Raw genomic sequence first — 121896 nt, 5'->3', positions numbered from 1 at the left:
TTGTGTATCTTCTCGAGAAATGCCAATTCAAATCCTTTGTCCGGTTTTAGATTTTTTTTTTTTTAATTGTTGAGTTGTTAGAGTTCTTTATGTATTCTGGATACTAGTCCCTTATACACACAGATTATTTTGTATATTATGTTATTCAGTGGCTGTGAGAATGGCTTTATAGACTGTAAGAGGTGACGCAAAATGAACGAAGGCGACGACAGACAGTGAGCAAGGACAGAGGCGCCAGCTTCCACGGCTGGAGACGAGCCGTCCCTAAGTCGGGGGGAAAGCCGGTGCAGCATCCCGGTACCCAGACTTTCCCCACCCCGCCGAACCGCCCTCCGCCCTTTGACCCGCGCCGTTTCCGGTTGGAGACGTGGCTCGGGGCCGCCATCTTGGTAAGAGGCAAAGCGGCAGCTGCTCCTGTCAGGGGGGCAGCAGGTCCAGAGCGGCCGGTGCTCCCCTTGCCCGGACCCGACCCTATCCTATCCTCAGTGGAGCCAGAGCGCGGGTACGCGCCACCACCGTCCTCACCATGGTAAGACGCGAGCCAGGCCCGAACTCCGGGGGGCCGGGACTCTCTCGACCCCTCGCCCTGCCGGCGGGCCTGGTGCTGGGGCCGGAGGGGCCCCGCCCCGAGGGTCTGGAGCCCGCTGCTTCTCCTGGGACTGCAGTGTGGCCGCCCGCGCCCCACGCCCAGCCTCCCTGGAGCTCCGAGAGAGCCGACTCCAGTCCCTCTCGCCGTGGCCGCCGCACCCCACCCCCAGCCAGCTGGCCCGCCGCCTCTGCCGGGACCGGCCCCTGAGAACGACTGCGGGGACCTGGCGGTGGTAGTCGCGTGGGCCCTGGGCGCTGATGTCCACCCGGTTCTCTGAGCGTTCAGATGGCTGGGCCTCTCTCGGGAGGTTCCCGTCATTCTGTTATCAGCTGCCTTTTGTTTGTTGGAAAGGGGGAAATGGAAGCCCAGAGCGGGGAGTAACTTGTAACACTCATTCTTAGGACGCAAGTGTCGCAGAAACCTTCCACTTAGGTACAGCTTTTTAGTGTGACTGTGTATAGAACACTGGGAAAACATGAGTTATGAGGACACAAGGTTTCTGTCTGCAAGGAACACATTGTTCAGGTGAAGTAAAATGTGTATGTGGCATATAGTAATCAGATACCTCAGAGGAGGAGGAGTAAGGGGTGGGTCGTACTCTGGGACCTGTTACTTGCCTTCGGATGCATTATCTTTGTAGAGATAGGAAAAATTAATGTGGGTGAGGATGGGGGAAAACACACAACTGCTGACTCCACTAGCTTGCTTTAGCTCTGTGATTTGTGGCTATTCATGAAGTAGAAGAAATTCCTTGGTTCAGACGAGCTAGTAATTTATTTTAGTACACCTTATGCCCTTCAGTCCTTTGAAGAAGTCCTTTTGTTGTTGTTTTGACAGTAGATACTTTGATTTAAATATCTTCCTGTATATCTAAGAGGTGACAATATAATTTGGTGCCAGTCTTTATCTCTCTCTCTCTCTCTATATATATATATATATATATATATATATTATATTTACTTATTTATTAGTTGTAGTTGAACACAAAACCTTTATTTTATTTATTTATTTATTTTTGTGGTGCAGAGGCTCAAACTCAGGGACTTTCACGTGCTAGGCCAGCACTCTACCACTGAGCCACAACCCCAGCCCTGGTGCCAGTCTTACTAAGTTCTACTGTCAGTCTTTAAATGTGAACATGGATAGAGGGAAGATTTGTGTTTGGACTTGAAACCATTGAAAAAAGATTTTTTTCTTCCTCAGGTATATAAATTACATGAAGCAGGTTTGCCTCCTACAACTTTTGTATTACATGTAAAATTGTCAAAACTTTTTTTTTTTTTCCAATTCCACTATGAGGCTCAATATTTGGACAGTAATTGTTTTTAAAACTCCATTTTCTTTTACATTTGGGACATATTAATAGTTTATTTTAGACTGTATTGTAATTTTAATAGCAAAGTTAAAGTCTTGTATTATGTAAATGAAATACAGATCTTTACAAAAATCTTGTTTTTAAAAAATGTTCTTGAAACTTAGTTTTTTAAAAATTCATTGATAATTCAGGGATGGTAAATTTCTGAGTAATATGAATATAATATATATGAATAAATGTGTATATTTATACGTGTATATGTAAATTTTACATATTATTTTGACATGTGCACATATGCATACAATTGTGTCAGGTGTTTCTGAATTATTAGGGACTTGGCATGACCCAGATATCCATTTTATGTGCTCAGAAGAGCAATTTGTATCAGTACATTCTGCTGTCTTAAGTTTTTGGGGGGCGGGGGGGATACCAGGGATTGAACCCAGGAGCACTTCACCACTGAGACACATACCCAGCCTTTTTTACATTTTATTTAGAGACAGGGTCTCACTGAGATACTTAGGCCCTCAATAAATCACTGAGGCTGACTTTGAACTCATGATTCTCCTGCCTCAGCCTCCCAAGCCACTGGGACTATAGGTGTGCGCCACCAAACCCAACTTCTGTTGTCTTAATACATGGCATTGTTTCTGTGTAATGTTCTTGGATCCTACTGTATTACAAAGAGATCTCTGTATGTTAGACATGTCCAAATAGGTTGAAATTTTTGATCTACAAGTTGTATTGAAACTTCTAAAAGTTGATTTTCCTTGATATAGAATTTTCAAACATCTGGAAAAGTTGAAGAGCTTTACAGTGAACAATTTTATAACTACCAGCTAGAATCTGTAATTAACATTTCACTATACATCCTTTGTCATACATCTACTCATCCATTCATCCATCCATTCCTCTCCATCTTTATAAAAATACACTTCAAAGTAAATTATAGATACATAAAGATTATTTTTTTGGGAAATAAGTTCCCTTTGGCTTAAGTTATGGAAGTTAGTGTAAAATATCCTCCACTTTTTTTTTTTTTTTTTAAAGAGAGAGAGAGAGAGAGAGAGAGAGAGAGAGAATTTTAATATTTATTTTTTAGTTTTCGGCGAACACAACATCTTTGTTTGTATGTGGTGCTGAGGATCGAACCTGGGTCGCACGTGTGGCAGGTGAGCACACTACCACTTGAGCCACATCCCCAGCCCCGACTGTGAAGTCTTAATAAATACATAAATGAACAAATGGAAAAAACAAATGGTTTATGGGCTGGGGATGTAGCTCAGTGGTAGAGTACTTGCCTAGCATGCGCAAGCCCTGGTTCAATCCCCAGTACTGCAAAAAAAGAAAAAAAGGTGGGGGTGGGGGGTTATGATGATTTCATATAACATGAAAGAACTGTTTTGTTTTTGTTTTGGATTGAACCCAGGGCACTCAATCACCAAGACTTCCCCAGCCCTTTTTTATATTTTATTTAAAGTCAGGGTCTCCCTAAGTTACTTAGGACCTCACTAAATTGCTAAGGCTGGCTTTGAACTCTGGATCCTCCCTCCTTAGCCTTCCAAGCCACTGGGATTATAGGCAGGTGGGCACCTGGCAAGCAAGTTATCTCTTAATTTGATCCTTCTAGTTTTCTGCAAAGTAATGAGAGTATGTTCTTATTTTCTTAACATTTGTCAAAATATCATTTTACTCAGTTCCTTTTCTCACTAAACTTATATTTGAATAAACTTGATGTTAAGTCTCACAGTAGCCCCCGTCTTTAAAATTTTTACTTATCTAAAGAATGCTATTCTTTACTAAGTACAGACAGCAAACCTATTGTGGTGACATTAATATAAATGATCACAGTAAGTACAGTTCCCCAAAATTATTCATTATTAGAAAACTAGAGTTGGAATTTATGTGACTAAATCTACATATAATGAAGGAGAAACTGAAATCCTATCTATTAATAACAGGTCCTAATTAAGGAATTAGTATTGCTTTTCTTTTTTCCTTTTTCATGTACGGTAATGTAGCTGCACAACTATTGTATTCTTTATATATCTTTTTTGATTATTGTTTGAGGGTACTGCAGAGAATGAAAAGGATTTTTCATTGATTTATCGTCTACTGTGTCTTCATATAGGAAATTCACTACAATAATAACCAGTAACATCATTTAAAAAAAAAAATTCTCAGGGCTGGAGCTGTGGCTTAGTGATAGAGTGCTTGCCTGGCATTCGTAAGGCACTGGCTTCAATCCTCAGCACCACATTAAAAAATTAAAGGTATTGTGTCCACCTACAACTAAATATATGTGTATACACACACACACACACACACACACACACACGCAAGTGATAGACTTAAAATCCTGAGTAAATTACTTTTCAAATTTAAGGTTTTATTTGTGGTCTAGATTTTATTGTAATCTTCACTGTGGTTTTATTTATAATTAACTTCATATAGATAGGAAAGATAAAATAGTCCTCTATGACAGTTGTAGAAAGTAGCCTTACTATAACCATGAATTATATATGTGTATTTAATTCTGGAATCCTGAAACATTTAGAGGTTCAAGAAAGACCTTAGCTCCATGTGGTAGCACACACTTGTAATCCCAGCAACGCTGGAAGCTAAAGCAAGAGGATTGCAAGTTTGAGACCAACCTCAGCAACTTTACAAGATCTATCTCAAAATAAAAAGGACTGGGGAGCTACAGTTGTGGCTCAATACTAGAGCACTTGACTAGCATGCATGAGTTACTGGGTTTGATCTCAGCACCGCATAAAAATAAATAAATAAAATAAAGTCATTATGTCCATCTATAACTAAAAACGATAAAATAAAATTTAAAGAAAAAAAGGACCGGGCATGTGGCTCAGTGGTAAAATGCCCCTGGGTTCAATCTGCAGTACCAAAAGAAAAAACCCTTTTTTTAGAGAACTGTGTCTATTTATGCTGAACTGCCACCTGTTATTCGTCTGTCTCTTATCACACACACAATTTATTTGGATTAGGCCATTTGCCTTCTAGCAGTATAGGGTTCCCAAGTAGTTGTTATTGGAGCAGTGGGTATGAAATAGAAGTATTGTGCATTTTCTTAGACTTAGGGGTGGTAGTGGGGATTGAACCCAGGGCCTTACACATTGAATTACATCCTTAACCCTTTTTAATTTATTTTGAAATAGGATTTCATTAAGTTAATCAGGCAGGCCTGGAACTTTCAGTCATCCTACCTGAGCCTCCCCAATTGTAGACTTATAAATCTTATTGTTGTTATTGTTATTGTTGTTACTGGGGAATGAATCCAGAGGCACTTTATCAATGAGCTTATATCTCCAGTTCTTTTTTATCTTTTATTTTTTATTTTGAGACAGAATCTTGGGGCTAGAAAGTAGCTCAGTGTTAGAGCACTTGCCTAGCATGGCACACTGGGTTCAATCAAAATAAAAATAAAAAGGGTATTGCTAAATTAATGAGGTTGGCTTCAAACTTGTGATCCTCCTGCCTCAGGCTCCCAACTTGCTGGAATTATAGATGTGTCCTATCCTGCTCAACAACTTATAGAATATTATAGATTAAAAGGCATTTTGGAGCTGGGCATGGTGATGCACTCCTGTAATCCCAGCAGCTCAGGAGGCTGAGGCAGGAGGATCACAAGTTCAGAGCCAGCCTCAGCAACTCAGTGAGACCCTGTCTCTAAATAAAATATAAAAAGGGGATGCATCTCAGCGGTTAAGCACCCCTGTGTTCAATGCTGGTACCAAAAAAAAAAAAAAGGCACTTTGGATTTCATATAAACTTACTATTTAATTTCATATAAAATTAAATAGTAAGTTTATATGAATATATATAGGGATATATCAGTAAGCAATTAACTTACTCCCCAAGATTACATAATTAGGTGGCATAGTCAGGACAGAAACCTTATTCTCCCTGTTTCTTTACTCAAGGCCTTTCTGATCCAAATGCTAAATTTGCACAAATGATAGTGTACTCAAACCATGTAAATATGAAGAGAAATGTGTTTGGCTACGACTATCAAGTGTTGTTTGTTTGTTTTTTGAAAGGAGTAGGATTTATTCAAGCGAGAAGAAAAGAGAGAGAATTCCCACAAGGTGAGAAGGGACCTGATAGGGGTTGCTCCTATCAAGGGTTCTGACAGTTTCTTTTTAAAAAGCCTAAAAAGTTCTTTTCTAAAAATTAAAAAATAAATAAATAAATTTTATAAAAAATAAAATTCATCAAAGAAAATTGCAGAAGGAAAAATTAATTTATCTTTTAGTACATGCCATATTTAATAATTGATAGGCATTGGTAAACATTGATACAAAGAGAAGCTTTTATTTTGTCAAAGCATTTAAGAAGACACATGTTGTTGGGTACAGTGGCATACACCTGTATTCCCAGTGGCTCAAGACACTGAGGCAGGAGGATTGCAAGTTCAAAGCCAGGCTTCAGCAATTTAGCAAGATCCTGTCTCAAAAAATAAAAGGGCTGAGGATGTGGCTCAGGTTCAGTGCCCTTGGGTTCAATCCCCAGGACTGCTACCTCGTCCCCCCCCCAAAAAAAAAAAAAAATTGGACATATGTTAACTCACTGTAGAATAGATACCTTGTTTTAAGGTGACCATGCTATTTAGCCATTTTAGTAACTGAAACATAGTGAATACAGACTTGTGTCAACTTTGGTGGGCCCTGTAATTGCAGTGTCCTGGATGTTTGAGGTTTATGCCACACTTGGTATGGGGAATTTTGATTCTACTTTGGGAGCCTTGTTTTGCTATGTGTAGTTGATGGAACAACTCAAAAAAGAATCTCAGAGTTTTCCTGCTTGCGACCTATTTTACCATACTGTTTATCTTTTTTTTTTTTTTTAAGGAATTCGGGATTGAACCCAGGGGTACTAAACCACTGAGCCATATCCCCAGCTCTTTTTGGTTTTTATTTTATTTTGAGACAAGGTATTGCTAAGTTTCTGAGACTGGCTTTAAACTTATGATGCTTCTGCCTCAGCCTCTGAAGATGCTGGGATTAAAGCATGTACTACCATGCCCAGCCCTACTGTTTATCTTTACATGCTCAAATCCCTGAATTCATGGAAGTATGATTCAGATGCTGTTTCTTCCATCAGGTTGATCTTACTAGCTAGAGATAATTTCCTTCTCTAAATTCTCATAGCACTTTATCAGCAATTCTCAGGTTATTTACCATAGTCTGCCTCCTATTACAGTTTTGGTTTTTTTCCTCTATTTTTTGTTTTTAAATGTTTTATGTTCTCTACTGAACTTCTTGTCATTAGAATGCCAATTTGTTTTCTTCTTCATTCTTAGAGAGCATCTAGTAAGTAGAGAAGATATTCAATAAATAATTATTCAGTTGTTTTTTTTTTCCTCCAGTACTGGGGATTGAACCCAGGAGTGCTCTGTTACTGAGCTACATCCCAGCCCTTTTTATTTTGAGGCAGGGTCTCACTAAGTTGTCTAAGCTGGCCTTGAACTTGCCATCCTCCTGCCTCAGCCGACCAAGTAGCTGGAATTACATGTATACACCACCATACCCAATTAATTCAGTTATTCTTATAATAACATGGCTAAAATAAAGATTATCAATACCTTTAATTAGCCTTTGAACATGCCCAGTCGATAAAGTAAAGTGGATGGGTTGTTTCCTCCATAGCATGCATCTTTTTGTTCCTTTTTCTCTCTTATGTTGCCCTTGATTTAATTTTTAGCTAAATTCTCTCTGCATGTATGGTGGCGTTTTTAACGAGAGCTTGAACCCTGAGAACTACCCATGAATTTTAAGCATTGTTTATCTTTCTTAATATTACATATGTTAGATATGGGCTTTGAGGTCTGAAGTTTTGATCATGTTCTAGATAAACATTTGATATATCTTTACTCATAAGCCTTAAGACATAAAATTCTAATGTAGTAGAGTATAACTTCATAGGGCTGTTATCTCAACCTTTCCTTAAAAAAATTTATTTATTTTATGCATTTTAGTTGTTGATGGACCTTTATTTTTTAATTATATGTGGTGCTGAGAATCAAACCCAGTGCCTCACTCATTCAAGGCAAGCACTCTATCACAACCCCAGCCCCTAGTCTCAACTTTTTGGAGTGAGAATGAAGGCTGTACAGGAATTGTATTTACAATATGCTCCCCTTTCTTAATATTTCTCACTGCTATGAGCTGATTTTCTATGGATCATAAGAGAATTATTATTCTAGAAGATCAATACATTTCTAAAATAATATGTAAATTTTTTCCTAAACTTTTTTATGGAAAAAATTTTCTATTATTTGAATATCAAAATATGGACAGGCCCATAAATGTACGAATCCACTGCCTTGAAATGGTATAAATCATTTAATGGGATATATGCTTATTATTAGTAATGGTACTGTTTTACAATGTGAACATGTGTAATCTAAGTCTATAGTACTTTGGCTTATAATTTGTAAGCTTAGAATCTTTGCATCACTCAAAAAGAAACTCTATACCTATTAGTAATCACTCCCTATTTCCCTTATCTAATCCCCTGGCAATCACTAGTTTATCTCTTTATGACTTTGTTCTGAATATTTCATATACATGGAATCATGTAACATATAACCTATTTGGAGGTGGGGAGCACTGTGGTTGCTGGGTATCAAGCTTGCAACACTCTGCCATTGAGTACATCACCTAGTCCAAGAGGTGGCCTTTTGCATCTGATTTCTTTTCCTTAGCATAATATTTTCAAGGTTCATTTTTGTTAGCATGTATTAATACTTCATTCCTTTTATGACTAAATAACTTTTCCATTGTATGGATATTCTTTATTTTATTTATCAATTCATCAGCTGATAGACATTGATTTTTGCTTTTTGGGGGAGGATAGTGGGGATTGAACTCAGGTGCACTCAACCATTCAGCCCCTTATTTTGTATTTTATTTAGAGACAGGGTCTCCCTGAGTTGATTAGCACCTCATTTTTGCTGAGGCTGGCTTTGAACTCACAATCCTCCTGCCTTAGCCTCCTAAGCTGTGGTATTACAGGCATGCACTACTGCACCTGGCGATTTTCACTTTTTAGGTATTATGAATTATGTTAAGTATGAACATTCATGTACAAGTTTTTGTGTGGTCCAACTCTTTTCTGGGGGAATTTTGGGATAAATCTACCTTACATTTGGAAATATATGGCATTTAAACCCTTAGTGAACCAGCACAGAAGTTTACTTGCTTGTCATTGGTAAGGTGAAACAACAATCACATTTTAATTTTGTTCTTTTTATTTTTGCTAGACATATGTGTATGGTTGAAACATGAACCTCCTATGATAAAAATTAATGTGAAAACAAATTTCTTGAGTATGTTTAGTCTTTGACATATAAACAAAACCTGTAGGTGGTGATACTTTTAGATTAATTTCTGGTAAGGTACTAGGGTATTATCATTATTTGTGTGTCAAAATTATAAGAAACTTCTTTTTTTTTTTTTGGTACTGGAGAGTGAATCCAGGGGTGCTTAACCACTGACACATCCTCAGCCATTTTTTGTATTTATTTATAGAGACAGGGTCTCACTGAGTTACTTAGGGCCTTGCTAAATTGTTGAGGCAGGCTTTGAATTCTCAATCCTCCTGCCTTAGCCTCCCAAGCCATTGGGATTACAGATGTATGCCACCACATCCAGCTCAGAAACCTTATTCTTTTTTAAAATATTTTTTTAGTTGTAGTCGGACACAATAACTTAATTTTATTTGTTTATTTTTATGTGGTGATGAGGATTGAACCCATACCTAGCATGTGCTAGGCAAGTGCTCTACCGCTGAGCCACAACCCCATCCCAGTGTAAGTTGTTTAGAGCCTTGCTAGATTGCTGAGACTGGCTTTGAATTTGGATTCAAAGCCAGTCTCAGCAATCAGTTGCATCAGCCTCTCAAGTCATTGGGATTATAGGCATGTGTCACCATGTCCAGCTGATTTTTGTTTGTTTGTTTTGGTACTGGGAATTGAACTCAGGGGCACTTGACCACTAAGACACATTCCCAGCCCAGCTGTCTGTTTTTGAGAGGAGGTCTCACAGTGTTGCTTAGGACGGCCTTGAACTCTGGGCTCAAATAATTCTACCTCAGCTTTTCATGTTCCACTGTACCCAGGGACTTTTTTAAGTACTGAGGAATATCTACATCCCCATTCCTTTTTACTTTTTTTTTTTTAAGTTGTCAGTAGACCTTTATTTTATTTATATGCAATGCTGAGAATCAAACCCAGTGCCTCACATGTGATAGGCAAGTGCTCTACCACTGAGTTACAACCCCAGCCCTTTTCTTTTTACTTTTTTATTTTGAGATAGGGTGTTGCTAAATTGCTTAGGGTCTCACTAAGTTACTGAGGCCAGCTTCATATTTGCAATTCTGCCTAAACCTCAGGAATTGCTGGGATTACAGGTGTGCACCACTGTGGCCAGCTTTTAAACTGCTTAGTGATTTATGACTTAAAAAAACTAACTTTAGTTGGGATAACAGGTAAATTTCATAAACATAAACAGAACTGTATAACTCCTAACACCACTTCTTTCTAAACTTGGGTTATTATTTGTGAAATGGAACAGTTGATAATATTATTTTTTGAGATTTCACACAAGAAAACCTGGACCCATTTGAAGTAAATCAATCTGTAAAAACAAAAATCTGTTCAATAGAGGGAAATTACTTGTGCAAGGTATCAATCAAACATTTTCTAGAATGAATTGTTTTTTATCTTACTGCTTAGAAATAAGCATGCTGTTCAATGTCTCCCAAATATCCTAATTCTTCTTTTTCTTCTTCCTTTTTTAAACTGTACATGGATAGAATGTAGTCCTTGCACATGCTAGGCAAGCATTCTACCACTGAGCTATACCCCAACCCTTTTTATTTTTTATTTTGAGCCAGCGTCTTGCTAAATTGTCAAGGCTGGTCTTGAACTTGTCATCCTCCTGCCTTAACCCCCCCCCCCCAGTACCTGGGGTTACCAATGTAAGCCACCACACCTAGTTTCTAATTATTTATCCTTGAAAGACGAGGATGGGTTCTCCTATAATTATTCTAAAAGCATTAATATATTAAAACTATAAGAATATTCAAACTGACTTTTCCCATCAAACTGCTCATCTGTAGGGGACAGATTTCTATAAAATTGAAAATAAAAAGTCTCATCAATAGGATTTTGATATTTCAGAGGTCATATCTTAGCATTTAGGCTTCCCAAATGTGTAAAAATCTTTTTTTGTTATTTGTGCTTAGGAACTCTTGTATTCTAACACTCAAGAGACTGTTGACTCTGTACTTAATTTTCTTACTCCTCTGTATTGGCATTGAAGGTCTCCCTTCTTCCTTTGGTGCTTTGTTTTATCTAATGAAATGCTGGAAGAAGGCTGCTGGGTCTTGTTCATTGCCTAGTATTTAGGTTTTTATTATACAGATTGTTTGACTATCTGGGAATAGCATAGTGGGGGATGGGAATGCAAATGATAAATTTAGACTGGCTAGATTGGTTTCATATTCTAGGTAAAAAGTAAAGGTCAGGGGCTTCTTAAAAGGCTGCTTAAATACCTTTAATCTGCTTTTAGTTTTAGGTGCACACAGTATCTTTATTTTATTTCAATGTGGTGCTGAGGATTGAACCCAATACCCCACGCATACTAGGTGAGCACTCTTATCACTGAGCTACAACCCCAGCCCTAATTTTACTTTTTTTAATTAAAAAAATTTTTTTGGTACTGGAGACTAGACTTCTGTTTTGACTGGAAATTTTCTGTGTTTTTTTTTTTTTTAGAAAAAAAACAAAGTTACCAGGGCTAGAGTTGTGGCTTAGTGGTGGAGCGCTCGCATAGCATGTATGAAGCCCTGGGTTTGATCCTCAGCATCACATAAAAGTAAATAAATAAAATAGAGGTATTGTGTCCAACTACAACTAAAAAATAAATATTTTTTAAAAAGTTATTCTTTATGGGTGTGCCAAATCGGAGAATAACCCAATTCTGGGACACAACCAACCCATTACAAATATATATGTAGAATTAGAAAAGGTTATTTATTTAATTAATACATAATAATTTTAAAATAGTTAAAATAAATATTATTTAAAATAATAATTTTCTTTATGTATATTATTGAGAAATGGAATAATAGTTTCATTTTCCTCTACTTTACATTAATCTTAAAAATTACACACTACAATTAAAGAAGCAGTAGAATGTGAAAACATTGTAATAGTAATCATGTTACTAAATAACCTGAATGTATCAAATCTGTATAATATCCCCTGAGACATTGAGAAAACAGAGATGATGAAATATTAATTAGTACTTATAATGTGTGTTCCTGGCAGGTGCTGTTGGCAGCAGCAGTCTGCACGAAAGCAGGAAAGGCTATTGTTTCTCGACAGTTTGTGGAAATGACCCGAACTCGGATTGAAGGCTTATTAGCAGCTTTCCCAAAGCTCATGAACACTGGAAAACAGCATACATTCGTTGAAACGGAGAGTGTAAGATATGTCTACCAGCCTATGGAGAAACTGTACATGGTACTAATCACTACCAAAAACAGCAACATTTTAGAAGATTTGGAGACCCTAAGGCTCTTCTCAAGAGTGGTAAGAGTCTTTCTGTAATAATTCTGGGTTCCACTTTTTTTTTTTTTTTTTTTTGATATGGGAGATTTAACCCAGAGGCACTTTACTATTGAGCTTCTTATTTTTAATTTTGAGACAGGATCTCACTAAGTTGCTTAGGACCTTGCTAAATTGCTGAGACTTGCCTTGAACTTGCGATCCTGCCTCAGCCTCCGAAGTTGCTGGGATTACAGGCATGACCTGACACCTGGCTTGGTTCCACATTTTTGTGTGAAGTTAGTTTTTCCTCCAAGACAGCTTATGCTTATCAGTTTGTAGGCTCTGCTTCTCCCATTTCAGCAGTTTATTGCTACAACTCCTTATTCATTCAGCAGACATTGGGTCCTCTCCTGAACTCTAAGTATCCCAGAAGAGAATACAGAAATTCATTCCTTCCTTCTTTATTTTATTTATTTATTTTTATGTGGTGCTGAGGATTGAACCCAGCCCTTGCATGTGCTAGGCGAGTGCTCTGCCACTGAGCCACAACCCCAGGCTGTAACAGTCTCACTAAATTATCAAGCAGCTGATAACAAACTTTTTCCCTGCTTCAGTCTTCCATGTACCTGGGATTACAGGTATGTGTCATCATGCATGGCTAGTGCCTTTATATTTAGGAAATTTATTTGGCCATGTATTTTAGATAAGGCTAAATGATGCAGACACAGAAACAAAGACTTTATGCCAAAGTCTTGCTTAAAATAAAGACTGGAAGGAGCTAAGAAAGGTATTCAGGTTTAATGAAATTTCTGTATTTGAAAGAATAAGACCTAGCCAGGCTTGGTGGCACATGCCTGTAGTCCCAGCTGCTTGCCTCCCAAGTTCAAAACGAACCTTAGCAAAAAAGCAAGGCATTGAGCAACTCAGTGAGACCCTGTCTCTAAATAAAATAGAAAATTGGGCTGGGGATATGGCTCAGTGGTCAAGTGCCCCTGAGTCTAATCCATGCTCCCACCCCACCCCACCCCCCACACAAAACAAAGAATAAGACTTAGGTTGGGGTTGTGGATTAGTGGTATCGCGCTTGTTTAGCATGTGTGATGCACTAGGTTCGATTCTCAGCACCTCATACAAATAAATAAAGGTCCATCAACAACTCAAATATTTAAAAAAAAAAAAAAAAAAAAGAATTAAGACTTGGAAAAAACTACTAGTAAATGCAAAATCTTTCTTTTCCATTGCTGTCCATGATTAGATTCCTGAGTATTGCCGAGCCTTAGAGGAGAATGAAATATCTGAGCACTGTTTTGATTTGATTTTTGCTTTTGATGAGATTGTTGCCCTGGGATATCGGGAGAATGTTAACCTGGCACAGATCAGAACCTTCACAGAAATGGATTCTCATGAGGAGAAAGTGTTCAGAGCAGTCAGAGAGGTGAGTGGGGTCCTCTTTGGGACTACTGGTTTTAATGTCTTTTAGCTTTCACTAATCTGATTTTCCTGTTTTTACTTGATAATGTAGATTGTACACAAAGTTATATCCACATGTCTCTTTTTGTAGACTCAAGAACGTGAAGCTAAGGCTGAGATGCGGCGTAAAGCAAAAGAATTACAACAGGCACGGAGAGATGCGGAGAGACAAGGGAAAAAAGCACCAGGATTTGGGGGATTTGGTAGCTCTGCAGTATCTGGAGGCAGCACAGCAGCCATGATCACAGAAACCATCATTGAAACTGATAAACCAAAAGTGGCACCTGCACCAGCCAGGTATAATCCAGTGTATTACCAGCCAGAGGAAGGCTGTATTTGTATACTTGGGAGTGATTAGTGAATGTGGTATTACTACTTTTACGTAAAAGAGAGTTCTTTTACAGATCATGCTATGACCTCAGTTTCCTACTAGAATTGCCTTATGTAGGGAAGGGAGGGGGTGTTTAACTGTTTATGGAACATGGATATTTAATCTTAATGTTTAAGGGGAATCTCTGAACTATGAAGTTATATGCAGAATTTTGTTTGTGTAGTTATTTTATCTGAATGGAAGCTACAGAGTTTTCATCTGATCATTATGTGATTAAAAAAATGCATATTTGGGCCAGGTGCCTTGGTGCATACCTATAATCCCAGCAGCTTGGGAGGCTGAGACAAGAGGATCTTGAGTTCAAAACCAGGTTCAGCAACTAACAAGGCTTGATCAACTTAGTGAGATCCTGACTCTAAATAAAATATAAAAAAGGACTGAGGATGTGGTTTAGTGGCGAAGCATCTCTGGGTTTAATCCTTGGTACCAAAAAAAACCCCCAAAACCCACATTTGGTCTGGGTACTGTAAGCTTACATATTAATAATGACTATCAAGTTTTGGCAGGTTCGTATTAGACTATCATAGTCTACTTGTCCACCAACAGTAGGAAGTTTGGATTTTCCATTTGAGGTCTTTACATTCCTCCTAAGAATAGCTCAGGGGCTGAGGTTATAGCTCAGTGGTAGAGTGCTTGCCTCACATGTGTGAGGCACTGCGTTCAAACTTCAGCACCATATTAAAAAAAAATAATAATAAAGATATCGTGTTCATCTACAATTAAAAAAAAAAAGAAAGAATAGCTTCTGGGGGGGCTGGAGCTGGAGCTCAGTGGTAGAGTGTTTGCCTCATACATGTGAGGCAGTGGGTTTGATCCTCAGCATCACATAAAAATAAATAAAGAATAGCTTCAGGGAAAGCTTCTTTGATGTGGGGTCATTAATGTTTTGGGCTTCTGCGTATATGTATGTGTGTTCTTATTTTGTATTCTTCAACCTAGGCCTTCAGGCCCCAGCAAGGCTTTGAAACTTGGAGCCAAAGGAAAGGAAGTAGATAACTTTGTGGACAAATTGAAATCTGAAGGTGAAACTATCATGTCCTCTAATATGGGCAAACGTACCTCTGAAGCAACCAAAGTGCATGCTCCACCTATTAATATGGAAAGGTAAGAATTAATTCTTTCAGTAAGTAGAGTATTACATTTTTTAAAAAATCCTCTTTTGATGTGCTATAAGTTCTTTTTTTGGGGGGGTGGTATACTGGGGATTGAACCCGAGGACCTCACACATGCTAAGCAAGTACTCTACCACTGAGCTATACCCTCAGTCCCATTTTTTGTACTTTTTAATATTTCCTGATTATTATTATTATTGTGGTTTTTTTTTTTTGTGTGTGTGTGTGTGCTGGGGATTGAACTTAGGGCCTTATGCATATGAGGCAAGGACTCTACCAACTGATCCCAGCCCCTAATTTTTCCTGATTTGAAAGATATATACAGAACATATTCTAGATATTAACTTAAGGTATTTTTAAAATTTTTTTTCAGCCACCCGTTTTTGCCTTTTATTGGGTAAGTTAAGCAAAAGTGATTTGTCTAGCGTGGAGCAAGTCTCTTAAAATAAAGTTTGAATTAGCTGGGCCTGGTGGCGTACTCCAGTAATCCCAGAGACTCAGGAGGCTAAGACAGGAGGATTCCAAGTTTGAGGCCAACCTCAGCAAATTTTCAGACCCTGTCTCAAAATAGAAAATTAAAAAGAATCAGGGCAGACTGGGGTTGTTGCTCAGTGGTAGAGCCCTTGCCTAGCATATGTGAGGCACTGGGTTTGATTCTCAGCACTACAATAAATAAATGTATAAAATAATGATCCATTGACAACTAAAAAAAAAAAAAAAAGGATACAGCTTAGTGGCTGAGTTCAATCCTTAGTACCAAAAAAGTTTTAAAAATGGATTTGAATGAGAGGTCTGATGACTCTGCACTATATTTTGGCATATTTTTCTAATTAAATTGTAAAGAAAAACCATTCTTTAATCCAAAATTTTTAAGTAACTTTAACAGCAGGTTAACATATTTTGCCTTTTAAGTATTTGAACCTGGTGTAGAATATTTTGGTTTGTCTTTTATTTCAGGATTGAGACAGTGGTTTATAACATTTTTAAGTGGTGGTTGATCAAGTTCACATTTTCATGACTCAGAATTCTTCTCTTGAGTCCAGACCTTCTACTGTTGCTAATGGTATTTAGGTCAAATGAAAGATGAGTCTGGGAGGATATCTCAATTAGGTCTATATAAAAGTAGAGTATTTACTCTTTAAGTGTTCTATTCTGTGTGAAAATGAATAGAGTTTCATCCAGATAATTCTCTTGACTCACTGAAGTGCCTGTCCTATTCCTGTTGGCTGTTTTAAGTGAGACAAAGGCATCACACTTTTAAACACAGGTTGGAGACCATCACATTAGAGATTAAGGTTCTTTTTAATCATGAAGAACCTCTTGAGTGCAGAAAAACTCTTGTGAAGGTAAAATGGGACCCTGCATTATCTTAAGATATATAGTCCTTTGTGATCTTGAGTCTGAAAACGTTTGTTTTGAGGAAAATAAGAGTTGAAATAGAGAATGAACTGAAGTTCACCCAACTAAAATAGTTTTATTATAGAATTTTGATAGATTGTATTTAATAATCACCCATAGTAGCAGCACTTTTTAATTTTACTTATTTTGTTATTAAGTTATATATTCCTATAGCACAAAATTCAAAAGGTTTCAAAAGACATTAATATAAAAAGTATTCCTCCCACCTAGACATGCAAGTTTTTCATTGTGGAAGCAACTGACATCAACTAGCTTTTTGTATATCCTTCTGAAGAGATAGTCTATGATGTATAGAAGAATAAAAATGTATCTTTTTTTATTCCTTTATTTTTATGGTATTGGGGATTGAAACCAAGGACATTCAACCATTGAGCCACATCCCCAGCCTTTTTAATTTTTAGTTTGAGACAGTATTGCTAATTTGCTCAAGCAGGCTTTAAATTTAAGATCCTTCTACCTGAGCCTCCTGAGTAGCTAGGATTACAGGCTATGCCTGACTTCTTTTTCATTTTTATACAAAGCAGCAGCATTCTAGCCAGGTGCCATGGTGCAAAGATATAATCCTAGCATCTGGGGAGGTTGAGGCAGAGGATCAGGAGTTCAAAACCAGTCTCAGCAATTTAGCAAAGAACGCCCTAGGTAATTTATTGATGCCCTTTCTCAAAAATTAAAGGTAAAAAAGGGCTGGGGATGTGGCTCAGTGGTTGAGCACCCCTGGGTTCAATCCCAGTACCAAACAAAGCAAAGCATTGTCTAATTGCTTTTTTGCATTTAATTATTTATAGATAAGAATTTCCTCATTTGAGGGATTTATTATTATTATTATCATTATTGGAATTGGGGCACCCATGGGTGCTCTAGCACTGTTTTACATCCTCAGGCCTTTTCAGTGTTTGTTTCGAGATAGGGTCTCCCTAAATTAAAAAACAGGCTTGCCTGGAACTTGCTATCTTCCTGCCTCAGCCTCCCACGTAACTGGGATTACAGGAGTGTACCACCATGTCCTGCAGTATTATTATTATTATTATTATTATTATTTACCAGGGATTCAAACCAGGAGGCTCAACCATTGAGTCACAGGGTGTTGCTAAGTTGGTCAAGGCCTCGCCAAGTTGCTGAGGCTGGGTTTGAACCTGCGATCCTCCTGTCCCAGGACACTTGGCTTATAGGCATGCACCTATAATTTCTTAAAGTTTAAAATTGTTTTTTTTTTTTTTTTTTTTAAAGAGAGAGAGAGATTTTCTCAACACTTATTTTTTAGTTTGTCAGCGGACACAACATCCCTGCCTGCATGTGGTGCTGAGGACCGAACCCGGACCACAAACATGCCAGGCGCAAGCACGCTACTGCTTGAGCCACATCCCCAGCCCCTTAAAATTGTTTTTAAATAAAAAGATTTTTCAGTTTTTTCTCCTCATCCCCCCACAGCTGCCTTGTACTCATTCATATTGATATACCTTTATGTATTTTTTTTAATGTTTATTTAGTTGTAGATGAACACACAGTATCTATATTTGTTTTTATGTGGTTTGAACCCAGTGCCTCACACATATGAGGCAAGCACTTTACCACTGAGCTACAACCTCAGCCCCTACCTTTATGTATGTATTTGTGTATCTGTGTATGTATGCATGTATTTATTTATTTTGTGGTGAATACATACATACATACATACATACAGGTAGGGGCTGGGGTTGTGTTGCTAGGGATTGAACCCAGGGCCTTGTGCATGTGAGACAGGCACTCTACCAACTGAGCTATATCCCCAGCCTCCTTTATATATTTAAGCAGTTCCCCACAGATGGACATTGAAACTTTTTTTTACTACAAATAATTCTTTTTTAAAAAAATTTTATTAAAAAATTAAATACATTGATTTTAATTACGTATGTAATACATTAATTGTTTAAAAAGTAAAACATTAAATTTTTATTATTTAAAAAATTTTTTATTTATATATGTGGTATGTATTTCAATTCTTATTACACATATAGAGCACAATTTTTCATATCTCTGGTTGTATATAAAGTGTATTCACACCAATGTGTGTCTTCATATATGCACTCTGTATAATAATGATCATCACATTCCACCATCATTTCTAACCCCATGCCTCTTCCCCTCCCCTCCAACCCCTGCCCTATCTAGAGTTTATCTATTCCTCCCATGCTCCCTCTCTCTGTCCCACTATGAATCAGCCTCCTTGTGACAGGGAAAACATTTGGCATTTGGTTTTTTGGAATTGGCTAACTTCACTTAACATTGTCTTCTCTAACTCCATCCATTTACCTGCAAATGCCATGATTTTATTCTCTTTTATTGCTGAGTAATATTCCATTGTGTATATATACCACATTTTCTTTATCCATTCATCTACTGAAGGGCATCTAGGTTGGTTCCACAGTTTAGCTGTTGTGAATTGTGCTGTAATTTTAATTATATAGATCTTTCACCTCTTTTGTTGATTCCTAAGTTTTGTTGTTGTTGTTGTTTTATTTATTTATTTATTTTAGGCTATTGTAAATGGGTGGTTTTCCTCGTTTCCCTTTCTGAGGATTTGTCACTGATATACAGAAATGCCTTTGATTTATGGGTGTTGATTTTATGTCGTGCTACTTTGCTGAATTTATTTACTAGTTCTAGAAGTTTTCTGGTGGAACTTTTTTGGGATCTTCTAGGTATAGAATCATATCATCAGCAAATAGTGCCAGTTTGAGTTCTTCTTTTCCTATGTGTTTCCCTTTAATTTCTTTCATGTAATTGCTCTGGCCAGTGTTTCAAGAATTATGTTTAAATAGAAGTGGTGAAAGATGGCATCCCTGTTTTGTTCCAGTTTTTAGAGGGAATGCCTTCAATTTTTCTCCACAAATGATTCTTTTTGTTATTAATAATATTTTTGGTTGGTTGTTTTGTGGTACTAGATACTCTATCATTGAACCACATCTCCAACCCTTTTTATTTTTACTTTTATTTTGAGACAAGGTTTCACTAAGTTGCCCAGGCTGGCCTCACACTTGCAGTTCTCCTGTCTCTGTTTCCAGAGTTGCTGGGGTTATAAGTATATAGTGCCATACCCAGTCTACAAGCAATTTTTTGTGAATAATAATACATTGTTTTGCACAGGTGACAATTTAGTTATAGAACAAATTCTAGAGAGTTGCTGAATCAAAGAGAATAATGCTTTAGATTTTGATAAAGCAGCAGCATCTTAAATATTTTTTGATGGCTAATCACCCGGAGAAAGAGAGTTTTGGTTTCTACCTTTCTCAACAAATTAACTACTTTTTCTTTGTAGTGTGCATATGAAGATTGAAGAAAAGATTACGCTAACCTGTGGACGGGATGGAGGATTACAGAATATGGAATTGCATGGCATGATCATGCTTAGGATCTCAGATGACAAATTTGGCCGAATTCGTCTTCATGTGGAAAATGAAGATAAGAAAGGGGTACAGCTACAGGTACGTATTTAGACTTTGGTCTACCCAGCACAGTTGTCATCTTCTTACTCTTTTTTTAAAAAAATTTTTTATAATGCTAGAGATTGAGCCATGGGCTTATACATAGTAGACAAGTGCCCCATCACCAAGCTACATTCCTAACCCAAAGCACAGTGTTTCTCAACTAAAAGTCCTCATGAACCACAGAATACAGAAAATTATTTAAGTAATAGAGCTAGTGCCATTGTAGATGCATAGGAAAGAAGTTAATATATTACATACAGTGGTTCCTGAGTGATAGATTGTAGCAGTATTAGAATGACTTTCAAATATTGGGGTTGAATGAAAGATCCTTTTGAAATTTAGTAGGTGATTTCTTCATATCACTAACAATAGCGGCAAAGAGATGTTTAACTATTATGAAAAAAGTAAAATAATTTAGTTTCTTACTTGAAATATGGTTTTCTTACCAGGCATAGTGGCACATGCCTGTAATCCCAGTGACTCCGATGGCTAAAACAGGAGGATCATAAGCAACTTAGCAAAAAACTTTATTAGGAGATATTTTATTAAAACAGATATGACAATCAGTTTAGTCATTCTGTCCTTTATAAACTGCCAGAGTTTGTTTTATTAGATGAATGGCAGTATCTAGTAATGGTATATTTGAAAAGTGCAGGGCTGGGGCTGTGGCTCAGCAGTAGTTCTCTTGCCTGCCATGTGTGAGGCACTGGGTTTGATTCTCAGCACCACATATAAATAAAATAAAGATCTATCAACAACTAAATAAATAATTAAATAAATAAACAGTGCATAAAATACTTACCAGAATAAATATGTGTGGACAAATATTAAATGTATTTGAACCCTTGTATCTTCTTATTATGGTGGTTCTTTTCACATTTTATTTAGGTGGTTGATTTTACATCTTGTTCAACAACAAAGCCTTTTCAGGGAAAAGTGTATTTTTGTCTATTTTCCCCATAATCAGCAGAATTCTCTTTTGGAAGTAGTGCTTTTATAATTTGACAACATCGTTGCTGGCTATTAAAGTATATGTAGACTGCTACCCAGAAGTGACTTATTTTTTCTTTCTTCTAATACAATTTATTTTAAAAAGATGAGACTTTTTCCCCAAAACCAGGGATTGAACCCAGGTGCATTTAACCACTGAGCCACATCCCCAGCTCTTTTTATTTTGAAATAGGGTCTCACTAAGTTGCTTACGTTCTCTAAGGCAAAATTACAGCTAGTCTCTACAGATAGCTTTTTCCTTTCTTTTTTTAAAGAGAGAGGGAGAGAGAATTTTAATATTTATTTTTTAGTTATCAGTAGACACAACATCTTTGTTTTGTATGTGGTGCTGAGGATTGAACCCGGGTCGCATGCATGCCAGGCGAGCACGCTACCGCTTGAGCCACATCCCCAGCCCCAGCTTTTTCCTTTCTTATCTGTTTTTCTATAAGGCCAAGACTGCTATCTGACCCTGGCAGCTGATGATCATCTGACTCCAGTCATCGTGTGCGTGCGTGCGCACTTGTTTTGTGTTACACTCTACCACTGAACCTCACTCCTTATTCCCTGATTTAGTCTTCTGCAAGAAATAGCTCCCTGTTGAAGTATTTTTGGAAAGGACCTGGTTATTATTCTTTGACTTTTTCAATTATAAGTTGTTTCTTTGTTTTGGTACTGGAGATTGAACCCAAGGACACTTAACACCTGATCCACATCTCCAGTCCTTTTAAATATTCTATTTAGAGACAAGGTCTTGTTAAGTTGCTTAGGGCCTTGCTAAGTTTCTTAGGCTGGCATCAAACTTGGAATTCTCCTGCCTCAGCTTCCTGAGCTACAGGGATTATAGGTATGCACCAGTGTACTCAGCTTTGACACTTTATCTTAGATGTTTAGATTATGGGCCATGTAAGCCCAGAGGGAGTTTATTTCTTGTCTTATCCTTTTTGAACCTAAGTTTTCCTTCCTGACTCATTCCAGACCCATCCAAATGTGGATAAAAAACTTTTCACCTCAGAGTCTCTAATTGGCTTAAAGAATCCAGAGAAGTCGTTTCCAGTCAATAGTGATGTAGGAGTGCTAAAGTGGAGACTACAGACCACAGAGGAATCTTTTATTCCACTGACAAGTAAGTGCCTCTAACCATTTCCACTGAACTAGTCTACATTGAAAACTTGAAATAATCCTAGCTTGTACACTTTCATTTTCTTTGCCATAGAAAAGTTATTTTTGACAAAATGGTCTTTCAAAATTGCTTTTAATCATTTGCTTTACTTTTTTTTTTTGTTTTGTTTTGTTTTTGTTTTTTGAGGTAGTGGATATTGAAACCAGAGGCACTGAGCTTATATTCCCAGCCCTTACTCCCCACCCCACCCTTTTTCCCCTCCGTTTTCGATAGGGTCTCCCTAAGTTTTCCAGGCTGGCCTTGAAATTTTGATCCTCTTTCCTTCTGGGTAGCTGGGATTACAGGTGTGCACAACAGTGTCTGACTTCACTTAAATTTTTCATATATATAGTTTATATTAGAATGTTTTAAGCCTGCAGATGTTAATTAGCTTGGATTTGCAATCTTACCTTTTTTTTTAATATTTATTTTTTAGTTTTAGGTGGACACAGTATCTTTATTTTATATTTATATAGTGCTGAGGATTGAACCCAGTGCCTCATGCATGCTAGGTGAGCACTCTACCACTGAGCCACAATCTCAGCCCCATTTTTTTAATATTTTATTTTTTAGTTATAGTTGGACACAACACCCCCATTTTATTTATTTATTTTTATGTGGTATTGAGGACCAAACCCAGGGCCTCACATGTCCCAGGTGAGCGCTCTACTGCTCAGCCCCAGCCCCAGCCCCTGTCATCTTAACTTTTATCTACTCTTTTTCCATACTTGATTTTAGTCAAAGTGTTGAGGCAATTTTACTTTTTTTCTGATGTTCTAGTATGACTGCTTTGCTTTACTCCTCAGTTAATTGCTGGCCCTCGGAGAGTGGAAATGGCTGTGATGTCAACATAGAATACGAGCTACAAGAAGATAACTTAGAACTGAATGATGTAGTTATCACCATCCCACTTCCGTAAGTGGTGTCCCCCACATAATCATGTTCCCTATGTTAGCTTATAGAACTGGTCTTTTTGGAGGAAGCACCTTGTTGCAGTGCATTCTAAGGTATTTGCTTTTTAAAAAGACCAATTGTAAAAGAAGCAAGACACTAAAGGCTACTTACTATATGATTCTACTTCCAAGACTTTCTGGAAAAGGTAATATACTTAGAACAACATCAGGAAGTAGAGGGAAAAGTATTTGGCTACGAAAGGACAGAAGGAACTTCAGGGGATGATGGAAATGTTCTATGATGTGATTTTGATGGTGCTTACAAGACTGCATACATTTGTTAAAATACATTGAGTGTATAAGCTTTGGCTTTCGGTTCAAACCAGTCAAACAAAAAAGCCAGTTGTAGTTTTGGGGCCAGGTATTAGTTCTTAGCGTCTTCATGTAATAATGAAGATTTCCAAAAGGAGGAGCCACTTTTCAGTCACATTTTCTTTGTTTTGTTTCACAAAGAAATTGAGTCTGTCAGACTGAATTTTTATTTTTCACTGACTGTCTTAACTATCACTAAAGATGAGAATATATTCAGTGGAACTATTGATTCTTGCTGAAACAAGATATCTACATCAGTTTCAGTAAATTTTCTCATAGTTTTATTAAGTATAATTAACATAAACTACACATATTTAAGTTGTGCAAAGTGGTTAAGTTTTGACATGTGTACCTATGCAACTGTCAATACAATCAAGAAAATGAAAATGCCCATTACCCCGTTACCCCTTCAAAATTAGTTCTAGTAATTCCCCCCCACCGCCCCCCCACCCCCTGTGGATACAACATCTTTATTTTTATGTGGTGCTGAGGATCAAACCCAGCGCCCTGCACATGCCAGGCGAGCACATTACCACTTGAGCCACATCTCCAGCCCCTCTAGTGCCATGCACTTAAATGATCTACTCTCCAGGATCATCTGAAAATATTCTCCACCTTAAATTTATTTCCTCATTTACATTTTCAGTGACTTGTACATTTGTACTTCCTTAGTGAATCTCAGCTGCACTCCTTTAATCCTGAATAAGTACCAGGTTTAATTATGAAAAATAGTATATTTTTAGAGGATCTTTACTATTGTTGTGGAGAAAATGGTACTAACTTATATTTTTGTTCCCTTTTGATTAACTCAGTCCTTTACATTGTCAAGTCTGGTTTGTCATTTGTCATTCTTAGTTCTTTTTTTTTTTTTTTTTTTTTTGTGCTGGGGATTGAACCCAGGGGCTTAACACTGAGCCACATCCCCAGCCATTTTTTTAAAAAATATTTATTATTTAGTTGTAGTTGGACACAATACCATCATTGTATTTATTTATTTTTATGTGGTACTGAGGATGGAACCCAGGGCCGCACACGTGTGGGTGTGAGGCAAGCGCTCTACTGCTGAGCCACAACCCCAGCCCCCAACCCCAGCCAGTTTTTATATTTATTTAGACTTTATTTAGAGATAGGGTCTCACTAAGTTGCTGAGGTTGGCTTTGAACTCTAGATCCTCCTGTTTCAGCTTTCTGAGATGCCAAAAGATTTATCTGATTTATAATCAAGTGGATTCTCATTTGATAAATGCGCCTGGCTCTTATTTCCATTTTTAAAGATATACTTTATAACCAATATCATATATATATATATATTAAATAGACATATATACAGATATAAGTATTGACATATATATCACACACGAATATATAAATCCTGTTATTCACAATTTGGTTATTCTTGTGGAACAATAGATGGCTGCCTTGAAACGTTGTAGGATTTGGGCATTGGTAATAGGTGGGGTTTTGTTTGTCAAGATTTATTTTACTAGACTATTTTTAGGATGCCACAATTTTTAGGCCCTTCTTCCACCCTATAATTGTGGTTTCAGTGGTTTCCTGTGTCTTAGTTCAGTAGTCTCTAGAAGAGACCCTTAAGACAGCACTTTGCTCCATTATCTATAACTGATCAAATTAGAAGAGATCAGATTGGAATAAGGGGCACAGAGAAGGAATATAAAAGAACTAGGACCATAAAATTGATAGAGAAGAGTTAATAAATGTCTTATGCCACCCTTAAAGTTTTCTCTGTCTCCCATATTTACCTTGCCCCTGATACAAGCATTGAATGTCACTAGTGAATTAAAAGATGGTAAATTTAGAATGTGTAGGAGTTGGTGACACTGCCTGTCAGCCATGTGTGAGGGTATACAGTACATTCAAACTAGCCCTGATTCTTCTGTAGAATAAAGACAACCATATATCTCCTTCTCCCGTCATGTTTCCACTTTGCCCAGGGATAATTGTGCTTCAATTTATCAAATGAGAGTCCACTTGATTATAAGTCAGATAAATCTTTTGGCATCAGCGTCAGGCAGTTTTGAATCTTTCTTAGTTTTCTGAAAACAAATTCTCTCACAGGACAAATTCATCTCCATTACATGTTTAAAGTACTGCCTCTCCCCAATACTGTTATTAACCTGCTTTCTTCTCCATTGTTACCTATAAAGAGAGTTGAATTGTATTAAAATTATAACAGATCATTAGTGTAGAATTTTTGGAAACATGTCCTGCTTCACTCATTTGCAGTATTAGTCCCCTATTAGCTCCCAGGTCTATCTGCCAAGTATCTATCATTGTAAATACCCATATCTACAGAGAATTGAGTAAGATCCTTAGCCAGGGTGCTGGGACTTTGACCATTGAAGGTATTATTAGGGAGTCTAATTTTTCCAGGACTACATAAATATTGCAGTTCTAGAAAACTTGAAGCTGAATTTGAGAAGCGTAATCAAATTTGGGGTTGGTTTTCCTTGCAGTTCTTCAATCTCTGGACACCTAACTTGACCAGATATTTCTCATGACAGATCCGGTGTTGGTGCACCAGTTATTGGTGAGATCGATGGGGAATATCGACATGACAGTCGCCGAAATACCTTGGAGTGGTGCCTGCCAGTGATTGATGCCAAAAATAAGAGTGGCAGCCTGGAGTTTAGCATTGCTGGGCAGCCCAATGACTTCTTCCCGGTTCAAGTTTCTTTCATCTCCAAAAAAAATTACTGTAATATACAGGTACTCCATTTTAATAGAGTGCATGTATGAGAAGAAAAGTGGGATAGATGGCTTTTGGGCAGCATGGTTTCATGTTAGAGCAAAAATCATAAAAGCTAATGTCCCCCGCAGATTCCATTTCTGACCAATTGATTATGGTCAAATTTCTCACCTGTGTCACCTAAGATTTTCTATGTAGGTCAGACAAAAAAAAAATTGAACATGGAATGTGCATAAAAGTACTTGTAGATTATACACTTAGTTGTGTCCGTTTTAAAATCCATTTGTCCAAATACTCAGTGCATGATTTTATAATGTCTTGTTCTCAGTTCTACCCAAGAAATGAAAGAAAGGGCTGGGATTTTAGCTCAGTGATAGAGCACTTGTCTCGCATGCATGAGGCACTGGGTTCAATCCTCAGCACCACATAGACATAGAAATAAGAATATTGTGTCAATCTAAAAAACAAGAAGAAAGTTTTTTTTTTTTTAAGTATTTCTTTTATATATTTATTTATTTGGTTTTATGTGGTGCTGAGGATCAAACCTAGTGCCTCACATGTTCAAGCGCTCTACCACTGAGCCATAACCCCAGTCCATAGAAAAAGAAAATTTTAAGAGTGGGGCTATGGCTTCCTGGTGGAGCATTTGCCTAATATGCCGGAAGCCCTGTCATTAGCACCACCACCATCACCAAAGGAAAAAAAAGTGGTTCTAACAAATGGAAATGATTTGGGGATTTTTTTTTCCCCCAGTGTTAGGGATTGAATCCAGGACTTCACATATGCTAGGCAAGTCTTCCACCACTGAGCCACATCCAAAGCTCTGGATTTTTGTTAGTGTATATTATATAGAACAGTGAGCATTATGTCATATTTATACATGCCAATTTTCAGATTATTTATGGCATGGCTCCCTAAATTACTGCAAACAATCATGAATCATTTCTGTTGCAAACTTTGTCTTTTAGGTAGACCAAACAATGGAAATGTGTAAACTGTTCCCTTAGCATTTTAAATTCACCTCTAGTGTTTCAATTTGCATTAATAGGACCCAGTTTATAGAGTCTTCTTGTCTGTTTGACTTCTTTGTTATTCTGCAACTACCTTATTTTCCCACATGGCTTCTGTTTATCTGGGAAGTTCTTGGGAAGTTACAGCTTCCTCTGTAGATTCTGAAGAGCAGTACTCACTCTCAGTTAGTGGCATAACCCCATCAGTATTGGGTTAAAACCCAAAATGGGTTTTCCTATTTGATCCTTTTATTAGAAAAAGAATCTCATTGAAAGAAACCAGCCATGCCTTAGAAAATCAGTATTGTGGAATACCTTAATAGAACATTGAACACAAGAGATTTTTTTGAACAGATGAAATGAATAATATTAAAGAGTTAAAATGTTGCATTTTGGGTTAACATGTTAATTGATCATTTTGATAGAATATTGATGAGTTGCATAGGTTCTGTAGGGTAGAGCTGGGCTGTGGTCGCTCATTCTGGAGCTTTTACTTAATATTATTAATTCTGCTGTACATCTCATGACGAATTACCCTTTCTCTTTCTCTGGAGAGCAGATGAGTCATGGGTATGTTGATGGGTAAGCATTAGGCAGTGAACTGAGTTATGATTTGAAGAGTTTTTAGTATCTCTAAGCTACTTTTAATACTAAGTTTAGGGTACTTGATCTGTTCTGTAATGAGGATTTAGTTAGCATCTTGGAGACTAGAATCATCCTCCTTTTGCTTTACAATATTCTTTGTTTATTTTCCTAGGTTACCAAAGTGACCCAGGTAGATGGAAACAGCCCTGTCAGGTTTTCCACAGAGACCACTTTCCTAGTGGATAAGTATGAAATCCTGTAATACCAAGAAGAAAGAACAAGAAAGGAAAATTTTCAAATTTATAAAGAAGAAGCCAAAAGTGGCTGAAGAATTTTTCCAAATTTACAAGCCATTGGAGACCCTTTTTTCTGATACAGTGCACGTTCTCTGCGCTCAAGGACCCTCAACTCACCCCCAGTGTTTCAGTGTCATGGAGACATTCTTTGACGAAGACATGACACAGACATAAAGGGAAAGGCTGCTGATTTCTTTGGCAGATTTTACTGGCCAGCAGGAAAACAAGCTCTCCAGAGAATGCCCCCTGTAAACACCTACTCTGCCTTCACCTAAGTTGCTCCTTTCTTTTAATCCCTAAATATAGTTATATTTCATATTTCATTTGTTTTTAGAAAGTTTTCTCTGTAGAAGATTTTAATCTTTCATACTCCTTTCCTTTACCATTAGTTTTTCTTTCTGTACAGCCAATCAAGCACGGGGATCATCTGTACATAGGCATTATATATGGCACTCCTGGAACAAAGGTTATCTAACCCACTGATTTTGGGACAATACAGGTGAACTAATTAAGGGATATGGAGTCTAGAAGTTAAAGGAAAAGGTTGTTTTCTGTCTATCTATCCCTCTACCATTTGCCAAGTTGTTTTCCTTTTAAGGCCTGTCTTTCCTACTTGTGTCAATATTAAATATAGCTGAGAAGTAGCTTTCAGATGGTGCAGTCCCCTCTCCAGGATGACTAGGAGAAGAATAGTTGTGTTCAGTAAGGAATTTCACATCTACATGTAATCATGTCTGCTGCTAATGCAACCCAAGCTTCCATTTCTCTACATTTTGGGTACTTGAGCCAAAACAGTCTTTGGTCCATTCACATTCCTCAACTTCACCACCTCCCTCTTCCTGATCACTCTTTCATCAGTCCTCTCCTTTCTAGCAGAAAAGAGGTTATGATTTTGGAGGCTGTGGGTTCAGTGAGTCTTTGCCAGTCTGTTTAGCCCTGAACTATCAGAGAAATTCCATCTCTAACACTGAAGTTGTAGTGTTTCAAGAGGCAGTTGATTATATTGGTTGTGGAGGGATTATTCTTGTGTATTTCCTTGCAGCCGACCCACCATTTTCCACCAGCCTGTCTCTTGAAATCTTTTTCCTCCCCCTAAATATTTTGAGTGTCATCATGTAATGATTGTTTCTCAGCTCCATTTCATCCATTATTTTTTCAATGGAGAACAACATCAGCCAGCCTAGCTTTGGTCTTTAACCTAGTATTGCACTTGGTGGGGTGAGGGTTGAGTAGCTGCAGGCCCATAGATGACCTCCTGCTCTTTGAGCTGTTTGGAGACCACTGCTCCCTCTGAACATCCGGCCGTCCCTGCAAAGAGTGTACTGTACTTGAAGCAAAACAATCACAAATGGCCATGGCTGGAATTGCTTGCCAAAGAAATTCTGGCCTTTCCCTTTCCCCTAACTGCATCAGGGAAGAATCCTTATCTCTAGCTTGGTTTCCACATGAGGTTTTTCTGAGGAAAGGGACTGGGACAAGAAGTCTGTCATGTAGTTAAGTAGGCAAGAAATCTTATTAATCCATTTTTTTGTTTGAGAGTTGCTTGTCTATATGATTTTTAAAAAGTCAAGTTTAATTTCACAAATTTTTTTTCTGAAATTACTTTTGGGGTAATATTTAAAATGAAAGACATTTTGTAACCCTGTAAAATACATAGGGAATATAACATTCCAGTGTACACAAAGAAAGTAAATTCTTTAATCAAATAAAGAGTATTATAAAATGAGATGTTTAGTAGGCTCTTGACTTACACTTAGGTGTCTGCTTGCTGACTCAGGATGCTGTAATAGGATCTAAGATTAAAGATTGATGATACATTTTTTTTTAAGAGAAAATAATCTCTAAGCAAGAGTATTCATTGCCTTTTCCTCCATTTTACAGGTATTGTGCCTCATGTATTTTCTACATTTGAGCATGTACATGCACACATATGTTCCTAACAACATAGTTTTTGAATTTGTTACTATTTATGGCTTTGGGGAGGAGGCTGTGGGTTCAGCGAGTCTTAATTTGAAGTCTTAATTGTATTAGGGGCAATTGTACAATCAGAAAAATGAAGTATCATCTTCAAAGAATAATGTTATGCAGCATATTATTCTCCCTGTTAGGCAGCGGTAAGATGTGAATCAGGAGCTGGCCATAGTGGGACACCCCTATAATCCTAACTACTTGAGGCTAAGGAAGGAGGATCACAAGTTCTAGGTCAACCTGGGAAACTTAGCAAGACTGTGTCTCAAAATAGAAAAAGGCTGGGAATGTAGCTCAATGGTAGAGTACTTGGCTAGCATGCATGATGTCCTGGGCGGATTCCTATATTACTAGTTATTAATTTTTTTTTTTTTTTTTTTTTTGGTGAACCAAGAAGAGGCAATGAATGCCTTGGGAATTGTTAATTCCCTCAGAGAAGGTGTCTTACTTTTTTATTCCTCTTTTATTCAACTTGGGAAAAATATTGAATGTAAACAAATTGTTAGGAAAGCAGATAGAGAACTCTGAATAATGTCTAAAATGAAAGCATTGTAATGGTAAAGGCCAAGATTATGAATTTTTTTCTTAATGAAATAGTATCTGATTTAATGATGCTAAAATATGGCTTGCCTTGCTGCGATTGTAACCTTAATCTAGTGAAGAATACCAAAATAATGCCACAAGTGTCATAATTAGGGTTGCCAATTCCTCTATGATATCACATGGATTTTTTTGTTGGCCTCTTGTGAGGGAGTCTAGCAAAATAGAGCTAGTCAAGCATTCTGTTTAATGTAGGAGGCTTGTGGTTCATGCTCTGAATTGATTAATCCCATGTAGAGAAGATTGGGAACATACCTCTCTGGACAGGAGTTCCATGTTTAAAAAAATCACTCTTGGTAGCAACAAATCTCAAAACTCAATCTGTGCCATCTCTGATGATTGAAATTTTTGCCTTTAAATTGATTTTAAAATTGTTCATACTTGGTAGGATCCGAGAGATTTCCAGGGTGGATGTAGAATAGCCTTTTGTTAAGTTCAACTCTGGCAGGGTTTATTTTAAGGAGATAGGAGAGAAACAGTCCTCATCTTCAAAAAAAAAAAATCCAACTGGAAGCAGTGATTACCTGGTTATGAAATCTTTTTCTAAGCTAGACCAATGTTAACTACAACTAGTGATAACATGGGTCTAAATGAGAGTATGTTTTTGTTAATTTTTTTTTTTTTTTTTTGTAGTAGTAGATGGACAGAATCCCTTTATTTGCTTTTTTTTTTTTTTTTAATGTGGGTTGAGGATAGAACCCAGTGCCTCACGCATGCTAGGCAAGTGCTCAGCTACTAAGCTACAGTCCCAGCCCGAGAGTATGGCTTCTTGTCAGGTAGGCTTCAGGGGAAATCAAATGAAACTGAAGGCTAGGGATGTAGCTCAGTGGTAGAACACTTGCCTAGCATGTGTGAAGCCCTGGGTTCAATCCCTAGTACTGGGGGCAGGGAGGCAAAAACTCAATGACTCCTCTATCCTATGCACATTTATAGAAACACAACATACACATACATGTCCATTCCCTCTTCTTACCTTTTGGCAAGTATATTTACAACTCTAGAGCTTTGAAATTCCTATTATACCTACAAGTAGGTTGGTTGCTGTGCATTCCCGTTACCCAAGGGCAGACCCCATCTCTATAAATGTCTTCTGTCTTACCCTGGGGAGTTAGTGATAAATACAAGGCAGGCCTTTAGGGAAATTAGACTAACTTTCCCATTCCAAGCTGTTTTCCCTCTCACAAACAAAAGAAGCCAAACTACCAGGCACTTTCTCCCATTTTTCATCAAAAAAGAAGGTTTTTGCCCTGCTAACAACCCCTAAGTGGTTTAATCCAATTCTGGAAACATAGGTTGGTTACCAAACCAGGACAGGAGTTATTTGAAAGAAAGGCATTACAAATCCAAGGCAAAGAGAAATGGAAACAGGTCTTGTTTCCCATTCTTTTGTCCAAATGAGTGTGATGATGGAAATTGAAGGCAGGCTCTAGAGCTAATGCAACAGGCTTTCTACCACTATGTGTACCCCAAGCCTTCAATGCTTGTTCTTTACAGCCCGCAGGAAGATCCTAAGCCCCAGACACAGAACCAGTCATCTGTCCTGCCCAAATTTCCCACTCAGTTTGGATCTATTAGGTTTGTGTAATTTTTCTAGGACAAACTGAGAAAAGAGCTTCTGCTGCTTTGCAGCCACTGAAACAAAGTTTGAACATTTTCCCAAGTTGAATGCAGCGAGGAGTTGTTTGGCATCTTTGCTGTTACCACACCTAACACTAATGATGCCTGAGTACAGAATCCAAAGAAGTCAGAAAGGGATAGCTTTCTGGGAGAGGGTGTGTATCTACAGGGATTGCTGGTTGTGTGAGCAACAATCACCTCTTTTGGGAGTAGAGGGAGTGCAGTTTGAGAAGAGGGACAAGTGAGAAATATGCCAAAGCAAAGGCAGGAGGAGTGTGGAATCCACTCCTGACATTCATAGCCAAGTGCAGAGGCCTTGAAAAAAATCACTCTTCCTTCCACACCCAGTCTTTGCCCTCTCCCCCTGCTTCCATTTCGGAAAGTCTGAAGCATGCCTGGAAAGCTGTTTTCTGCTTTCTTCTCCTCTCTTCCTCCCCCTTTCCTGAGCTCCCAGCTGCTCGACCTCTTGCGTAACTGTGAGAGAGCACTGAGTTATTTGATGGGCTCCAGATGTGGAGTGGGAAGAGGGTGGAGGGATGGGGGCGGTAGGTCTTCAGTCCCCTGAGTGCTCTTACTGTGGGAACATAGAGACCCAATACAGCAGGAGAGGGGGGAAACATTGCACAGAGCCTTCATCAAGGGGTCAGCTGGTCCCTGGATTGGGAGGACAGTGAAGACAGTTAGGTGCTGTTTCAACCCCCTGCCTCAGCAGCAGCTGCCTCTATGATCAGCTCAATTATTCCTTGAAATTCTTCTTTACTGAGACAGTAAAGAGGAGCTAGGGTTGGAAATAAATTCTGAGATACCCCAATCTGAGCCCCTCCACAAATGCTGGGTGTTGGTATATGGGATACAACAATTTTGTTTCTTTTTCTTTTTTAAACACACCAGAATAGCTTGAAAATTACTGTTGTGATCTGCTTCATGAAGGCTGGCCAGAGTTAAAGTCCTTTCATGAACCTCAAACTTATGAACAGAGGAAGAACGAGGCTTGCCTCCCAATTCCTGAGGTTTCCTGGTACCCACAGTGTGTGCTGGAAACTGATTGTCCCATCTCCACTGCTTAGAACAGGTAGCAAGAAAAAGCACCCTCCCCCTCCCCCGTCTTGTCCACTGCTTGGCTGGAGTCAGTCTCTGGTGATGAAGGGTCCCCTGCTAATGCTAGCCCTGTCAATGAGTGACCAGGGATTCCTGCTGTTCAGACTCCTGCTGTTTCTGGGTTAGAGAGAGAGGGCAGAAACTAAAACCACCAGATCAGAACAAGGCTTTTCCATCTCAAAGACAATTTTTTTTAATCCACTCAGCTGGAATTTAGGCCAGACTTGGGGTTTCCTGCTCCTTCCTTCAGCCAGGAAGAGTCTCTGGGGTCCCTCTATAGCATTCAGGTTAAAGAGATCCACTCTAGCTAAGTTCAGCTCCCTAGGGCCTCCCAGCCAGTCTCCTGAGGCAAGAGTTGGCTTTGCAAGTTAAGGATCCACTGTCAGTGTTCAATTTCTAGGTGGGGGTTGAGACAGAGAATGACTGACTAGGCTCAGTTTCTAGGCTGCTCTTAAGTGTTTAGTGCTCCTCTTTTTTTCTCTTATTAACCCTCATTCTTCAAAGACTCAACCTACTATAGGCTTGTGTGTGTCTCTAGCCTGCCTCCCCATTGCCCAACCTTAATCCAGTAGATCTGTGGTGGGGTGGAGCTAATGGGGAGCTGGTGGTAGTAACTCCACTTGGCTTTCCTCTGCTTTTCAGATTGCGTGGCACTTTAACATGCCTTCTTTACCTATTCTTAGGAAACTGTGAAGCCTCATATGCAGGGTTCTCAACCTCATTTGTGGCTTTTCGTGGCGGGCCTTGGAATGGAGTGAGGAGAGGCGGTAAGGAGGGAAGACCTAGGTGTCCCCAGTAGATGTTCTGGAGGAAATGTTGAATTGAGAGTATGTTGGGGCTGCGCCGACTAGGAGGTTCAGTGGGAACCAGTGGAGGATTTAGGCATGTAAGATGAGAGAGAAGAGAATAGGAAAGAAGAGGGAGCGCAAGCTGTCAAAAACACCCTCTCAAAACAGGGGTCCAGGGTGGTCTAGGAGAGTCCAGAGGGGAGGGCGGAAGGAAAGGCTGTGTGCGCGTGTGCTGTGGCGGTGGTGGTGGTGGTGGTGGTGGTGGCAGTGGCGGTGGAGAGCCAGCTGTACAGATGAACAAAGCGGGCGCTGTGCAGGCGGGGGGAGGTGCTGCTGTGGGAAAGGGTGGGTGGGGGACCTTGGGCTCCAGCCCCACAAGGGCGTCTTCTCTGGCTGGCCAGGCTGACAGGACGGGGGTGGGGGCGGGGACTCGCGGGGGTGGGGGGCGGGACAGGCTCATTCTCCTCCTACTCAGAGGACTCCCAAGGAAAAAGTAACAGTGTTCTCCCCAGTTTGAGGCCGCCGCGGCGGAGCCGGGCCAAGGGACCGGTGTCCCCCTCACCCCTCGAGGTAAGCGCACCTCCTCTCACTACTCTCACGGCAGGTTCACTGCACGGCTGGGACCGCATAAGGGAAAATCCCCAGGTACTGGCGAGATCAGCTCTAGAGTAGGGAGCTCGGAAGAAACCCGTAGGGAAGGAGGGGACATCTCAGGTGAGTGCGTGGAGATGAAAAGGGCTTTGTAGGAGTCAGCTTCGCTGCTTTCCCGTGAGCAGCTTGATTTTGCCCTTCCAAGCCGCTACCAACGTTGCCACCAGAGGGGGCCCTTGTGGACTCGCCCCGGAAAGGACTCTGAGACTTGCGGATCCAAACTCTCCTTTAGGCACCACCACGGCTAGACGGACATTTGCGGTGGCTTGTGTGCGTGCGTGCCCTTGTCTCCAAAGCCCACACCAACCTCTCCGCCAAAAGCAGGAACACAGGAAGGGGGATCCCCAGTGGCGTATCCGCTCTTGTCCCTGGGTCAGCCGCCTTGATAGATTTCGAAGGGATAAGGAGTCCTGCTCGGAGGAACGGGAGTCCAGGAGGGATCCTCGGGGCTGTCCAGGAGATGGGAAGCGCGTTTGAGGTTTCCCAGGCACTCTTCAAGACCCCATGTCTTTTGGGGTCCCGGAGGCCACATGGGGTACCTTGAAAGAGTAAGTCGCAGGTTTTCGCCACGCCTTCGCGGTCTGGATTCGAATGCCTAGCGGAGTTTCCCCGAGCCGAGGCTGAGCCAAGTCAACGGGCTCCCCCGGGATGGGGAAGTGCAGGCGGACGACTGACTGGGTGGGGCCGCCGGGCGCAGGGTTGCCGAGGCAGCCCAGACGCTTCCGCGGAGGTGGGCGCGTTAGCGGGGACTTGGCTCGCTACCGCACCGCCCGGCGGGGGACCCCGGGCGCCGGGGCGGGGCTGCATTCTGGGCCCGTTAGCTCAGCGGTCCCGGAGGCTCCCGAGGGCTGACTCATCCGACGGCGGGTTCATCCACAGCTGTCACACAAGCGCAAGCTCTCACGTCGGGCATCCTCACAGCACACACGCATAGCTCCCCACCCTCCACTCCCACGCGTTACATACACACAGCCTCTGTGCTACGTTCGCCATTGGGACACACGCAGAAACCCCAACACGCCTAGACCCCACCACACGTTTCACACTGCACGACTCACGTATAGGAGTCGTGCTCACTCAGCCCCATTCACACGCTGCCCCGCTTACACACCTAGTCCCCACCCACACAGGCAGCCTCACTCACACATGCAGTCCCTCACACATGCCAGTCCCCTTTCTGCAGCTGCCCAGCTGCAAGCTGCTGTGTGTAGGGGCCATTCCTTTTCCCCGCCGCGCAAACAAGCGGTTCCTTCTCCCTGCCCAACCAAAGAAAGGCCTCTTGTCCCGAAGTCAGGGCGGGCGGGGCAGCTGCTGCAGTCAGCCCAACACTGCGCGGCCTTGTCCCACCCGGCGGCCTGGGGAAGGGCAACCAAGAGGGTGACAGGGGCCTCTAGCGTACGGAAATCCCAAGCGACCTGCCCGTTTCAGAGAGGTGAACGAGATGAACCTTTCCCGCATCCCCCAACTAAAAATCACACCCCCAAACTACACTCACATCTCTTACTGGGGCTGTCTCCTCTGTCATTTGGCTGCATCTCCTCTCCCCCACTTGTGGGGCCGCTGGTCTGCCCCTAATCTCCCTCTTTTCCTCCACCTCGCCTACCTACCGCTCTACGGTCACCCCCTCCACTGCCCCTCTACCTCCTGGGACCTTCCCAGTTTTCCCCATCGTCTATCCTCAGTTTCTCCCCCGCCATCTTCTGCACTTAATCTTCTCCTCTGATTTCATTTTTTTCTTATCCCCAGGCTCACTCTTAAACGTCCCCCTCCAACCCCCCGCGTGTCACTTTCCCCTCCCAGTCCCTTCGCAGACGCCCTTATTTAAGTTTCCTCCTTTCTGGGGGCCTTGGGACACCCCCGCCCCGCTCGGGCGTCCCGCCCTCTGGGCTCCTAGCCTCAGTTTCCTTCCCGTCCTGACTCCTTCCTCTGACTGTGGCCCTTCCCGAGGGCGGATGTGTGCCGGGAAGGCGAAAGCCGCAGCGGGCCGAGAGGACCCCAGCTCGGCGCAGCAGGCCAACGGCCACAGCCATGCGACACTGGGGGCGAGGCCTCGGCTGGCCTCCCGGGACCAAGGTGAGCGCCGAAGTGACCCGCAAAGGCTTGGGGGTCGCAAGCAGTGGACCCACGGGGGCCAGGCCTTTCCCTCGGCGGCTGGCTGTAGAGCTCGCATCTCGGGCGTCACTGGGAGCCCTAGGAGGCCTCCTTCAGTGCTTGCCAGTGCCAGAGCTGCTTGGCCCTCACTTCACTCATTCGGGTGCCGAGGTCCCGAGGGGAGTCTTTGAGCGTCCCACTCGGCAGACAAGTCTGGGACCGGTGTCCCGTGTTGCCCAGCTGCTCGCGCGTTCCCGCTGGGCGAGGAGGCCAAAGGGGCCAGTCCGGGGTGACCTCCTCCACGCAGTCGGGGACCTTCCCTGTAGCTCTCCAAATCTGGCCAGTTAGGCGTCCACACTTTGCTCCGGAGGAGGCATTTGAGGGTGTGGGAGCCGGCTTCCTTGCCCCAGAGTGGGACTCACGCCGCAGAGGCCTTTTTTTGGCGGCGGGGCGGGGCAGGGTTTCCCAGAAAGGCAGCAGAGGCCGGGGCGGGTGAGTAATTACAGCCGAGGGTGGTGGGTAGCAGCCGGGTGGGTCGGAAGCGGGCCAGCCAGTGGGGGGCGCCCGGGCGCAGAGCTGCTTCGCCGCCCCGGCTGGGAAGGGACGCCCCTAGGTGGCCGCTCTCCCTGGCGCTGCGAGACCCCTGTGTCAATGCAGCTCTGGTGCTGGGGCAGGTTGGTTTGGATGTCTTACACTTGACTTGGGTTAGGTTTCTGAGCTGGAGCCACAGCCTTGCACCTCCCAGTCTCTACATATTCTCTTATCTTCTTCCTACAACTCTCTCCTTATCTCTCCTTCTCCTTTCACCTCCTTATTCCATTCTCGCCTCTCATCTAATCGCTCTTATTCCCCATCAACATAATTCTTTATCTCCACTTGAATTTCTTTGGTGTAAATAAATGATCACAGGAAAGGCTTCAGAGTGACAAACACTCCAGGATGGCAGATGAAGAAACTGAGGCCCAGAAAGGTGAAGTGCCTTGCTCAAGGTCACACAACTCATAATAAGAGCTGGCATTTTTATAGTGCTTTGCACTTTGTAGAGTTTCATTTAGTAAAATACTGAATCTCCAATCTTTTTTTTAAACTAACAGTTTAATTTATGTGTGATTTATATACCATAAAATCCACCCAATTTAAGTGTGCAATGATTTTTTTTGTATATTTACAGAGCTGTGCAACCATCATCACAATTTAATTTTAAAACATTTCTATTAACCCTCTCAAAATCTTTGTGCCCATTTATTCATTCTCTATTCTACCTTTAGCCTCAGGCAAACACTAATCCAATCTTTTAAAATTATTATTATTATAGTTTTATAGAAGATTGACTTGACAATCAGAGAAGTTAAATAACTTGTCCAAGATTTTATAGCTAATAAATAATAAAGTCAGCAGAGAATTTAAGGCTATTGTATCCCAGTTTAAAATTTTTTCCAGCTGAGCGTGGTGGCACATGACTATAATCCCAGCCACTCAGAAGGCTGAGGCAGAAGGATTACAAATTCAAGGCCAACCTCATCAATTTAATGAGACCCTCTCTCAAATTAAAAAATAAAATGGGCTGGCAGTGTAGCTCAGAGATAGAATGCCCCTAGGTTCAATCTTTAGTACCACATAAAAATAAAAATAAAACTCTTCACTGAAGGATGATGCCTTTTCTTCACCATTGTGTACTTTTAAATTTTTCTTACCCATTCTTTTACATAAACTCCCCATTCCCAATCCACTCTCTTGTCTCTACTCCCTCAGAAAATGCTGAGGGATTTTCCCAAGTCTAAGGAAGCAGGACAGCAATCTGTCCCTGGAAACTTCCCTGTGGCCAGGATGCCTGGGCAGGTGCCAAGCCAGCTTGGGGCTTGGTGTGTTAATGGCCTTTGCCTTCCCTCTTCCCAGGCAGGCTTGGGGTGGGCCCCAGGCACTATTCCGGCCTCTCTTCCGCCAGCTTGGTTGGAAATGGTGACGGAGATGATGTAGTCCTGGCCCGGAAGGGTGGAACCTGGGAGGATAAATTTAGTAGCTCCATGACTGAAGCCCTTGGGACCCTTTGCCAGGGTCAGACACTCCCTGGAATGCTGGCTCCTGCCCCTACTTCCTCTGTAAGTCACCTGGTAGATGGCAGCAAGAAACAGCATAAGGACACCCTGCTTTCCTTATCTACCTCCCTAAGCTCTTAGCTTTCCTGGGCAATATTTCAGCAGCCAATGAATGTTTCTCACTTTGACACTTTGGCCAGATGATGGACATGTAGACTAACACAGAGAAGTTTTTCCTCACATTTCTCAGGTACTAGAATCATAAACCAGGGAAAGAGGGATGGGTGGTGGTGGTAGGTGGGTGGGGATTCAAGTTCTGGTTCTGGAATCTAAGCTTCCTACAGCACCAAGCTAGGCAAGAACACAATAGTCCTACATTCTCAGTAATAGTCACCATTGAGACTTAGCTGATTAGGTTGAGGTGAGGTTGCTTTCTGGGGAAGAGAAGGCGTAAGAGTTGAGATAAACAGAGATGGCAAGAATAGCTGTGTTTTTCCTGTGTCTCTTTTAAGAAAACATCCTGCTAGCTGGGGCAATGGCTCATGCCTATAATCTCAGCAACTTAAGAGGGCACACTGAGGCAGGAGGATCACAAGTTTCAAGGCTAGCCTGGGCAGTTTAGCAAGACTCTGTCTCAAAAAATAAAAAGGGTGGCTGGACTTGCTCAGTGGTAGAGAGCTTGCCTAGCATGCATGAGGCACTGGGTTCAATCTTCAGCACCACATTAAAAAAAAAAAAAAAAAAAAAAAAAAGGTATTGTGTCCACTTACAACTAAAAAAATATAAAAAGGGCTGGGAATAGAGCCTAGTAGTAAAGTCCCCTGGGTTCAATCCCTGGTACCCCTCCCAAAAGGAAGGAAGAAAGAAAAAACATCCTATTGAGACCCCTGGAAAAGAGTCAGAGGAAGAAAAGGAAAGGATGGGGGATGGAACCCTTTTCAGTTAAGTTACCCACCTGGAGACTCTTTGTCTCCTGGTGTCCCTGGAGGGGCTTCCCTGGATTTTGCTCTTCCACCCACCCATTAGTGGGATTTCCCCCAACCTACTTAAGGCTCCAGATGGCTGGGGGTCTTCAGCTGCTAAGATTTGAGTTCTAGGTAGCATAGAGCAAGAAAGCACAGAAATACAGGCCAGGCCCTATTAGGCTATTTGTGTTTACCCTGGCAAGGGCCAGGACTGGTAAGGTGTGGTGGCTGTGTTGTGGCTGGTAAGGAGGGGGTAGCTGCTGCTACCTGCCTGTTTCTTTCCCTCTTCTACCCTGAGCTCCCCATCTCACCTTTATCCTGTGTTCCCAGGAACTCTGGAGTCCTAGGACCATGGATGCTCTCAATAGGAGCCAGGTAGGCCCTGGATGCAAGACCCAGGTTGTGGTGCAGGTGAGTGGGTTCGGGACCATGGCGTAAGAGGGTTATTGATGGGAATGTGTTCAGCTGTTCTACCCATCTGTGACCCTAGCCTAAGGATGAGAGCAGCAGTTCTGTTCCTCTCTGTCCTTCCCCAGTTACCAAGCCTATTAACAGCTGAGTCTTTATCTGAATCAGGTTAATTGGTTCACCTAGAAACTCCCCTTTGAAAGTCAGAAGCGGTTTACACGTTGTCCCTGGACTGTATCACTGGGCTGGATCCTGGATCGATGCCTCCGCCCTTCCTTGTAGCTTAGTTTAGTAGGGGCAAGCAGCAGCCAGGTGGATAGCCAGGGATAAAACTGAAAGGAGCTGGGCTGGCCCTCCTCTAGAGTGCCCCCTCCTCCTTACCTAGTGCTCTGCCCCCACCCTTCTCTCCTTGTTTCTGTTTTAATAGACAAAAGGGGCAGTTGAGCCAAGACTTGCGATAAATCCAGTGGGGCGAGTTAGTGGCCTAGATTCAGATCTAATTACAATTTAGTGGAATAATGCTTTGTGTAAGATTTTGTGCTAAGCCTTTCAGCACCTCAGAGCCCTTTGGAGAGAGAGGGACAAGGGCTGGAGAGAATGCTGGTGCGACTGGGACTAGGGTGGTAAGGTGCTGGCCCAATGTCTATAATGATGCTCATCTCCTACCCCCACTACCTGCAGAAAGGACCCTTGGACCTGATCGAGACAGGCAAAGGGCTGAAAGTGCAAACGGACAAACCGCATCTGGTGAGCTTGGGCAGCGGGCGGCTCAGCACAGCCATCACCCTTCTGCCACTGGAGGAAGGTAAGCGTGGACAGGGACTCCCCACCCTCATCATTACAGGCATTCTGTTCTGGAGGTCATTCCCTTGCATATGTTGGGGGGGCTTCTGCCTCTGCCAGCAATGCTGGCCTTGTCTCAGCAATGCTTCCCCAGACTGCTTGCCTTCTTTGGTAGATAATCTGGCTCCATTCTAGGATTAAAGATCAGTTTAGAAACAAGAAGGAGAGCACATTGCTCTTAGCAACCAGTATGTCCCAGGGAAAAAGGGGTCCCACTCCAGGTGGGATGATGCCTGCGTGAGAGGTAGGACCAGTGGAGAATGACGAGATGGAAGAGGGGGCTCCTGCTCCCAAGAGGAGGCCCTGGCGGGTGGCTCCCTATAATTCTCAGCTTCTGCCCTCCCCTCTTCTCTCCTGGCTGCACCTGTTGCCTGGGTGATACTACATTCCCCACATTCTCCAAATACCAGTCCCAGGGACTCTGCCAAGGAGGGGCTGGGGGAGAGACTGCACTGGGTGAGAGGAAGGAAGGGAAGAGACGGGTTGCAGGTGGCAGAAGGAAAAGGGGAGAGCAAGATTTAGAAGAAAAGCTGGGAACAGCCAGAAGGGGGAAAAGAAAAAGGAACTTAGTGGGTGGGTAGAGAAACTAAAGGTGGTATCCTCCTTTTCTACTCTCTCAGTCTGGCTCCTGTGCCCTTTGTGCCTTCCCATTCCAAGGCAGAGTTTTCTGTTTGAGAAGAGCTTTTGTCACTTACAGTCTCAACCAGACTCAGGGGCCCAGGAGGGGTGAGCTGTGGTGGGCAGAAATTCTCCCTCAAGCAGCAGGTGAAATGGATTCCCACAGTGACCCTTCTTGGTCTCTCTGCCTCCTCTGCCTGGACAGTCCCTTAATTTAGTTTGCCTCCTGTCTTCAGGGAGAACAGTGATTGGCTCCGAAGCCAGAGACATCTCACTTCAGGGTCCAGGCTTGGCTCCAGAGCACTGCTACATCGAGAACCTGCGGGGTACCCTCACCCTCTATCCTTGTGGCAATGCCTGCACTATTGATGGGCTCCCCATCCGGCAGCCTACCCGGCTCACTCAGGGTAAGGTTTGTGCATGCTGGGTGTAGGGGAAACCTAACGTGGTGGTTACCATGGTAACTGCCTGAATGGTCATAGTCAGGTGCCTCTGGACTTACAAAACCCCTCCAGCAGCCAGACTTGTCTTCAACCTGCTTTTCATTTCTGGGTATCCTTACCTTGCCTCCCCACACCATGCAGAGAGAAGAGACTCTAATTCCTGCTGTCAGAGGGCCTGGGAGTGAGTGTGTGTGGCTGTTAATGGTTGTTGGGAGAGAGCAAGTGGAACAGCAGTCTTAAGGGGATCGATGGTGCTGTTCCTCGATGCCAAGAGGGAATTTAGAGAAGCCGTTGAGGAAGATGAAACCCCTGTGGAAATGGGGCAAGTTAGCCGCCGAGTCTGATGGCACAATCTGAGGACGTGTCTGTTCCTGCTACAAGACTGTCATGAATATGGTCACCGCTCTGTTTCCCAAAGCACCAGCCATTCTCTTATGCAAGGGAGACCCTGTTGTGTAAGGACCCCTAATTGCGATGGTTATTAGGCTGGTAAAGGGCTGGCCAGGTGGCACTTTGACAGGCCAGGTGTGGAAGTTCCTCTGGAAACTAAGTTCTGAGCATCATTTCATACAGTGAGTTGTTCCATCAGAGGAATAAGAAAAGCAGATGTGGGCAGGGCCAGAGGTGAGGTTATAATGAAGACCAGAGCTTTGGACTACGCCTGGCTCTGCACAGAGGGACTCTCACTGGTCGGAAGCCCTTTGTCAGGGGAAATCCCACTCATTCCATTGTCTCCCAAGCTCCTTCTATTCACATGCCTGGGGCCTTAAAGTGCCATTTTCTTCAAAATTGGCCTAGGAATGACCATGCCCCACTCCTTCCTCCTGCCCCTGAGGTGAGCACAGGGTAGGGAAATAGACCGCAGAGAGACAGGTCCCCATCAGCAGTAGGGCAACTCCTTGCCTTCTCTAGGGCTTCAGGGTTTCTGACTCTAGTTGAGAAAGAGAAACCCAGGAAATGGGGCTTTGGTCATGATGCCATCTGGTTCCTGATGGTCCCGTTCAGACTCAGAGGGAGCATCTGCTCCAGGATTTGGGTGCGTGCAGGTGAGACAGCAGAGAAATAAGGAGAAGCAGGGCAAAGTTCAAAGGTGGCCCAGCCCTTACTCCCCAGCCCCCAATCCCATTGCTTCCATGATTAAGAACACCTTTGCCCCTTGTGCTGTGAGCAGGGTAGTTGTGAGCAGTGCTCCCTATGCCTCTGTTGGATCTTCCCAGAGCATCTTCAGTTCCCTGAGAAGAGGGCGGGCCTGAGGCCATGATGGAATTTTTAAGCATTTCCTGTGGCCCCAGTGACCCCCCTTCCTCAGCCAGAAGCCCACCCTGCCAAGTATGTACCCTCCCACTCTCTTTTGACCCTAAACTCCCTTTACCCCCCACCCCCCAGTAGCCTTCTTGTCTGGGCTCGCCTGTCTCAGAAGCTTGGCAGCCTGTGGAAGGGTAGGCGGAAGCACAAAGGAATGGGTGTTCTTCTCCGAAGCCCTCCCCCTCCCTGGGCTCCAGGAGCTAAGGGTTTCCTTGTCTCATCTCTGGAGCAAGGCACCAAGCCCAGCCTTGCCTGGCCCCACTCCGGACATTCTTGGGAGTGCGTTTCCTTGGGAACTGGGTGGCTCGGGGTGCATGTGTTATCTGTGTGTCTGTGTAACAGGAGTGTGTTTATGTATCTCCGGATATGTTTGTGACTCTAGGCTTGTGTAGTTCTGCATTTGTTTGTGTCTTTCCTTGTGTTTATGGATCAGTGTGTTCAAGTGGGTGTGGGGGTGAATCCAGGACTGATGGTACCAAAATGCCCATGAGTGTACTTCAGTGTTTATATGAGAACTCACTGGCCATATGCCTTCGGGTGGGCAGATGCTTGTGAGGACTATTTAGGGCTGGGTTTTGTGGCTCAGTGGTGGAGCCTTTGCTCAGCATGTGTGAAGCCCTGGATTCCATCCTTAGCACTGGGTGGTGGGGAGGGGGGATTTTCCCTGTCTTATTTCTCTTATATGGCCTTATAGAGTGGACCCTCCTCTTTAAAAAACAGAGGGGGTCTTGGGAATAACAAGGAGTCTGCTCTGGCTGGGCCAGGCCTTATAAACATCATTCTGGGCACTGTGCCCAGCCATGGGCAACTTGGAGAGACACACTTCATGACAGGCAGAGATGGCAGTGACAGGCTCTTCCAGCAGGAGTTTGCTTGGGCCAGGGGACGGGGGAGGCGGGCAGAGATCGGGTGCCAACCTTTATCCTAGAGCTATGAACATGGAAATATGAAGTGAGGGACCCAGGGGGACCTTGATTCCTCCCAGTACAGGAGCATCTTGGCACATCCCAAGCTGCCCTCTCCTCTACAGAGCAAGAGGTGGAGCTGGGAATAGGACCAAGGAAATAAGGCAGAATCTCAATCTGGGTCTAGGCTGCCCCACCCTGGGATCACAGAGCCAGACCACATGAAAGATCAGGGAGCGGACTAGGAAGGGGAGGGTCCAGAAAGCCACACAGCTCAGGGCGCTGGCTGTCTAGACAGGAGGTCCCCTTCTGCTCCTGATGCACACTGCCAGCCTTTGCCGCTGAGTGTCCTTTACTTTCAAAACCCCACATTGGTGGGTAGGGGCTTGTGTGGGGCCAGCAGAGGAGTGTGCTCTCTGGGGTCCAGGGGATTGGGCCTCTTCTTCTCCCACCCAGTTATCAACTATTCCTTCTGTAGATTGAGAGGGAAGACTCCAAGCTTTCTGATAGGAGATTGATGAAGATCTTGACTAATACGGCTCAAAGGAAGGAAAGCACAAGCGACGCCTTGGAGCTTTCCCACTTCCTTGCGCCTGTCTCCTGCCCTGGTTTTCACTGGCGGGCATCGCTGCCTGCCTGGGTCTGTCCAGCTGGCCATCACAGTTTCCAGATCTATGAATCACTCTTCCTTGAGGAGGTTTTGTTTTCTAAAACCTCCCCTCAGTTTGCATTTGACCCTATATGGTTTTTCCTTTTTCCCTCAGAAGGGGAATAAGTTTCATATGCGTGTGAGTGTGTGTGTGTGTGTGTGTGTGTGTGTGTGTGTAGCATGGCAGTGACTGCATGTGGTGATCGGCTATTCAGCAAGGGTGGAAAATTTCCCTCATTATTTCTCTAAGGAGGCTGGTATGTGTGTATGTGTGTATATACACACACTTTATTATTTAAAAATTTTTTTTGTAGTTGTAGATGGACAGAATGCTTTTATTTTATTTGTTTATTTTTATGTGGCGTTGAGGATTGAACCCAGTGCCTCACACATGTTAGGCAAGTGCTCTGCCCCTGAGCTACAGCCCCAGCCCATACACACACTTTTGTATATACTAAGAATTGAACCCAGGGGCACTTTACCAGTGAGCTACAGTGGTATGTATGTATGTATGTATGTATGTATGTGTGTGTGTATATTTATTTATTTTGAGACAGGATCTCTCTAAGCTGAGGCTGCCTTTAACTTGTGATCCTCCTGCCTCAGCCTCCTGAGTTGCTGGGGTTACAGGTATACGCCACCACAACTGGCTATATTTATTTATTTTGTTTTGAAATGGGGGTCTCACTATGTTGCCCAGACTGGCCTTAAACTTGAGATCCTCCTGCTCAGCTTCCTGAGTAGGTAGGATCACAGGCAAGCACCACTGGAGATCAACTTTATTTAAGAGTCTCTCCAGGGTCTGAGCAAAAGGATAGCTGTTCCCTAGTAAGAGTGAAACTAACACAGGGAGTGGGGCCTGGGAGAATGTGTGCATGAGAGTAAAAGTGTGTGAGACATAAGAGTGGTCTATGTAGAATGAAGTGTTTGTGAGACCCTGTGCCCAGCTGATGTGGTGTCAGTGTGACTGAACAGTGTTGGTATGTCTTTGAGAGTTGGTGTGGGGATGTGTGAGCTGCCTAACATGTATCGTGTCCCAGGGTGAATGTGGTGTGTCCCCTAAGATTCTAGTGTCCAGGGTCAGTTCCTTGGGACAAGAGCAACTCTCTGGGGCTCCAGTTGGGTGGTAGGTACCAGCCTGGCTCAGAGTCTTCAGCCTGTCCCTGGAGGCACCAGAGACAGATGGCCCTGTTTTCCAGATAGAAAAGGTATCTTATTGGGGGAGAGAGCACTTGGGAGCCCCAGGAAGTGGGCTGGTTTGGAAGGGGCAATGCTTTGGTCCAGCCTGGGTCAATGGGGGTGAGATCTGGGGAGTAGGGACTGGAGAGTAGATATTTAGGATGGAGACAGGATCTGGACTGTGCTGCCTGTATTGCACAGAGCACTGCTTGACCTGAGTCCCCAGTTGGGTGACCTTGTCACAGTAGAGACTGAGGTCCAGAGCTGAACCTAGTGACCTACCTGGAACCCACTGGGCCCCCACTCTTCTACTCTTCCTCAGTAGAACCACGGAATGTCCTCTATGGTCACTAAGGGCATCCTCCTCATTCTCTGGATAAGTCATCCAAAGCCAGAGGGTGTGACTGGCCCAAGGTGACACTGGCCTGAACCCCAGACCTCCGACACAGACTTACCCCAGAGAGTCCTGGGCGAAACCTGCACTTGACCTCACTCCAGCTTCCTGGCTCTTCAACCTCTGGCCTCTATATTTACCACCACTTTTCCTTCAGGAGTCACTTCCCCCGAACCTCTCCTCCCTCTCCGCCCCACTTTTCCTCCTGTCCCTGGCGCGGGATCCCCAGCTTTCTGCCTGTCTGCATCCTCCCGCCCCGCCCCGCCTCTCCATCCAACTCCACGCTCGTCTCCTCCATCACTTCCTCTTCCCCTCCTCCTCGCCTTTGTCCCTCCCTCCCTGGCTCCCTTCCCCCCGCCGCTGGTGGCCGGCCCGCCCCTCCCTGGGCATTGGCGGCTGCTCGCTGCCTGGCTGCTCGCTCGGAGCCTGGAGCCGGCGGCGCGGGAGGTCGGCCCGCCCCCTCAAAGGCCCCGGGCGGGCCGGGGACCGGCAGGACCCGCGCTGGCCGGGGCCCACCGTCCGGAGGTCCGGGTCCAGCGGTGAGTGCTCAGCCCGGTCAGCCACAGCCCCTGGCCGCTGGGGCGTCCTGGGAGGGTGGGTGCAAGGAGGGGGATGGGGTGCTCGACCTCTGTTTGGGAGCTTGAGGCTGTGAGATTCCAAGGTTGTGAGTCCCTGAACATTTCTGAGTGGGGTTCTGGGCTTGGGGCCACTTCTCAGCTGTGCAGACCTCATCTCTCCTCGGGCTGGGCAGTCCCCTCCTGGGATCCGCCTCCCAAGGGGTCGAGGGATCACGGTTAGGATGAGGGGAGCCTTGTTGTGGCCGAGAGGGGTCTCTGATGGGAAAAACCAAGGCTCTTGTTCTTATTCTCCCTTCGTCCACCCTCCCTTTGGCCAGTCCATTCTATGTGTGACCAGCAGGGCAGTGAGTGTCGCTCTGTGTGTGCGAGTGAGCATGGCTGCCTATGATTCTGTGTGTGTTCCTATGAGTGTGTCTGTGTGTGGTGTTTCCCCTGTGCATCTCTTGGAGGCAGGATCCACCCTCTCCTTTGCCCAGTGTTTTCCCTCCAGATGTGCAGATTCTCTACCCACCTGCAGCAGCTGGACCTTAGGTGCTCTGTGCATGGGGGTCAGGGACCATGACTTTGGTTGGGTTCCTGGGCTTCCAGACAGGGCTAGCCTTGTGGGTGTGGAGCAGGAGTGGACAGAGAGGCCACATCTTCCCCTGGGGGCGGTAGGTGCCAGAGTTGGGGCTATGCCTGAGGCCCCTGAGTGCAAATAGAAAGTTAATTTGGGCAGGAGCTGGGCTGCTCTCAGTCCTGCTGCCCTCCTGCCCGCTCTATTAATACAGCTCTAGCTCTGCTGCCTGGCATCACTATTTATAGCCCAGAGGGAGCGAGGCCACACCCCCCTGTGGGGTAGGGGGAGGGGCAGGTGCCTCCACTCCTATACTGGCCAGGGTAAGAGGGTTCATAGATACCCATAGCCTTCTTGGGTGGGCCTGGCACTGCTGGGATGGGATCCACCCAGAAACCCCCTCCTTCCCAGTTTGGACTGTGTGTTCAGGCTCTTCCTAACCTCTATCTCCTTCCCTCCATCAACGTCGAGTTGAGTGGGTCTGTCTAGACCCTGCAAACTCATCATTAATTAGTTTGTTAAATGGCTGAAAGGAAGGAGAGGGGCCAGGCAGGGCCGTTCCTGAAACAGCTGTGGTTGTAATTAGGTGGACGGTGTGGTTGACTGGCATTTATTTCAGTTATGATTACTCTGGGATCAGCTTCTCTGATTGGTGACTTGGCAGAGAAGGCGATCCCCTTTCCTAACCACCCATCACCCTGGGCGGGCCTTTGGGTGTGCCAAGGGAGTGAGCGGCTTTGTCTGATATGGGCTTCTTGTCCTGCTAGTCCTCTGCCCCATGGCAATGCCAGGGGTCTTAAGAATGAACTCCTGAGCTTCTCAGAAGGGGGCCTGCCAAAGTACCCACGTGGCCTGGGATGCCCTTTGCCCTTGCTGCTTCCCTGAGCTGCACTGTCTCAGCGTCCAGGAATGTAGACTTCCCTGCCAGTCTTAGCTCAGACTGGCATGAAGTTTGGGGTGCCAAGTGGCATTGGATTGGGTAGACAGGAGGCTGAGACCAGGGGTGTGGACAAATGGAATGGTAGGTGGTAGAGAGCAGGGGCTCTGGCCTCTCCTAGCATAGCATCTTCTGTAGGAGTCCTTTAGCACCTGGTATGGCAAGGAGGTGGGATTCTGCCAGTCAGGCTTAGGTGCCTGAGGGGACACCTGCCACTGTGCACACACCTGAGCCCCTGGCTACATTTTCTGGCTCCCACATAATAACCTCCCCCTTCTATGCACTCACACTTCCTGGGCAGGACTAGGCTTGTGTCTACCACCTGGGAATGGGCTTTACTGAGCCCAGTGGTCTGGGTCTGACTAGATTCCAGGTGAGACTAGAGGAATAGCCAGAGGATGCCATGTCAAAAAGAAACAGGGTTAAAAAAAACAAAAAAAAAAAAAAAAAAGAAGAAAGAAAGAAAGAAAGAAACAGGGTGGCCAGGCACAGTGGGGCACTTCTGTAATCCCAGTGACTCAGGAGGCTGAGGAAGGAGGATCACAAGTTCACGACTAGCCTCAGCAACTTAGTAAGGCCCTAAGCAACTTAGTGAGACCCTGTCTCAAAATAAAAAATAAAAAAGGGGCTGAGGATGTGACTCAGTGTAAAGCGTCCCTGGGTTTAATCCCAGTGCTGAAAAAAAAAAAAAAAGAAAAGAAAAAGAAAAAGAAAAAGAAAGAAAGAAAGAAGAAACAGGGTGGTGATTACTCCTTAGATTCTCAGAGAGCATGGCAGTTCTCCTGAGGCCACACAGCAAGAAGGACTCTGACCAAACCATGGCTTTTCCCTTGTCCACTATCTCAGAGTTTTTGTGACTCTGGTAGTTGCTGCCTTTTAAATTAACCCTTCTAGCTGGGCATGGTGATGCATACCTGTAATCCCAGTGATTTGGGAGGCTGAGGCAGAGGGATCAAGGCCAGGCTGGGCAATTTAGTGAGACTCTTTCTTAAAATTGAAAATAAAAAGGGCTGGAGGGCTGGGGATGTGGCTCAGGGATCGAGTTCTTGCCTAGCATGCATGAAGGCCTGGGTTCAATACCCAGCACTGCAAAAAAAAAAAAAAAAAGAAAAAAGAAAGAAAACCAAACTGCAGGAGATGTGGGGATGTGGATGTAGCTTAGTGGTAAGGCACCCTGGGTTCAATCCCTAGCACTGGAAAAACAGTAAAAAACAGACTAACCGTTCTATTCAGAAGATGATTGGATGTATCATGAATCTAGGTTGGGGGTAGGAGGATGTGGTGTTCATGTTCTCTGAGGAACTTTCTCCACTGATGGTATTTTTCACACATGGTCTTTTTAGCCCCGTAAGCTCAGTGGTATGGTCCCATTTTTCTGGGGAGAGAACCAGAGTTGGAGGTGAAGTAACTTCACTGAAAGATCTCACAGGTGGTAGTGAGAAGAGGAATTAGGAGGATGTAGTTTGGGGACTTGCCTGCGAGTGTTCTTTCTACTCTACTCTGTGCTGTGGAGCCCCACATGGGCCCAGCTCAGGGACAGGCAGGGTCAGGTGTGCATTGTGGGGACACTGTAAGTATAGGTGGGAACTGCTTTTTGGAGCTGGGGGTGAACCTACTAGTGCTGCGGGTTGGGATGGCTTTGGCCCTGCTTGTCCCTTGCAAGCATTTGCTTTCTCTGCAGGCTGCATGTTGTGCCTGGGTCAGTCCACCTTCCTCCGCTTTAACCACCCTGCTGAAGCCAAGTGGATGAAGAGCATGATTCCAGCAGGGGGCCGGGCTCCTGGGCCCCCCTACAACCCTGACTCTGGTAGGTGTCTAGCCTGGGCAGGGAGATGCTAGGTTGGTGGTACCCCTTTGACCTCTTCTCGCCCACTTTGACCATTCTTACAGTGTTAGGGTAGGACAATATACAGGGTCTGGTCTCGCTGCCACCTACCATAGTCTGCTGGAGAAGGCCAGGCAGAGGGGCTACTGGGAGAGAGCCGAGGCAGTGCTGCTTGGCTGAAATTGGGAATTGATGTACCTTGAGGGATAGAGGGGTCTGCCTGTCTTTATCCTACTGACCTAGAAGAGGCCACTCAGTGTCTGGGACCCTGCCTTCTTGTGATACCACCAGGAACCTCACCCTCAAGAATGACCTGAGCACTAGGTTGAACCCCCAGTAAGCCCTGGTGGGGCCCACCTGCTGGTGACCATGTTCTTGGGCCCTACCCAACCCTCAGGCCTTGCCATGCTCGAGGATGACTCAGAGGAGCAGCTGCAGTTTGTGTGTGAATTATTGATCCCCAGAGGAGAATCGGTGATTGTTCTAGGAACCAACACAGGCCTCCTCAGCCAGCTGCCTAGGGGTGGGGGGCAGTGAGTCTGCCCCTCTAGACTTTGCAGTGGCATTCAATGGCTGCAGGGCTATAGGTGCCAATGTAGCTATGGGGCAGATGGACACATGTGTCTGGGACATCTGGTGGAGTAGTTATCAGCGACCTAAATGTATAGTCTGGGAACTTGAAGAAAGTTGAGTGGTCATTGGGATCAACACTATCCATGACAACCCCATCTGACTGTGTTGCACACAGTCCCAGAATTTTGGACCCATGCTCCATTCTCCTCTTTCTCAACCCCAGTCTCTTCTAGTCCCCTGGGAGCACAGAAGCCTAGATTCCTAGTCCACTCCCTGGTTAATTTTACCCTGCCTCCACCCCAGTCTTGTTATGCCACTTCTCAGAGCTGTTTGAGGCAATGGTTCCAGGGACTACAGTCCCCTGGTTGGTTGACAAGGGGCCAGGCAAAGGCAGGCTCTTGCTGGCGTGGCTTAATGGGATAATTGGAGGCATTGAGCTGCACCTCGTGGCTGGCCAGCGGGGCTTCCAGGAACCAGCCATTAGCACTGAATCCCTCCCCTGCTTCTGATTGGACAGAGGGCTCCAGCGCACAACCCTTGCCCAGCCCTGAGGCTTTGTTTTTTTCCCTGGATCTCTGGCTGCTGTGTTGGGAGGAAATGATGTCCTATTAGAGTAGGAGGCCCTGGAACTTCTGGCCCACTCCACAGTAGGTCCCATCTCCTTTGCAGAATGCCCCCTTACCCTTCCTGAAGAGAGATGTAAGGACGATGAGAAAACCAAGGCAGGAAGGAGTCTAGTCCAGGGGCAAGTTGGCAAAAACTAGGCTTAGATGTATCCTGGCATTTTGCTAACTTTGTCCTATGTCATAAAATGTTAGAGCCAGGAGGGTCCTGCCCATCTTCTTCCTTTACAAACGGAGACACTGAGGGCAAGTAACTTGGCTAAGGATACAGAGCACAACAGTGGCAGAGCTGGCTGGTGCCAGCACCTGGTGAAGAACCCAGATATCCTGGCTTCTTCAGATCTGTGCTAGGAAGATGTGGGGTGGTGTCCTTGCTCTTGTGCATATGTAGCTTCCAAAGCCCAAGGCCAGAGCCTGAGACCTCTTTGCATTTTCCCTCAGCTGAATCAGAAAGTCTGGTGAATGGGAACCACACTCCACAGCCTGCAACCCGGGGAACCCCAGCTTGTGCCAGCCACAGTTCTTTAGTGAGCTCCATTGAGAAGGACCTGCAGGAAATCATGGACTCACTGGTGCTAGAGGAACCTGGAGCTGCTGGCAAGAAGCCTGCTGCAACCTCCCCACTATCGCCAATGGCTAATGGTGGCCGCTACCTGCTGTCCCCTCCAACCAGCCCTGGGGCCATGTCTGTGGGCTCCAGCTATGAGAACACCTCTCCAGCCTTCTCTCCACTCTCTTCACCAGCCAGCAGTGGGAGCTGTGCCAGCCATTCACCCAGTGGGCAGGAGCCAGGACTGTCTTCTGTACCCCCACTGGTGCCTGCTCGCTCATCCAGCTACCATTTGGCCCTGCAGCCCCCACAGTCCCGCCCAAGTGGTGCCCGCTCCTCTGAGAGTCCCCGGCTGGGTAGAAAAGGAGGTCATGAGAGGCCTCCCAGCCCTGGCCTCCGTGGGCTATTGACTGATAGCCCTTCAGCCACGGTCTTGGCAGAAGCCCGCAAAGCCACTGAGAGCCCCCGACTGGGAGGGCAGCTGCCTGTGGTAGCTATCAGCCTGAGTGAATACCCAGCTGCTGGTGCCCGCAGCCAACCCACCAGCATTCCTGGCAGCCCCAAGTTCCAGTCTCCAGTTCCTGCTCCTCGCAACAAGATCAGCACACTCCAGGACCGCCCTCCAAGCCCTTTCCGTGACCCTCCCAGCACGGAGAGGGTATTGACAACGAGTCCCTCTCGCCAACTGGTGGGCCGAACATTTTCAGATGGGTCAGCCACCCGCACCCTGCAGCCTCCTGAGAGTCCCCGCCTGGGTCGGCGGGGCCTGGACAGTATGCGAGAACTCCCTCCCTTGAGCCCATCTCTGTCCCGACGAGCTCTCTCCCCACTGCCTGCTCGGACCACCCCAGATCCCAAGCTCACCAGGGAGGTAGCAGACAGTCCACGGCCCCGGCGCTGGGCAGCCCATGGAGCTTCACCGGAGGACTTCTCCCTGACTTTGGGGACACGAGGCCGCAGAACACGGAGTCCCTCACCCACCCTGGGGGAGTCCTTGGCACCTCGCAAGGGCAGCTTCAGTGGCAGGCTGAGCCCAGCCTATAGTCTGGGTTCTCTTACTGGGGCTTCGCCACGCCAGAGCCCTCATGCCCAGAGGAAGCTCTCCAGTGGGGACTTGCGGGTGCCTGTCACTCGGGAAAGGAAAAATAGCATCACAGAGATCAGTGACAATGAAGATGACCTCCTGGAGTACCACCGGCGGCAGCGCCAAGAGCGGCTCCGGGAGCAGGAGATGGAGAGACTGGTAAGCAGATGCCAGGGAGACTGCCACCATCCAAGGCAGGGTCTCTGCCAGGGCGTGGGCAGGCCAGCTGGCAGAGCAAGGGGGCCCCTGGATAGGGCCTGGGCTTATGCATCCCCAACTTCAGGATACACCTTAATGACTAGTATCTCATAGTTCTGGTGCCCTGAAGAGTAACTTTGAAACCTGTAAGGCTTTATTTTAAATTCTTGCTAATTTTGCATATATTCTACAACAGAGCATTTGTTTTAATGTATAAACTAAGTTTTAATTATTTACCAGAGTACAATGAATCTCTAGGAAAGCATACCACTTTTTTTTTTAATATTTATTTTTTAGTTTTAGTTATGGTAAGGCCTTGTATCTCTCAGTTTGAGAAGCAGGTTGTGGGGATGAAAAGGCTGAGGCCCAGAGAGGGAATTGGATTTTCTGAAGTAATACAACAAGTTTTGGCAAAGTCGGAATTGGAACCCAAATCTGCTGTCTTTCCATCTCTGTCTGGGGCTTTTTTCCCCCGTTTTGGTACTGGGGATTGAACTCATGGACACTCCACTACTGCCTGCCCCATCCCTATTTATTTATTTATTTTGTTTTGAGAGAGGGTCTTGTTAAGTTAACCAGGCTGACCTTGAACTTGTGATCCTCCTGTCTCAGCCTCCCCAGTAGCTGAAATACAGGTGTGCGCCACAATGTCCAGCTTGAGGCTTGTTCTTTTTTTGGTACTGGGGATTGAACCCAGAGGTGCTTAACCACTGAGCCACATCCCCAGCCCTTTATTTGTTGTATTTTGAGACAGGATCTCATTAAGTCGCTAAATTGCTGAGGCTGACTTTGAACTTATGATCTCTTGCCTCATCCTCTGAGCTTCTGCGATTATAGGCATACACCACAGTGCTTGGCTACCCTGGGATCTCTTCCTTTGAGGGGCAGTGAGCTTGGCCCCAGACACAGGCAGAGTTCCCCAACTCTTCCGGCATTGAGGCTTGTTCTTTAGAATAGCTCCTGGTCCTTCTTTCTTGCTTCTTTTTGACCTCTACAAATGGAAGGCAGCTGCTCATCTCAGTCCCAGCAGGATAACTGGGAGTATGGTAGCAGGGAATAGGGAAAGAACAGGGTGGGCAGCCCCTGGCTGGCATGTGTGATTGTGATCTATGCATCTGCGTGTGTGCATGTGGGTGCATGCAGGGCTGGGTGTGGCTCTGGGCAGCTGTGCTGGAGTTGGCATCTGAGCTGGGTTGGGGCCGTGAATTCTCCAGATAGTACAAGGAGCTCCAGAGGCTCTGGCCAATGTATACATACAGGAAAATGGATTCTGCTCACTTTCCCTTGAGAGTGGAAGCATGGGGTTCCTGAGGGCCCAGGAACTATGGGATTGGTTTAAGGAGAGGAACTGGAACTGGAGACCCTTTGGGAAGAAGCTGGACAGTTTGGGGTGAGGGTATGCGACAGTGTGCTTCTGCTGGGTGGGAAGTGGGCTCCCGGTCTTTCCCATTGGTACGTATTCAGTCACTGTTTGGCCTTGGCCTACACCACAGTGCCAAACAGTGACTGAAGATCACCACCCTGGGATCTCTTCCTTTGAGGGGCAGTGAGCTTGGCCCCAGACACAGGCAGAGTGCCTCAACTCTTCCACTGAGCCTCCCCACCCCCATCCCGTCACACAGGCACACCTTACCACCAGCCCTGACCTGCCCCACCTGCCACTTTAAGTCTTGGAGGCTGCCTGCCCTGCCCCTCCCACCCCAACCAGGCTGCTTATCTGGGTCCTAGGGCGGGGGCAGGGCATGGGCCCAGCCTTCTGGGTGCTGGGATTCTGTTCCTACATTTGCCATGGAACCGGGCAAGCAGCAGGAGGAAAACAGGGTAAGTGTTGAGGGGTGAGGAGTCATGGCTGAACTGTATGTAGTCAGAAACCTTTGAAGAGGTTAACAGACCCCAGAGGGCCATGGGAGGCTCAGGACCAGGAGTCAGAGCTGGAGTATTGTGAATGGAGACTGGGACGCTGATCAGGAGCTTGTTGCACTATTTGTCCTCACATCTCCATCTTCTGAGAGGTGACTGCTTCTTGATGTGTGTAGGGAAGGCTGTAAGTGTCAGGGCCACAGAGCACTTGTATCTGGGTCTGCACATTCAACAGCTAGCAGCAGCCCTCCCTGCTGGTAAGGAGTCTGAGGGTGGATTGGAGCTGGGATGGGGACAGGGAGGACTGGGTCTCAGCTGTACCTCTTTTTCATGTGTGTCTGGGCTGAGTGTCAGGTCCTGTGGGCCCCTAGGTCTGCTTCCCAGCCTGTCTGTCTGCTGGTGCCCACCCAGCTGTATGTGGACTGTGTTTATCTGTGTGAGTATGTATTTGTGCATGTCAGGGCTGGTGTCTGCGTGTGTATCTACCTGTTAATGTAGGGCTAGTGCACACGTTGCATCTGCACCTGCCTGTGTGCATATCCGTGTGTCATTGTGCCCTTGTGCGTAAGATCTGTGTGTACCTGTGTCAGTGTGAGCACCTGAGTTGACATGTGTCTCACTGTGGTCTTCAGTCTGACTACCCGTATGTCTCTGTGTGTGTTCAGGTGTGTCCTTGTGACCACGTGGAAGCCCCATCCTGGGATAGAATGAGAAGGGAGAGGAAACAGGAAGATAGGAGGGGCCGGCCACATGGACAGGTGGCACACAGGCTGGTTCCTTATGTCCACTTCTGGGGCACTCACCTTGCCTTGGTCTCCCACAGTTCTTGGGGCTGGTGCTCTCCTGACTTGATGCTGGGCCCCATGCATTTAGTGTTCCAGCTCTCCCTCCCCGCAGGGCTCGGCCTCTCCCTCATGCCCTCTTCTGTCTACCCTTCCCAGGAGCGCCAGCGCTTGGAGACCATCCTGAACCTGTGTGCTGAGTACAGCCGGGCTGATGGGGGACCAGAGGCCGGGGAGCTGCCCAGCATTGGGGAGGCCACTGCAGCTTTGGCACTGGCAGGTCGGAGGCCCTCACGAGGCTTTGCTGGGGCCATTATGGCCTCTGGACGGAGCAGCGAGGAGCCTGGAAGTGCTGCCCAACGCCTGTGGGAGAGCGTGGAGCGCTCAGATGAAGAAAATCTCAAGGAGGAGTGCAGTAGCACAGAGAGCACCCAGCAGGAGGTGGGGTGGGCTGAGGGACTGGACTGGATGAGGGGCAGGGCCAGGGCACCAGAGGGAGGCTGGTGTGGTGAATGCCAGGACCCAGTGGGAGGGAAGTAATGAAAGCATTGTTTGGGAAGAGACCAGAGACCAGAGGTATAGAAATGAGGAGGCGAGGAAAAGAACAGAGGTGGTGTTGACTTTCCCAAGTTATTAATAGGCTTTTCACCTGCCTTGCCTTGGGGCCCCACCCAGGCCTGGCACTCTGGTAAATCTTTATTCCCTGAGGCTGAGCTTTTATGGCTTTCCTGGCAGGCAGGCAGGTAGCCTCCTGTCTCAGTTCAACCACTCTAAGTGCCCTGAAGAATATGTGGTTTGGTCTCTTAATCTGTTATCTTGGAAGGCACTGGGCATCCTTGGCTGATGGCTGCCCTCCCCTCCAGCATGAAGATGCACCTAGCACCAAGCTCCAGGGAGAGCTGCTAGCCCTAGAAGAGGAGCGGGCTCAGGTGTTGGGGCGTGTGGAGCAGCTCAAGGTCCGCGTGAAGGAGCTAGAGCAGCAGCTACAAGAAGCGGCCAGAGAGGTGAGCTGGCTGGTAGGGTACAGACCCCTAATAGGGGCCCGAGTTCACTGTTTTAATAGGGATCTTGATATCTACCTCCAGGCCGAAATGGAGAGGGCGCTGCTGCAGGGGGAGAGGGAAGCAGAGCGGGCACTGCTGCAGAAGGAGCAAAAGGCAGTGGACCAACTACAGGAGAAGCTGGTGGCCTTGGAGACTGGCATCCAGAAGGAGAGAGACAAGGTAATCCACACCTGGTCCAGCTCGGTGCTGAGAACCAGTGACCCAGGAGAGAAGGAGAAATGCTTTCCCTGGGGCCCTGAACCCCACTTTATGATCCACCCTGCATACCAGGTGGTTTCTGTGGTCCTCGAGGGCCAGGGGCCTAGTCCTCTCTGGAAGGTACCAGCTTGAAGGGTGCTGCCTGGGGCTGGGCTGGTGTTTGTGGTCTTCTCTGTCTGGGTCTCTGTGCTACCTCTGGGTGCCTGGGTTCCTGCCATTCTGGGCCCTTCATGGCCCTTTTAGGAAGTACCAGGGCCCCTTCTTGGGCAGTGAGTACAGCTGGAGGGACTTGTGCTGGGAGGTGATTCAAGTTTGGGTCCCGCCATCTGGAGGACACTTTCCTCCAGCATGCCTCAGATGCTTAGGTTGTGGTCTTTGGGAGATGGTCCACAGGCCTCTGCTTCCCAGGTCTTCAGAATCTGCACCCTCCCATCTCAGATGGTCCCAGCTCCTGCCCCTGCCCCTTTCAGATTTCGTGCCAGCCTGCAGGGGCCGCTCCATCCCACAGGGGCCATTCCAGCATGTCCAAGATGCCCAACAACGTGCCAAAAGCTCTGAAGTGGAGAGGGGTCATCTATTTCTGGATTTGACAGTATTTTTCCAAGAATTAAATTTTCCCTTTGGATTTTTTGAGAGTATCTTCCTCTTGCCCTCAATTTTGAAAGTCTTAAAAATTCTTTTTTTTTTTTTTTGAGCTTTGGCTCTGGCCCCCAAAACCACACTCCCAAATTCTGTGCCAAATTAACTCCATGCTTGTCAACCAGGCCTGCACTAACGCCCTGTCTAATCACTGTCCTGGGCTCTCCGCATGCCCCTAACTGCCAGGCCACCCAGGCAGGGCTGAGCCACGCCTGCTTTTGCACTAACTCCACAGGTGCCTTCGTGCCCTGACCTCTCCCTTCTAATATTGTCTCCTTCTTGATGTGGGATCTTATGGTTTTGATCAGAAAGGAAGTCACAGGAGGGCACAGCAGCTAAACTTTTCTCTATGGGGCATTGGCAGAAGGGCTATAAAGGTGGTGGTGTTGGGGGGGGATGGTTGGCTCAAGAACTGCTCAGCCTGAACAGCCCCTCCCACTGGACAGTTAGCAGCTTCCTACAGAGCAGGGGGAGGCAGGCTGTACTCCTTCAACCACCTGCCCTCTGGAGATGAGGTGTAAGGAGGTCCAGTTGTGGGCATGGCCTTGGAGGGATTGGACAGGACCTCTGTGTCAACTCAGTGGCTCCCCACCTAGTTTTCCCAAATCCACATACCCCAATCAGAAGAAGGGGTAGCCTCTCCCATCCTTCCCCTACCCCCTAGAGGCCATCTAGAACACAGGTTATTTTAAAGGCAGGGTCCAAGAATGTGGAAGTGCCTGGACCCCAGGAGCTTCTGCTCAGAGCCTTCTTTTGGAGATGGGTAGGTGGGTGGGTGGTGTGGAGGGAAGAGGCGGGGTGAGTGGTGGAGTGCAGTGTAGGGGCTTATTCTCAGGGATGAAGCTCAACATTTCATGAGGAACCTGCCTGTCCTCACTTCTCATTGACTTGAGATTGCTTGGAGGCCTGGGCTTTGCCTTCTCTCTGGGCCCAGCTGTTTGAGGTTGTGGCAGTGAAGGTGCTGTTGGTGATGGTGGTAGTGACGGTGGTGGTGGAAAAGGTTCATTTGTTTTCCCTTTACAGCCCTCAGCCCATGGCCCCACTTTGGCTTTGGTATCAGTAATCACAGTTTCTCCTTTGCCTGTCCTTTAGAGGGGTGACTCACCAACTCCTCCCCTCGTCCCCCTTGCCGCCCTCAGAGTGTCATCTGGCCCAGACAGAGCCATCCACCTCCTCTCTGTACCCACTCCTGGGGCTCCTATTACCATGGCAACGGCCGAACTAATTGTAACCCTCATCCCTGCTGAAATTCAGCCTGCAGAGCTGGCCCCCCACCCCCACCCCAAGCAGGAGGGGAGGGCAGCCAGAGTGTTGGGCTGGGGTCCCTTTGCTGCACTGCGGAAGCTCTAACATCCTCCCCAGTCCCTGGATTTAACTCGTCACTCCTCTTTCTCCCTGGGTTAAATTTTGGTCTCTGGGCAGCACGTGGTGCTTGAGGCTCTGCTTCACCAGGTAGAATCAACTTTGACCTTGACTGGTTTGGAGAGGCAACAGAAGGCCTTACGTTAATACCTACCCAGACATTCCTAGTTCAAGGAACTCCAAGAGACCAAAATTTCCACCCTGCCCTACACCTGTGCCTGTCTTACACTGTCTCCTGCGCCACTGAGCCCTGTTTTACACCTTTGCTTCTGGCCTGTCTCCCTCTACCTCCACCCTGTTCACTTTCCCTTTCTGCCTTCTTCTTCCTTCTCTTTGATTTCTTGCCCCGCTCGCGGTCTCGCGCTGCGCCCGCGCCCCTCCCCCGCCGGGCCGGAGTTGAGGAGTGTGTGTTCTCTCTCCCCTGTGCCCCGCCTCCCTCCCCTCCCGCCGACCAGGAGAGGGCGGAGCTGGCCGCGGGACGGAGGCACCTGGAGGCCCGCCAGGCGCTCTACGCCGAGCTCCAGACGCAGCTCGATAACTGCCCCGAGTCAGTGCGGGAACAGTTACAGGAGCAGCTGAGAAGGGTCAGTTCCACCAGCCCCCTCCCCCGGCCCCCGCGGGCCACCGCCCAGACAGAAGAGAGGAGAGCAGTGGGACGGGACCGCCTGGCCCCTGCAGTACCTGCCGGACACCAGGGTCGGTGCTGTGGCTTGGAGGGGACCGGCAAGGTTGGGGGGATCAGCGCTCCAGGCTGTGATGCCCGCTAAAGGCGCACAGCCGAACAGAGCAGAGGGAGTTGGGTGGGGGCAGGTGCCTTCCCCAGTTTTCCCGGGTGCAGCCCCCCAAACCCACACCTCTGTGGCCTGGCCTTCCTGGCCCAGAGTGGCGTTGTGAGCACCACCCAATTCCCGATGTCGCTGTCGTTGAAGGAGGCAGAGGCCCTGGAGACGGAGACAAAGCTCTTTGAAGACTTGGAGTTCCAGCAGCTGGAGCGCGAGAGCCGCGTGGAGGAGGAGCGCGAGTTGGCGGGCCAGGGGCTGCTGCGGAGCAAGGCCGAGCTGCTGCGCAGTGTCGCCCAGAGGAAGGTGTGTCCCGTCCACTCCTGCTAAGGGCGGCCTGTGGGGAAGGGGGCTGGAGGCCAGTAACCTGCGTTGAAATCGAAGTTGGTGATGTAATGAGAGTTAACTTCACTTTTGAGGCCTCATTTCCCTGTCTGTAGTATTAGAAGTATAACAAGATTCTATGAGAATTAGTATGTAGAGGCAGAACAGGACATGATGGTAGAAAGTGCTCAACAAAGGATGGCTAAAATTAAGCTCTGACTCCCCTCAGTCTTCCAGTAGAAAGTGGAGTGGGCTCACCTTGAGAGTTGGGCACTGATTGGTCAGAGAAGTAAAAGATGGAGGTGGAGAGCTGGGCATGGTGGCCCAAGCCTGTAATCCCAGCCACTTAGAGGCCAGGCCAAGGCAGGAGGATCAAAAATCCAAGACCTGCCTTGGAAACTTGGTGAGACCCTGTCTCAAAATAAAAAAAAAAATAGAAAGGGCTGGAATGTAGCTCAGTGGCAGAGTGCCCCTGGGCTCAATCCCTAGTACCTCCCCCCCACAAAAAGAGGAAAAAGGAGAAGGAGAAGGATGAAGTGGAAGAGGAAGAGGCTTGCTCCTGTCATTATTTATTTATTTTAGTTTTGGGCATTGAACCCAGGGCCCCTCCTTCATGCATGCTAAGCACATACTCTACCACTATCCCCAGTCCTGCCCTTGCCCATGTAAGGCTGGGGCACATATAGAGACCTATGATCTGAATATTAGAGCTAGCTGGGGCCCTAGGATAGGCATCTTCTAGATTCCATTTCTGGTTCAGTCTCCACATGGTTGAGGTATAAATCAAGGGGATTGAGTATTGTGTTCTGGTGGGTTCTGCTGTACTAGTGCTCTGATAATCTGCTTTTGATCTCAGCCAGACCAGGCACAAATAGTGACAGGATGATGGGCAGGTGTGTGTTAGGCTGAGGCAGGGGAGGGAATGGAGAAGATAGCCCAGGTGGTTCACATGCTGTTGGCTGAGCCTTAAGCTCGTGCATCCATATACAAGCATTGCAGTTTGCCTGGCTGGAATGAGTGTGGAAGGTAAGGATGCAGATCTGGGGAACAGTGTCCAAAAGTGGTAAGTTGGGGGACTTGCTGGTTTGGTGGCAAAAGTGGAGCTGCTGGACCTCCCAAGTCCAGAGAGTCCATGCTTTATTCCCAGAGCTGCATCCACTTTCCAATGTAAGGCTGATGCAAGGAAAGAAGAAAACTGGCATTTCCCAAGCCCATGGGTGTGTGCCAGGGACCCTGCCAGGAGGCCTCCTTGCTGTCCTTAGGTCATTCACAGGTGCTCTTATTCTCTTTTTATAGACAAGGAAACTAGGACCTGCAGAAGCCAAGTTTGTCCAAAGCCTCCCATCTATGGATTTCAGAGTTAGAGTTGGAACCCAGGCCAGCTTGGTCCACAATCCATGTTTCTTGTACTGTGGCCCACAGCGTCTAAGGGCTGGCACTTCTTCAGCCTCTTTTTCTTTCCTCCTAGAGGAAATGCAGCAAAGAGCCTTAGATCAACTGATCTTGTGCCTTTGAAGCCCTAGTGGATGTGAGTTCAGGAAGTCTGGGAGGGGTCAGTGGTAGTGGGCTCTACTTCATTCCTCTCCACGCCCACCATGGCCTCTGGGTGCCCTCAACCATTGAGGCCCTGGGGGTCACATTCTTCCCCATGCTCTTCCTGGTGAGCCTTGCCTAACCTTCATCCTGGGCTCCCAGTGTCTGACACACCCCAGGCTGTGTCTGCCCTGGAGCTCTGTGCTTCTCTGTCCACTCTGGTTCAGAGCGGTTGAAAGTACTGGCCTTGGAATCCAACAGATCTGGTTCTAGCTATACCACTTACTAACTAAACGATGTTTGCTCCTAAATATGTCTGTTTTCACTTATGAAATGGGCATAAGGACACTTGCCTCATAAGATTAAAATGAGGTAACAAATGCAAAACATTTAGCAGAGTTCCTGGCTCCTACTAGATTTTCGGTAAATGACACTCTTGCTGAGGGACTACCTGGCCTGCTGCAGCACTGACTTGGGCTGACTCCAGGTTAGACAGTCATGCCTTCCTCTCCCATGTGTTGCTCTGAAGATGCTTTAAGACCTTCTTTTCCAGAAAACCCTCCTGGGAATAACCTAGCCCATTGTCCGTAGCCCTCATGCTTCCCCCTCACTAGTGTCTTTTCATTTCCTTTCAGCACATGATTGTTGAGTGAGACACTGTGCTATGCCCTGTTGGGGTTATAGAGATGGAAAAGACACTGGTCCTGCCCTTGGATCTTATAGTTAGCCGGGGCTGGTGGTGGAGACAGATGTATTCACAAATAGCAATAGGATAAGAAGGGCAGTGAGGTGGAATCATATGAGCACAGAGAAGGGAGCAAAGAAATTGGTGACCAAGGAAGGCTTGTGGTGGGGTAGCATTTGTTCTGGGAGGATGAGGAGACTCAGGATGAGTGGACAAACCCCAGACAGCCCTCCTGGACTGAGGAAGGCCTGAGTTCAGAGGCGCACAGCTGGGTATACAGCATGCCAAGCTAGGGGTACAGAGGGCCAAGCAGGCAGGGAACTGCAAAGGGTGGGACTGGTTGCCAGGTAAGGAGTTTGTGCTGTAGCCTGTGAGTAATGAGAAACCACTGTAAGATTTTGAGGAAAGAAGTAGTATGACCTTAGTTGTGGATTTAAAAAAAAAAAAAAAAGAATTCAAGTAATATATATTATTTTTAGAAAGATTAGAAAACTCAGATAAAGCCAGAGACCTTTTAGGAAGACATTTTGTGACAATGTAGAGTATATCAGAAATTTGAGTGGAAGCAGGAGGTTGGTGAGAGGACCCAGCTGGGTGGTGGCTGTGGGTGTATGAGGCAGGGAGCTATTCAGTGTCTCTAGGCTTCAGGACCCATTGGCTATGGAGTGAGGGAAGGGAGATTTGGGGATCTGGGTTCTGGTGGTAATACCTGGTGGCACAGTGTCACTGGTTGAAGGAGGGAGGAGCAGAGATGGAGCTGGCCATGGCAGCCAGGTCTTCCTGGGTTGAGTCAAGGCTAAGGCGAAGAGGTGGTTGATTCCTTTCATTGGAGCCTGGGGTCTCTGGGCAGGAGAGAGTCAGCCATTCCTCACCTTGGGCTCAGCCCCATCTCCCCAGGGCCTGACTAATCACCCCATCTCCTTAGGAGCGCCTGGCCGTCCTGGACAGTCAAGCTGGGCAGATCCGGGCCCAGGCTGTGCAGGAGTCGGAGCGCCTGGCCCGGGACAAGAATGCATCCCTGCAGCTGCTGCAGAAGGTAGCTCCTTGGGTTGGGTGGGGCTTGGGAGTAGGGTGAGTGCAGGGAGCACAGAGGGCTGGGGTGGACCTTTGCCAGCATGAAGCCCTGGTCACAGAATCCCCCCTCTATCACCCTTGTTCCCTCTTTCCTCTGACTCTGCCACTTGGGGCTCACAGGAAAAGGAGAAACTGACTGTGCTGGAAAGAAGGTACCACTCACTCACGGGGGGCAGGCCTTTCCCGAAGACCACCTCAACCCTCAAAGAGGTAACATTGTTGGGTCAGCTCCTAGCTTCTGGTCAAGGGAGGGGTCCTGGGAGACCTGGAGCAACATGTGCCACCTTCACCCCAATCACATCTTCCTGAATGGAGAGATTTGAGGAGTTCCCTGAGGTCTGGGATTGGCTCTCTGTGGCCACCAACTTGCTTCCTCTTAGTTGCTTTCGGGAGTCATCAATATCATCATTTTGGGGGCTGAATGTATGTGAGGGGCCTGGTGGATAGCTCAGAGGTTTGGTGGGGTATGGGGCTATGTGGACTTATCTCAAGGGGCAGGGTAGGGATCAAGGGGTCCTGATGCTAGGGTTCCCTAGGCTGTAGTCTGGAGACAGGCTTTCATTTCAAAAGTGGGCATTGAGGCCCCTCAAGCAGTTTTTTCCCCATCTGTACATGCTGTTTGTGAAGTACACCTAGGATAGGATCCCGACCTCTCTCCAGCCTTCCTATCTCTTTCATTGCACAAGCAGTTTAGGCCTGAGTGGGCTGACTGGGCTGAGCCCCTCACCATGTACCCTCCCTGTAGGCTCAGCTGCTCATCTCCGAATCCTCAGAGATGGGGCTGGGGACCAAGGCTCTGGGCCCATTCTCGGGGTCTTCTCAGGCTGGGGTCTCCTCTGTCTCCTTCACCCCGTCTGCTTCCACTTCACTCTGCCCCAAAGCACAAGAGGTAATTGCAGCTAACTGCCTGCTCTTCTTTGCCCGCTGCCTTGTCTGCGTGCCCACTGAGCTCCTGCCTACAGCTCCTCCCTAGGGCCCAGCTGAAGGGCGTGTGATGACTATCCTTTCGCTGGGTAGAGTGTGGGAGTTTGTGTGAGTGTGCCATTCTGTCGTCACAGAGTGCCTGATCAGCCTTTGCAAAATGAGAACATTGATTTGCATATTAAATTTGCATGTATTCTGCATGCCACTCATCAGTTTTCACAATACACTGGGCACTCTGGCTCATTTTCCCTTTAAGTTACCCCAGAGGACAGTCTGGCTATGGAGCTCATCCTGCGTGGGTGCCCTGCATAGGGCAGGCCAAGGAATCTATGATTTGATCCAGCATATATTGTGGGTGCCTCCTGTGCCTCCAGCACATAGATAAGCTCAGGTTCTAAGTTCTAAGTATGACTGTCCTTGTCCCCCAACTCAGAGTCAAGTGTGCCGACATCTTTGCAAGTACTTACCCTAGGCAGTGGGCCCATATTCCTACCAGGGCTTTTAGTTGCTCTTTCTCAGAGGTTGCCTTCTGAGGCCCTAGTGGGGTCTCCACTTACTCGCTCTTTTCCAATTCTGCCCTGGTGAATGGGGTGTGAGGGGCCCTGGGGAACAGTGTGCCCCGTGTTCGATGCTGCATGTGTGTGCCCCACTGGGGATGCTCAGCAGTTAAGATGGGTAGCGTTTCTAGGACCTGGGTGCTGCTCCTTGTGGGCTTTTGAAGGATCTTCTCTGAGCTTATTTACCTGCCTTAGCCAGGACTCAGGGATGGGCCTTTAGGATATTCTGGGGGCAGTGACTAAATGCCAGTTTGGTCCCCAAAGTGGAGGTCAGGAGGAGCCTTCAGCAGTCAGGCCTCTCCAAGTCTCTTCACTTGCAAAGCCCTCGGTGGCTAACGTGAGCATCCTACTCCTGCTCTGGGCTCTGTTTTGACATGGAGTGATGGCTCTGTGCCTGGCATGGAACGTGGGATGCTAGAGACCTGGTTCAACCCTGTTAATCTTTTTTCTGCCCACCCCCCCAATCGCCCCCTCGGGCATCCTAGGAGTATGTGAGCCTGGCAGAGGTTTTCCAGCTGTGCTTCCGCTTGGACCCTTATGCTTCTGCCACCTCCCCGAGCGTGCTCACACAGCCCCTGCCTGACAGTGAGGTACCAGCCACCGAGTGTGCCCATCTGTGCCCAAGGGCCTCCTTGGGTGGGGGTGGAGGAACAGCAGGGTCTGTCTTCAGCAGTAAGGGAGAAGGACATTGGCACAGCAGGGTCAAGACTGGTTCCCTTTCTCCCTTGAGCCTAGGGAGCTGTCCTCAGCTCCTGATGGCCCCAAGAGGAGCGGGCCTTCTGTTCTGGGAAGGCATCCTGCCCAGGGACTCTGGCCATACTGGGCTGGACTCTGCTCTGTGCTTCCTCCCTTTCCCTCCCCTGTGGGAAGGGCATCTCTTGGGTTCCAGTCCCATTAACCTCTTATATTCCCTTCTGCATCTGGCCTTCCCCCAAGTATGTGACGCTTGAGCAGCTAAAGGTGCTGTGGGGCACCTCACCCACACCCCCAGCCCCCTCGCCGGGCCTGCCTCCCTGGGCCTCTGCCTCTCGGGACCTGGTTCCCGCCACCTGCCTTCCTTCCGCGCTGCCCTCCTCCTTCGCTTCCATCACGCCTTCACCCAAGGTCGGTGGTCTGTGTGTTCTTGCTGCCCCACCATGGCTGGCTGGCTGTTTGTGTGTGTGCCACTCTTGTTTGCCGGCCTAGGCCCTGGGCTGGCCCTAGGGGAGTGCTTGTACGGTGCCTGAGGGCTGGCTGGCTGGCTGGCTGGCAGGTGAGGGTCTGTGCTCTGGGAGCTGTCCCCTGTTTCTCTTTGCCCTTTTAAAGCCAACTGTCATCTCACTGTTTTTCTCTTCCTTTTCTTTATGCTCTCCTTTCTCCCTCCCTCCCTTCCTTTCTTCCCTCACCTCCCTGTCCATCTCTCCCTCCTGACCCTCCTTTATCCTCCCTCCCATCCTCTCCTCCCTGCACCCTTTTCCTCCCATCATCTTTCCCCTCCTGTCTGGGCCCTTCCTCTTCATCCCCACCCTCCACTTGCCCCTTTAGATGGAGAAGCTGCTGCTCCCTGCTGTAGACTTAGAGCAGTGGTACCAGGAGCTGATGGCCGGGTTGGGGACTGGTCCCACTGCAGCCTCCCCTCGCTCCTCCCCCCCGCCTCTGCCCGCCAAAGCTTCCCGTCAACTGCAGGTAACCTCCTCACCATCTAGCCTTCCAAGTCTTGCTCCTGTCTACACTGAGTCCTCCTGCTAATCCCTCAGTCACACAGTGCATTCTGGATAGTGGGTCATCCCAGCATGGCAAGGAGGGTCTCTGGGCCCTGAGAGAGCAATGAGGGTCTCTCTGTGGGCAGCTATCTTGGTGTTTAGGACAGCTGGGGGATGAGCCTCCTAAGTCCTAGGGTGACATGATGGAAGGGGGTGGAAGGGGCTTCTCCCCAGAGCTTTCCTCCCAGTATGGGGGCCTGACATACTCTTGGGCCTGTTGCAGCTAGAACCAGTGTGTCCTTGGAGAACAGTCAGTATTTTGTTCTCCTGATTTCTCAGGAGTGACACTTGGGGACAGAAAAGAAGGGGACATCCCCTTCTGAAGTTGCATCCCCAGACACATGCCCCAGCCTCCTTAGAGTTGCCACAGAGGGCAGGGCCTTCCTGAGCCTGCAGCAAGCTGGTGACCATGGGGCAGGGTGATAGGTAGTCTCCTCCCTAGGCTTTGCCCTACCACCTGCTGCCCTGCCTGAGATTCCACCATTCAGTATTCATTCTTTTTTTTTTTTTTAAGAGAGAGGGAGAGAGAGAGAGAATTTTTTTAATATTTATTTTTTAGTTTTCGGCGGACACAACATCTTTGTTTTTCGTATGTGGTGCTGAGGATCGAACCCGGGCTGCACGCATGCCAGGCGAGCGCGCTACCGCTTGAGCCACATCCCCAGCCCCCAGTATTCATTCTTGAGTGAAGGCACTGTACCTCTAAGGCTGTGACCTGGGGATTGAACACAGGGACACTTAACCACTGAGCCACATTCCCAACCCTTTTTTTATGTTTTAAGACAGGGTCTCACTAAATCCTTAAGGCCTCACTGAGTTATGGAGGCTGGCCTTGAACTTGCAAACCTCCTGCCTCAGCCCCCTGAGTTGCTAGGATTACATGTGTTGGCATATGTAATCCATATCTGGCACCATGTTCCTTTTGAGAAGTTGGTTCATAGAACATCTGTGGTACCTCTCCTGTGTCCAGCTGTCTTAAGACTCTGACATGTTCTCATTCATTTAATTACCCCCACAGGCCTTTGAGGTGTTGTTAACTCTTACTTCTCACCTTTGAAATGATGTTAACTCTCATTTTACGGATCAAACACTGGGGCATGGAGAAGATGAGTGTTCTTGCCAAGGTGACACGGCTAGAAAGTTGCAGAGAATCAGGTCTCTTGACTCCAAAGATCATATTCTCTGTGTTAGTGTTGCAAGAGAGCTTGGCAGTTATTTAGTCTAGAGCTGCCCCTTCCTTTTGCAGATAAGGAAGCCAAGGCCCAGAGTCCAGAGGTGCATGGCCTGAGGTCACATAGCCTGTTAGTGCAGAGCTAGGACTGGAAGGACACTGGTCTCCAGTTGGTGTCCTATGCAGATCTGCCTAACTGACATGAACTCCTTGCATGGGTCAATTTACAGTTCCTTTCTCAGACCCAGGGTTGAGCCAAGGATTGGCCTTGGAAGAAATGGTCTGTGAAGGAGGCCTGGCAGCTGCAGAGAGCCTCTCCCTACTGGCCTGGCTGAGGAAGCTCAAGCTCTTGTTAGCTGAAGCCAGAAGGTCTCAGAGGCCCGGTGCCAGGCAATACCTGAGATCACAGCCTGCCTAGGTTACAAGGGGGTGTGACCAGTGGGGGAGCCCGAGGTCACAGAGCAGTGTCTTTTCCCTCCAGGTTTACCGTTCCAAGATGGATGGTGAGGCCACCAGTCCCCTGCCCCGGACTCGCAGTGGCCCCCTCCCCTCCTCTTCTGGCTCTTCCTCCTCGTCCTCACAGCTCAGCGTGGCTACTCTGGGCCGTAGCCCTTCTCCAAAGGTCTGAGGACAGGGTGGTAGAAAAATGAAAAAGACCACCCATGCAGGCCTTGGGGGTGAGGTGGGGTGCTGAGCCCCCGTGATGGCCCTCTGTTCCCTCTGTAGAGTGCTCTGCTCACCCAGAATGGCACTGGCAGCCTTCCCCGCAACCTGGCAGCCACATTGCAGGACATTGAGACCAAGCGCCAACTGGCTCTGCAGCAGAAGGGTGAGTGGCCATGGTGCCAGCCCCACTGCTCCCTGGGGGACCCCCCTCCCCATCTTTCACAGGCTGTTTTTCCTTCACTGGGTTCTGGGCAAGAGCAGAAAGGATTTTGATTAGGTGCCTAAGGAAGCGCATCACTGGATATTAAGAAGACTCCAGAACAGGGGACAAAGGGTCTAGGGGATTGTGACATCTTCTCTCCTAGAGAGTCCAGCCAATAAGGGAAGTGTTTGTTGACCTAAGTAGGACTAGACTTTGCCCTGTCTGGAGGCAGGGGGATGGATTGGATGACCTCCAGAATGGTTTCCTGAGACATTGGCTCCGGGGACCCAGGAGTCCCTGTTGCTCGTTTGCATTTTGATTGTTTTGAAAAGCCCATGTCTGTGCCTCTCTCTCCTCTCACCCCCTGTGTCTCTTCCTTACCCTCTGCCTGGGGTTCCCCACATCAGTCGAGTTGCTTCCTGCCGAGCCCCTCCCAACTGACGACCCAGCAGGTAGAGCGTTGGTCACTGAGGGCATTGCTTTGGCCAGGCAGCCCCCGCCCCAGCATCAGCATGATGTGTCCTGCCCAGGGCCCTGCTGCCTGCAGGCAGGCTCCCAGGCCGAGCTGGTCTGGGTGCCCGCTGGTCTTGCCCCTCCAGCTCACCCAGGCTGCCCTCAACTCTGCTTCTTGTCTCTGGTGCCTTCTGTCCTGCTCTTGTTGCTCTTGCTTCTGTGTTGCAGGGGGCTGCATTGGCAACCTGATGCTCTTACGGCTTCCGCGTCTCCTTCCTCCCCTAGCAGGCAGTGGGTGCATGTGTCCTACTCCTCTGTTCAGGCCTTGGTTGTAAGCTGCAGCCAGCTGGCCGTCGTGCTGCCAGGGTACCACCTGGACAGGTCTCATGCCCTGTGTGGGCTCAGGATGCTGAAAGGATGCTGAAACCAGACTGTGCACTGTGGCCAGTTGTGCGGGCAGCGAAGCCTGGGCAGGGTTGCTGGTCTGGAGCTGTTGGGGCTTCAGGGAAGCTGGTGCTGGGAGAGGGCTGCCCTGTGTTAACCTGTCCCTGCTTGCCTCCTCCCTCTGTCTGTGATGATTTGTGATGATGCTAGTATCTCCTCTCCTGGTTGGGTGGGGAGCCCACTGTGACTCCCACCTGTCTCTTCTGCAGGGCAGCAGGTGATCGAGGAGCAGCGGCGGCGGCTGGCTGAGCTGAAGCAGAAAGCGGCGGCGGAGGCGCAGTGCCAGTGGGATGCCCTGCATGGGGCAGTGCCCTTCCAGGCAGGCCCCTCGGGCTACCCCCCACTCATGCACCACTCCATCCTGCACCACCTGCCAGCCGGGCGGGAGCGTGGGGACGAGGGTGAACACGCCTATGACACGCTGAGCCTGGAGAGCTCGGACAGCATGGAGACCAGCATCTCCACTGGGGGCAATTCGGCCTGCTCTCCTGACAACATGTCCAGGTACCTCCGTGCCAGGCCCACCACCTCCGCCATGTCCCCTTGGCTCATTGATGCAGCCTCTCTTCCTTCTCCCTCCCAGTGCCAGTGGTCTGGACGCGGGCAAGATTGAGGAGATGGAGAAGATGCTAAAAGAAGCTCATGCAGAGAAGAGTCGGCTCATGGAGTCCAGGGTGAGGCTAACTTGGGCCAAGAGGCAGAAGGCAGTGGGGCCCAGAGCTGCCCTACGCCTGCCAAGGGCCTGAGCTCTGTCCCAAGCCCTTTCACCCCATTAACTGCCCATTGTTCCCCTGGGAATAGAGTGTTTAAAAAGTCTGTGTTCCTCAAATGGGCATAGGAGGTTTGTCCAGGATGTAGCCTCACAGCTCTTCAGCACGGGGAAGGCAGCACAGCGACCCCGTCCAGCGTGCATTTCTTGAATGGGAACTTCCAGTCTGATTGCTTCCTTTCTGTGAGATTTTTGGGAACCATGGGAAGTTTGATTTCTGTCTAGAAGGTCAAACCTCTTGGGGGTGGTTAGGAAAATCAGGAACTGGGGGTTGAGGCCCAGGATGGGAGAGAAGGCAGTTGTCCAAGCCAGAGCAGAGGTGTTGGCTGGGGAGCTCTGGAAAAGTCCCATCTTCTTCATGTGTGCTTGGAGCTGGGACTCAGAAAAGAGGGACTAGTGGTTTATCCTGGGCAACTAAAAGGCAGAGGGAAGCTGTTCCTGGGAGAGAAGTTCAGCAGAATGTCTGCAGAGGCTAACCAGACACTCTGCATCTTTATTTTCATTTATTTCTTTATTTTAATGGATCATGCTATGTTGCCCAGGTGATCTCATTGAACTTGTGGGCTCAAGCCACCACACTTGGCTTACTTTAAAAAAATATTTTGTTTTCTTTTGCTCTGCATCTTTTGAGATGAGAGTGAGAGTCAGCAGCTAGAGATTTTCGTTTGTTCGTTTTAAAAGACTCTAAATATTTAGATGGCAGACCAGAATAGAGTGCCTCTCAGTCTTATTTACATCAAAGTAGAACAAAGCATCTCTTGGTGAATGGAGAGGGAAAGATGTTCTGCTGAGTTTCAAGCTGGGAAGAAATTGCAAATGGCAAAGTTTTTAGCATTGGTTAAGACATATAAAGTATTGAGACATGCTCCATATTTAGGAATTGTTTTATTGACCCTGATACCTTTTGGCATGGTTTATATAAGTTCTTTGTGAACTTGGTGTCCTATCATATTTTTTCCCCATAAAGTTTAAGGTTCAACAACAAATATTAACTACACAAAAAACTAATTTGAAGTTTCCAAGGGCTTTAAATCAGTGATTAGGGAAGGACTACTGAATATACTGTCAAAAAAAGTTATCAAATAATCCATGTTCTGGGAATTCAGATAAAGTATTAAGAGCTCCATTTATTTATTGAGTGCTACTTTACTTCTGGGATCAGTGATGGGCATTTATATACATGATCTCATTTAATTTTTATTACAATTCTAGGAGTAGGCATTCTTTAATCCACCCCATGCCCCCTTTTTTGATACCAGGGATTGAACCAAGGGTGCTTAACCACTGAGCCATATCCCCAACCCTTTTTATTTTTTGAGACAGGGTCTCGCTAAGTTGCTTAGGGCTTTGCTAAGTTGCTGAGGCTGGCTTTGAGTTTGGAGTCCTCCTGCCTCAGCCTCCTGAACTGCTGGGATTCGAGGTGTGTGCCTCTGTGCTTGACAGGTATAGGCATTCTTAAATCCATTTTCCAGATGAGGCAATTGAGGCTTAGAGAGTTTAATGATTCTGTGAGGGTAATAATGGTGGCAGAACCAGCATTGGAAGCCGGGACAGTCATACTTTAAAGGGCTTGTCCTTAGCCAGCAGGGCTTTCAGAGAAGGTGAACTTTGAGGACGGCGCCTCCTCTGCCCTGGCCACTGTCGTCCCAGGCCTCCTGTAGCCCTGTACAGGCCTGAGGAGGACCAGCAGGGGGCACAGAGGGCTTCCTTGGGAACTGACCCCTGACCTTGGGGACAGGAGAGGGAGATGGAGCTGCGCAGGCAGGCCCTGGAGGAGGAGCGGCGGAGGCGGGAACAGGTGGAACGGAGGCTGCAGAGTGAGAGCGCTCGGAGGCAGCAGCTGGTGGAGAAGGAGGTCAAGATGCGGGAGAAACAGTTTTCCCAGGTGAGTGGGTGCTGGGGTAGGGCAATGGTCAGATTGATGGTGAAGGCTGTAGAGGAGGATGGATGTCCTCTGGTGGGGTGTCAAACTTGTTCTCCCGAAAAGATTGCCGTTGGTCCCCCAAAACAGACCCACTGGAGCTTGTTCAAGTTCGTGTGTGTGTGTGTGTGTGTGTGTGTGTGTGTGTGTGTTGGTGGTGGGTGAGTTGTGAGGTTGTGGCAGGCCACCTACAGACCCTTGGGGTCAGAGAAGAGGGTCTGGACAGGCTCTCAGACATGGGAGCTGAGAGTCAAGAGTCAGTGTGACGTCCTCGGCTTCTCTCTGACCCCCCATCCACTTTGTGAATTTGTGCTGCCCACTCTCGCCCACTTGCCCTGCTGCCTGTCTTGCATATGGCACCCCACGGTCTCCTGACCCTAGCCGCATGGGATCTTTCTACTCCATCCCTCATTGGTAGATGACCTCACTCTGACTTTGGGTTCACAACTCCAAGAGCCTGGCCATAGCTTCTTGGACAGAGATTCCCTCCTTGCCCCGAGCCAGCCCTTCTACAGGAGACGCGGGCCAGGAGAAGGAGAAATGGGGCTGGGAAAGGGCATCTACCTGTGTCCCTGCTCCCAACCCCTGGCCCTGTGAGGACCTGTAGGATCCAGATGACTGTCCCTTCTGACTGGTTCTCTGCAGGCCTCCCCAGGTGGTTCTCTGGGATCTCCCCACAGTGGTGACAAGCAGTCACCTGTTTTCTGCAGTGCAACAACATAAGTGCTAAAGGGCAAATCACCTGGGTGGGTTTGGGGATTAAGAAACAATCAGGGACTCGGTCAGTTCACCTTTGTTGTCAGAATCTTTTTTCTTTCTTTCTTTTTGGTACTGGGGATTGAATCCTGGGGTGCTTTGCCACTCAGTCACAACCCCAGCTCCTTTTTTATTTTATTTTTTGCTTTGAGACAGGATCTTGCTAAATTGCTGAGGCTGGCCTTGAACTTATGATCCTCCTGTCTCAGCCTCCCGAGTCGCTGGGATTACACTGTATTCAGCTCGGAATCTTTGTCAAATGCCTAATTCTCTTTTCCTGCCCCAGTTGGTGACTGTCTCTTCCAGTCCCTGTTCTGTGGCTCAGTCATGCTGCAGGGGATGCCAGTGTCTGGTATCAGGGGGGCTAGATTCAGTCCATCTTTGGGGTTCCTTCTAGAAGTTGTATGTTCTGTGTTTCTTGAACTAATTTGTGATTTTCCTTTTCCTGCTGTTTTAAGATTCTATGAGGAAAGGAAGAATAAAAAAACATTCCACTTGACTGAGGATTCTAGTTAGTGTGGGAAGTGGAGGAGACCTTAGTGATCATCTAGTCCTTTTACATGTAAGGATAGTGAGGCCCAGATGGGAATAAGATTATTTGAATTTGGAGAGCAGATTTATTTTATCTATTTATTTACTTTTAGGGGTTCTAGGGATTGAATCCAGGGGCTTTACCACATCGCCAACCCTTTTCATTTTTTGAGATAGGGCCTCACCAAGTTGCTTAGGCTGGCTTTGAACTTGCAATCCTCCTGTCGCAGCCTCTCGAGTCGATGGCATTACGGGTGTGTGCCATCATGCCCAGCTTTATTGTTTTTTACATTTCTGGGGATTAGACCATGGCCTTGCACATACCACCACCAAGTTACACCCCAGCTCTAGAGAGCAGATTTCTTATTGGACTTCTTTTCTTGGAGGATGTTTACATCAGGTCTTTTGTTCAGCCCAGGAGGGAGGAGGGAGGAGGAAGGAGGGGCAGGAGCCAGGTGAGGATGACTGTCTTGGTCCCAGGTGGGGAAACTGAGGCAAGGATTCATTTGGCATTTTGCTCAGGCCTAAGCAGAGTTAGCATGTAAGTCTTCACTTTTGCCATCAGGCCTGTGAAACCTGAGGGACAGAGTAAGGGTTGGGAGAGTGCCAGGTTGTAGGGGATGCAGGAGAAGCCATGGGACCAGGCAAGGGAATGATGGGGAAAGAGAAGAGAATGCTGACCCTGCCCCCTGCTCCAGGCCCGGCCCCTGACCCGCTACCTGCCTATCCGGAAGGAAGACTTTGACCTGAAGATCCACATCGAGTCATCAGGCCATGGTGTGGATACCTGCTTGCATGTGGTGCTCAGCAGTAAGGTACTAGGCTGATGTGGCCCCAGACTGCTGGGGACAGGGTCCTGTAATCAGAGGCATTCCTGGGGCCTTGGGATAGTGGCCTCTGTTCCTTTCCCAGCCTCATGAGGTCTGTGTCCCAGGACCTGTATGCTGGCCTAATGAGAGATTGGGGCCTGAAGAAATACTGGGAACAGCCCCTGGGGATACAGTCACAGGGGACAGCACATACTTATGGAGGCTGCTCAGGGAGAAGGATTTAGGGGCTGCACTTTGGGTCCTTTCTTACTCCTGCTTCCCACCAGGTCTGCCGTGGCTACTTGGTCAAGATGGGTGGAAAGATTAAATCCTGGAAGAAGCGCTGGTTTGTCTTTGACCGGCTCAAGCGCACCCTTTCCTACTATGTGGGTGAGTACCACCTGGGGCCCCCCCAGAACTGGGACCCCTGGAATTTAACACCCAGGACAACTGACCTCCCCTTCCTGAAAGTGTATGGAGTCTACGTGGTTCACCTCCATTTAGTTATTCGTTCATTCATTCATTCGCTCAGTGTTACTGAGCATTTGACAAATTCTAGGTACCACTGTAAGTTCTGATGATAAGCAAAGTGGCCACAGCACTGTCCCTTGGAACTCACTATCATGAAGGCAAACACTGAAGAAAACACAGTGGGTTTGCTGATAGGGGACACCCCACACAATGCAGGTGCACAGGGTGGGCTGAGGATGCCCTTTTGGATAAGTTCCCTTAGAACTTATCCAAGATAAGAAATTAAGCAGTGCCAAGGGGCTCTCAGGATAGTCCAGGGATAGACAACTGGCCCCTACTGCTCCCTCAACTCCCTTTCTTCTGTCTCTGGTGTAGTTTCTATCCCTGGAACTCCTTTTGGACTTTTACCTCTTGGAGTATATCCTAGTCAGGTTAAGCAAGGGTAAGCTGTAGTAACAACCAGTTCACAAATTCTGGTAGCTCAGAATTTCAGTCTTCCTTTTTATTCCCAGTATGTATGTGGTGTACATTGTGGGTTGTCTTTGCTTTAGAATATGTCTTTCTAGACCATTGCTGGCCACAGTGACAGAGGGAAAAGAGATACTTAAATGGGCCTTGCATTGGCATTAAATACCCCAGCCTAGAAGTGACACACATCATAACTGTTCAAAAGCCATGGGTGGGGCCTTTCAGTGAGTCACACAGTCCCACTGCCACAAATCCAGAAAGAGCAATCCCACTAGAAACCTGGAAGTGGGGACAGGCTGCAGGATTTGGTATCATGGAAGCCCAGATGTGGAATGTCCCACTTCTTCCTCTAACCTGGTCCCTTATCAAGTATCATCCCCCACACACATACCCCAAGAAGCCTTCCCTGACCTCCCTGGGCTCTAGGTGTAGAGAGGAAGAGGCAAGGTGTCCCCACCTTTCTACCTGGGCAGAGAAGGTAGAGCGACTTTTTTGGGAGAGAGAGAAACACAGCTGGGGAGATGAGCTCCAGGTTTGGCCTGTTGATGTTGTGGTCCTCCGGGACTTCTAGGTGTGGAAAAAGTATTAGAGGCAGAGTGATAGCCGAGTTTGTTGGACTGATAATAACAACAACAACAATATAACAGAACCTGTTTATCAGGTACTTGTATGAGCCAGGAGCTGGGCTAAGCACTCTCTATGCATTGATTTAGTGATTTAATTTTTATAACAAGCCTACAAGAAAAGCATAAGTTTACACCCATTTTACAAAGAAGAAAAATGAGGCCCAAAGAAGTTAGGTAGATTTCCCAGGGTCTCACAGCTGCTGCGAGGTAGAGCAGAGGAGAGAGAGAGAGCTGTATCCAAGGCAGCCCTCTGCTTGGGAAAGGGGGAGAGACCAGCAGAGACAGGAGAGGCAGGCAGCAGGAAACCAGTGCAACCATATGTCAGGTGCCACAGGGCTGGCTCTTGGCACATGTGACCTTCCTTACTGTTTATGAAATAAAAGGGGACCGAGTTCAGGCAGGCAGTGAATACAGGGAAGGAAGCCAGCCAAAGGGGCAGGCATTTGGAAGCCGGGGGTGTCACCAGCATTACTGAATGCTGCACGAAAAGCCAAGAATGATGTGGCCCGAAGGCTATTAGACTCAGGGACTGGAGCTTGTGGAGAGAAATGTTTCTGCTGTGCTTGGGGCAGGAGCCAGATTGCACAAGATCAAGGATAGGTGGGTGGTAAGGAAGTGGAGGCAGAGCATGTTACTATTTCCAGTGAAGGAAGGAATAGGAGATAATGGGAACCTAGCTGTTGGCCAGGCCTGGAGCCAGGGTCCTTGTCCCCAGGAAGAGATGGAGATGGGCGTGGGGCTGGATCCGAACTGGAGGGGCCTGGCCTGTTCAGCCTACACCACCTCCTGCCTCCTGCTGGAAGCCCCTGGACTGGATCAGGTCAGACATTGCCTCTGCAAAGCCTCCATGGCTCTACCTTACTGCAGAGGATCCCACCCTCCTCTGAGTTCCTGCCATTATCCAGGGTCTGTCTGCCGTGTGACATCAGCCCAGGGCATAATGATGCAGTGACAGATGTGCAATATGTGCCAGACACCACGCCGCATACTTTGTGTGTGTTCTCACGTTAATACTCTTGGCAACCCAGGATGTGTAGGTGCGCGTGGACTCCCCAGCTATGCGTGCCAATGAACAGGCTGTCTGTGCCTTCTCCCCATTGTGCCGCAGTTTCCTAGGAGAGGAATTTCTGAATTCCCTCCGGACACCAGGGCCTAGGGCTCATTCACTTCACAATGATTGTGGGCCTGGAACCTATTGGTGTTAGCGAGGCGGATTCACAAAGGCCCAATTCAGCCTAGTAGATTCTGTGTGGAGAGTGCATCATAGTGGTCACACATGCAATGGGTCTTGAAGATCACATAGGAGTTTGCCAAGGGAATGGGCAGGAGGCCATTTCCGTGTGCTGTTAAGGGAATAGTGAGAAGCTGGGCCAGCTCCACAGAACTTGGCCTTGCAGGGGAGGTTGTGAGACAAGCTGGCGGGTCGCGTTGGCACCAGTCTGTGAGAGGGCTTTGCCAAGCTGAGGAGGCGGCTGGCTGAAGCGGCAGGCTTAGATTTTCTTGGAAGAAGAGTGGTGGAGGATGGGCAGGCACATTAGGAGGCTGGAGCAAGGAGGCAGCGCGGCCATGACACGGGCGCAGGTGGGCCACGACTCGGGCTTAAAGTTACCCAAGGAGCCCACGGGGAGGAGCTTACTGCGGCTCTCAGCTTTGAGTTAGAGATTGGCGTGACCTCTCCTGCAGGACACAGGCTCATGTTTGAGGGCATCGGTGGTAGCGATTGCGCAGTGTTTGCCACACAAAGACGGCCCAGGCCCTGAGTTCTCCCTTCCTGTTGCTCTTGCCCTCTGCATCCAATGGCCCTGCTCCCACTTCCTGCCACCCCTGACCTCTGGATGCTGTGTGCTATGGAGCACTGCAGGGCTCTGTGCTGTGCCTTCTTTCTGTTTTAAAATGAAGTAAATGTATCTATATGGTTCAAGAATCAAAATATAGGCCAGGTGCCGTGGTACATGCCTGTAATCCCAGCAACTTGGGAAGTTGAGGCAGAAGGACTGCAAATATGGGGCCTGCCTCAGCAACTTAGCACTGCCCTAAGCAACTTATTGAAAACCTTTTTAAAAAAATAAAAAGGGCTGGAGATGGAGTTCAGTGGTTAAGCATCCCTAGGAGCACTTGCTTAGCATGCCCAAGGCCTGGGTTCTGGCCCCAACACTCAAATAAACAAACAACCAGGAAAATGTTTAGACTGAAACCTGTGTGGTGTTCACACCTGTGATTCCAGTGACTTTGGAGCTGAGGAAGGAAGATCACAAGTTCCAGGCCAACCTGGATGATTTAATGACCCTGTCTCATTTATTTAAAAAGTAGAAGTAAAAAGGGCTGGGGAGGTAGATCAGTGGCAGAGCACCCCTGGGTTCAACTCAAGTGGCTCCCTGTTCTAGGTGGGGGCATATTTATCAGCTTAAATTTTTTCTTTTCTTTTTTTGCAGTGGTAGAGTACCCCTGAATTGAACCCAGGGACACTTAACCACTGAGCCACATCCCCAGCCCTTTGTATTTTTTTCTGTTGAGATAGGGCATTGCTAAGTCGCTTAGGGTCTTGCTGAGTTGTTGAGGCTGGCCTCAAACTTATGATCCTCTTGCCTTAGCCTCAAAGTAGTTGGGATTACAGGCATGTACTACTTGCCTTGACTTTCTAGTTTTGATAGACATGAGAAAATTGTCCAAAAGTGTTTTACTAGTTTATATTCCCATTTTCATTTATTAAACTGCCTCTTTCTCCATAGCCTTGCCAAAAGTTGGTGTGTGTTTTTTTGTATACTTTTGCCATTCTGACAGGTGAGCAGAGGCCTCTCTCTAGAGTTCTACTTTGCATTTCTCTAATTATGTGCTGAGCATTATCCATGTCTTCGGGGCTCCCTTTTTGAGCACTGTTTTGGAGTCCAGGAGGCTAGGACCATCACCCCGTTTCCCAGACGGGGAAGTTCAGGCCCGGGTCCTGAAGGATGGCGGGCCTCCTCACCTGGACTTTATTCCCTTTGCAGACAAGCATGAGACGAAGCTGAAGGGGGTCATCTACTTCCAGGCCATCGAGGAAGTGTACTATGACCACCTGCGCAGTGCAGCCAAGGTCAGAGGTGGAGCACCAGAGGGGGGCAGCAGGGGCCGCCACAGGGAAGGGTGGGCCAGCTGGACTCTGGGAGCAGAGGCCTCCAGCCTGCCCTCTGTGGAGGCTCCGGCCGAGTCCCTGTTCTCTTTGTCACTTTTCTCTTCTCTCCCCTTCTCAGAAGAGGTTTTTCCACTTCACTATGGTGACTGAGGTACCCCTCCCCATGTGCCTCTAACCATAGCTACATACATTAACACCTCCGAGTCCATTGTCCTGACCTTGACTCTCCCCTCCATCGCTCTAACTTGCCCAGGCCTCAGGGAGGAGAGAGAGCAAGAAGCCCCTGTGGGCTTGAATCTGGTGGCAGCAGGATGTTGGGCTTTGGGGAGCGGGGGGGCGGGCAGTGCAGAGCGGGGAGCTAGAAGGGGTTGAAGGGGCCTCAGACTAGATCTGGGAGGGAACAAGAGGTGTCTGGGGCAAGGGCCAGCAGCCCTACTGCGTGCCACCTTTCTCTCGCCAGCTCCTCCCATGCCAGCTCTGTCCTGACCTCTGCTCTTTGGGCCCTTCCTGGCACCTTGGGGATAGCTCTTTCCTGCCTCTTTTTTGCTGAAAAACTCTGGTCCCCACTGGAGTATCTTCTTGTGATCTATTCTTTCATACTCGCTTCTGAAACTGGAGGGGGACCAACAAACAGTAATCCTTGTGACCCGGGAGGCCGAGGCAGGAGGATCTCGAGTTCAATGTCAGCCTCAGCAAGGGCGAGGCGCTAAGCAACTCAGTGAGATCCTGTCTCTAAATAAAATGCAAAAAAGGGCTGGGGATATGGCTCGGTGGTTGAATATCCCCGAGTTCAATCCAATCCCTGGTACTAAAAAAAGAAAACAAAAAAAAACCAACCGGTACAGAGAGCCCAGGACTGCCATGGTGTGAGAAGGGAAACATTCCACCTGGGGCGTGTGGACATAGCCTTCAGCTCTGGGGTTTCCTGGGGCTGAGGGAAAGGCAGACAGGAGGCAGGTGAGGAGAATATTCCAGGCTGTCGAGCCCTGCCTCAGCCCTTCCTCTCTTCCCTTGACAGAGCCCAAACCCAGCCCTCACCTTCTGCGTGAAGACCCATGACCGACTGTACTACATGGTGGCCCCGTCTGCGGAGGCCATGCGCATCTGGATGGATGTCATCGTCACAGGGGCTGAGGGCTACACTCAGTTTATGAACTGACTGTTGTGGCCTCCGGGACCCTCAGGCTGGCCCCAGGACCCACGCCAGCCTCTTGCTGCTCTGCTGGCCCCTGTGGGTAGCTGCACAGCGGGCGCCAGCCCTCACAGGAGCAGGATGTAGCGGAGCGGCCAGGGCCTTTGTGCAAGAAGACTTTGTGGTACTCTGTAGGGATTCAGTCCTGTGAGTTTCTGGGCTCAGAAGAGGAAGGTGGGAGGGGACTTGCTGCCTCCTGGGAGCCCAGAACTCGCAGTTCCTGTTCAGAATGCTGCCCGGTGCCCGGCCCACACCGTGGAGGAACTGCCACAGAGGCTCAGTCTGACCTGCTCTCCCCAGTCTGTTTTCTCTTTGTAAAGGACTAATTATGGTACCAGATTCTGCCAAAGATCCTCTTGCCTCTGCCCTGCAGGGCCTTGGGGCCAAGCAGAGCCACCCCGCGGGGCAGCAGCGCAGGCAGCGCACTGCTCCAGTGCCCACTGCCTCACTGTCTCCCTCGTTTCTATGTTTTTAATTTGCTTGAGGGACAGACACTTCAAGTGTCACCCTTGAGGTTCTAGCCCCATTCCCTGGTTGGAGACCATCACCATGGTCTCCATGGTGATTGCTTCATTGTCATGGTTACATACTAACTGCAGCGGCTCCATGGCTGAGCCCACTGCTCAGTGATGGGCCATCTGAGGGTACGCGCCATCATCTCTCCAGCCCAGGCGCAGGGTCATCTCATGCAGGGGGAAAGGACTGAGCACCTCCCCGCCTCCTGCCTGTGTCTAGTCCCCAGACGTGCAGCCTGCGGCACCCCACGCCAGCTCTCTCCCTTCACTCGTGCCTTGCCTAGAGCCAGAAGGGATGATGCAGGGGATCTGTGACCAGAGGGACAGCCAGCACCTGGGAGAGGAAGCCAAAGGGTGTCCTCTGGGTCCTACAGGGTTGAGTTCCGGACAGGAAGGGAGGTGGCTCAGAGCTCTCAGAGGGAAGGACTGGGCAGGAAGGAACCACAGAGGGACATGCCTGAGTTCCACTGCCCACCCTTCAGCCTCCTAAGGATGATGGAAAAGGGGAGTGGAGGACCAGCCTCCAGCTGTCTGGCCTCAGCCCTTTGCCGCCTTAACACTAAGCCCACCTCCTCTGCCCTCCTCCCCAGCTCCGGGCCCCTGTGGCCTGGGCCAGGCTGGGTGTTTTTCAGTATTGGTAAGCATTTACAAATAAGCAGAACAATAAAGCATTTGGACTATGTAAGTGTGTGGAAGAACAGGCTGTGTGGGGCATGAGCTGGGGTACACGGGAGGGGGGGCAGTGTCTTCTCTACACTGCAGGATTAACACCCCATCAAGGGTTCCAGAAGGGCCCCAGCCCCACCACCTGGCCTCCTGGCCACTGCCCTGCCCCCTGCACTGTGAACAGAGCAGGCTGGGAGATGGGGCAGAGGAGGCAGGGGAGGAGCTGGATCCAGAGGAGGAAGTGCAGCAGGCAGAGGCAGGTGGTGAGGCCACCCTGCTAGTCCCTGGTCACCATGGCAGGAAGCTGAGCGGGAGGTGGAACAGAAGGGCAGCCACCAGGCAGGGGGGCACCTGAGGAGTCAACTGGGTCCCCGAGGTCAGCCGGTCACCATAGCGGTCCAGGAGCATCAGAGCCATTCCATTGGTCCAGCCAAACCCCTCCTGGAGAGAGGCAAGGCCTGTGGGGCCAGATCTCAGGGGAGCCCAAGCCCCTGTTTTGAGGGTGTGGGATTCCCTACCCCAGGAGCTCTGTCCTGCCCATCCCCAGGGGTACCAAGGAGCACACTCAGGTCCTCCCTGTGGGCCCCCAGACAGGACACACTGGGGCCCAGAGGGTCAAGTCAGTTCTTGTGGACAGTGGAGCCCAGGAGTTGTAAGGTGTTGGCCAGCTCAGCCCTGGCCTGCTCACCTGAACTTCATACTCCCCTCCTCCACCTGGCTGTCCACCATTGCTGATGTCATACTGGGGACAAGAGGGCAAGCTGTAGGTCAGGAGCTGTCCCCAAGCCACCACTCTAGCCCCAGGCAACCAGCCTTGGAGCCCTTGGGAGAAGCTCTGGCCTGGAGCTCTGGCCCCTGCAGTGCCTGGCAGTGGCCACTGGGTGCCACCACTTCCTGGCTGCACAGTCCAGGGTCTGCCAACCCTGACTCTTCCCCACCTCACCTGGGGGAGGAGGGTGAGGGACAAAGAACACCCCCTGCCAGCTCACCTTCTCGTACATGGCTGACTTTTGGGAGTAGACATCAAAGTTGGTTCGGATCCAATTCTGGGCCAGCTGGAAAGCCACTTCCTGGGTCCGAGGCGAAGAGGACTTGGCCAAGCCTAGACCCCACCCCAAGCAGAACCTGAATCCCCAGAGTCCCCTTCCCTGGCACAACAGACTGGGCCTTACTGTCCCCACAAAGGGAATGAAGCCTGCCTGGGTCCTGAGACCTCTTGAGCGGGGCCAGAGTGGCCTCTTGAACCAGAGGCCACCCTGCACTTAACCCAGGAACGAGGTTTGGAGGGAGAGGAGGGCTGGTTATACTGGACAGGGGGAGGATATGTTAGCTGCGGGGCAGAGAGAACAGAGAAAGGACAAGGGGTCCTGCATCCTTCAGTCACCTCCCCAGTCCCGGAGCAGCTGGGGTCCACCCTGGTACAGATCCCCTTCCCACCTGCCTACCTCTGATGACCAGATCCTGTAGGGGGGCCCAGGCATTGGGGAAATCCCACTGCTGGCCTGTGTTCCGGAGAGAGGTTGGAATCCCATGCTGGTAGGTCAGGACCTGGCTGTCCTAGAAGGTTCCAGACATTGCTGGGACTGTGGGTGGAGCCTGGGCAGGGAGCCAGGATGCTGGGCCCTCAGGGAGCAGAGGGGCCCTTCCTTCCCTCCTCTTCTTGGCTCACAGCTGTCCCCTGGTGGCCTGAGTGGGACTCGCAGGCAAAGACAGGCACAGACAGCAGTGGGTAGGTGGTTGGCCTGCCAGGTCCCTGCTCAGTGAGTAGAGGGCAGTCCTGTCTCCAGGGGCTCAGAGCAGCCAGCTGTCCCTCACCTCCAGGTATTTCAGAGCCTTGTCCACGGTGGCAGGGTCAGAGAAGCAGCCGGCCCAGAGGGGGGCGAGGTTGGAAGGGTAAAACTCCAGGTTCTTGCCCTTCTCTGTGTCATAGTCGAACCAGGCGCCTTTCTGCTCATCCCACAGGAGGGCATTGAGGGCGGCCAAGCGCTGGGCCCGCAAGTTTCTGTATCTTTCAGCCTGGGAGTCGTTCCCTGGTGATGGCATTGCATTTGGACTGAACAAGCAGAGCCCTACGCTTGTTGACTCTCCTTTAATCTGCATTATTGTGCTCCTCCCCAGGGGCTGAGCCATCCTGGTCAAGGGGCCATGCCTCCCTGGAGCCCACCACTTTTCAAGCCTGTGAGTCATAAAATCCCTGAGCAAATGGCCCTGGACTGCTCATTGTGCCTGCCTGGGTCTCTCTGTGTGTGTGTCCCTGGTTCTGAGAGGGCCAAGTGTAGCTTTGGAAAAAGGGAATGGGGGGGAATTTGGATTTGTGGACTGGGGTGTCCCCCCACAAGTCCTCGAGGCCTCACAGTAGGAAGGGGAGGGGTAGTGTGATGATGAGGGGGGCCCAGTACATTTATGCTACTGCAGAGATGACTCACTGACCTTGCCAATGATGGGGTTTGAGTAGTCAGGCCTTCCCTACCACCAAGCTGGTCAGTCCCCTCCTCCTCTCGGGGGGCTGTGCTCACCCAGGCTGGAGTAGAAGTTGCTCATCAGCCCCTCTGCCTGGCACAGGAAGGCATTCAGATCAACAGGCACCAATTTGCTGGTTCGGATGCTGCTGAGTGAGTCGGGGTTTGGGCCTCCAACCAGCCAGCGAGAAGAGAAGTCCCAGCCAGACTCAGCCCCGGCCTTGAGCTCGGCCCACAGAGCCTCTCGGTCCCCTGTGAGGACAGAGCAGAACGAGGCAGCAGCTGACCTAGGCCTGACACCCACTGTAGGAGTCCAGCTGCCCTCCCGCCAGCCTCCTGCTGCTCACCTTCAGGCAGGGTCTCTGCCAGCTCAGCGTCTTTGCTATAGGACTCAGGCCTGGCAAAGAGGAGAGGTGCGGACTAGCACTAGGAGGTGCTCGGCCCCTCTGCTCAAGCAGGAGACTGAGCTATTTCCACTCAGCTGCCCTTGGGCCCCACAGCCCTGGGTGGCTCAGGGCTCTCAGCATCCCCATCTGAGAGGCCAGGCTAAATTGCAGCTCCTCCAATCCTGGGTCTGTGATGCTCAAACCAGAGTGAATGGAAAAGAAGATTGTGTGTGTGTGGCAGGGCGCAGCTCCCTACCTGGGTCCCCCAAAAGGGACATAGTAGCGATTCAGGTTATAGCTCTTTTCCCCTGAGTGCACAGAGATGGTCCTATTCACTGTCCAGAAGTTTAGTTCCAAGGCGAGGGTCTCGATGTTCTCCCTGCAGTGCAGGCAGCAGAGCCTCAGCCCAAGCACAGGGTGGCCCCCGTATTGGGAGTTCTCCAGTAGAGGGTAGTCCCGCAGGGCAGCACAAGGTGGGTGGGGGGAGACCCACTGTAGGAAAGTGATGTCGTTGGTATGAGCCACGTAGCGATCCATCATGAGGGTCAGGAGCGGGGGTTGACTCCGTTGCAAATAGTACACGCGCCCGCCATTGGGGATGTGCCCATAGCTGCCAAAAAAAAAGGGGGGGGTCTGGTGAAATGGCCAAGGCGGATCCAGCTACAAGCCTGCTTTGCCCAGTCCCATCTGGAGGAGCCCGCTTACGTTTTCACCAGGTCCAGGAAGTTCTGCAGCATGCCTTTCACAGTCTCCGTCATCTCAGAGATGAGCAGACCCTCCATTACCCAGTAGGAGTCCCTGGGAAAGGGGGCAGTCAGGCGTCAGCCCTCGGGCCCTGCACTCTGCACAGCCAGGCCAGTCGGGCACTATCCCTGCGTCCCCCACTACTGACAACCCCTGAGGATTCTCACCAGTAGTAGAACTCAACGAAGCGCCCGCCGGGCACAATGAAGGGGTGTTTTGAGTAGATCAAAGAGAATCGTTCAGGTTGGCTGAGAACCTCTGGCTTTATCTGGAGTAGGAGAGAGGGTACAGGGGAGCCTATCTGCCACAAGAAGGTGGAGGCTATGGTGACGGGGGCAGAGGCCCTGGTGCCATGGCTGAGGAGCCAGGATCTGTCTCTGCTGCTGCATGGCCATGAGGAGCCTTCGGGTCCTCATTCTTCCACAGCTTTCAGGGTCCTGGCTCAACTTATTGGTGTGTGGAAGCCTTGACCACTCAGCTTGGCACCTGGCAGGTGACCACCAGGCAGCAACCTGGGGGCCTAAGCAGGAGAGGGGGTGCTGGCCCTCATTTCCCTTCCACTCCCACCTCTCTGGGGCTACCACCAATCCAAGTCAGGCCCCATGGGCGAGCCTCCCACCCCCAGCTCTGGCAGGTGGGAACAAAATCTGAAATGCTTCCCCAGCTGTGGTGAATGCCTTTCCCCAGGAATCAGGCCGAGGGACAGCAAGGGCAGGAGCAGTGTGGGGCTTGCACAGGGCTCAGCAGCTCCTTTCTCTGCCCATTTGTCCAAGTTCTAGTGTGCATGGTATCTAGTGTGCATGGTATCAGCCTGCCTCAGTCATTTTGAGGAACTAGCAGAACGGGGCACAGGTGGGTCCCTGTGAGGAAGAAGGTGGCCAAGCTGTTGAGGGTGATTTGAGCAGCTCTCAGTGCCAGCAAACAGAGGCCACTGGAGAGCGCTCAGGTGGTTCTGGGAGACCACTCAGGGGGATCCTCCAGGTGGACAAACTACGGGCCTCTCTGAGCCTCAGACAAATGGGAGAAAGTTCCTTGGGACTGTGCTGAGGGAGGGCTCCCCATACACACGCAGCAGCAGTTACTGTCCTGAGGCAGAGGCCTGGTCCAGGAGCCCAACAACCATCCATCTCCCACTCCCAGAGCTGTGGGCCAGACCCTTGGACAGCCCCAGGACAGCGTTACCTGCTTCCCCAGCTTCTTCCAGATCTGGTTCAGCTGCTGTGCCCAGACACGAAGCTTGGCATCCGAGATCTTCTGCAGGAACTGGGGACTGGAAGAGTGCCGGCCCCACAGGGTTCAGGGAGGCAGTCCTGACAGAAGGGTCCTTTCCCATCCCCTCGCCAGAGTCATACCTCTCTTTCCAGTCCCCGGGGGTCCAAGGCTGCAGCTCCTTCCCCACAGCCTGGAAGTGTTGCTGTACGAACTCCTGCAGCTGCTGCCTGGGGATGCTGTGGTTGTGGGCCTCAGCCAGCTCGCTGAACCTCTGCAGGACTTGGTCTGGTGGGCACCAGCAGGGAGGGCTCAGCAGGCTGCCTCTCCACCCGCTCTCTCCCGTGCCTTTTTTTTTTTTTTTTTTTTGGTACCAGGAATTGAATCCACTGAGCCACACTTTAATATTTTATTTAGAGACAGGGTCTTGCTGAGTTCCTTAGGGCCTTGCTAGGTTGCTGAGGCTGACTTTGAACCTGTGATCCTCCTGCCTCAGCCTCCAAGTCACTGGGATTACAGGCATGCACCATTGTGCCCTGCTCTCCCCTGCCTTCTTTGGGTAGGAGGTGGCCTTACCTGGAGCTGTGGAGAGCGACATATCCACAAACTGCTTGTCGTCTGGAAAGAGCTTGGCCATCTGAACTTGGTGCAGGAGTTCCCCATGGCAGTAAATCTGGCTGCAGCGACATTCATGGGTGAAAAGGGTCAGAGAGAGGCTAGAGCCTGAACAGGCTGCTCAGGGAGTGTTCCCTGGGACTGGACTAGGACCGTGCATGTTGGTGTGTGTTTGTTGTGGTGGCAGTTTGTGGGAGGTGGTGACGGACATGGCTGGGAGAACAAGCAGGGTCTTCGTATAGTGATGGAAGTACGCAGTGGCCAGGGCCCAGGCTGGTGAAGAAAGAAGCTGAGTGCTTTAGTCAGTGATGTGTTAGCCCCTGGAGGGCTGGCGTGGACCAACTCTCCGCACAACAGCCTCGTGTGGATCAACCAGGACCAGGAAGTGTTATAACAAAAGCCTGTGAGTTGCACCCGGTGGAAACTGTTGAGATTTTAGACCAGAAAATTTCCAGATGTGGTGTACAATTGGTGCCATGTAAGAGAGTGACTAGTTTGCTCTTGGGTGTTCACTGAAACTGCTCCATGACTGCAGGATATTTATTCTGAAACCTGAAATGCCGGAAAGGTCTTTTTTTTTTTTTTTAATATTTCTTTTTTAGTTCTCGGCGGACACAACATCTTTGTTTGTATGTGGTGCTGAGGGTGGAACCCGGGCCACATGCATGCCAGGTGAGCGCGCTACCGCCTGAGCCACATCCCCAGCCCCCCCCCCCCCCAAAGGTCTTGATGATGTCAACAGAGTTTTCTGATGGAAAAGCGGAGCCCAGAAGAGCTCCTCATGCAATGGCAATGGTGCTCAGGGACATGCTTCGTGCCGCGGGAAGGAGGCCAGGAGGGGCCGCTGTATCGATGAGCAGGCAGCTTCTCTTCCCCCATAGCCAACTTTGGCAGGCCCTGAGGGGTTGATGGATCCTATGGCCACCTGGGAGCTCTCTATTGACCAACAAAAAGCTGGTGGATTTCGGGGTTTGTTTAAGAGGCCACTCACTCTAACAGAGAATCTCTGAAGAAGGTAAGAACAAATCAGCCCAGTGATTGAATTGCGTGCTGCTGTCCTGCAGTGAAGGCAAAGCTGGATGATGAAACCCCCTCTGTTTGGGTTCTTACTGACTCACAGGCAGTGGCCAATGGCCTGGTAGATGGGCAGTGAAAAACTGAACTATTAGAGATGTCCTCCCTACGGGGCAGAACCCAATGGGAGTCATTATAGAAATTTAAGAGGGGGTGGTAAAGTGACAGAGCACACCTGGGTATAGATGCAAATGCTCAGAATTCTATTAAATGCTATCTTGGAACAGAAGATCCTGCAGCTCTGTGGACTGCTGGGCAACTTTCCTTCAGATCAAGAAACACAATGTTAAGCCGGTGTTTCATGTTTCCAGACATGGTGGCGCATGTCTGGAATTCCAGCAGCTCAGGAAGCTGAGACAGGAGGATGCCAGTTCAAGGCCAGCCTCAGCAACTTAGCTAGGCCCTAGGCAACTTTGAGACCCTGTCTCAAAAACTAAAAAAGGCTGGGGACATAGCTCAGTGGTAAAATGTCCCTAGGTTTGATACCCAGTATATTAAAAAAAAAAAAAAAATGATGGGTAATGGAGAGGAGAAATGTAGCTGTAGGTAAATAAATAAATAAATGAGTTGTGCAGTGAAGGAAACCTAACATCACGTTGGTGCCTGAGAGGGACTTGGGACAAGAGAATAATACATCTCTTAGTATGGGCATACCAGATGCCTGCGGGCGCGAAGCCTCGAATTTGCCAGGAGTCCTCCTGCTTTGGGAACCCGAGTGGCACTGCTCTGAAACATGCTGGTCATATGATAAGCTGATGAGCTGGACCAATTGCTGAGGACTGGATGTCACTTGAGGAATGTGCCAGTCTTTTGACTCTTAGGTTCAGGTTACATTTACTACAAGGAGAGCAGAGCATTTGGGAAAGAATTTCCGGAAACTTCTCCCTACTGGCCCTTTGAAGTGGGTGGTTTACCGTGTGGCAGACAAATCACTGTAACTGTAAACCTTGATAATCAAGTGCTTGAAAAGTTCTTGGTTACGGTGGACAAAATATAGCAGTAGCAGCAGCAGCATGCTTGAGCCGACACTGCGTGCTATATGCACAGAGGCCGGCCACCTTTGTTTTTGGAGACAGATGATTACCCAACAGAATAGAGGAAGATGGGATTCTAAGGGGATCAAACGTGGCAGCACCTGGCCGTCCAACTGCTCCCGAGGAACAACCCCATTCTGAGACGAGGAAGGCTGTGGGCCTTTCTTCAGCATACTCAGTTTCACCTCAGTACAACAGACCGTGCCTCTCACTCTGCAGTGGGGAACCCAGCGCTCAGGCCCTCCACACTCAAAGACGACAGACAGGACGGATTGAACACCACTGGCCAGGAGACAGAGGGGGCTTTGGGTGAACAGGTTCCCCTACTGTGGAACAAGATGAATATGCTTTTAATGAGGAGCAGCACTCAGAGAAAAAGGATTTATTAACTAGATCAAGCAGGCTGGGGAGTTCTCTCCCAGGAGGGGATCACGCTGTAGGAGTCAGCCTGGAATAATGACCAAGGAGGACGCTGTAGTGAAGAGTCAGGCCAGGTGCTAATCATGCTGGATTATGACTGGACCCAGCGTGGGCAAGGGCCAGTGCACTGCCCCAGCAGGGCCTCTTGATTAGTGAACACAGACTTAAGACCAAAACAACCATGGCAACACCTTGCATTCCAGCTGCTGAGGCTCCAAGGCCACAGTTCTGGGGATCTTAGGGGCATTCATACTTGTGGGGGTTCTCTAGGGGCACCTGCAACGTGCACTGATGCACTATGTCTGTCCTTACCTACCCTGCAAGCCAGGGCAGGTAAGGAGAGGAGTATTCTGAATACCACCATGTCCTCCCTGTAGGAGGGGGGTCCTGTACCTATTGGTGCACACAGTGAAACCAGTCTCAGTGCAAGCCTGCGAACTAAGGCAGGGTAACTGGCCTTGTCCCCAACCAACCTGGAACCCTGAAAATTATCAAGTCATGCCACCTGCACTGATGTCTATTCATAATGTCTATTCTTCTACTGGAAGACTTTATAGAAAACATCTCTGTAATTTTTACAGGCACATCTATAAGGAGACAGAATTGTTCTGTGACCATGCTATGATATAATGCTGGCATTGTTGGTAAGATTTAACTACCTTATATAAACAAATCATATGATAGTACTGAGAGTGACGACTGAACATATTAGGAGACTGAGTCAAAGCTTCCTGAGGATGTAAAACCAATGGAAAGTGACCGGCCTGAAGAGGAATTTTTGTTTATTCCTTTTTTTGGTACTGAGCATTGAACACAGGTGTGCTTTTCCAGTGAGCCACATCCTGGCCCTTTTTTCATTTTTTTAATTTTGAGACAGAGTCTCACTAAATTGCTGAGGCTGGACTCGAATTTGCCATCCTCCTGCCTCTGGGATGACATGCATGTGCCACCACACCTGCTGCTAATTTCTATACTAAGCAGTTCTGATGCAAACCAGGTACTTCCCACCCCCACCATAATTAAGTATCTCCAGAAACCCCCCACCATATTTGTAACATAAAAGCTTCTCTTAGTCAACAAGATCTTTACAAAGAATGTCAGCAGGATTTCTGCAAAGAACTCAGTGTGATTTGAAGCTTCCTCTGTCTTGTAAAGGCCAGGTTTCTCTCTCTTGTAAAAGCGAGGTCTGCCACCAAGCTTGTTGTTGTGCTAAATATATTATCTTGAAAAACCTCTGTCTAGCCTAAAACATGGGACAGGGAGTAACTGTCATGTACCCACCCACTGTGTAATAACCACATCGCTGAGTATTAATCTAAGAGAATTTCCAGACTTGAGGTCCAGAGAATTTTGGGTATTAGCCCTTCTGGACCACTGCAGTTTAAATAAAACTGCTTCCTGAAAATTCCTCAGGTGTCCAGCCTCATCTGTCCTATATCAGTTCTGTACAAGTTTTTTTTTTTTTTGGGGGGGGGTACTGGGGATTGAACTCAGGGACACTGAACCACTGAGCTACATCCCCAGCCCCCCACCATTTTTGTATTTTATTTAGAGACAGAGTCTCACTGAGTTACTGAGTTGCTTAGCATCTCGCTTTTGCTGAGGCAGGCTTTGAACTTGCAATCCTCCTGCCTCAGTCTCCTGAGCTGCTGGAATTACAGGTTGCACACCACGCCTGGCTAGATCTGCACAAGTTTATCATAAGATGCAAATAGGTCACATTCGTTGTTTCTTTAAATCTATCCCTAGCCATCATTGCTTTCTTCTCATATCAGGCACAGACTGACTGATACTATTGCTGTATCTATCACTTAATTCTATACTAAATGTAGATGACCCAGCAAATACAATGGTTTTGTCATAAGAGAGCAGAGGTCAGAGGAGTGTTGGTATATGCAATTCAATTGTGATGCTGAGTGGACTGCACAGGTTTCAGGGCACAGCTTAATGAAACCATACTCACTTCAGATGCCAGCTGCTTGTTTGGGGGTCCCCAGGCTACTTGTACTTCAGCCAACTCATTGCAAATTTGGGGGTTCCCATAATCCCTTACATTTGGTAATTTGTTAACGTGGCTCATGGAACTCTGGGAGGTGCTATTCTTTTTTAATATTTTTTTAGTTGTTAATAGACCTTTATTTTTATTTATTTATATGCGGTGCTGAGAATTGAACCCAGTGCCTCACACTTGCCAGGCAATTGCATTACTGCTGAGCCACACACAGCCCCAGCCCTGGGAGGTGCTATTCTTACAATTCTAGTTTTATACAAATCAGTACAGTATACAAACTGTACTTAAAATTATAGTTTTTTTAGGAGACAGAGAGATGAGGATGGTGGGAACACAGGGTAAGAGAATAATTCTATAAAATGGGCCCACTGTGTTGACCCCACAGGCTTTCTTTACCAAAAAGCAATTTACCTGCAACCCTCCCTGGCCTAAGTGGACAGGCTATGTCACATTCCTCAGCAAACTCCCTGTTATCTGCAAGGAAATGGAGGCAGGAAATAACATCGATAAGAGGAACCCAAGTTACTTTGAAGGGAGAGACATTTGTGACCTTTTCATAGAACAGATCCCAGAAGATAAGGATAATTCCTCCTAACCATAAAAACCTATAAAGATGATTAAGAATCCAATATAACCAGTCACCCTGGGCCAAGGTGACATAGAGTTGTCGTGGTCATGGGGACTAGAAAGTCTGTCAATCCGTTGTCAGTCAAAAGTCAAGAGGTGGACTGGGTGGAATTCTCCGGGATCCCCAATAAAACTGGAGTGCAGGAGAAGCACACTGTCCTCCTCTCTGAAAAGATCCACTCTCTCCCCTGAAAGTGTCCCCTTTCCCTTTTCGTGTCCCTTCAATAAACTCATCACTCTGAGTGACAAGTCTGAAATCTTTCTGACTTGATTACAAGAATCGGGGTTTGAGAGGGGCCTTTGCGCTGCCTCAGTTCCTTGAAAAGCGCCAGCTCCACAACAGCGTTATCATAATAATGAAATGAAGAAACACAGGGAGATGTAGAAGGGGGAGGCGGCCAGGGCAGGATGGTGAATGAGGAAGTCAAGTGCGTCCAGACCAAGGGAGCATGGAGAAGGTCTGCCAAGGAGGTCAACTTCCCGGTTGACGCAAGTGCTCACGGACACGAGCGAGAAACAGTCAGACACAATCAGATAGATGCTTGTGACCTGGTGCTCCTTTAGTGTGCCCAACAGACAAACTAAGACAGACACAAGGACACAGGGAACACCAACAGAGAGGAGAGCACGGGCAGGGGAGAAGAAAAGCAAGGGAGGGATTCCAGAGACATAAAAAGAACCATCCCACACTTCTCTAGCCAACTCCTCGCTCCAGGTCCCTTCCTGAAGTCTGTTGCTGTGGCTTGGAACACATCTCTGTTCAACTGCTCTCTCTGTCCCATTCATTAATTCTTTGCTGAATGGAAACAATGAACCTAAGACCCCTGGACAGTAACAGTAACACACAGGGGAGGTGTGGGAAGGTCCTGAGGGCAAGCTCCCACGTCTTTTCCTTGTAAAATCAGGACACATCGCCCTCCCGCCCACTGACGGGTTGACTTCCTTTCCAATCCTCCGTATTCAGAGCTTGGGGTTTCATTGTTTAGGCAAGACTGATTGAATCTGGGCCACAACTGGAATCCATCTCCAGCCCCTGCCCCCCACCCAGAAGGAGGAGTCTGGGCTGGTACCAGGTGGCTCAGAGCCGGCCTCCTAACCACGTGGTCAGGCTTTCCCCAGTGGCCTGACCCCTGGCTGAGTCAATTCCTTAGCAAAAGCTCTTTAGCATAAGATGGCCATGAATACCAAAGACAATCCTATCATTTGGGAAATTCCAAGAGTTTAGAGGTCACCTCCCAAGAACTGAGGTCAAAGAGCAAAACTGTTAATTATACAACAGTCCACCCCCTAGTCTTTGGCCACCAGTCCCCTACAGCAAAACAGTCATACTTTTTCTCAGCATTTATGTTTGGTGTAGCATTTTTTTTTTTAACAGATAAAGAAACAGCATCAAGATGCTCCATTTAAAATTTAGAGAAACTAGCAAGGAGGAAGAGATGGGTGATTTTCCAATACATATGACCATTAATATTAGCATTATAATCTTATCAACAATGCAATGTTTTACAATATCACCATATGGCAGATAATAGCAGAACAATAAAAGTGAAAATATGTTGGCATAACACTAGAGCCCTATTGTCCTAAATGACAGGCTATCATCATATCACAGGACAAAATGTCCTCCAGGATAAGGCCACTCAGTTGTACAGGGTTCCATTTGATCTTATCAGGTGCCAAGGCAGGCATCTGGTGTAAGTGACTAAGAGGCGATGCCATCCTTTCCTTTGAGCCTCCTTCAGAACACTAATGGAACAGGGGAGTTCCCTCTTTGCATTTATCATCGATCCACCTATTCATTTCCTTCCTCTCTCAGCTGCAAGCCTTCCTTCTCTCCATGGATACCCAAACATTTTCTCCTTTGGGAAGGACTTTAGGTTCCGCCATTGTGCCTGTGCAGATTGCAGTTAGCAATTCTGGTCTAGCAAGTGCCTCTCCCTCAGTGCCTTCACATAGGCAGGGCTGCATCCCTACAGACCAGGTGGGCTAACACAGCACTGCGGCTGCCTCTGCGGCTGGCCCCATATTGCCAGAGGGAGTGAAGGCCTGGTCCACCCACCAGGCCCTTAGAATTCTCATATGAAGGTTTAAAGGTTTAGTTACATTTTCTTGCTTAGGAATCATTGCTGCTTCTTGCCCTTGGGTCTGAGACTGTTGTATCAGGCAAGATAGAGAAAGGTGACATGGAGGCAGGAGTGGGATGTGTGTGGCTCAGTGGTAGAGCGCTCCCCTAGCATGAGCGAGGCACTGGGTTGGATCCTTAGCATCACATAAAAATAAATAAATAAATAAGGTATGTGTCCAACTACAATTAAAAAAAAATTAAAAAAAAAAAAAGAAAGATGACGTGGGTACCAAGGAAAAAAGCATAGTTATGCTGTCATCTCCCCCCATGGGAAGAACTGGATCATCATACCAGCCCCCCACCTCTCTTAATTCCCCAGAAAAGCGGAGCCCTCTATCTAGCAGGGATCCTCCTGAGGCGCTCCCCCTCGTGGAGGTGAGCACGTGTGGGAAGGTGTGTAAGGCAGCCTTCTACGCCTTCGTCTTGCCCTGTGGCAGATAAGAAGTGTTTCAACTGCGGCGTCCTCTGTCCTGGTCCTCTTGCAGTACTTTGAGCATTTCCGCCTGCACTGCCAAGCAAAGCCTTGTCCCTTCCTGTTAGGACAAACCTGCAGCCTCCCAGGATCCCTGGCATCAGTCCAACTTGCCCCTGTGTTCAGGGCCTTCTTCCAGGGGATTCTGTACAATAGCCAGGGGCCTCAGTCTCTTTTGCTGACAAACAAAAGCTCTTATTGGCATTTTAGGCCTTAGAGGGAAGTAAAGAAATAGGTTTACGTTCCCCCCAACTCCGCATTGCTCAGTTGTTTATTTTGGTACCTGGGACTGGACCCAGAAGCACTTATCACTATTTGCTAGAATAATATAATCCTGAGAACAGTCCTGTGGTTCAGAGAGCAGCTTGGAGGACAGGCTCTGGTCAGCAGGCTCCTGGACTGTGTACAGGCCATTCTCAGGCAGCTTCACCTTGTCCCAGGACTGGAGGCTCGGTGCCTGGCACAGAGCCTGCTACACCAGAAAACCTAATTCCCTCTTCCCTCTGAAGAGCTGAGTCTCAGAGCTTGAGGCCTCACTCCAGCCTTCCATCCCAGCCCACCTCGCTGCCCCCAGAAGCCTTCGCCAGAAGCCTACCTCTCACAGGGTGGCGGTAGGGCCCCCTGGGACCTCAGTCCCAGCCCTAGCAAGAGCAGCAGGTGCAGCTCCCAGGTCTTCCAGGCCATGGTGGCTCTGACTGTGGCAGAGGGAGCAAGTCTGGCACCTCCAGCTCCCTGGGCACAGCCTGGCTTCACTACCTATCCAGGTCAGTCAAAGTCCAGGCTTTGAGGTGTGGCCACCTGAGGGGATGTGGCCTACCTACCCCTACTGATCTCTGGCCACAGGGCTCACCCCTCTCTTTCCACTTTTTTTTTGCCTTTTCTGTTCACCAGTTTCAACTGGGGCCACCTGCTCAGGCCCGTCCCTCAAAGTCATGTGGTTAGGTTTGGGGGAATGGGCCCCTGAGGGCCAGGGAGATAGTTAAGGCCACACATCCCATGAGCTAGATGCCAGTTCCTTGTGTGGCTCCAAAACTGCTAGCCTCAGGGGTGACCCTTTCTTCATCACTGGAAACAGAGTGGCTGAAGAGTCTATCCTCAGTGTTGCATAAAGCTCAGGGACCCTCATGATTATCTACAGGAGTACTGTGGGAACGCAGGACAGCCTAACCATTCGGGCAGGGATGGGTCAGGATGACCCAGTGGGTCTTGAAGATCACATAGGAGTTTGCCAAGGGAATGGGCAGGAGGCCATTTCCGTGTGCTGTTAAGGGAATAGTGAGAAGCTGGGCCAGCTCCACAGAACTTGGCCTTGCAGGGGAGGTTGTGAGACAAGCTGGCGGGTCGCGTTGGCACCAGTCTGTGAGAGGGCTTTGCCAAGCCAAGGAGGCAGCTGGCTGAACCGGCAGGCTTGCTTGGAAGAAGAGTGGTGGAGGATGGGCAGGCACATTAGGAGGCTGGAGCAAGGAGGCCGCGCAGCCATGATGCAAGCGGGCCAAGACTCAGGCTTGAAGCAACGGGGTGGGATGGGGGGCCCACGGGGAGGTGCCTTCTGCAGGCTGTCACCTCTGAGTTAGTGGTTGGCGTGACCTCTACTGTAGGACACAGGCTTGTGGTCGGAGGCTGTCAGCCTCAGCGCCTGAGCAGTGTGTGCCACCATTCAAAGAACTTCGGCTAAATTTATCAGTATTTGAGCAAAGAAGGGATTCATGAACCAGGCAGCACGCGGAAACAGTAAGGTTCAGGGAGCTCCCTGGAGCAGCAGGGCAGTATTTACAGAGGGAAGAAGGAAGTGCCTGCAGGAATAACCCGGTTGGTTACCGCTTGGCCTTGGCTTCGTTTGGACCTGTCTGAGAAGTTTGCAGCCTGTGATTGGCTGAAAGCGCAGGTGCAGTGCTTGGCTGAGACTTGGCCACTGCTTAGGAAACTGTGCTCCCAAGGGAGCCTGCCTTCACCTACCTGTTGGAGGAGCTTTAGGACGATTTTAATTGTTCTTGTTTTGGTAAACTAATCAGTTTTAAGGGATTGGCTAAAACCTTGAACACTGACACCACTTGCTGTCATCATCATAATGGACTTGTTTTGTCTCAGTATGAAATTGACAATTCACAAAAATCCACTTAGTTGGGCGGTTGGGCAGTGCTTTATGCTTTATGTTTTTGTTGTTCTGTGCATATGAATCATTTAGTAACAAAGGATGTCTACAGAGAAGCATTTAGGACCTTTGAAGGGATACAACACACCAGGGAGATGATTATAGTGGCAATCTGGGAGAGGATGCCAATAAACTGATGTATGCTTTTTTTTTTTAAGTATGGTATTTATTGAACGTTTATCATCTTCTCACCATTGTAAAGTCAAAAAATTGTAAGTGGAACCGCTGTTAGGCAGGGATTGTCTTGTGTTATTTCCTTCAAAACAAATATTTTATTATTATAGGAATACCTTTTCATTGACTTATTTTGACTTTGATTATAATGATTAATTACTTCCCTGAGGAAAATAGGAGTCTTTTCAAAAGTAAGAAACATCCCAAAGAGTTTTGCGGGTTTTTTTCCAGTTTCAGTGTAAGTAGCTGCATGACCCTAATTCAAGCAACTATTGATTACCATACACTTAAAGGGTGAGTTTCAATAGGTTATTTGTAAAAGTGTACTTTTTTTTTAAAGTTGCTTCTTGACACATGTCTCCATGAACTTAAATGACAAAAATCAAACAATTCAAAGTTCACACAATAAAGATGGTTCAATAGTATTCTAGTTCAACTGGTCATAGTCTTTGTTCCAGGCATGACTGCAATTAAGGACCATGGGTCACATTAAAATGGTTTGATTTAAAGGGGCATCCATTTTTGTTGTTAGCCTGGTAATACAAGTTATCGTTACCTGGATACCCCACTGGAAGAAATGAAAAGATTGGAAAATTACCCTGGAGTTGGGGGGATGGGGAACAGGGGACAGGGTTAGTGTCATGCACCTGAATCCCCATGGACTTGGGAGTTTGAGACAGGAGGATCATGAGTTTGAGGCCAGCCTTAGCAACTCTGCAAGACCATGAGCAATTTAGTGAAATCCTATCTCAGAGTAAAAAATATAAAGGAATGGGGATACAGCTCAGGTGTAAATCACCCCTGAGTTCAATCCCCTGTATCAAAAAATTAAAAAAAAATTGGAATAGTCCAGCTTATTGTCCACCATTCAGGATGCCTGCAAACCAATTATAGCTGCTCTCAGAAACACCTCCTTGTTCCTTCCTTCTGAGAAATTTCCTTCATGTAAACAGAAGCAGGATCTAGAGCAAAAGCAGTATTTAGTCACTTTTAAATGTAACTTTTATAGTAATAAAGTCAGGGAAAAGACAAGACAATGTTCAGTTTGTTCAGCACTGTTTGTAAACCTCAAACTTGGGCAAAGGGACCTAGAGCTTCAGGATGAGCTGTTAAGTGCGTTTGTTGGTCACAAATGTTCTCTTCACCTCAGTGGAGTGTCTTCTACCCATCTGAACCCTTGGGAGGTATGATGGGCTACAAAATCCAAGATTTCTCCCAATTTATGGATTAGCTTAAAATTCCATACCACTTGCATCCTACTTCCAAGAATACTCTTGCACCCCCAGGAACATTTCTTGGTGAAACTAACTTATCTTTATCTATTTTGAGGTTAGTACTAATTCCAGTTATTGAACACCGAGGCCTCTGATTGTGGGAGCTATCAGGGAAAGCTATTTGGAAGGCAAGAGAGAGCCTGGTCACATAGCCAGGTTCTGCAACCAGACAGGAGGCTGAACACAGTAAGCAAAACTCCCTCTACTCAATAGAGGCCCTCAGAGGCTGGGAAAGAGCGCCACCTGGTGTCATTAGAGCAGAGTTCAGTTAAATTTGTTTGCCTGTAATTTTGTGCTGATCTTGAACAGGGTCCAGTAGAAAACTTACTTTATTGTGCATTCTGAATAATATGCTATAAGGATACATAACACAGTTAGTGTAAAGGAACTTTATTGGATTTAATATGTGAAATCATAAAGTGATTACTCATACCTATGTAGATAGTCCCCAGGTCATGAGGATTCTTTCCTGGAAGCACAAAATACCTTTTCATCACTTGGATAGGTCTTATACATCTGATAGTAATTGGGGGAAAAAATCGGGGTATTGCATTAGTCATGTTAATAATGAAATATTTGAGGCAAGTAATTTATAAAGAAAAAAGATGTAATTTGGATTAGGGTTCTATAGGATCTAGTCCAAGATTGAGTGACCCCCTTGCTTGGGGCCTCTGGTGAGGGAGTGTGGCACATCATGGTGGGAGCATGTGGTGCAGCAAGCCATTTACATCATGTGCCAGGAAGCAGTGAGACTGAGAGGCTGGGAACCCACAGTCTCCTTGAAGAGCAGGACCCCAGGGACCTAAAGGACATCCCTCCAGGCACCTTCTCTCAGATTCCACCACCTTCCACCAGCACCTCCCGGGGTGAAGCCTTTAACACAGGGGTCTTTGGGAAACGTCCCTCCAAACCACCACAGGACCTATTCTGAGCAAGTGCAGGAAGTCAAGTAGCAGTGATGTTTAGAAGTTCAAGGTAGCTTTCCATTCTTCCTCTGGGGCTTCAGGGGGGCTGTCACTGGGATGGTGAAGAGGCACTGGCATTAGTGAAATGGTTTCCTGACTTGGAGGCATTCACCTATAAACCCAGAAACTGCTCTGGTTTCTGGCCAGAGCAGGAGTATAGGAAGCCTGTTCTCCTGTATAAAACCTCATGTAACTCCTGCTCCTAACCCCTGAGGCAGCCTACAGTGCAAGGGTCTAAAACATCATGCCAAAGCATACTCCTCCAGGTAGAAGAAACCCTTCGTGAACTCAAAAAACTTAACTCCAAATGTTTTGAACAACCAATAAAAAAAAAAAAAAATCCTCAGCACCACATAAAAATAAATAAATAAATAAATAAAAGGGGAAAAAAAACCCCAACTTAACTCCAGGAAAAACATGTAAGCCAATCAATAAATGAGCAAAGGAAATGGACAGCACTTAAAAGAAGAAATACGAATGGTTGAAAAAATGTTCAACATCTCTAGTAATCAGAGAAATGCAAATTAAAACGACACTGAGATTCCATCTCAATCTAGTCAGAATGGCAATTATCAAGAATACAAGTAACAATAAATGTTGGCGAGGTTGTGGGGAAAAGGTTCATTCATACATTACTGATAGGACTGCAAATTGGGGCAACCACTCTAGAAAGCAGTGTGGAGATTCCTTAGAAAACTTGGAATGGAACAACCATTTGACCCAGTTACCCCACTCCTCAGTATATACCCAAAGAGCTTAAAAATCAGCATACTATAGTGGCCACATCAATGTTAATAGCAGCTCAATTCACAATAGCTAAGCTATGGAACCAACTAGGTGCCCTTCAACAGGTGAACAGATAAAAAAAATGCGGTACATATACACAGTGGAATATTACTCAGTTATAAAGAAGAAGGAAATTATGGCATTTGCCGGTAAATGGAAGAAACAGGAGAATATCACGCTAAGTGCAATAAGCCAGTCACAAAAAAACCAAATGTTCTCTCTGATATGCGGATGCTAACCCACAACAAGGGAGGGTGGGGAAGGGAAGAGTAGAAGTTCACTGGATTAGAGAAAGGGGAAGGAAGGGAAGGGAGGGGGTTGAGAATAGGAAAGACGGGAGAATGAATCAGACATAACTTACCTATGCTCATATCGTGTTCAACCACAAGAATGGGATCCTAATTAGAGTTAATTGTACTCCACGTATATATAATAAGTCAAAATACACTCTATTCTCCTAAATTGTCTAAAAAGAACAAATAAAAAAATAACAAGAGGCCCTTTGGGACCCACCAACGGTGACAACCAGACCTTTCATGATCTAGAACCCAGAGAGTTTGAGGCTTTTGGAAATAACACCAGAGAAAGACTACCCTTGAACTCCACCGGAAGGGACCATATCAAAAGCTATCCACAAACTATGGTCCCGTGGATTTTCCTGTGAGGAAAGGGAGGGGGATGGGGCATAGGAACTAGGAGAAAGGGAGACTCTTTTAGACTTTTATGATGAAAGAGAAGTCTTGATCCACAATCTTGGGAAAGCTGCCCACACCCGGGATGCCGCTGCTTCTGGGGAAGCACTTCCCTGGCTGGCTTTACAGTAAGGTCTGCCACAGGTGTGCAGATCCCGGGATCTGGCCCTTCTGAGTTGAGAGACATGGATCCAAGACTCAGGCCCTGAAGTCCTGCTGTAGAGAAGCGTTTGGTGTGGTCCTCTCCAATGGGGCCCAAGGGCAGTCTTTCTGTGGTGTCATTTCCAAGAGCCTCAATCTCTAGGTTCTAGATCATGAAAGGTCTGGTTGTCATCAGTTGGGGGGTCTCTTCTTTTCCCTGGTGGAAATATGCTTTGGCACAATGCACCAGAACCTTGCCCCGTGGAGTCGTATCAGGGGCTGTGAGTGGGAGATAATGATTTCATAAGGTGTCAAAGGTTCTCGAGCGGAGGGCACCCGAAGGCTGTCAATAGGCAGTACCTTTGACCAAGGGCGATCCTGATGCCACTGTGTTTGTAATACCTTATTTAATTGCTTCACAGTTTCATACCTCTATCAGTGAGGACTTTGCCATTCACGCCCCATAAAGGAAATACATTTCTAATAACCTTGTCACTACTATTCTAGCACCAAACGTCCTTCATAGGAAAGCTTCTATTCAGACAGTAAACAAGGTAACAATTGAATAAAATCCATCTGTATGTGTTCGAATGATCCAGCAGGTACCAGGTATGTGTCCTCTGAAGCTTGTTTTGTTTTTGCTTTGGGGTACTGGGAATGGAACCCACGCATGCTAGGAAAATTGTCTATACTGAGCCACATCCCCAGTCCCTTGATTTTTTTTGAGACAAGTTCTCACTAAGTCGCACAGTCTGGCCTCACACTTGCAATCCTCCAAGTAGCCTCCTGACTACTTGGAATCACAAGTGTGCACCATCACGTGTGGCTCACCTGAGGTTTTTATTGTCTTACCCGGATTATGGACTTGACATACCAAATATTGTCATCCACCATTTTAGTAATTCTAGAACAGTCACCACAACCATGTTTTCTCATAAATGGGGTCATTTACCTTTCTCATGATGAATTGTTTCACAAAAAACTTTTAATAATGGAAATTTTGAGGACTCAGGAAAGAGTAGGCAACCATGCAGCATCTCCACTAGTTTGTGTTTAACATTGTCTGAACATCCAATTAAACACAGGTTTTTCCCTCCAACTCAGGTGTACAGCACCATTGAATAAGTAGGTCGTCAGGCAATTTGACTTGGATGTCACTCACATTGCCTGTCTTAATCTCAGTACTGGCTGACTTAGCATGAAAATCTGCCAAATAATTTCCTTGTTATCTAATTGATTCTTGTTTTGCTTAATGTTGAGTTAGCAATTTAATGAACCAGTTCATCAAATGGTGTGATTTTTTTTTTTTTTTTTTTTGTACTGGGGAGTGAAGCCAGGGACATTTAACCACTGAGTCACATCCCCAGCCCTTTTTATATTTTATTTAGAGACAGGCTCTTGCTGAGTTGCTTAGTTCAACTTTGAACTAAGCTGGCTTTGAACTTGCAATCCTCCTGCCTCAGCCTCCCAAACTGCTGGGATTAAGGCCTGTGCCAACGCACCCAGCCTAATGGTGTGATCTTAAAGTGATCAGAAATATATAAGTGGGGCTGGGGATGTAGCTCAAGCAGTAGCGCGCTCGCCTGGCATGCGTGCGGCCCGGGTTCGATCCTCAGCACCACATACAAAAAAAGATGTTGTGTTCACCGAAAAAAAACTAAAAATAAATAAATAAATATTTAAAAAAAAAAAAAAGAAAGAAATATATAAGTGTCAGAGTTCTTTTTTTTTTTTTTTTGTATTTTAATCATTACTTTTTTAAAAAATTTTTATTGTTGGTTGTTCAAAACATTACATAGTTCTTGACATATCATATTTCACACTTTGATTCAAGTGGGTTATGAACTCCCATTTTTACCCTGTATACAGATTGCAGAATCACTTCGGTTATACATCCACTGATTTACATATTGCCATACTAGTGTCTGTTGTATTCTGCTGCCTTTCCTATCCTGTACTATCCCCCTCCCCTCCCCTCCCCTCCCATCTTCTCTCTCTACCCCCTCTACTGTAATTCATTTCTCCCCCTTGTTTTTGTTTTTTTTCCCTAGTGTCAGAGTTCTTGCTGTGAATCTCCTTGAAGACAAAATACTTTGGCTTTTAGTTGTGCAGAAATATATCATAGTAAACATTAACCATCTATGACAAGACCCAAAACAACCACCATTAAACATCTGATGAGAGATCATTACAATGAGAAAGACATTTATTATTCTGTTGCATATAACATTTTAAGTTAATAACTGTGGGGGCTGGGAGTGACTCAGTGGCATAGTGCTCTCCTACCTCATGTGAGGCACTGGGTTCGATCCTCAGCACCACATTAAAAAACAAATAAATAAAAGCATTTTTTAAACTACTTCTCTTTAGTTGTAGATAGACACGATACATTTATGTATGTATGTATGTATGTATGTATGTATGTATGTATGTGGTGCTGAGGATCGAACCCTGTGCCTCATGCATGCTAGGCGAGCGCTCTACCACTGAGCCACAACCCCAGTCCAAGCTGAAAATAAAGATATTGTGTCCATCTACAACTTAAAAAAAAAAAAGAATAACTATGATTATGAGCAATAGTGGTACACCAGGACAAGCAGATTTCTGTGAGTTTCATACAACTTCTGAAACAGTTATTAATAACATATCCATACAAATATAATTCAAAGAAGGTTTAGCATTGCTTTTTTTTTTTTTTTTTTAAACTGGGGATTGAACCCAGAGGCACTTAACCACTGAGCCTCATCCCCAGCCCTTTTTAAATATTTTTTATTTAGAGACAGGGTCTCACTGAATTGCTGAGGCTGGCTTTGAACACAAGATCCTCCTGCCTCAGCCTCTTGAGCTGCTGAGATTACAGGCATGCACCACGGTGCCCAGTTTAGCATTGCTTATTGACAATGCTTTCTGTATAATCTAATACACCAAATAAGTCCAATTAGTTTACTATTTCTCTTATTATAGAAAGAGGGATTCTTCTGAGGTATCGCAAAAGCTCATCTAGAAAATCCTAAAGTTAATTCGAGGTCAAGAAAGAGAATTTAGAGTTTGATTTGGGGAAGTAAAAAAATAACAATGGCAGGCTAGGATTGTGGCTCAGTGGCAGAGCGCTTGTCTCGCATGTGTGAGGCACTGGGTTCCATCCTCAGCACCACATAAAAATAAATAAATGAAAAATAAAGGTATTGTGACAATCTACAACTAAAAAATATTTTTTAAAAAAACATTGGCTTCAAACACTTGATCAAAGTAGGATCACACGTCAGTGTGAACAGTAGTCATTTAGACAAAGGGATAATTAAGACATCAAAGGCAAATATGGAAAATTACATAATTGTAGAAAAGCTGTAATTCAGCTTTATAGAGGCTTCAGTTTTTGTAATTGATCAAAAACCTAATAAAGCCAGATGCAAACCAGTAATCCCAACGGCTCAGGAGTCTGAGGCAGGAGGATCACCAGTCCAAAGGCAGCCTCAGCAATGGTGAAGTACTAAGGAGACCTGTCTCTAAATAAAATACAGAATAGGGCTGGGGATGTGGCTCAGTGGCTGAGTGCCTCTGAATTTAATCCCTGGTCCCCCCCCCCAAAAAAAAGACCTAATAAACATAACATGAAGAGCCGGGTGCTGTGGTGTCCACCTGTAATCCTAGCAGCTCAGGAGGCTGAAGCAGGAGGATCTGAAGTTCAAAGCCAGCCTCAGTAATTTAGCAAGGTTGTAAGCAACTCAGCGAGACTGTGTCTCTAAAAAATACAAAAGGGGCTGGGATGTTGCCTGGCATGGTGGCTCACACCTGTAATCCCAGTGGCTTGGGAGCCTGAGGCAGGAGGATTGTGAATTCAGAGCCAGCCTCAGCTAAAGTGAGGCACTAAGCAACTCAGTGAGACCCTGTCTCTAAATAAAATACAAAATAGGGCTGATGTGGCTCAGTGGTGAAGTGCTCCTGAGTTCAATCCCCGGTACCCCCCAAAACAAAACAAAACTAAACTAAAAAGGGATGGGATGTGGCTCAGTGGTTAAGCAACCCTGGGTTCAATCGCTAGTATCCTCCCCTGCAAAAATCAAACTCTTCCTAACTTGTCCTATGAGGCTAGCATTATCCTGATACCAAAACCACATAAAGACATAACAAGAAAAGAGGATCACAGGCCAATATCCTCTATGCATATAGGTGTGAGAGTCCTCAACAAAATACTAACAAACCAAATCCAATGGTTTATTACAAAGAGATACACTATGAGCAAATGAGACTTATTCAAGGAATGCAAAGGTGTTGTGCACTGTGAATGTAATATAAATAATTGAACTGTATACCTAAAATGGCTAAAATGCCAAATTTTAAGTTACACAATTTGACCGTCATAAAAAAAAATTAAGGAAGGAAGAAAGTGTATGACATCTGGACATCAGGGGTGACAGTGGTAGGGAGAGGAGCCCTGTCAGGGGGCCTCTCTGAACTGGGCCATCTTGCCTGAGTTGAGAAATTAAACTGAGACTAAAGCTGCCTCCCTAAGGGCCAAACTATCTTCACGTGTTATTGACCAGTCTACAGCTTAACTTGAGAATAAACTCTTGAAACCTAGCCATTGGGTCTCAAACTGATCAGGTGTGTTCAAGTCGGCACTGAGTGCAGACCTATCAGGCTCTTCTCTTCTCTTTCTTTCTTTCTTTTTTAGCATCTGTGGGATTTTTTTTTTTTTTTTTTTTTTTTGTGTGTGTGTGTGTGTGTGTGTTGCTGGCATTGAACCCAGGGTCTTGTGCATGTGAGGCAAGCACTCTTCCAACTGAGCTATATCCCCAGCCTCTGGAGTAGCTGGGATACAGTCATGAGCTGCCATTCCCAGCTCTCTAATCAGGCTATTTCTGTATGGCACTTCCTTTTTCTCCCTATAAATACTGACTTTACTGGTTCAGGATGCTGCCTGACTCATGAATCACTTCTTTGTTCAAATAAATGCTGCTGAATTTAATTTGTTTAAAATTTCTGTTCTAACAGATTGGTATCAGAAGTGCAATCTGAAGCAGACCTCCAGCAGGGCTTGGTGGTGCATGCTTGTCATCCGAGTGGCTCTGGAGGCTGAGGCAGGAAGATCTCAAGTTCAAAGCCAGCCTCAGCAATTTAGCAAGTCCCTAAGTAACTTAGTGAGACCCTGTCTCTACATAAAATATATTTTAAAAAGGGCTGGGGATGTGGCTCAGTGGTCTAGTAGCCCTGAATTCAATCCCTGGTACCCTCCCCCAAAACAACAACTAAACAAAGCAAAACAACCCAGACCTCCAGAGATGCCCCAGGAGTACCAAGTGCCCAAGCAAAGTGACCCACTAGGACCCACAGTGCCCTTCAATCTGCTGCAGCAACTGAGTTCATGGGGGAGTTCTTTATTAGATTCAAGCTCTGCAAATTTGTATTTTAAACTCTCTGGCTTTAAGCAAAAGAGAAATGACTCATCACAGGAAAACCTCAACACAAGTAATATCTGACTTTGCATCAGAAACAAGGGAGCCAGTGGCATATTTAAAGTATTTAAGGAAAAACCTGCCAACCAAGAATCCTTTTTTAATTTGTTCTTTTTAGTCTTTGACATATCATACATACATGGAGTATAACTTCCCATTCTTGCAGTTGTACATGATGTGGAGTTATGCTGGCTGTGTATTCATATATGAACATAGGGAAGTTATGTCCAATTCATTCTACTGTCTTTCCCATTCCCAACCCCCTCCCTTTCCCCTTCTCCCCCCATCCAATCCGGTGAACCTCCACTCCCCAGCCCATTATTGTGAGTCAGCATCTGCATATCAGAGAGAACATTTGGCCTTTGTTTTTTTTGGGGGGACTGGCTTATTTCATTTACCATGATAGTCTCTAGTTCCATTCATTTACCCACAAATGCCATAATTTCATTCTTCTTTTTGGCTGAATAATATTCTGCTGTGTATATATACCACATTTTCTTTATCCATTCATCTGTTGAAGGGCACCTAGGTTGGTTCTATAGCTTAGCTGTTGTGAATTGAGCTGCTATAAACTTTGATGAAGTCACATCACTGTAATGTGCTGATTTTAAGTCCTTTGGGTATATGCCAAAGAGTGGGGTAACTGCATCAAATGGTGGTTCCATTCCAAGTTTTCTGAGGAATCTCCATACTGCTTCCCAGAGTGCCAATGCAGAATCTTCTGTCCAACAAACCTAAACTGAGTTTAAAGCTGCAATAAACAAAAATCTCAAGGAACCACAGCAGTATATGTAATCCATCACTGACTGAATTATTTTATGGTTTTAGAGTCATAGCAAATTTGAACAGGAAGTAAAAGAATTCCCAGAGCCTGGGATTCTGCACAGGCACCATCTTCCCCTGTGTCAGCTCTGGGCCCTACAAGAACACCTTTGTTACAATCAAAACTCCCAGTGCCACGTGGTCATCATGCACAGGCCAAAGTACACACTGGGGCTCACTCTCGGTGTTGCAGTTTCTGTAGGTCTTAAAAAATGTAGAGTGGCATGTACCCACCTCTATCGTATCACACAGGACATTTTCAAAGTCCTAAAAATACTCTGTGCTCTGCCTAATCATCCTCCTCCTCCTCTGACTCCTACCAACCACTGATCTTTTTTTTTTTTTTTTTTTTTTTTTGGTACCGGGGATTGAACTCAGGGATGATTAACTCCTGAGCCCTTTTTAAAATATATTTAGAGCAGAGTCTCACTAAGTCGCTTAGGGCTTTGCTAATTTCCATCCTCCTGCCTCAGCCTCCTGAGCCACTGGGTTTACAGGCCCTTATCACTGTACCTGGCTCAGTACCCCACCCCTCTTTTACTTTTTATTTTGAGACAGATTCTCACCAAGTTTTTGAGGCTGGCTTCACACTTGGGATCCTCCTGTTTCAGCCTTCCAGGTCTCTGGAACTACAAAGTATTTTGCCAAATACCTTTTCTACATTTATTGACCTAGTTATGCAATTCTTCCCTCTAGCCTGTGGATGAATGTGTTGAATTACATTAGTTGACTTTCAAATGTTGAATCAGCCTTGTACAGGAAGGATAAATCCCAAGAGGTGGTGATGTATTGTTCCTTTTATGAATTGTTAGACTCAATTGCCTAATAGTTTTCTTGAGGAATTTTGCTTCTATATTTATGAGAGATATTTATCTGTTGTTTTCCTTTCTTACAACATTTTGTCTGGTTTTCATATTGGTGTAATGCTAACTTCACAAAGAGTTAGGAAATAGTTTCTTTGCCTCTGTCTTCTGGATGAGATTGTAGAGAACTTGTATAATTTGTTCCTAAAACATTTTGAAGAATTTATCTGTGGACCCATCTGGGCCTGGCCTCTTATTAATTATTGATTCCATTTCTTTAATAGCTACAGGCCTATTCAAATACTTTCTTTTTGTATGTGTTTTGGCAAAGTTTGTCTTTCAAAGAACTGGTCCATTTTATCTATGTTATCAAATTTGTGAGCATAGTGTTGTTCATGGATGGGCACAATTCAGGAGCCACTTGTCAAAAGAAAACTAACTTTATTTTTAGAACCACACACACCAAACAAAACAGCTCCTCAGGAAAAACCCTCAGAGCCCAACTGCCACCACCTGCTTCCCACAAGCCACTCCCCCAACCACCAGCTTCTCCACCTCCCACAATCCTCCTGCTCTTGAGGCCGATTGGCTGGTCGCGTGGGCGGAGCCAAAAAAGTCCCCCAATGAGCATCTCCGTGGCCTGAAAGGGCAGGGAAACAGCCCAATGAGCATCACCGCAGAGGAGCCAATCAGCTAGATGTTGCTGGGGCCGCTGTGAGCCAATCATCAGCTGGCAGTCTGAAAGTTTGCTGGGGCCCCTTTGGCTGTGGCTCTCAACATCTCCCTCTCTCTGTTTAAACAACAAGCATGTGGCTTAGGGACCGTGCCTGCCTTAGGTTGTCCAATAGTACATATGGTCCTTACCCATTATCTTAGGTTGGTACCATTGTAATTGGATCTTACCCATCACTGACTACTGGTCCAGTATACAGCCACACCTGTGTAGAGGTCTTTGTACCAGCGGGGGGGGGGGGGTGAGGTTCTTTGCCTCACCTCTGTTGGCCCTCAAATTTTAGCTGAACGATCATGACAAGCAGAAGGGAGGAAGATACACCAAGCCAATTGACTGCTCCTTTTGGAAAAATTGTACCACTGATGACACCATCAGCATAAATACCCCAACACTACCACAAGTCGCTGCACCAACAGATAGTTCACAATGCATACAAGTGAGTTCACAATGCATATAAGTGATACATAGTCCAGGCAAGTTCTGCAAGCAGTTCAGTGATGGCTATTGCAGAAGCTGTAGATTGGTTTTATCTTTGTCTTCACTGGCACTGGGATGAAGATAGGAATTCTAGCAATAATGGCTAAAGAAAAAATTATGTAACATTCCAGAAGGCACTAAAAGAAAACAATTTTCTTAACAATTTACATTATCTTGAAGAGAATTATTAAATATAATGAAAAGGAAAGGTGAAAGTAAACAAACAGATCTGTTAACCTCCTTTTTTGTTCACATTTTAAAACAATCCTCAACAGCTGTTTACCCAATTTAAATTAAACCATTTAAATCACGTGAAATAAAAAAAAAATTTGGATCCATTTTTTCATGAGCACTCATCATATATGATATATGGACATACGTACATTCAAACATATAACACAAAACACATGTGTGCACACATAATATAATACATACAACACATAACATAATAGTAAAGGCCTTATAACTTTTTACAGGTGAAATCTCCATTGCAATGTTTAAAAACTCTATAGTCAAAAAAATAGAACTGATCAGCAAAACATTAACCTAGGTCTGTATGTGCTCAAAAAACAAAATAGAACTTCATGATATGGGAAAGGGCAATAATAAAATAGATATTGAAAAAAGCATTCTGGTTCTGTCGCAGATGTAAGAATAACCAAACTGGAGTTCTGGATATCAGCTGTTATGGATTTGAGCCAAATCATCTTCTTTTTGGTCTGTAGAAATCGCTTTAGTTAATCTCTCTGGAATCCAAATCGGCTGCTGTTCTCCCTGTGGAAACACATAAAGAGACCCCCGACTCCAGGCAATCACTGGGTCAGGATCTTAGTTAATCTCTCTGGAATCCAAATCAGCTGCTGTTCTCCCTGTGGAAACACACAAACAGACCCCCGACTCCAGACAATTACTGGGTCAGGACCTTTCCATTGTCCTGTTAGAATATCCTTCCAAAGTACCTTGGGCTTATGTACATTTTTTGGACACATATGCCTTTCCACAGCACTAAGCCCTGATGAATCCAAATTTAAAAAGTTTAGAGTAAAAAGGGTTATTTTAAGTTTATCTTTGGGACATATATATACCCCTTCCCAATTCCTTCTTTTTGCTTTAATAAGTACATTTTAATAGTTTGATGAGCTCTTTCAACTATGCCTTGTCCCTGTGGATTGTATGGGATTCCTGTTGTATGAGTAATGCCAAATGATGAGCAAAATTGTTTAAAAGAGGTGGAAGTATAACCAGGGGCATTATCTGTTTTTAACTGTTTTGGAACTCCCACAGTGGCAAAATTTTGTAAGCAATGAGCTATAACATCTTTAGTTTTTTCTCCGGCATGAAGGGAGCCCATCAAAAATCCAGAAGAAGTATCAACTGTAACATGCAAATATTTCAATTTTCCAAATTCTGGCAAGTGTGTGACGTCCATCTGCCAAATATGGTTAGGTATCAATCCTCTAAGATTGATTCCAAGATTAACTTGTGGTAAAAAGGTCACACAATTTTGACATTGTTTTATTATTTGTCTAGCTTGTTCCTTAGTTATTTTAAAACGCTTTTGTAAAGTATTAGCATTGACATGGAACTTTTTATGAAAATGTATAGCTTCTTCTAGTGTAGAGAAAATATGTATGTCATGTGTAGTTTTATCTGCTAAATCATTGCCCAAACTAAAGGCTCCAGGCAATCCTGTATGTGTCCTGATATGTCCTATAAAGAATGGATCTTTTCTGTCCCAGATTAGACTTTGTATAGTGGAAAGCAAAAAGAAAACAGTAGAGGAAGGGGAAATCCTACCAGCATCTTCAAGGGATACTATAGCATTAACTATATACTGACTATCGGAAAATAAATTAAATACAGAATCTTTAAACATCACAAAAGCCTGTAATACTGCCTTAAGCTCTACCTTTTGAGCTGACTGTTTGGGTACTAAAAATGTAAAAGTTTGATCAGGTGTAACTATTGCTGCTGTACCATTATTTGATTGTAGTTCAGGATTTTGATTTCTAAGTGGCTGGATTGCTTTGTTAACATAAATTTGACACATAGTTGGGTTGTTAGCCATCCCTTGAGGGAGTACTTTCCATTCATATCTCTGATCAGGACCTTCATGATTCAGTGCAGGGATAGTAAATGCAAAACGTGGACTATCCTCAGGATGAATTGGAATTGAAAAAAAACAATCTTTAATATCTATAACTAAAACATACCAAGTTTTTGGCAAAGCAGACAATTGAGGAATCCCCGATTGAGCAGGTCCCATAATAACCATCTCATTATTAATGGCTCTTAAATCTTGCAATAATCTCCATTTACCAGATTTCTTTTTGATGACAAAAATGGGAGTATTATGGGGAGATACAGAAGGTTGTATATGTCCTTCCACTAATTGTTGTTTGACCAGATCATGGGCTGCTTGTATCTTTTCTTTAGTCAGGGGCCACTGAGGAACCCATACTGGTCTTTCTGATTTCCAAGTAATTTTTATTGTCTCAGTGGCCCTTTCTGAAAATCCAACCCATGTCTGTCTGTTCTAATCTTTTTCCTTTCCTAAAACCTTGTCTAGTCATAATAGTGGGTGCATTTTGGTTGATGTTATTTGTTAATGTCAAACCTAATTGATCTAGGACATCTCATCCCCATAAATTTATAGGAAGATGATCCAATACATGTGGCTGTATAGTTCCTTCACATCCTTCAGGATCCTTCCAATCTAATACCATTGCACTTCTATGGGGATTAGTCGCCACTCCTAGGCCTCGAAGCGTTTGAGTGGCTTGTTGTAATGGCCAATGTTTTGGCCATTTTTGACGAGAGATGATGCTAAGGTCTGCACCTGTATCCAGTAGCCCATTAAATTCATGTCCTTGAATATTTAGTTTTAGCATGGGGCGAGAATCTAAATTTAAAGACAGCTCTCAACAGTTCACAATATTCTTTGTTATACTTTTTTTGGTTTGGGTACCAGGGATTGAACTCAGGGGCACTCCACCACTGAGCCACCTCCCCAGCTCTATTTTGTATTTTATTTCGAGACAGGGTCTCACTGAGTTGCTTAGCACCTCACGTTTGCTGAGGCTGAATTTGAACTCACAATCCTCCTGCCTCAGCCTCCCGAGCTGCTGGGATGAGAGGTGTGTGCCACTGTACCTGGCTTTTTGCTATACTTTTAATGTCTGTGGGATCAGTGGTGATGTTCCTATTGCTTTTTTAACATTAGTAATTCACGCCTTTTTTTCACAGCTGGGCTACAGACTTTTTTCTTTCTCCTTTTGGTGCTAGGGAATGAACCCAGGAGTGTTTAACCTCTGAGTCACGTCCACAGCCTTTTTCTGTTTTATCTTGAGACAGTGTCTCACTGAGTTGCTTAGGGCCTCACTAAATTGCTAAGACTGGCTTTGAACTTGCCATCCTCCTGCCTCAGTCTCCTGAGTTGATTCCAGGTATGCTCCACCACGCCTGGCTTGGGCTAGAGACTTATCAGTTATAAAGACGTCTTCAAGAAGCAGCTTCAGGTTTTATGGATTTTCCTTCTTGCTTCCCGGTTTTTCATGTCATTGATTTCTGCTCTATTTTTCATTATTTGTTTTCTTCTGCTTACTTGGGATTTAATTTGCTCTTTCTAGTTTTCTAAGGTGAAAGCTTAGATTATTGATTTTAGATCTTCCTTCTTTTCTAAATGCATTACGTGCTATGAATTTCCTTCAATCACTGATTTCACTGTCTATGACAAATTTTGACAAGTTAGAATACACTCAAATAAATACGGTGCTACCTCCTGGGCCGTGAGAACCCAATAACCGAGTAGCCTGACTCCCTCCCTGCTGCCCTGGGCCTTTCATCTCACTTACCCACTGCCGCAGTCTCTGGCTGGGCACAAATCACGAGCCACCACACAGCTTGTAGATTCAAACAGCAATTCTTTATTCCCGAACTCACACCGGCCGTCTACAAACACGTTCTGGGGGAATCCACGTTCTCTGCCCAAATCCACACCTCCACTGGGCTTCTGTCTCCCAAAAATACTGTCTGACCCTAAGAACTCAAGAGGAACTCAGGCAGCAGGATACGCCCTATTCTAAACGGGGAACGCCCTAAACTCAGATCCGCCCTGGTCCTTGAGCAAGGTCACCTTACATGCAATGTCCTGCAAAATGTCCTATTTCCACGAGTCCTTCCACTAAAGAAACATGGGGGGTATGCTGGCAAGGAAATTGTCATACCTACTTGGCTGATGGCTCCCAGCAACCCACTGACTGCAATCACTGACTATGTGGCTGTGGTCAGAATAAGAAAAATAAGGCTCGAGATGGTAGAGTGTGTGCTTAGCATGTGTGAAGCTCCAGGTTTGATCCCTAGACGATATATAATAAAAAAAAAAGTTTTCATTTTGCCGTCGCTCCTTCTCTAATGTTCTTACCTAGTTTATATTGTCTCAGCTTCTGGCCTGCATGAAGCTCCTTCCCCTGCAAGTTTTTGTTGTTGTTTTGTTTTAAATACTTCATGCAAAGTAGCTCTCCTGCCCCAGGACTCAATTTTTTTGTTGTCTAAGTTCTCATTTCATCTCGTTTCATCGGAAGGATCCATTCATAAGATAAAGAATTCTAGGTTGATGGGGTTTATTTATTTTTTTCTCTCTTCGCACTTTAAATATTTCACTCTGCTCTCTCTTCACTGCTCGGGTTTCTAAGAATTCTGATTTGATTCTTCTCCTGGCTATGCACGGTGTGTCCTTCCTCTGGCTTCTTCTGGGATTTTTCTCTTTGACTTTGGATTTGTGAGTGTGGATCTAAGAGGCCTAGGTGTAGATTTTGGGGGTGTCTATCTTACTTGGTGTTCTCTGAGCTTCCGGAATCCGTTGTTTGGTGTCTGATATTATATTGAGAGACTCTCATCATTGTTTCGAATATTTCTTCCGTCCTCTTCCCTCTTTCTTCTTCGGTTTTCCGAAATATACGATGCCCCTTTTGTAGTCGTCCTACAGTGCTTGAGTATTTTTTCTGTTTCAGGCTTTTTTCTTTGTCTTTGGGTTTCAGAAGTTTCTTTTTTTCTTTTTCTTACAAAAACAATGTCTAGACCATGTAGAAGAGATAAAAGTTACTTCACCTCAATTTACAATGGCTCAATATTATTTTATCCCTCATGTTTAACTGCTCAGATCACTGAGAGACTATGGCAGCAAATAAATGAAAAGGTGAGTTTTGGAGGTTTCTGTTAACATATCCTCAAGTTCACTGATTCTCAGCCATTTCCAGGCTAATAAGCTCATCAAAGGCATTTTTCACTTGTTACAGTGTTTTTTAATTTATTGGGTTCCTTTTTGTTACTATAATGGAATACCTGTGGCAGGCTAACATTATAAAGAAAAGAGCTTTAGCTCACAGATTTGGAGGCAGAAAGTCCAAATAGCATGGTGCAGATTCTGGCAAGGGCTCCCCAGTGGATGGCAGAGTACGCGTGGGGGAAAGAGATTATATCACCAAACAGGAAGCCAGAGAGAAACTGGAGCCCCTCTAAGAGCACACCCTACAATTAACCTGAGAACCTCACTCTAGGTTCTACCTATAAAGTTTTCACTGCTTCAACAATGCCACCTGAACATCAAGCCTTCTGCACATGGACCCCTGAAGGGACAAAGCGTACGGCAGCATCTCCTTTATTCTTTCTTTGAATTTTCTCCGTTCTGTTAATATCGCCTAAGTGTTCTTTACATTGTCTCCCTTCTCCACTAGAACCCTTAGCATATAGTTATCGCATTCTGAAAATTCCAGCACGCTGCTCTATCCAAGTCTGGTTCAGATAATTTACCTGTTTCTTCAAACTGTTTTTGCCTTTTATTAGACCTTGTTATTTACTTACTTATTTATTTAGGTGCTGAGGACTGAACATAAGACCTTGTGCATACAAAGCAAGGGCTTTACCACTGACCCACATCCCCAGCCCTGCCTTGGCATTTTTCATTTCTTTCTCCCTGAGCCCCCTCTGTCCTTCCTTTCTCATTTCTTTCTTCTTCTCCTTCTCCTTCTCCTTCTACTTCTCCTTCTTCTTCTTCTTCTTGACTCAATTATAAAGAAAAGGAATTTGATTCCAATCCCCATTAGCCCTCTCCTTTCCTCCCCTTCTCCCTCTGCCATGCCCAGGATCTCTTTGTTGAAAGCTAGACATGACTGCTGAGGTTCATGGTCAGCTAGCTGTGGTCTCTGAACTTGCCAGTCTGCCCTTTCAGTGTTGGAGAGCAGCGGCTTGCCCGTGACCTTGATTCTCTGGCAGATCTAAGAAACTGTCGATTTTCTGTTGTTCAGTGTTTACTTGTTTTGATGGAGTGACCCTCACGTGCCAGACCAGAAACAAGGCGCCCCTCTGGGTTCTTCCTCCGGCTCTGTCTCCCCATCAGTATTCTTTATGTGGTGTGAGTTGCCATCTTTCTGTCGTTTATTTCTTCAAGTCCTATAGTCTCCAACACTAGGACAACATCCTGTGGTGGAAATCTTGGTCCTTGTCCTGGGTGCTGGTCCAATATTGAGAACACGATTTTGAAAAAAAGGAGAAAGAAAATTGATTGCTTTGCTAGCAAAGGTGAACCACGGGGCACTTCTGTCCCAGAGGCTGTGAGGGGGCTTTTGTAGAGGTGACTCAAAGGCTGCATTCCACGCGCTCTCTGTTGGAGTTGGGAATTCACGTGTTAATTTGGGAAATAGCCATTTCTGACGTCTTCTGGTACCATCCCCAAAGTCTGGATTACTTCTTTCCTGCGGTGGGTGAGTCCTCAAAGGACAGATAACCCAGCCTAGGGTGGGGAAGAAAGGTAATTCCTCTGAGATCAGGAAGGGGGAGAGATCAGGGAAGAGCAGGGAAAGAGGAAGAGAGAGAAACACATCATTTTAAAAATCACTTGCAGTGGCAGAGCACCAAGGGCTATGTTCAAAGCATAAAGTGGACCGTGGTTACAATCCCAGACAGACAGTTTCTATTGCCCGAGTGAATTTGTATTGCTGTGTATCATTCTTTCCCTTTTCTTGACATGTATCACAGATTTTTGTTTGTTTTTGTAAGAAAATAGACATTTGAGGCCTTGCATGGTGGTGCATGCCTATAATCCTAGTGACTCAGGAGGCTGAGGCAGGAGGATCACAGGAGGCCAGCCTTGGCAACTTAGCAAGGCCCTGAGAAACTGATGTGACTCATTTTTGAGAAACCAGCCTCTACCTCAGAGCAGGGCCAGTCCAAAGGGGGGCAGGGGATGACCCTTGTCCTTGGAAAACCGTTCCTAGGCACGTAAGCTACCCTGCTGAGTCATTCATCTGTATCAGATGTCCATGACTCAGCTAATGCAAGTTCCAGAAAAGACCAAAAGAATGCTTGAGGCCTGATTCGGACCATAGCAACAACCAATCAGAGTGAGACAGGGAAAATATCTGAAATGCTCTGTGACCCTCCCAGTAGTTTCGGTGATTGATAACATGATTAGGCAATCCTGCAGTTTAGCATATACACTCTCGCAACCTCTTGCGGCCTAAACCAATCATTTCAAATGTATCCACCACTTAAACTAACCAATCACCCCTTCCTGACTTGTTCCCGCCAGTGATTGTACTAATCAATGTTAAGAGTTGTTGTTTGATTTTCCCGCGGTATGAAATGATTTGCTGTGTGATGTTGTAACGCATAGAGTATCCCCCCAAAACCTCACTCTCGGGACCCCTGCGTAGGAAATGGTTGTGAGTCCAGGCTCGAGCTTGCATCGGATTTGGCTCCTGGAGATCTATTGGGGTCCCACGAATCTGGCATGTCAGCCCTAAGCAACTTAGAGAGATTCTGTCTCAAAGTAAAAATATAAAAAGGGCTGGGAATGTTGCTCAGGGGTAAAGCCCCTCAGGGTTCAATCCCCAGTACCAAAGGAAAAAAATAGGCATTGTAGGTTATATATTGTAGCAATCTGTGCATTTCCTCTTCCTTGAGTTCATTATTATTTGTTCACCTATGTGTGGACTGTCTGACTGGATTATAACAGTCCCCTATGTGTTATAGGCACCTTCTTGAGGTGTTAAGGCCATGGTGTGACTCCTTGGAGGGGCCAGAGCTTTGGGTGTGCCTAGTCACTCCAAGGTCTGGGCAGGGCTCTCTTCCTGAGCACACCCAGCAATTAATCTCCACTAATTGCAAGCCAATTGTTCAACTGTCTTCAACAAGACTCAGGAATATAAATTGATTTGAGAGAGGAATCCATTAAGGTCTGGAGTCCTTTGAAGGCAGAGTCAGACATTCATTCTGACAGCATCTCCCCTGCCCTCCTCCCCAGCCCGGGGCCCCAGTGGCCTGGGCCAGGCTGGGTGTTTTTCAGTATTGGTAAGCACTTACAAATAAGCAGAACAATAAAGATTTGGACTATGTAAGTGTGTGGAAGAACAGGCTGTGTGGGGCATGGGGCTGGGGTACACGGGAGGCGGGGCGGTGTCTACTCTGCAGGATTAACACCCCTTCAAAGGTTCCAGAAGGGCCCCAGCCCCACCACCTGGCCTCCAGGCCACTGCCCTGCCCCCTGCACTGTGAACAGAGCAGGCTGGGAGATGGGGCAGAGGAGGCAGGGGAGAGCTGGAGCCAGAGGAGGAAGTGCAGCAGGCAGGGGCAGGTGGTGAGGCCACCGTGCTGGTCCTTGGTCACCATGGCAGGAAGCTGGTCCTTGGTCACCATGGCAGGAAGCTGAGCGGGAGGTGGAACAGAAGGGCAGCCACCAGGCAAGGGGGCACCTGAGGAGTCAACTGGGTCCCCGAGGTCAGCCGGTCACCATAGCGGTCCAGGAGCATCAGAGCCATTCCATTGGTCCAGCCAAACCCCTCCTGGAGAGAGGCAAGGCCTGTGGGGCCAGATCTCAGGGGAGCCCAAGCCCCTGTTTTGAGGGTGTGGGATTCCCTACCCCAGGAGCTCTGTCCCGCCCATCCCCAGGGGTACCAAGGAGCACACTCAGGTCCTCCCTGTGGGCCCCCAGACAGGACACACTGGGGCCCAGAGGGTCAAGTCAGTTCTTGTGGACAGTGGAGCCCAGGAGTTGTAAGGTGTTGGCCAGCTCAGCCCTGGCCTGCTCACCTGAACTTCATACTCCCCTCCTCCACCTGGCTGTCCACCATTGCTGATGTCATACTGGGGACAAGAGGGCAAGCCGTAGGTCAGGAGCTGTCCCCAAGCCACCACTCTAGCCCCAGGCAACTAGCCTTGGAGCCCTTGGGAGATGCTCTGGCCTGGAGCTCTGGCCCCTGCAGTGCCTGGCAGTGGCCACTGGGCGCCGCCACTGTCCTGGCTGCACAGTCCAGGGTCTGCCAAGCCTGACTCTTCCCCACCTCACCTGGGGGAGGGGGAGGGACATCAAAGTTGGTTCGGATCCAATTCTGGGCCAGTGGAAAAGTCACTTCCTTGGTCCGAGGCAAAGAGGACTTGGCCAAGCCTAGACCCCACCCAAAGCAGAACCTGAATCTTCAGAGCCCCCTTCCCTGGCACAACAGAAGCCTGAATCTTGGCCTCTTGAACCAGAGGCCACCCTGTACTCAACCCTGGGCCCAGGTTTGGAGGAAGAGGAGGGCTGGTTATACTGGACAGGGGGGAGGATATGTTAGCTGTGGGGCAGAGAGAACAGAGAAAGGACCAGGGGTCTCGCATCCTTCAGTCACCTCCCCAGTCCCGGAGCAGCTGGGGTCCACCCTGGTACAGATCCCCTTCCCACCTGCCTACCTCTGATGACCAGATCCTCAGGGGGGCCCAGGCATTGGGGAAATCCCACTGCTGGCCTGTGTTCCGGAGAGAGGTTGGAATCCCATGCTGGTAGGTCAGGACCTGGCTGTCCTAGAAGGTTCCAGACATTGCTGGGACTGTGGGTGGAGCCTGGGCAGGGAGCCAGGATGCTGGGCCCTCAGGGAGCAGAGGGGCCCTTCCTGTCCCTCCTCTTCTTGGCTCACAGCTGTCCCCTGGTGGCCTGAGTGGGACCCGCAGGCAGGACAGGTACAGACAGCAGTGGGTAGGTGGTTGGCCTGCCAGGACCCTGCTCAGTGAGTAGAGGGCAGTCCTGTCTCCAGGGGCTCAGAGCAGCCAGCTGTCCCTCACCTCCAGGTATTTCAGAGCCTTGTCCACGGTGGCAGGGTCAGATAAGCAGCCGGCCCAGAGTGGGGCAAGGTTGGAAGGGTAAAACTCCAGGTTCTTGCCCTTCTCTGTGTCGTAGTTGAACCAGGTGCCTTTCTGCTCATCCCACAGGAGGGCATTGAGGGCGGCCAAGCGCTGGGCCCGCAAGTTTCTGTACCTTTCAGCCTGGGAGTCGTTCCCTGGTGGTGGCATTGCACTTGGATTAAACAAGCAGGGCCCTGCCCTTGGGTCCTAAGGAAAGAACTTCTGAGGTCTGAAGCGGAACATCTGCCTCTAACCCCTGTTTCAACCATACAGCCTCCCCAGCATCCTCAGGTCAAGCGAGACTGCGGTCACCTCCAGGCTGCCGAGTGCTGCCCCCTGTGCCACGTGGCCAACTCGCTCCCCACTGGCTCTCCCCTGCCTGAGCTCCTGGGCCAGGCCTCTCCACCAGGGATGGTACCTGTGCCGTGTGGGGGGAACTTCCTCCCCTTTCTCTGAGGTAAGAGAAGCCAGCAGTTTGCCCAAGTTCACCCAGGCCCTGGCGCTCCCTGGCACTGAGAGCTGCTCAGCATGTTTGTGCCGGCACAGCCCCTTCCTCCCTGAACTGAAGACACCTGCACCCTCTTCTGCTGGTTCCTCAGAATCGCTGAACCTCCCACACTAGAGCCGGCAGGAATGGCAGAGAGGACCTGATGTGCAAGCCCCGGCGCCCCTGCCCTTGCTGTTCCTGGGACACATTCCTCCATATCTACCACACCTGGGGAAAGCGTTTGGGATTTCCTTCCCTCTTGGCCAGACACTGAGGTGGAGGCTGGCCCCTTGAATCTGGCTTGTTGGTGACAGCCGTGATGTGAGGATAAGGGGACACGGGGGGCCACGGCCTCTCAGTCACTGCCGGGTGGTCACCTGCCCAGTGCCAAGCTGAGTGGTCGGCTTTCTACTCAGAATCCAGTTGAGCCAGGTCCTCAAGGGCCAGTAGCAGGGGATTGAGGACACCAAGGCTTGGCCTGATCAGGCCCTGACCACCTGGACGAGCAGCTGCAGACCTGGAGCGGAGCCTGGCCACTGCCTGCTGCTGCCAGGGCTGTGGCATGTGGCATTGCGGAGCCTGGAGTGCTGGGGAACCCGGAGCCAGGCAGTGTCCTGGGCAGGGCCAGGCCCGCTGATGTGATGTTCCCAGGGACTGGAGAAGGCCTGGTGTGTCGGTGTGCGTGTGAACACGTTTGTGTGTGTTTGTTGGGGGGGTCTTAAACGTCTAGTGACAAACATGGCTGAGAGAAGGAGGGTCCTCTTCCCAGACATGGCAGTGAGCTCAACAGAAAACACTCAGCCAACCAGCCTCTCTGAAGTCCTCATTGCAATTGCTCAAGACAAAGCCTGATTGTTCCAGATACTGTCTTTCCCTTCATGCTCCACAGCTGATCACCAACAAGTTCAATCTTCAAAATAAATCCCCTTATCGAACCACTCAGCACCATCCCAGGCTACCCCTGGAGACAAGCCAGGGTCTCCTCTTTCTGGGAGCCCCCTCCTCCTTATACTCAGCCTGTTCTCACCTGTATCCTGGCCACAAGAACCTGCTTCCTGATCCTTGAAAGGTGCCTCAGGGCCTTTGCATGCAGTTTTTATGCCGGGATTGTCTCCTCCCTGATCCACTCAAGGGACAGTTCCTTCCACTATTCTGCTCCTCAAAGACACCCCTTCCTCTTGTCCAACACCCTCTCCTCACCCCTGAGCAGTTCCCCAGCTGCATTCACTGTGACTTGGGCCTCTCTCCCTATCTAACTTCCGTTCATGCTCTTCTTGCAAGAGCTAGTGGGGTAGTCAGGATGGGCGAGGAGAGCTCCGCAAGTCCACCTGGAATGAAGAGTGGTCGGCGCCCTGCGTGCAGGAGGCAGGACGGGCTCACTTTGTAGTTGGCGATGGAAGCCAAGGCTCAGGAGGGAGGTTTGACTTGCCCTGGGGCAGAGAGAGAGAATATCAGGTCAGAGCCTACCCAGGGGTT

General features: G+C 47.2%; 3 protein-coding genes and 1 non-coding gene across 21 annotated transcripts; 2 read left to right on the top strand and 2 right to left on the bottom strand.

The window, feature by feature from the left end:
• The first annotated feature begins 372 nt into the window (after positions 1-372).
• Arcn1 (archain 1 coat protein complex I subunit delta) lies at positions 373-30076 on the top strand. The gene is made up of 10 exons (XM_076846346.2): positions 373-529; positions 12259-12522; positions 13736-13915; positions 14042-14247; positions 15281-15445; positions 20168-20333; positions 22305-22452; positions 23295-23403; positions 26275-26479; positions 28227-30076. Exons 1-10 carry the CDS (start codon positions 527-529, stop codon positions 28314-28316), a joined length of 1536 nt encoding a protein of 511 aa, XP_076702461.1. The 5' UTR covers positions 373-526; the 3' UTR covers positions 28317-30076.
• Positions 30077-34910: 4834 nt separating this feature from the next.
• On the top strand, positions 34911-82146 carry Phldb1 (pleckstrin homology like domain family B member 1). 17 transcript variants are annotated; one of them, XM_076846326.2, is made up of 25 exons: positions 34911-34991; positions 40495-40575; positions 41254-41377; positions 42270-42440; positions 50661-50786; positions 52442-53793; positions 56634-56915; positions 57338-57478; positions 57560-57697; positions 60193-60321; positions 60667-60822; positions 63984-64094; positions 64253-64342; positions 64878-65021; positions 67138-67278; positions 69008-69148; positions 69253-69355; positions 69802-69846; positions 70501-70795; positions 70875-70965; positions 72799-72945; positions 74967-75083; positions 75365-75467; positions 79630-79715; positions 80773-82146. In XM_076846326.2, exons 2-25 carry the CDS (start codon positions 40516-40518, stop codon positions 80911-80913), a joined length of 4434 nt encoding a protein of 1477 aa, XP_076702441.2. In that variant the 5' UTR covers positions 34911-34991; positions 40495-40515; the 3' UTR covers positions 80914-82146. The 17 variants fall into 17 exon arrangements, with proteins under 17 accessions (XP_076702441.2, XP_076702439.2, XP_076702458.2 ...); XM_076846324.2 differs by lacking the exon at positions 34911-34991 and adding an exon at positions 36655-37145 and having other exon boundaries at positions 40495-40539; XM_076846343.2 differs by lacking the exons at positions 34911-34991; positions 64878-65021 and adding exons at positions 36655-37145; positions 66550-66717.
• Treh (trehalase) lies at positions 82128-95987 on the bottom strand. 2 transcript variants are annotated; one of them, XM_076846344.2, is made up of 15 exons: positions 95899-95987; positions 87502-87602; positions 87069-87213; positions 86899-86986; positions 85884-85984; positions 85678-85770; positions 85466-85582; positions 85229-85351; positions 84934-84983; positions 84644-84838; positions 83943-84157; positions 83573-83684; positions 83117-83229; positions 82816-82869; positions 82128-82568 (listed from the first exon to the last, which is right to left on the bottom strand). In XM_076846344.2, the coding sequence occupies exons 1-15, from the start codon at positions 95985-95987 to the stop codon at positions 82416-82418; spliced, it is 1749 nt and encodes a 582-aa protein (XP_076702459.1). In that variant the 3' UTR covers positions 82128-82415. The 2 variants fall into 2 exon arrangements, with proteins under 2 accessions (XP_076702459.1, XP_076702460.1); XM_076846345.2 differs by lacking the exon at positions 85678-85770.
• An 18860-nt stretch (positions 95988-114847) lies between these two features.
• LOC143393259 (small nucleolar RNA SNORA20) lies at positions 114848-114975 on the bottom strand. Its single transcript, XR_013090557.1, has one exon. It is a non-coding gene; the product is annotated as a small nucleolar RNA SNORA20 (small nucleolar RNA).
• Between the last annotated feature and the right edge of the window lie 6921 nt (positions 114976-121896).

Source organism: Callospermophilus lateralis, chromosome 2 (assembly GCF_048772815.1).
Source record: "Callospermophilus lateralis isolate mCalLat2 chromosome 2, mCalLat2.hap1, whole genome shotgun sequence".
NCBI lineage: Eukaryota > Metazoa > Chordata > Mammalia > Rodentia > Sciuridae > Callospermophilus > Callospermophilus lateralis.
This window is presented reverse-complemented; position numbering and strand designations above follow the sequence as displayed.

Excerpts from the sequence above, each read along its gene's own strand:
- Arcn1 (XM_076846346.2), top strand. Across the intron at positions 13,916-14,041 it reads TGTTCAGAGCAGTCAGAGAG|ACTCAAGAACGTGAAGCTAA; the intron begins GTGAGTGGGGTC and ends CTCTTTTTGTAG. Across the intron at positions 26,480-28,226 it reads AAAATTACTGTAATATACAG|GTTACCAAAGTGACCCAGGT; the intron begins GTACTCCATTTT and ends TTATTTTCCTAG.
- Phldb1 (XM_076846343.2), top strand. The coding sequence starts at position 37,101 with ATGCGACACTGGGGGCGAGGCCTCGGCTGGCCTCCCGGGACCAAG. Across the intron at positions 66,718-67,137 it reads CCATCACGCCTTCACCCAAG|ATGGAGAAGCTGCTGCTCCC; the intron begins GTCGGTGGTCTG and ends TTGCCCCTTTAG. Across the intron at positions 72,946-74,966 it reads GGGAGAAACAGTTTTCCCAG|GCCCGGCCCCTGACCCGCTA; the intron begins GTGAGTGGGTGC and ends CCCCTGCTCCAG.
- Treh (XM_076846344.2), bottom strand. The coding sequence starts at position 95,987 with ATGGCCTGGAAGACCTGGGAGCTGCACCTGCTGCTCTTGCTAGGGCTG. Across the intron at positions 87,603-95,898 it reads CTACCGCCACCCTGTGAGAG|CCAGATTTACTGCCATGGGG; the intron begins GTAGGCTTCTGG and ends ATGTCGCTGCAG. Across the intron at positions 84,158-84,643 it reads CAACTTCTACTCCAGCCTGG|GGAACGACTCCCAGGCTGAA; the intron begins GTGAGCACAGCC and ends TGCCATCACCAG.